Source organism: Taudactylus pleione, unplaced genomic scaffold (assembly GCF_031769625.1).
Source record: "Taudactylus pleione unplaced genomic scaffold, aTauple2 ptg000073l, whole genome shotgun sequence".
Classification (NCBI taxonomy): Eukaryota; Metazoa; Chordata; class Amphibia; order Anura; family Myobatrachidae; genus Taudactylus; species Taudactylus pleione.
Genome location: NW_028284475.1, coordinates 2,109,082 through 2,216,210, shown reverse-complemented (window position 1 = coordinate 2,216,210; position 107,129 = coordinate 2,109,082). Strand labels below are relative to the sequence as shown.

General features: G+C 48.1%; 5 protein-coding genes across 7 annotated transcripts; 4 read left to right on the top strand and 1 right to left on the bottom strand.

Moving 5' to 3' along the window:
* Window positions 1–11,092: 11,092 nt before the first annotated feature.
* On the bottom strand, window positions 11,093–61,128 carry TOMM40L (translocase of outer mitochondrial membrane 40 like). Of its 2 annotated transcripts, XM_088467571.1 has the most exons (10): window positions 60,871–61,128; window positions 57,325–57,616; window positions 56,266–56,333; window positions 56,054–56,146; window positions 53,554–53,655; window positions 53,116–53,221; window positions 52,896–53,018; window positions 51,971–52,047; window positions 21,203–21,310; window positions 11,093–11,782 (listed from the first exon to the last, which is right to left on the bottom strand). In XM_088467571.1, the coding sequence occupies exons 2-9, from the start codon at window positions 57,434–57,436 to the stop codon at window positions 21,206–21,208; spliced, it is 786 nt and encodes a 261-aa protein (XP_088323697.1). In that variant the 5' UTR covers window positions 57,437–57,616; window positions 60,871–61,128; the 3' UTR covers window positions 11,093–11,782; window positions 21,203–21,205. The 2 variants fall into 2 exon arrangements, with proteins under 2 accessions (XP_088323697.1, XP_088323696.1); XM_088467570.1 differs by lacking the exons at window positions 11,093–11,782; window positions 21,203–21,310 and adding an exon at window positions 50,430–51,218 and having other exon boundaries at window positions 60,871–61,126.
* NR1I3 (nuclear receptor subfamily 1 group I member 3) lies at window positions 12,812–44,908 on the top strand. Of its 2 annotated transcripts, none has more exons than XM_088467569.1 (9): window positions 12,812–12,830; window positions 26,419–26,663; window positions 27,022–27,152; window positions 32,396–32,589; window positions 36,330–36,532; window positions 38,555–38,700; window positions 39,975–40,091; window positions 40,652–40,757; window positions 42,497–44,908. In XM_088467569.1, the coding sequence occupies exons 2-9, from the start codon at window positions 26,419–26,421 to the stop codon at window positions 42,630–42,632; spliced, it is 1,278 nt and encodes a 425-aa protein (XP_088323695.1). In that variant the 5' UTR covers window positions 12,812–12,830; the 3' UTR covers window positions 42,633–44,908. The 2 variants fall into 2 exon arrangements, with proteins under 2 accessions (XP_088323695.1, XP_088323694.1); XM_088467568.1 differs by lacking the exon at window positions 12,812–12,830 and adding an exon at window positions 12,962–13,127.
* A 153-nt stretch (window positions 61,129–61,281) lies between the features above and the next one.
* On the top strand, window positions 61,282–68,672 carry SLC25A44 (solute carrier family 25 member 44). The gene is made up of 5 exons (XM_088467699.1): window positions 61,282–61,427; window positions 61,812–61,913; window positions 62,832–63,483; window positions 65,471–65,598; window positions 67,127–68,672. Exons 3-5 carry the CDS (start codon window positions 62,862–62,864, stop codon window positions 67,316–67,318), a joined length of 942 nt encoding a protein of 313 aa, XP_088323825.1. The 5' UTR covers window positions 61,282–61,427; window positions 61,812–61,913; window positions 62,832–62,861; the 3' UTR covers window positions 67,319–68,672.
* Window positions 68,673–79,484: 10,812 nt separating this feature from the next.
* Window positions 79,485–95,246, top strand: PMF1 (polyamine modulated factor 1). The gene is made up of 5 exons (XM_088467567.1): window positions 79,485–79,707; window positions 81,411–81,516; window positions 87,391–87,491; window positions 87,762–87,957; window positions 88,654–95,246. Exons 1-5 carry the CDS (start codon window positions 79,493–79,495, stop codon window positions 88,714–88,716), a joined length of 681 nt encoding a protein of 226 aa, XP_088323693.1. The 5' UTR covers window positions 79,485–79,492; the 3' UTR covers window positions 88,717–95,246.
* A 157-nt stretch (window positions 95,247–95,403) lies between these two features.
* On the top strand, window positions 95,404–103,085 carry BGLAP (bone gamma-carboxyglutamate protein). The gene is made up of 4 exons (XM_088467698.1): window positions 95,404–95,998; window positions 96,461–96,502; window positions 100,892–100,952; window positions 102,400–103,085. Exons 1-4 carry the CDS (start codon window positions 95,938–95,940, stop codon window positions 102,530–102,532), a joined length of 297 nt encoding a protein of 98 aa, XP_088323824.1. The 5' UTR covers window positions 95,404–95,937; the 3' UTR covers window positions 102,533–103,085.
* Window positions 103,086–107,129: the final 4,044 nt, after the last annotated feature.

Below are 107,129 nucleotides of genomic sequence, written 5' to 3'. Positions count from 1 at the left end.
TGTGAGAGGATAGAGAGGTAGGTGTAGTGTGAAGGATATTGAGGTAGGTGCAGTGTGAGAGGATATAGAGGTAGGTGTAGTGTGAGAGGATATAGAGGTAGGTGTAGTGTGAGAGCAAAGAGAGGTAGGTGTAGGTGTGAGAGGATAGAGAGGTAGGTGTAATGTGAGAAGATAGAGGTAGGTGTAGTGTGAGAGGATAGAGAGCTAGGTGTAATGTGAGAGGATAGAGAGGTAGGTCTAGGTGTGAGAGGATAGAGAGCTAGGTGTCAGAGGATATAGAGGTAGGTGTAGTGTGAGAGGATAGAGGTAGGTGTGAGAGGATGGAGAGGTAGGTGTAGCTGTGAGGGGATAGAGAGGTAGGTGTAGGTGTGAGAGCAAAGAGAGGTAGGTGTAGGTGTGAGGATAGAGAGGTAGGTGTAGTGTGAGAGGATAGAGAGGTAGGTGTAGTGTGAAGGATATTGAGGTAGGTGCAGTGTGAGAGGATATAGAGGTAGGTGTAGTGTGAGAGGATATAGAGGTAGGTGTAGTGTGAGAGCAAAGAGAGGTAGGTGTAGGTGTGAGAGGATAGAGAGGTAGGTGTAATGTGAGAGGATAGAGGTAGGTGTAGTGTGAGAGGATAGAGAGGTAGGTGTAGTTTGAGAGGATAGAGAGGTAGGTGTAATGTGAGGATAGAGAGGTAGGTGTAATGTGAGAGGATAGAGAGGTAGGTGAGAGAGGATAGAGAGGTAGGTGTAGTGTGAGGATAGAGAGGTTGGTGTAGTGTGAGAGGATAGAGAGGTAGGTGTGAGCGGGTGCAGTGAGGGAGATGAGGATGTGTGGAGCGGGTGCAGTGAGGGAGGTGAGGATGTGTGGAGCGGGTGCAGTGAGGGAGGTGAGGATGTGTGGAGGAGGTGCAGAGAGGGAGGTGAGGATGTGTGGAGCGGGTGCAGTGAGGGAGGTGAGGATGTGTGGAGCGGGTGCAGTGAGGGAGATTAGGATGTGTGGAGCGGGTGCAGTGAGGGAGGGAAGGATGTGTGGAGCGGGTGCAGGGAGCTAGATGAGGATGTGTGGAGCGGGTGCAGTGAGGGAGATGAGGATGTGTGGAGCGGGTGCAGTGAGGGAGATGAGGATGTGTGGAGTGGGTGCAGTGAGGGAGATGAGGATGTGTGGAGAGGGTGCAGTGAGGGAGGTGAGGATGTGTGGAGCGGGTGCAGTGAGGGAGATGGGGATGTGTGGAGCGGGTGCAGTGAGGGAGGTGAGGATGTGTGTAGAGGGTGCAGTGAGGGAGATGAGGATGTGTGGAGCGGGTGCAGTGAGGGAGGTGAGGATGTGTGGAGCGGGTGCAGTGAGGGAGGTGAGGATGTGTGGAGCGGGTGCAGTGAGGGAGGTGAGGATGTGTGGAGCTGGTGCAGTGAGGGAGGTGAGGATGTGTGGAGCGGGTGCAGTGAGGGAGGTGAGGATGTGTGGAGTGGGTGCAGTGAGAGAGGTGAGGATGTGTGGAGCGGGTGCAGTGAGGGAGATGAGGATATGTGGAGCGGGTGCAGTGAGGGAGGTGAGGATGTGTGGAGCGGGTGCAGTGAGGGAGGTGAGGATGTGTGGAGCGGGTGCAGTGAGGGAGTGGAGGATGTGTGGAGCGGGTGCAGTGAGTGAGATGAGGATGTGTGGAGCGGGTGCAGTGAGGGAGATGAGGATGTGTGGAGAGGGTGCAGTGAGGGAGATGAGGATGTGTGGAGAGGGTGCAGTGAGGGAGGGGAGGATGTGTGAAGCGGGTGCAGTGAGGGAGATGAGGATGTGTGGAGCGGGTGCAGTGACGGAGGGGAGGATGTGTGGAGCGGGTGCAGTGACGGAGATGAGGATGTGTGGAGCGGGTGCAGTGAGGGAGATGAGGATGTGTGGAGCGGGTGCAGTGAGGGAGGGGAGGATGTGTGGAGAGGGTGCAGTGAGGGAGGTGAGGATGTGTGGAGCGAGTGCAGTGAGGGAGATGAGGATGTGTGGAGCGGGTGCAGTGAGGGAGATGAGGATGTGTGGAGCGGGTGCAGTGAGGGAGGGGAGGATGTGTGGAGCGGGTGCAGTGAGGGAGGTGAGGATGTGTGGAGCGGGTGCAGTGAGGGAGGTGAGGATATGTGGAGCGGGTGCAGTGAGGGAGGTGAGGATGTGTGGAGCGGGTGCAGTGAGGGAGGTGAGGATGTGTGGAGCTGGTGCAGTGAGGGAGGTGAGGATGTGTGGAGCGGGTGCAGTGAGGGAGGTGAGGATGTGTGGAGCGGGTGCAGTGAGGGAGGTGAGGATGTGTGGAGTGGGTGCAGTGAGAGAGGTGAGGATGTGTGGAGCGGGTGCAGTGAGGGAGATGAGGATATGTGGAGCGGGTGCAGTGAGGGAGGTGAGGATGTGTGGAGCGGGTGCAGTGAGGGAGATGAGGATATGTGGAGCGGGTGCAGTGAGGGAGGTGAGGATGTGTGGAGCGGGTGCAGTGAGGGAGGTGAGGATGTGTGGAGCGGGTGCAGTGAGGGAGTGGAGGATGTGTGGAGCGGGTGCAGTGAGTGAGATGAGGATGTGTGGAGCGGGTGCAGTGAGGGAGATGAGGATGTGTGGAGAGGGTGCAGTGAGGGAGGGGAGGATGTGTGAAGCGGGTGCAGTGAGGGAGATGAGGATGTGTGGAGCGGGTGCAGTGACGGAGGGGAGGATGTGTGGAGCGGGTGCAGTGACGGAGATGAGGATGTGTGGAGCGGGTGCAGTGAGGGAGATGAGGATGTGTGGAGCGGGTGCAGTGAGGGAGGTGAGGATGTGTGGAGCGGGTGCAGTGAGGGAGATGAGGATGTGTGGAGCGGGTGCAGTGAGGGAGGTGAGGATGTGTGGAGCGGGTGCAGTGAGGGAGATGAGGATGTGTGGAGCGGGTGCAGTGAGGGAGGTGAGGATGTGTGGAGCGGGTGCAGTGAGGGAGATGAGGATGTGTGGAGAGGGTGCAGTGAGGGAGGTGAGGATGTGTGGAGTGGGTGCAGTGAGGGAGATGAGGATGTGTGGAGCAGGTGCAGTGAGGGAGGTGAGGATGTGTGGAGCGGGTGCAGTGAGGGAGATGAGGATGTGTGGAGCGGGTGCAGTGAGTGAGGTGAGGATGTGTGGAGCGGGTGCAGTGAGGGAGATGAGGATGTGTGGAGCGGGTGCAGTGAGCGAGGTGAGGATGTGTGGAGCGGGTGCAGTGAGGGAGATGAGGATGTGTGGAGCGGGTGCAGTGAGGGAGGTGAGGATGTGTGGAGCAGGTGCAGTGAGGGAGGTGAGGATGTGTGGAGCGGGTGCAGTGAGGGAGATGAGGATGTGTGGAGCGGGTGCAGTGAGGGAGATGAGGATGTGTGGAGCGGGTGCAGTGAGGGAGGTGAGGATGTGTGGAGCGGGTGCAGTGAGGGAGGTGAGGATGTGTGGAGCGGGTGCAGTGAGCGAGGTGAGGATGTGTGGAGAGGGTGCAGTGAGGGAGATGAGGATGTGTGGAGCGGGTGCAGTGAGCGAGGTGAGGATGTGTGGAGCGGGTGCAGTGAGGGAGATGAGGATGTGTGGAGCGGGTGCAGTGAGGGAGGTGAGGATGTGTGGAGCAGGTGCAGTGAGGGAGGTGAGGATGTGTGGAGCGGGTGCAGTGAGGGAGATGAGGATGTGTGGAGCGGGTGCAGTGAGTGAGGGGAGGTGTAGTGTGAGGATAGAGAGGTAGGTGTAATGTGAGAGGATAGAGTGGTAGGTGTAATGTGAGAGGATAGAGAGGTAGGTGTGAGAGGATAGAGAGGTAGGTGTAGTGTGAGGATAGAGAGGTAGGTGTGAGCGGTTGCAGTGAGGGAGGTGAGGATGTGTGGAGCGGGTGCAGTGAGGGAGATGAGGATGTGTGGAGAGGGTGACGTGAGGGAGATGAGGATGTGTGGAGAGGGTGCAGTGAGGGAGATGAGGATGTGTGGAGAGGGTGCAGTGAGGGAGATGAGGATGTGGAGCGGGTGCTGTGAGGGAGATGAGGATGTGTGGAGCGGGTGCAGTGAGGGAGGTGAGGATGTGTGGAGCGGGTGCAGTGAGGGAGGGGAGGATGTGTGGAGCGGGTGCAGTGAGGGAGATGAGGATGTGTGGAGCGGGTGCAGTGAGGGAGGTGAGGATGTGTGGAGCAGGTGCAGTGAGGGAGGTGAGGATGTGTGGAGCGGGTGCAGTGAGGGAGATGAGGATGTGTGGAGCGGGTGCAGTGAGTGAGGGGAGGTGTAGTGTGAGGATAGAGAGGTAGGTGTAATGTGAGAGGATAGAGTGGTAGGTGTAATGTGAGAGGATAGAGAGGTAGGTGTGAGAGGATAGAGAGGTAGGTGTAATGTGAGGATAGAGAGGTAGGTGTGAGCGGTTGCAGTGAGGGAGATGAGGATGTGTGGAGCGGGTGCAGTGAGGGAGATGAGGATGTGTGGAGCGGGTGACGTGAGGGAGATGAGGATGTGTGGAGAGGGTGCAGTGAGGGAGATGAGGATGTGTGGAGAGGGTGCAGTGAGGGAGATGAGGATGTGTGGAGAGGGTGCAGTGAGGGAGATGAGGATGTTTGGAGCGGGTGCAGTGAGGGAGATGAGGATGTGTGGAGAGGGTGCAGTGAGGGAGATGAGGATGTGTGGAGCGGGTGCAGTGAGGGAGATGAGGATGTTTGGAGCGGGTGACGTGAGGGAGATGAGGATGTGTGGAGAGGGTGCAGTGAGGGAGATGAGGATGTGTGGAGAGGGTGCAGTGAGGGAGATGAGGATGTGTGGAGCGGGTGCAGTGAGGGAGTTGAGGATGTGTGGAGCGGGTGCAGTGAGGGAGGGGAGGATGTGTGGAGCGGATGCAGTGAGGGAGGGGAGGTGTAGTGTGAGGATAGAGAGGTAGGTGTAATGTGAGAGGATAGAGTGGTAGGTGTAATGTGAGAGGATAGAGAGGTAGGTGTGAGAGGATAGAGAGGTAGGTGTAGTGTGAGGATAGAGAGGTAGGTGTGAGCGGTTGCAGTGAGGGAGGTGAGGATGTGTGGAGCGGGTGCAGTGAGGGAGATGAGGATGGGTGGAGAGGGTGACGTGAGGGAGATGAGGATGTGTGGAGAGGGTGCAGTGAGGGAGATGAGGATGTGTGGAGAGGGTGCAGTGAGGGAGATGAGGATGTTTGGAGCGGGTGCAGTGAGGGAGATGAGGATGTGTGGAGAGGGTGCAGTGAGGGAGATGAGGATGTGTGGAGCGGGTGCAGTGAGGGAGATGAGGATGTGTGGAGAGGGTGCAGTGAGGGAGATGAGGATGTGGAGCGGGTGCTGTGAGGGAGATGAGGATGTGTGGAGCGGGTGCAGTGAGGGAGGTGAGGATGTGTGGAGCGGGTGCAGTGAGGGAGGGGAGGATGTGTGGAGCGGGTGCAGTGAGGGAGATGAGGATGTGTGGAGCGGGTGCAGTGAGGGAGGTGAGGATGTGTGGAGCAGGTGCAGTGAGGGAGGTGAGGATGTGTGGAGCGGGTGCAGTGAGGGAGATGAGGATGTGTGGAGCGGGTGCAGTGAGTGAGGGGAGGTGTAGTGTGAGGATAGAGAGGTAGGTGTAATGTGAGAGGATAGAGTGGTAGGTGTAATGTGAGAGGATAGAGAGGTAGGTGTGAGAGGATAGAGAGGTAGGTGTAGTGTGAGGATAGAGAGGTAGGTGTGAGCGGTTGCAGTGAGGGAGATGAGGATGTGTGGAGCGGGTGCAGTGAGGGAGATGAGGGTGTGTGGAGCGGGTGACGTGAGGGAGATGAGGATGTGTGGAGAGGGTGCAGTGAGGGAGATGAGGATGTGTGGAGAGGGTGCAGTGAGGGAGATGAGGATGTTTGGAGCGGGTGCAGTGAGGGAGATGAGGATGTGTGGAGAGGGTGCAGTGAGGGAGATGAGGATGTGTGGAGCGGGTGCAGTGAGGGAGATGAGGATGTGTGGAGCGGGTGACGTGAGGGAGATGAGGATGTGTGGAGAGGGTGCAGTGAGGGAGATGAGGATGTGTGGAGAGGGTGCAGTGAGGGAGATGAGGATGTGTGGAGCGGGTGCAGTGAGGGAGTTGAGGATGTGTGGAGCGGGTGCAGTGAGGGAGGGGAGGATGTGTGGAGCGGATGCAGTGAGGGAGATGAGGATGTGTGGAGCGGGTGCAGTGAGGGAGATGAGGATGTGTGGAGCGGGTGCAGTGAGGGAGTTGAGGATGTGTGGAGCGGGTGCAGTGAGGGAGGGGAGGATGTGTGGAGCGGGTGCAGTGAGGGAGATGAGGATGTGTGGAGAGGGTGCAGTGAGGGAGATGAGGATGTGTGGAGCGGGTGCAGTGAGGGAGGGGAGGATGTGTGGAGCGGGTGCAGTGAGGGAGATGAGGATGTGTGGAGCGGGTGCAGTGAGGGAGATGAGGATGTGTGGAGAGGGTGCAGTGAGGGAGATGAGGATGTGTGGAGCGGGTGCAGTGAGGGAGGGGAGGATGTGTGGAGCGGGTGCAGTGAGGGAGATGAGGATGTGTGGAGCGGGTGCAGTGAGGGAGATGAGGATGTGTGGAGCGGGTGCCTTTTTTCCACCTGTCCCCTCTCCATGAAATACATTTCCTCCTGTCACATGGTCTATGTACACAGAGGCGCACGGCCATATCCATAGCTCTTTAATACACACAGATGGGCCATTACGCCAGCTCCATATCCCTTTTATTTCGTCTGTTTGAGAAGAACTGATCACCTCAATTATTGGCCCCCAGCAGATGACCTCATTTTATATAATCACTAAACACAGCCTTTTTTCCATCATGCTCTATCTAGACAAGATTAATGAACTGTAATGTGATCACGTGACTCCAAACTAGTGTTAATCAGCCAGTAATAACCCCTTGTCTCTTGTCATTCTAGAAGCTGAAATAGCTGCTTGGAATAATAACATGGAATAACATAACGCTCCAGCACGGAATGTAGACTGATGGAAAAAAAACTGTGAATTACGCTATTTGTAGGATCTTTTGAGGAAAGAGGAGTCTCTTTAATAAGCTCCTGTCACCTACTGTGGGGTGAACTAATAGATGATCTATCAATTTGGTAGGAACGCTCAGATACTGACTAATATTCATGAGGCCTGACTAATATTCATGAGGCCTGGCTAATATTCATGAGGCCTGGCTAATATTCATGAGGCCTGACTAATATTCATGAGGCCTGGCTAATATTCAAGAACAAATTGAAACAGACACCTATCCATAATTTGCAGAACTATGCGCAGACCACTGCTCGACGGGATGGCGAGACGGTTTCCTCAAACAGAAATACATATATATATATATATATATATATATATATACACAGTCAGGTCCATAAATATTGGGACATTGACAGAATTATCAGATTTTGGCCTCTATTCACCACCACAATGGTTTTGAAATGAAACAAACAAGATGTGCTTTAACTGCAGACTTTCAGATTTAATTTGAGGGTAATTACATCCAAATTGGGTGAACGGTGTAGGAATTACAACAGTTTCAATTTGTGCCTCCCACTTTTTAAGGGGCCAAAAGTAATGGGACTATCAACTCAAAAGCTATTTCATGGACAGGTGTGGGCTATTCCCTTGTTATTTCATTATCAATTAAGCAGGTAAAAGGTCTGGAGTTGATTCTAGGCGTGACATTTGCATTTGGAATCAGTTGCTGTCGACTCTCAATATGAGACCCAAAGAGCTGTCACTATCAGTGAAGCAAGCCATCATTAGGCTGAAAAATCAAAACAAACCCATCAGAGAGATAGCAAAAACATTAGGTGTGGCCAAATCAACTGTTTGGAACATTCTTAAAAAGAAAGAACGCACCGGAGAGCTCAGCAACACCAAAAGACCCGGAAGACCACGGTAAAACAACTGTGGTGGATGACAAAAGAATTATTTCCCTGGTGAAGAAAAACCCCTTCACAACCGTTGGCCAAAACAAGAACACTCTCCAGGAGGTAGATGTATATGTGTCAAAGTCAACAATCAAGAGAAGACTTCACAAGAGTGAATATAGAGTGTTCACCACAAGATGTAAACCATTGGTGAGCCTCTAAAACAGGAAGACCAGATTAGAGTTTGCCAAACAACATCTAAAAAAGCCATTACAGTTCTGTAACAACATCCTATGGACAGATGAGACAAAGATCAACTTGTACCAGAGTGATGGGAAGAGAAGAGAAGGAAAGGAACTGCTCAAGATCCAAAACATACCACCTCATCAGTGAAGCATGGTGGTGGTAGTGTCATGGCATGGGCATGTATGGCTGCCAATGGAACTGGTTCCCTTGTATTTATTGATGATGTGACTGCTGACAAAAGCAGCAGAATGAATTCTGAAGTGTTTCGGGCAATATTATATGCTCATATTCAGTCAAATGCTTCAGAACTCAATAGACGGCGCTTCACAGAGCAGATGGACAATGACCCGAAGCATACTGCAAAAGCAACCAAAGAGTTTTTTAAGGCTAGAAAGTGGAATGTTATGCAATGGCCAAGTCAAGCCCCTGACCTGAATCCGACTGAGCATGCATTTCACTTGATGAAGACAAAACAGAAGGGAAAATGCCCCAAGAACAAGCAGGAACTGAAGACATTTGCAGTAGAGGCCTGGCAGAGCATCACCAGGGATGAAACCCAGCGTCTGGTGATGTCTATGCGTTCCAGACTTCAGGCTGTAATTACCTGCAAAGGATTTGTAACAAAGTATTAAAAAGTGAAAGTTAGATTTAGGATTGTTTAGTTTGTCCCATTACTTTTGGCCCCTTAAAAAGTGGGAGGCACATATAGAAACCGTTGTAATTCCTACACCGTTCACCTGATTTGGATGTAATTACCCTCAAATTAAATCTGAAAGTCTGCAGTTAAAGCACATCTTGTGTGTTTCATTTCAAAATCATTGTGGTGGTGAATAGAGGCCAAAATATGAAAATTCTGTCAATGTCCCAATATTTATGGACCTGACTGTATATACACACATACACAACCATTTCTCTGCCCTGACCGTTTGTCACTACAGCAAAAAGAAGTTCAAGTTGTGGCGGCCATGTTGGACGGGCTCCTGAATTCCTTTAAAAGGAAAACCTCAGTGTGATATGATTTATACTCATTTTATGTTCCTTTAGCAAATTATGAATCAACAGGTTTTTTTTTTTAAACAGTACTTGAGGCATAAATGGTTCTGCACATATATATGTATTATGTCCCTGTCTTCCCTCATACCCTAAATGGCCGTCTAGCTGAGCTCCAGGAGAGGATGATGTTAGCTGGCTGTGACTGAATCCTGATAAAACCGAGGTCCTTATTATAGGAGCTCAACATCAAAGGACAAGACTAAAGCTTTGCCAACCAACAGGACTTACACTTGTGCGGAATCCTGGTATTGTCCTTGATGGCATATAGCACCCATTCTCTACTCTCTCCAGTGAGTACCTGTAAGATGGCGGAGATTGGCTTAGACTTCCAAAGCTCTACATAACCAGGGCCCAAGGTTCTGACTCCTTACTGTCCAGCTCACTTACTGCGATCTGTAGATGAAGGACCATTAGCAGTACCTAGAATCTCCCTGAACTCATCTGGGGATGGAGCTTTTAGCTTTGCGTCTCCATCTCTATGGAACTCGCCTCCCCGCACAGTTCCAAAGGCCTCCACTCTAGAATCCTTTCAAAACAGACCCTAGACCCACCCGGCCCCTCACGCGTTTCGCTAATATCCCTTCACTATGGTCTCTCTTTGCTACTGAGCTTATTTTCTATTTTGTGTTTTAATTGCAAATGTAAAGCACTTTGGGGTCAATCCAATTAGCCGCGAAGGGTTAAAACACCGGCATCTCACACCCTTCGCGGCCCGCTATGAGCCCAAATTCGCAGAATCTTGCTCGCAGCCCTATGGGGCTACGAACAAAATTCTGCGAATTCGGGCTGCCGAAAAGTGCGCCCATTGCTGCGATGACTCACGCTGGCGAGATCATTGCGGCTAATTGGATCGACCCCTTTGAGTCCTATTAGGAGAAAAGTGCTATATAAATAACATTATTATTAATATCATTATTAGGTTAATGCAAGTCATGTGTGTGATGGTTTGTGCACTGATCAGCCAGAGCTAAAAGCTGAGGGCCGAGGGGAAGGGAATAAATCCTCAGGGGTCCCATGTGAACGCAAATAGACATAAATACACAGAGAAATCTCCCAGTCTCTCAGGACTGAAACAGCTTTTATTAATGCTATTCTTAGCAGTGCTTATTCCAAGCTTCCAGCCTGTGCCTCGTGGCCATGGTACTGTGCACACTACGGCAGGAGAGAGAGTACAACCAGCTCAGATCACGCAGAGAGTCACTGTCCCTGATCATTAGCTTCCAGCCTGTGCCTCGTGGCCATGGTACTGTGCACACTACGGCAGGAGAGAGAGTACAACCAGCTCAGATCACGCAGAGAGTCACTGTCCCTGATCATTAGCTTCCAGCCTGTGCCTCGTGGCCATGGTACTGTGCACACTACGGTAGGAGAGAGAGAGTACAACCAGCTCAGATCACGCAGAGAGTCACTGTCCATGATCATTAGCTTCCAGCCTGTGCCTCGTGGCCATGGTACTCTGCACACTATGGCAGGAGAGAGAGTACAACCAGCTCAGATCACGCAGAGAGTCACTGTCCCTGATCATTAGCTTCCAGCCTGTGCCTCGTGGCCATGGTACTGTGCACACTACGGTAGGAGAGAGAGAGTACAACCAGCTCAGATCACGCAGAGAGTCACTGTCCATGATCATTAGCTTCCAGCCTGTGCCTCGTGGCCATGGTACTGTGCACACTACGCCAGGAGAGAGAGTACAACCAGCTCAGATCACGCAGAGAGTCACTGTCCATGATCATTAGCTTCCAGCCTGTGCCTCGTGGCCATGGTACTATGCAGACTACGGCAGGAGAGAGAGTACAACCAGCTCAGATCACGCAGAGAGTCACTGTCCCTGATCATTAGCTTCCAGCCTGTGCCTCGTGGCCATGGTACTGTGCAGACTACAGCAGGAGAGAGAGTACAACCAGCTCAGATCACGCAGAGAGTCACTGTCCCTGATCATTAGCTTCCAGCCTGTGCCTCGTGGCCATGGTACTGTGCAGAGTATGGCAGGAGAGAGAGTGCAACCAGCTCAGATCACGCAGAGAGTCACTGTCCCTGATCATTAGCTTCCAGCCTGTGCCTCGTGGCCATGGTACTGTGCAGACTACAGCAGGAGAGAGAGTACAACCAGCTCAGATCACGCAGAGAGTCACTGTCCCTGATCATTAGCTTCCAGCCTGTGCCTCGTGGCCATGGTACTGTGCAGACTACAGCAGGAGAGAGAGTACAACCAGCTCAGATCACGCAGAGAGTCACTGTCCCTGATCATTAGCTTCCAGCCTGTGCCTCGTGGCCATGGTACTGTGCAGACTACAGCAGGAGAGAGAGTACAACCAGCTCAGATCACGCAGAGAGTCACTGTCCCTGATCATTAGCTTCCAGCCTGTGCCTCGTGGCCATGGTACTGTGCAGACTACAGCAGGAGAGAGAGTACAACCAGCTCAGATCACGCAGAGAGTCACTGTCCATGATCATTAGCTTCCAGCCTGTGCCTCGTGGCCATGGTACTGTGCACACTACGCCAGGAGAGAGAGTACAGCCAGCTCAGATCACGCAAAGAGTCACTGTCCATGATCTTTAGCTTCAAGCCTGTGCCTCGTGGCCATGGTACTGTGCAGACTACGGCAGGAGAGAGAGTACAGCCAGCTCAGATCACGCAGAGAGTCACTGTCCATGATCATTAGCTTCCAGCCTGTGCCTCGTGGCCATGGTACTGTGCAACCTAAGACAGGAGAGAGAGTACAACCAGGTCATATCACGCAGAGAGTCACTGTCCCTGATCATTAGCTTCCAGCCTGTGCCTCGTGGCCATGGTACTGTGCACACTAAGGCAGGAGAGAGAGTACAACCAGCTCAGATCACGCAGAGAGTCACTGTCCCTGATCATTAGCTTCCAGCCTGTGCCTCGTGGCCATGGTACTGTGCACACTAAGGCAGGAGAGAGAGTACAACCAGCTCAGATCACGCAGAGAGTCACTGTCCCTGATCATTAGCTTTGCAGTAGAGGTGGGAAAGAATTACCACTCTAGTATCACACAGAGGAGCCCGATTCTCAACGGATCGCTATTGCGATTGCAGCTGCGATTACGCACGCAGTTCTGTTGCGAAAATATGCAAAAATTTAGCACATCCGTAATACCGTGCAGTCCTGTGTATACATCGGTACCATCGAGTAACATCGGCCCCTCATGCACAATTACAACAGATCTGACCTTACTCAGAGATTGCTATGAAAGGGGTGGCACCAGGCAGAATTTATGAAAACGGAGGCGTGCCGACGACAGGGTCTGCGTATTCCGATACAGATTTCCTGGCCCCGATAGAGGAGTTCCGGCAGCCGTTCTAAGTAAGCTTAGGTTTACACGGATGTCCGATGGCTGCCCGGCGGTTACACAATGCTGCGTCCTCGGATGCAGGAGCAGATCACAAAAGACAGAGAATATTTTCACATTTACTTTCCTGCCCAAGGCACAAAAGTCTCCCTCTCATTGCAAGCTGTAGCCCTCCTAGAAGAGGGCAGGCTCCATGGGTAATACCATGTCATTAGCTCTACCCAGAAGCCTACTCTTCTCCCAGAGAGCTGCACATTGCATAAGTGATTGTGTTGTAACCTGTGTTATCGAGCAGGGGCTGTGCCTTCCAAAAACTGCATTTCCCACAGTGCTCCCGCTGCCCAGCTAATCTGCCGCTGTGTGTACTCATCAGGAGTGCGATAGGAGGCGAGCAGCTGGCGAGGGGCGGTGCAGGCAAACCAGAGCACAACAAAACAGGTACAGTGTGTTCAGTACAGGACAGGACGGGCAGGTTCTCCCTCATTCCCTAAGCATCCTGGGTAAAAAAAAACAACAAGTAAATCTAGTGTTATAGACTTGTCGTGTTATTATTACCTGCTGTGTGAGCAGTAAGTGAGTAATAGAGGTGGTCATATGGGATAATATGCTGGAGGCAGTGGGAGCCCTGGATTCTGCAGCTGCAATGTGACACAGCCTGGCGGATGATCTATACGTTACTTACTGCTAGTATAACAACAGGTGACGGGAGGACAGCGCAGCACTGCACACACAGAGGTAACTGCTCACTGCTCAGCTCTTATCTATTTTGCATTTGCTTAAATAAATATATATTTAAAAAAAAAAAAAATTAAAACACCCTTAAGGCCCCCATACACGGGGCGATAAAGCAGGCGATCCGACTGATTGGTGCGTTCTGCCCGCTATATCTCACCGTGTATGGCCCTGATGTCGGGCCGAGCGCGCTCCCGTGGGGTCGTACATCGCACCCCCTGATCTTTCTGCAGGACCATAAGATCGGGGGATGCGATGTGCGATCTCATGGATTGCTATGTGGGTGAGAGAGGGGGGGGGAGTCGGCATATCGGGCGGTCGGCCACCAGATCGCAGCGTGTGTGCGGACCGCCCGATATGTCGGACGACGGATCCCATGTCGCCTCGCACGGTGCCATCGGATGTACCGCCATGTGCTCAGCTGCAAAGCAGGAACCGCGGAGGCGCAGCAGTAATAATCGTATTGTGCGGCAGAGTGAGCACTACGCCAGTTTGCGCTGCATATGCGCGCTTAGCATGCTCAGAAAGCGAACGCAGGCATTTGCACTTATCGAAGCCTATGAGGAGTAATGGGGGGGTGCGGAGCATTTTCACTTGGTAACTGAAGGTTCAGTAAGTGTTCACTCAAAATCGGCCAAGGCAGAGCCGCAGCTACGCGCATATATGTCTGCTAGGTGGCAGAACTGCTCCAGGGAAGGTGTAAGTACCCAATGATGATGGGGACCTAGTAGTAGGTACATATACTGCAGAAACAGAGACCTAGACGCCTGGAGACGCATACAGCTCTGGCACACATAATAAAGACACAAGGACGCTCTGTTCCATCCACAGCCCATAAATCTGTACTGCAGTCATTCACCTGTAGATTATGCAACGACTTCAGTTATGCAACACGACCGTGCCATATAAACCCAGCTACTAAGGAAGGACCCAGTCTCCTGTTACTTTCCGTGACACCAATTTTTGGGGGCAAGTGATTAAGATGCACTTTTTAGATCTTGGATCCATTTCAAAATCAGGTGCATTGTGTATTATGACCTGATGCGTAAATCCGTTCCCTGCGCACCACCTACCTGGTCTTCCCGCAAGAGGACCAATAGAGTCAGCAGGTATGTTTTTAATACCCGGTCACTTTCTTCCAGAACTGGCGAAGGCTCGGAGCTATTGTTTCCCCACAGGTGGCGTTACGCTACACGAAGCTCTATAGCAAGTTGTCAATTGGGCTACATGAGATTTATGGTTGCTTGGCAAGAACCTATGGACCAGGATGAGAGTTGGATTCAAGGGCATTTGCACCTCTGAATGTTGTGCATTCTGTAAAATTAGTTGTATGGGGTACAACGCGTGCCAGTGTTTTGAGAAGCGGTACAGGGGCGTGCACGTGCAGTAACTGCATGGTAGGTCGTTACTCATGCACCCCTGCCATGCGCCCATATTTGAGGGTTATCGTTGCCTCTAAAATGTTTTGTCGATTACTTTTTTGCACCCCAACCTTAGTAGGTGGAAGTTTTGAAAGCATCATTCATTATGTAGCACAGTAGCCAAGCATTGCACGAATCCAGGTAATTCAGTAGCCTAGTTGCGAGACCATCGGTCTCAGGGTACTCTGGACTGCCGTGAAATTCATTCTTCTGGGATCGGTGAAGCTGCATCAGAAGACGCAACCACTGGCCTCAGCAAAACGCTCCCCACTGCCGCCCCTAAACGGCCGCAGCATGTCAGTGAGGCTTAGAGGGGCACTGCAAGCATTGTCGCAGACACACCGTTTGCCAACCATCGAAGATGTATGCAAACCATCGGGTATTGGGATCAGGCCCGTAGCCACCTAACCCTGCCACATATGCTGCACCATCGCAGTCCAATATGACCGTGATGCTCTATAATAATTGGAGATTGATCCGATCGTTATCAGTCATGTTGGCAAACAGTATTGGCTGATAATCGATATTGTGATGTCAGTATGGTCATCCTGGTAGCCCCAGTTATACAGAAAGGATGTCAGCCTGAGCTTCCAAAAGAGAATATTATGTACAATTTGTCCATATTGAACACTGGCCGGCTTGGCTGTCTGTGGAACGTGTAAGAGGTTCAGGGGACACAAAACACCTACACTACAACATACAACAACTACAGTTGCAACAGAGAAGGTCATTATGGAGGAGATGTTTAGGCTTTAGTACAGTGAAGAGGTCTATCAGTGATGACATGCCTTGGAGGTATCTTGCAGCGTGCATGGGTTAAGGTCATGACAGAATAAGACATTAGATACTAGGTAGTTGAACAAAGAAGTCGGCTGGGAGAGTATTTATGGGTTAGCACTTTTTATTTAGGCTAAAGCTGCTTTCCACCATTTACCCAGGGACAGCGGCCAGACCACCCCAATCTAGTCGCATCCACATGTTCAGAGAGAACAGATGAGATGGTCCATTAATCAAGCCCTTCATCTACATGAAAAGTGCTCCATTTGTAGGCGAGACTAGTTGGGAAGGAATTTCAAAAGTAAATTGAGGATATGAGCCACCAATTAAAGGAAGGCTAGTGGGAGAAAGCAGTTGCTATATAATGTGATGTCTAAAGTATATAAATTGTGAGGTGTCTGGATGAATGGTGAAATGTCCGGATGAATAGTGAAATGTTAGGGTGAATGGTGAGATGTATGGATGAATGATGGGATGCCCGGATGAATGGTGAGATGTCCAGATGAATGATGGGATGCCCGGATGAATGATGGGATGCCCGGATGAATGGTAAAATGTCTGGATGAATGATGAGCTGTCCGGATGAATGATGGGATGCCCTGATGAATGGTGAGATGTCCGGATGAATGAATGGATGCCCGGATGAATGGTGAGATGTCCAGTGAGATGTTTGGATGTATAGTGAGACATCTGGATTAATGGAAAATTATCCATATGAATGGTGAGATGTCCGGATGAATGGTGAGATGTCCGGATGAATGGTGAGATGTCCGGATGAATGGTGAAATGTCCGGATGAATGGTGAAATGTCTGGATGAATGGTGAAATGTCTGGATGAATGGTAAGATGTCTGGATGAATGGTGAGATGTCTGGATGAATGGCAGGATGTCCAGATGAATGGTGAGATGTCTGGATGAATGGTGATATCTCTGGATGAATGGTGATATCTCTGGATGAATGGTGAGATGTCTGGATGAATAGTGAGATGCCTGAATGGTGGATGCCTGGATGAATGGTGAGATGTCTGATTTAATGGTGAGATGTCCAGCATTCATGACTGGTTGTACATGGACTTGTCATTGGTGGAAAATTCTAAGGAGGGTTGGGACCTTGGGAGCCTCCTGGGTAAGATAGGGAAGTAATGCTGTCCAGTTAAATGATCCCCAGTGTCTTCACAGACATCACACTGAAGATCGTGTTGTGGTCTGCTGGTGATTGACGCAAATTGTGCTGACCCAATGGAAGGACCTGGCTGAGGCATATGACTTGCTTGTCGCTAGGGACAAGCTTTATATGTTTTATTATTTATATTCAGCTTCCCAATGCACAATTTGATAACAAGGCCTTTGAAATTATTAGTATTAATGTCCCCGGTGGAAAAATACAGTAATCTTGTCTCTAGCCCAGTGGTTCTCAAACTGTGCACCGTGGCACCCTGGGGTTCCTCGGGACACTTGCAGGGGTGCCTCAGGTTGGTGGTCCAGCACCAAATCAAATTCTTTAAAAGTTTGGGAAACACTGCTTTAGCCTATTTACTTGTGAGTTGGAAAATTCTAGCTGTGCATGTAACAATTCAGTATAAACAAACATAGCAGTCAGAGCTCATTCTGCTTCCTTTCCACTACAAAGGAACCTTCTCTGTCCATAGTGCAGCAAATAGCACCCTTCCACCGGTGCTCTCCACCCTCATCTCACAGCCTCCTCCTCTACAATGGCCAAAGTTCATTCTCTGCTCCCTAGAGGGAAATAGTTTTGCTGGGAAGAAAGTGCGGTCTCGTGCGCCCAGCCAGAATCTGTCACTAGAACCTCTCGTATTTGATTATAATGCCGGAGGCCTTGAGGTGTCCCCGTCAGGCCCCGAGCAGAGGAATGATCTGACGTCATACCTGTACAGAGGTGAGCCTCATTTAAATGCCCTAATCTTTTACCTCCATAAACTGATCTGTGCTTATCGGACTCACTGCTTATCTCAGTGCTATTTTTAAATCTTACAAGCCCTACTGACAACCTACCGCTTATATCTTCCTTAAACTCATCCTGCTGCACATTGGGGGAGTGGGGGGTGCATTGCCAAACATTCTTTGGATGCAGACAGATTCCTAGATTTACTAAGCAGCAGGTTTCTCGGGAGGACACATCTCCCCCCTTTCAGCCCCCCTCCCCCATTTCTCTCTGGTTTTGACCACAAAGTTTAAGACGGCAACAATAGCAAACGCGAAACCCAGCGCGTTTTGCGTATGCTATTGTTGCCATCTTAAATTTTGAGGGTCAAACCACTGCTCGGCAAATCTAGTGCTGCTCCCAGTCCTGGTCGACAGATTGCTATTTTGAAGTCCATTTAAACTGCATTCACTTAACGATTTATCGAAGTCTGTGACATGGACTTTCAGAGGAGTATGGCAGGGTGCATTAGGCAACTAATGAATCTTCAGCAGACAGAGCTCTTGCCTTCCATGATCACCTGTGTCAGACAAGCTCTTTGGGCTATAAATATAGTGTTTCCGTGAGACCACATTATATTTTATAAAACCTTAAACAATTATGAACGCTACTGCCAATTTTGAGTAAGCCGTACAAATGTGTGTGACTAGGTCCATGTGCTTACATTGTTGACATACCCACATAGGTGTTGGGTCTAATGATCTCCCTGGGTATGGTCAGTTCTGTTTATATAGATATACAAAAAAGGTTTGTACTAAATTATATATATATATATATATATATATATTTATATTTTTTGTCTAATTACTGCAAATTCTATTAAATAAATGTTTTTCTTTTTTTTTTTACATTTCTTGCCCTGGGACACCAAGAGCAGCTTTGTGTCGTAACCCAGGGCAACAGCAACAAATAAATCTGCCCAATGATGCCACCATTGGTCTCACCATGGAAACCTATACCAACCCAGTGCTGAGTGCAGATTCTTCGTCTAAGTAAGCCCTCCAATGTGAACAATGAAGTGCCTGAGTACGCAACCACTTTAGTGACACTCTCATGACTATGGATGGCCATCTACCATCGATGATTCATAATCATCAATGGTTTATGGCCGATGTCGTATGTTTTTCCCATCGATGGGGGAGAACCAGATGGTTTCCCTCCATCGATGGAAGAGCATAACTGAATAGTTTTGTTTTTTTACGAGGTGCCGGGACATAACACCCGCAATGCCACGCCCCCGGGTCTGATTGGCCCACGGGCCAGTCAGTCATAGAACAGGGATGACCATCGGTTGGTGAAACCATTGCTGGTCAACCATTGCATAGTTTGTAGCCATGTATGCTATTTTGCCATCGATGGAAACCATACCAATGGCCAACCCTACTCATGACACGACCACAAGATGGGCCACTTTTGCGCGCCACCTCCCACCTCCGTGAGCATCAGAGTTGCTTGCGACTATAAGGAGACTATGCCGCAGATCACAGCGATGTTTATGGGACAGTAATGGCAGGATAATTTACACAAGATTGTCATGAAAATATAATGAATAACATTACAATTAGATTATTAACATCACAGCACATAGGACTTGATTGGACGGATTGCACCAATAACGGAGCAGCCAAGACCTGTACATAGGTGCCACAGCCGGCGTTAGATTTCCCAGCGTGGCTGAGAGCCGCGTGTATATTTAATGCTATTTCTCCTGAAGGGAGGTAGTGACTAAGCCGCTGGCACTGAATTATTAATAACCAAAATCTGGCCTGGTAACTGCCACCAGCAGCGGCTGGCGTAGCATGAGAAGGGCATACAAAAAATATCTATATAAATGGGATGAACAGCCCTGATAACAGCGAGGGGAGCTGTGCTAGCGAGACGAGCCTGATTCTGCAGTCGCTGTTATTAAGTAGAAGCTTTGAGCTACTGGTAAAGGGATACGAATGCCTCAGCGACAGGCAATATGTCAGCAAATTGTGAGCCTGATCAGGTGGATACTAACTGAACGCCATGTTGGCGGAGTTGAGCGATTATTTGCTGCTACTGCGCATGCCGAACTTATTCTAAAAACCCCTATGGCGCATGTGTACGCACAACGGTGCTATTGCGACCGGGTGAGCTGGTAACAGAACCCAAGAGGCAACGTGATGGGCGTTCCCGGGTAGTGACTGGCAGGCGGCCTATAGTGAACGTAAAATCATCTGTGGGCATGTTATGGGAACGTCGCGGATTTGTCAGTGATAGCGACTGCGTTTTCAGACGCAGAGCCACAGCCACCGAGGCCACGTTCAGACAGAGACACCGCGCCTGGCGTAGGCTTGTGTAAGTGTTGATGGCGGACGCGATGATGCGACGATGGTGGAGTGTTTAGAACCACCGGCGGTGCTACTGCATACAGGGGGCGCAGAAAATGTGGGTCTCAGGGCTTGCACTCTCTGTCGCTCGCTCCTGCACAAGGCGAAGGCTGAAACCGTCATTTGCATATTATTGTGCCGGTGACTCCGCCAAACGGCGCTAGAGCAGATGAAGCAGAGTCCGCCTCTAAGTCGGGCCCTATATGTGGAAGGAAGAATGCCGAATGCAACATGCCGACACGGTTAAAATGCTTGAACTGCCATAAAAAAACGTGTCGGCATTATAACTTTAAACATGATATGACGACATGGATAAATTGCTTTAACTAACACTAGAACCGTGTCGGCATGAGGTCATTGGTATTTTCCAGTCCACAAATAGTTTGCCGACATATTGTATGTCGCCAAACTGACTACTTCCCCTGGTAACTTATAAAACAGGGGGTAAACTTGGAAAATAGTGCGTTCAAAAAAGAATTATTTTCTGCACGTCACTTATGAAGGCTCAGACCTGGCATCAGTGCACCTAGATATCTGCCAAAGAAACATTAGAACCGTGACAAGAGTCATAACTAATAAGCCATAAATGAAGGATATCAGGGTCTCTCTGAGGTAGAAATGAGGGTTCCAGGAGAATACATTTACAGATATCGTTTTTATTATAGATTATTGCCTCAGAAAACACCAAACGATAAATTCCATTGTCAACAAAATCTCCATCTTTTGTTCCCCAAGAGGGTTGCTCCAAACTGACCACATGTCGCTTCTCAGACTGGTACCAAGATTGGCAAAATTAGCATTCATTTCTTGAATTTTTCAACTATGCAGAAAACAGCAAACTAAGGGCCTCATTCAGACCCAGTCGCAAGCGCTGAGCGCTCACAACCGGGTCGATGTTAAGGCCCTGCGCATGCGCAGTGGCCGCACTGCGCGTGTGAAAGCCCCGGAGCGAGAGAGAATTTCTCTCGCTCCGGAGCTTACTACAAAAGGGGCAGCTGTCGACAGCTCGCCCCATTTTGTAGGCGGGCAGGGGGGGTGGCTGCAGAAACGAAGGCGTTCCTGACGGAACGCCTGCCGTTTTGTGGGCGGCTGCACTGACATCAGCAGTGATGTCAGTGGGGAGCTTCCTGCTCGATCAGAGCAGGAAGCTCCCTGGGGCTTGCGGCTGCCAAGACCCAACCAAAGGGTCTCGTCGCAAGCCCCGATGGTCGCGATGGTCTTGACCATCAACCTGGACGATCGCTAAAGCTTAGCTAGCGACCAGGAGGCCGCATTAAAACATACAAGCGGCCGCCCTCATTCAGAACGAGCGCTCGCTTCTTGCGAGCGCCTCTGAATGAGGGCCTAAGTTTGAGACAGTCAAACAGGCACGCACAAGACCAAGTCGAATTATAATATATATATAAGCGGAAGGTCAGGCGGCACTCGTCAGACTTGAGTATAAGGTTTAAAAGTCCTTTATATCCTACGGCGTTTCGGGGATAGATCCCCCGTCTTCAGGGACAAACGGTACTAAAAACACAGTACTAAAAACTGCTTGTAACCCCCTCCCCCCCAGACAATGATTAATCCAAATAGACTCACCTGTCAGACGTCGCTTGTCGAGGTCGGCTCCATCCCCATCAAGTATGAATACATCATCTCCAAGCTGCGCCGATCGGGCGTCACGGGCTGGATCGTCAACCCCGTCTCCTAGTAACATATAAACAATCGCATATTAATACATACGGGAGGCGCTTAGTTATAAACAAAAGCCTGACTGTGGACAATCAAAAACAGATAAACCACATCAGTTCAAATCATTACAGAATTCCCTATATCCCACAATAGCTGGAGACTTATTAGTAAGCCTGCGCCATTTGTTAGAGATTCTACCTGTCACATACTGATTACAGGGATCTTACAAAAAAAACACTGCAAACCCAAGGCTTCATTTAACCCCATGGGAGCAATGGAGTTTAATGTATGGATCAAACGGCTATTTGCAAAAGGATTTTACCCCTATTTCCCCCTCTGGTACATGGTCAATAATTATGGCTCTAATGTTGGCTACTCCATAATTAGCCTGAGCCCAGTGCCCGGCCACAGGTTGGTCACTATTCCCTGATGTTATATATATATTTCAAATCAGGGGTCATTTGCAGCAGGTACATGTACTAAGCATCGTCAGTGTCTTGGGGTGAGATCAGTGCCATGACGGGGAATTTGCTATGTCACTGGGTACAGGCTGGCAGTTATAGGGGCCATTCTATGAATGTTTTGCAGAACTGTGCACAAAGGTCCCGGGATTTACCTTTGAATGTAGGAAATCCTGTTTTGAGCTATTTTCCGAGGGCCCCAGACGCACAGCCAGCACTGTGGGGTTTATAAACAAACAGGTTGTGGGACAAGATGGAGAGCGCGGAGACAATGGCTAGAGAATAGTCTCGCTAATGCGGGCCGTCGCCAAGATCAACAGACTGTGAAGGTATTCTGCTTTATTTAGCTGCGTTACAGAGCCCCAGGATGTGTGACCAACCAAGACGTTCATGCGGGCCCGTCATTATAAGTTACACAGAGACATGCGGGCACACTGAACACACTGTAGTAATAAACCTGCCCTGGTAATAACTACTAGCCACAGTCTCTATTAAGTAGGCAGAGCAATAGTGGAGTGCCACCTGTTGGTTAAGAGTGTTACTGCAGGACATTTATTTGCTATTTATGTAATAGGCTTTGCAGATTATTATATTTTAGAAAGTTATAAAATGAATATAACATGTTGATATAATTTATAGTGTCGCGGCTTATGAAGAGTCCAAGGGGAAGATGCAGGAAACCTTCTAAAGAGGACATAGCAACCAATTGACATAGCACAACCAATCAGATTCTGCCTATCATTTTATAGACTGTACTTGATAAATGATAGCTGGAAGCGGATTGGCTGTCCGTGTCTCCTCTTTAAAATGGGGAAATATACGGGATTACATGAGCACAATGTGATCAATTTAGGCAGCGATGGGCAGGTGCACAAATGAACATAAAACACATAATTAGATCATTACAATCCACTAATTACAGAACTACGTAGCAAAAAGAGTAGGAGAGAGGGCCCTGCTCGCAAGAGCTTACATTCTAGCAGGAAGTGGGCGGAGACAAGCGGGCTAGGGCAACAGATGATTGGGCTGGGGAATGAGGCTGCCCGTGGCCGCTGACTTTGAGTACGCTATCGGTATTTGGTGGCCCACTTCTCTGAAAGTAAGCAGCATGACCATCACAGCCCTAGACCCTCTGTTATGTCCTCGGCGTGCCTTGGTGCCCATTCGGCTGTTGGCAGCGTGTATGTGTGGTAAGGGCACAAACTTGTACACAGCAGTGTTAGCTAACGTGGCCCACTAATGTTGTACAGCCGTCCAGGCAACAAACCGCGGCATTATTAAAAGTCTATGCCATTATGTAATGTATCCTGATAATAAATATATATTGTGCAAGCTTTAAATCACAGTGACCCAGAAAATACAAAGACTGCCGCTCAGCCCTCTGGGTAGGGAAGAACGCTATTTAAAATTGCATGAGATGGGAGAGTACCATTCTGGAGTCTTGCCAAGTGCCCCGTCCCCATCCATTATTCACAGTTTACCGCATACGGGGGAATCTTTACTCACACATCGATTTTTGTTTCATGAGTTCCGAATGGCAATAAAGACGATTAAAGCAAATATCGCCCATCGTTATCATTCCCCTAATTCCATTCAGCGGGTGTCATTAGGCCGTGCGTAAAATATCTGTATAGCCGATCGCACCACCTATTAAAAGTTTCTCTATTCAGAGTGGTCTCTAATAGGCAGAATGTCCCCAAATTTAGTAATTATACTGGGAAATTTTAATAACAGCCGCGTCTCCTGGGCCATCTACGTGTCTGCGGTATAAATGTAGGCGCCATAAAACGTTATGCCATAATCGTTACCAGGCGGAGCAGGCAGAGGGGTCCTATTGAGACTTAGGGGTCTAGTTACTAAGCAGTGTTAGGAGACAGAGTGAAAAGTGATAAGGTGCCAGCCAATCAGCTCCCAACTGTCATTTTTCAAACACAGCCTGTGAGATGACAGTTAGGAGCTGATTGGCTGGCACCTTATCACTTTTCACTCAGGGCCTGATTCAGAGCCGGACGCTATTTGCGCTCCCTCGTCCAGAAAAAGGGGCCGGCTATTTAAATTGACCGTTCGCTCTTTGTGGTCTGTTGACGCCTCTGTCTGAACGAGCAAACAAAACATGCGGAAGTTTTTTTGTAAAAAACGCCACCTGGCCGCTCGCATCATACGTCATCTCCGCTATTTATTAGATTAATCGAGTACATCGAAAGGCGTCTGCACTGCTCGCAGTGTTTGTGGTTGGATTTTCCTACCGCAATCATGCGAACAGTTCAGGCTAAGAAACAACCAAGTGACGTGGTCGATGACGCTGCTTTGTTAATTATGCACACCCTTAAAACGCCCGTTTTGACCGTTTGGCACGCCTGCGTTCGGATCTCCACTCCCCGTTTTCAAGCACCTTCCCCTGTTACCACTCACAAACGCCTCATCCTGTCACTCAAATTAGCAGGCATTCGCTATTTTGCGAGCACACGATTTACGACCGCAATGACTGGTTCGTGCATGCGTACTAAAAACCCATATGCATGCGCAGATGTGCAAACATCGCTCGGAGAGAACGAGCGGCCGCTTACGAGCGGCTCTGAATCAGGCCCTCTGTCTCCTAAAACTGCTTAGTAAATAGACCCCTAATATACAAAACCTATGTTTTCCTCCAGTCTAGACCTGCCCCTGATGTCAGTATATTTCACATCGAATTTTTCGTTGTTAACATTAGCTGGGCTAAAGGTTGCTAAACTATGTAAACAAACGAGAAATATTTGCATGTGTTGTAATCAGCACTCTGGGAAAACGTGTGCTTTGTAGCAAGGCCATCGGGTTTACTGTATATTTACTGCTGCTTCCTGTATCTCACCCTGAGTTGTACCTATTTATCTCATGTAAATAATCTCTTATCACAAGTAGCGAGGAACGCCCCCGATCCACCCCATAAATAACCCTTGAAGTGTCTCAGCAATGCCCCAGGTTGCAAGTGAATTTACAAGCTGAGTAATTGCCTCGGGCCAGAAAATGGCCGCCCGCGCTGCCTATTGGCCATTCAAACATTTTACAGTGGACTCCCAAAAGGAAAAGTATAGGGATGGCCATCGGTGATTTAACCATCGATGGTTACTATCGATGGTAAAATAGCAAGTAACCATCAATGGTTGCAAACTATTCACTGGATGATTATCGATGGTTTCACCAAACGATGGTCATCCTTGTCTAGTGACTGACTGGCCCGTAGGCCAATCAGAGCATGGGGGCTCCGGGGGGGGGCGGCACTATGCTTCGTGTCCCGGCACTTGGTAAGAAAAAAAAAAACCAAACATTCAGTTATGCTTTTACACCGATGGAGGGAAACCATCTGGTTCCCCCCTATAAATGTCGAAAACATTCAACATCGGCAATAAACCATCGATGATGTTGAATTATTAATGGCCGATGGCCATCCCTAGAAAAGTATCAAACTGCAGGCGCCGCGTATGGGGTGTAATTTATTGTGCGTTTAGCTGTGAAACTGGAACTCTGATGTCGTAATGTCGCTATATTGACCCAGACGGCGATAAGATTCATCAGCGAAATGGGAAACCTGTTTAACAAGTATTTAGTTCATGTATCCATCCTAAAATGGAGACAACAGATTAAAATCATTCAAAGGGCTCAACCCAATTAGGAGCGAACGGGTGGGTCGCCGTTGCAAATCTGCGAGTCCGGCGATACCATAAGTGTAGCATACAGCCGCACTCATTACTCGATTATCCACTAGGTGACCTAAGGGGGTCATTCAGACCCGCTCGCGAGGGAAGTCCGCTCGCAAGCGGGTCAATGTTGTGCAAATGCGCATGCGCACAATGGAGGGAGCTACGTTGTGCGCATGCGCGAGACCCGGCGAGCGACGAGAAATACGTCGCTCGGGCTCTCACACCAAAGGGGGCGTGCTGTCGATGGTGACTGACAGCACGCCCCCTTTGGTGGGCGTGCCGGGGGCGTGGCTGCCAGACGGGAACGCCTACCGTCTGAGTCCGGCCCCACTGACATCAATAATTATGTCAGTGGGAGTGACTTTGGCTCTGATAGAGCCAAAATCACTCCTGGGCTTGCGGCAACAAGACCCTACCGCAGGGTCTCGTCGCAAGCCCGATGGTCGCGATGGTCTTGACCATCGCGACCATCATCATGGACGCTCGCATAAGCTGTGGGTGGTAACCCACAGCTATGCGAGCGTCCAAAAGGCCGCTCTGCTCAGAGCGTTCAGCCCTGAATCAGGCCTAAGGCTCCTATATAAAGCCCAGCGGGCAATGATTGGCCAGGATTAAAACATTTTTATGAGTGTCCCTTTCTGACAAATGAATTTTGGGCAGCCAAACCAGTATCTTGCCCATGGGCGCACGGATTCTTCATCAGACTCAGAAATAGCTCAGCTCCAATGACCATATATATTTTTTTTTATTCAATTGCGTCAATTACTGATTTTTGTATTTAATCGCAGCATTAAAAAAGACCCGTATTGGTAAACCACCTATTGCCAAAACTAGGGACCGATGGATAACTGAATGCAAAATATTTGTTCGCAAAACGGACTTATGATCAACTACGTCAGCTCCTAAATGTTTATTACAGTAATCCCAGCATGTCGGCCTTTAGGTTTTGCTTTTCTTCTGTTATCGATGTTCTCTCAAATTGCAGATGAACAGCCAGGAGCTGGATCCAAACATTATTCACCAAGACTGGAGCCCCAGTATGTACCAGGGGTTTGAAGAAGACAGTAACAGCAGCTGCGGATCGCTGGGGACGTCTGTGAGCGTGAAGGCCAGCGAGAGCGAGGACAACGACCCCGACGCGGAGGAGAAGGTCTGCGCGGTGTGCGGAGACCGGGCCAATGGTTATCACTTCCATGTCCTGACCTGCGAAGGCTGCAAAGGATTCTTCAGGTGAGAACCTACAGGGAGACTTTCATTAATAGCATCTTTTTAGAGAGAAAAATCTCTATTTATGGGTGGGGTTTACACCTGCACACAGCGGCGGCCATTTTGTGTGCATGACCACTATTCATCCTGCAGCAGGTGACAATACTGAGGCATGAGGTACAAAGTGTTTATCTTACATACTTTAAACTGCTTTACTTTGCCTCTCATCCCAGCCTGACCGATGATGCCATTGACTCCATGAAGGAATTACAATGGTTTTACGAGAAATGTGGTGTAAATGTTTTTTGTTGTTTTTTTTTTTATTCCCAGAAATATTCATTTTCTCTCTCCACGTTAACTCCCTCTCCCGTTTTCTCCTCAGACGTTCCATGAGCAAAGGGTTAACCTTCACCTGTCCCTTTACCAGCACCTGTGCCATCACCAAATCCAAGCGTCGGAAGTGCCAGGCCTGCCGGCTTCAGAAGTGCCTTGACGTGGGGATGAGGAAGGACAGTAAGTGCGTGGCGGGCCTCAATGTCCCAATCTCCCCTCTTCTCTGAGGAAATTCTATTACTCTTCAGTACAAGGATCTATGACTGAACCATTAGGCCGTAAGTGTTTGTTAATGTGCTCAAAGTATCTGCCACCCCTTTCCCTCCCCTCCGTCTCCACAAAGCAATTACTAATAAGAGAGTCAAGGTTCGCTCCTGCTCTCACCCCCGCGACACTGACCCTGAAAGGAGTCCATTAAAGCCAGGCAGATGCATCGATTGCGGAGGCCCAATAATTCTCCGTGTCTCCGTACTAAATCCCAGAAGCCCCTGCTGCCAGTTATCTTCCCTCCCCATCATGGCAGGTTAATTATCCCTGAGGAGGCTCCGTCTGCAGAAGCTCGCTCTCCTGCAGCAGCCTGTTATCCAGCGTCGCTCTTCCCTCGTCTAATCCAGGCCGAGCCGCACACCACTTCAGGAACGGAGTCTATAAATAGGCATGCCCCCCCCCCCCGCCTACTCACCCCCTCCCCATCACTGTTTATAGCATTTATTCCTTTGATGTACTTTCAATAAACATCAGCCACAGTCGGGGGACGAGTATAACTAAAAAGACATGTAGTGCAACACGGAGCCAAGGCGAAAGAGGCCGCAGGGTCCCCCAGGAGGGACAAGGGGGATGTGCGAGGGAGAGGTGGGGGGCGAGGAAACTGTGACACAATTCCGCAGGGATTTGGTGGGGGGGGTTACAGAGGCCCATTAACACGTTGTGTTGGTCTGCCCGTGGCACTCGCAGTGTATATTCCAGTTTTGTGCAGATGTGTTAAATATTAATAGTTCATTCCAGGACACCGCAAGGCCTGTGAGACAATTTATATAAATATTACATCACGGTATTTACCAGCTTCTCTCTCCATATTATGCAATGCTTCTGTATACACAACGTGATATAGGGCCTAATCCAGAGGGGGACGGAAGAGGCCGATGCCGCACGCAGGAGGCCGATGTTTTAACCCTGTGCTTGTGTCCCAATGTTTACCAAGAACGAATCTTGATAAGAGTGATTTTCAGGGAGCATTCCTGGGAGGTAACAAGGGGGCGACTAGCCAGACACGGGCTTGTTGGTGGCAGCGGCTGTGTTTCTAAAGACGCCGTATCGCCGACACTGGACATCATGTTCCGTCGTGGAAATTGCACCTGCCAAGCTTCGATGCTGCGACCGATGTAGCACCGATGGATGGAGCACCGATGTATAGAGCACAAATGGATAGAGCACCGATGGATAGAGCACCGATGGAGCACTGATGGATGGAACACCGATGGATGGAGCACCGATGGATGAAGCACCGATGGATGAAGCACTGATGGAGCACTGATGGATGGAGCACCGATGGATGGAGCACTAATGGATGGAGCACCGATGGAGCTATTCTGTCTTGGTGTGTGAAATACGCACCAAGACGGAATAGCGCTGCTGCAAGTGGGCATCTCAGTGACTTCGGACTCATTAGCGGCATTAGCCTAAGGGCGCAGACACAGGTGCCGCCACCGTGTACGCATGCATCTCTGAATCAGTATCATGATATAATACTATGTTACTAGTAATGGGACCCAGCATCTGGTGGTCACCTCATCCGTCCCCCCACACGCACGCCCACACTTACCCCGTTCAGTACCCCGTTCAGACGGCCAAGCAAGTCCCCTTCTCGGTCTAGGTCTGTTCCGTCTCCCTATTAGTGGGAGCGGTCGCAGGGGCAGCCTGCGCAATCCAAATGACCATATACTGTAGTAGTCACAGAATATAGTGAGGATATACCCTTTACTCACTTAGGGGCTTATTTACCATTATATACCCGCAAATATTTAGTATCACCCCAATGTATGAAGGAGGACCCGCTGTGGGTGCCTCCTTTTCGAACAGCAGCCGCAGCCCCCAATCCTGTCGGATTTACCAAGCTCCGGAATGTGAAGATGGCGTGGCACTGCTGTAGCCCATGGCTACACTTCATAAAATGTACCAACAATGGCGGCTGCGTGCGCAGGAGTCGGTCTCTTCACTCAGAGCACATCGCAGGGACGGGCTCTTCTCGGAGCCCCTGTCCCTGCGTGTGCTATTTAATACATCTGGCCGGTAAATTTGCTTCCAGAAATGCGATTTTAGGTGCTAATATCGCGCCCGGATCACAGTGCAGACGCCATTATTGATAAATAGGCCCCCTAACCTTTAAATAATTGTATAGTCAGACGTACAAGTGGCAATTTACATCCGAGCGTTGCGCGGCCGCACACAGCACTTGGAATTACGCCAGAGCAGCGTCGATCACTTTACGGCGCAGGTGCGAGGATGCGCGCTGACGGCACATTGCCAAGATCGCATGGATTTGAACTGCCCCCAAAGACTATGGGTCCCCATAATGTCAGGGTAGAGTTTTTCTACAAGCGCTTCATTGAAACAAGACGTACGTTACAGTAGAACCTTGGAAAGCAATGAGAAATACAATAATAATAAAGAATACACCGTCAGAAATGCAGTAAAATAAATTAATACAATAAATCATGAGAGACGTCCAGGTTTAAAAAACATAAAATTGTATCCTGTCTTCTATTCACCAGGCAGATTCCTGTACTAAAAGCCATTTCCAAACAATAGTTTACATCAATAAAAACTCAATTAAACAGTAAAATATCCCAAACCTTCCCCGTGGCACTTTTATTGCAGCTGATAATTGCCCAACAAATCACTTGCTGTTTAAAAGCAGCACATAAGACATTATACAATATATATATATATATTTATTTTTATTTTAGTTTTTTCTTATTATATATATATATATATATATATATATATACATACACACACACACATAATATTACTAGATAAAAGACCCATTTTAGCAATGAGGGCCTGATTCAGAGCCGGACGCTCTGAATCAGGTCCATCCTACCTATTATTGGAGCGGCCCTTTGGACGCTCGCATAGCTGTGGGTACCACCCACAGCTTATGCGAGCGTCCATGATGATGGTCGCGATGGTCAAGACCATCGGGCTTGCGACGAGACCCACAGCTTATGCGAGCATCCATGATGATGGTCGCGATGGTCAAGACCATCGTGACCATCGGGCTTGCGACGAGACCCTGCGGTAGGGTCTCGTTGCCGCAAGCCCTGGAGTGATTTTGACTCTATCAGAGCCAAAATCACTCCCACTGACATCACTAGTGATGTCAGTGGGGCCAGACCCAGACGGTAGGCGTTCCCATGGGAACGCCTCCGTCTGGGCAGCCACTCCCACCAAAGGGGGCGTGCTGTCAATCAACATCGACAGCACGCTCCCTTTGGTGCGAGATCCATAACGACGGCTACCCCGTCGTTATTTGGGTCTCGCGCATGCGCACGACGGAGCTCCCTCCGTCGTGCGCATGCGCACTAGGGCACCATCGACCCGCTTGCGAGCACTCAGCGCTCGCGAGCGGGCGGGTCAGAATCAGGCCCTGAGTCTCCAAACTCAATTATTTTTAAATTGTCGCATCCAAACAAGTTCCCATACAGTTTATGCCATGGTTCCTTTTATGTGTAACATATAGTACCATAAAGTAACTACATGCATTATACACTATGTACAGTGAGGGGAGGGGGCGCCTTAGAGAGTTATAGTGAAAAAAGGGAGACACTCCAGGAAAAACTGTAGCATATATGGGGCTATCATGTAAACATAGTCACTCTCATTATAAATGATATTGTATTATAATATTATAATAAGATGATTTGCGTCTCAGTGTAAACGATATCTGAGCTTCCTTATGGCTGAAATACAGCGCCTTTTGTAGCAGATAACAGAGTAGCACCAACAATGTAGCTGGTTCGAGCTGCTGTCTGTCTTCTAATGGTGCGTACACACGGTACGATTAAAATGGACGATATGAACGATATCGATCATATTGTTATCGTTCATATCGTGCATTTTTCGGTGCCCAACGACCTGCGATGCGCGGGCACGTATGGACGATATCATCCATCAACCCAACAGGACAGCGCCACCCAGTGGCCAAATTATCATGGAAAATGGTAGAATATTTTCTTGGTTTTACTAAACCATACCGGGTTCTATCCAGCACTGACGCCGGCATTGATTTTAAAATAAATCAAATTTGAACAGAAATACTCCTTTACAGTATTTCCCCCACGAATAGCTGGAATTCTAGTTCTGGTTACCTAGACAAACGTATGGATTTCCAGCGGCTGTGGAACTACAAGTCCCAGCAGGCCGAGGCAGCCAGAGAATTGTAGTTGCACGACAGGCTGTAGGGGAGATGTATCAAAGCTTGGAGAGAGAAAAAGTGTAGAGATAAAGTACTAACCAATCAGCTTCCGTCATGTTTCTAGCACTGCCTGTAACATGACCGAAGCTGATTGGCTGGTACCATATCGCTCTCCACGGCTTGATACATGTCCCCCCCCTAAGACAGCCAAGGACTCTTTATCTCCAAAGTCAATCAATCAGGACCGCAAAGCTGCAGCGATTCATACATTGCCGCTGGGCGTTATTGGAAATCTGCAAGGGTTAAAGATGTCGAACAGGCCCAAGATCATTAATAAGAGAGAGGGAAAAGCTTAATTAAGGCATTAATCACCCCAGGCAATCAGATATTGAGTTGAGGATCGAAATGTCAGGTTTGATTTCAGGCAATATCCCGCTTAATCATTAATATATTTCTGCCTAAGCGCTCTGTGAAACATCCCCCACCCCCTCTGTCCTGCTTGTTGTGGCTTGGATTAACCCCTACACGCACACAGAGATGGGAAAGCATTGTGGCCACTTTGCCCGTGAAAGGGTTAAAGCAGCATTAACTTGAAGTACAACACAAGGCTAAATAGGCCCAGCTGGTACCCTTAATAAGAAGGGGGGGGTGTTTGATATAGATACCCCACCTTAATTTCACTGTCACCCCAAGTGTCAAGAGCGCTGCTGCTCTGGAACCCCCAAAACAGACAGATGGTCTCCACCACAATATACTGAATATCTGACAATCAGGTGCAGGCTGGGACTCCGACCAGCGGGACGCACCACGGCGGGATACAGGGGAGTGAAGGAACATAATGACTAATTTAGGGCATACTCACTCTCACCATGCCTAATGCAGCCTCGTACTCCCCCCCTCGCACTATAATTCCTCTGATGTCGTGCATGTGTGTGCTTTGTAACCAGCGTGTTGCCATGATGGCTGCCGGCCCTTATTAACCCTTTTTGCGTTCTGCGGTTCCCAGTGATCATGTCGGAGGACGCCCTGTTGGCGCGACGCGAGCTGCGGGTGAGGAAGAAGCAGGAGCGCCTGCAGAGGGTGAAGGTGGTGCCAGAGGTGGGGTCACTGACGGAGGAACAGAAACAGCTCATCGCCATCCTCATCGACGCCCACAGGAAGCACTTTGACTCCAGTTTTAACAGTTTTGTGGGTTACAGGGTGAGTATTTGGGGGGGGTCAGGTAGCAGCTCTCAGGATTAGATTGGAATGAGAGGTGTGCGGTATAATCTTGCTCTCATAGGGGCTGGTTCTGAGATGCTCGCAAAGTGGCAGTAGCCCCCCCGGGACACGAATTTATTATCTTATGCTAATGCGAGATTCCGTTAGCTATTGGGGGGGACTGTGCGTGTGCAAGCGGAAACCGGTACCGCCTATTGAGTTTACGAAGGCCGCCGCGACCGCCATTATTTTTATCGGCACTTGCACCAGCCTCGTGTCAAGGTGCAGGAGATCCGCCACACACAGGATTCCCTTCCCCGTGCGCAGGACTCAGTCGCTCGGCGCTTTACATACACGCCCGCAAGTCAGGGCGGTAACATGCGATCGCTTTGCCACCGCCCATTTCCCATCCTATTTCACGAAAAGACAGATCTGGCCAAGTTGCGTCCATCTGAGATTAGGACGGGCATTCGCAAAAATGTGTAGTCGCTTCTGAGCATGCGCTGTAGGGAAAGACTCGCTGTTTGCGTCCGCGAAGAGAGATCCCCGCAACTCAGAGACAGCCCCATAGTTTGGTGCCCGTTTAGATCCTTTTTACGCCTGTTAAATAAGTTCACGCGCCAGGAAATCTCAGTGATCCCATCAGAGCTCCATGTTGAAGAGACATCTGCTGGCTCCCTACCCTCTGGTGTCAGTCACCGGATCTGACAGGATCCCCTGAGGGGTCGTCCACAGGGCTAACCAGTGATGGCCGCCTTAGCTGACACATCTGCCGGTTTCGTAACCTCCTGAAACTGGGGCGAGTTTAGTTTGAACTATAATTATTATTAATTTAAATAGAATTATACAGAATTTAGGGGTGATGGCTGTTGGATGCGTTGAGTGTCCTACACCATTGCGTTGTTTATCAATACCCCAGATGAAATATTTGTGAGATGGGAGTCAGGGGGAGATATATCAAACCTTCTATGGATGACAGGTGGAGGTGTTGCTCCACAGCAACCAATGAGATTGTAGCTATCACTTTATAGAACGTACTTGATAAGTGATAGCTGAAATCTGATTGGTTGTTATGTGTAACACCTCCACCTGTATTCTTTACACTGTTTGAAATTCTCTTGAATTGGGTGATGGATAATAGCCTCTCAGCCGTGATGGAGCATCAGCAATGGGAGCCCTGTGAAGGTCCATCAGGCAGTAGGCGGCCTTGAGACCATAGAGTTCAATATTTATGGCCGTCCCTATTGTCTATCACGTTCTCCTCCGTTGACCTTTTGTCTCCTGAGTTTGCTCAATATCTGTGATCTGAAACTCATTGTTGGCGGCAAAGAGCCAGATTCTTGCCTAAGACATCAAGTACAAATCGGTGCCACCCAAACCAACCTCAGCCGGATAGCAGCTGTGCTCATCGTGTAACGTTACTTATTAACCAGAGATCGTGAGATAACTTGGCAAAGCATTTCTGCTCCGATAATAAAATGGGCAAATAGCCATATCGGTTATTATTACCATTTATTTTATGCAGACGCAGAGAACATAATAAAGAACAGACAATAAGAAGCATAAAATCACAATACAATACATTTACAAGCATAATACATATAATAGGCAAATGAATAATAGGTGACGTAGAGAAAGGGCAGGGGGTAAAGGACAAGGCCAAACGAGGCAGAGGAGGATAAAGTGGGATGCTGGGAGCAGACAAGAGGAAGGAAGGCCCTGCTCATCAGACCTTACAATGTAAATGGTAGGCACTGTACACAAGAGAGGGTAAGACCGAGTGAAAGTTTAAGTAAGGAGGGTGGGCCAGTGCTGGCGGAGTTAGGAGAGTAAGGAGGGTGTGCCAGTGCTGGTGGAGTTAGGAGAGTAAGGAGGGTGGGCCAGTGCTGGTGGAGTTAGGAGAGTAAGGAGGGTGGGCCAGTGCTGGTGGAGAAAGGATGGTGGACCAGTGCTGGTGGAGTTAGGAGAGTAAGGAGGGTGGGCCAGTGCCGGTGGAGAAAGGATGGTGGGCCAGTGCTGGTGGAGTTAGGAGTAAGGAGGGTGGGCCAGTGCTGGTGGAGTTAGGAAAGTAAGGAGGGAGGGCCAGTGCTGGTGGAGCTAGGAGGACAGAAACTTTGGCCAACAGGAGGCGTGAAACCTTGAAGGCTGGTGGAGAGTCTAATTGGAAGTGGAAGTGTGTTCCATGGGTATGGAGCAGCACTGAGAAGATTTGGAGATGGAAGTGTGAGGGGGTAGGCAGCAGAGTGGAGAGTGGAAATTGGCAAGCAAGGAAAATCAATCTTGCTATGGTGTTGAAGATGGAGTGACGTGGGAAAATAATTGTTAGGGGGAGGCCAGACATGAGGAGGTTGCAGTAGCTCAGGCGAGAGATAATCAAAGAGTTTTTGTAGCGTTAAGGGTGGAAACTTGTCTAATCCAGCAATGTTGCAAAGGTGGCGACAACAGGTTTGGTAGTGGGACTGGATGTGGGGAGTAAAGGAGAAGGAGATGTCGCAGATGACACACAGAGAGCAGATAAGAGGAACAGGAGGAGCATTCTAGAGGGAAGGAAGGTGATGAGTTCTGTTTTGGACATGTTGAATTTTGGACAACCTTGGGACATCCAATACAGCACAGGTTCTCAAACTCGGTCCTCAGGACCCCAAACAGTGCATGTTTTCCACGTCTCCAAACATAATCGCAAGTGAAATAATTAGCTCCACCTGTGGATCTTTTAAAATGTCAGTGAGTAATGATTACACCTGTGCTCCTGCTGGGTGACCTGGAAAACGTGACCTGTGTGGGGTCCTGAGGACAGAGTTTGAGAACCACTGCTTAGGTGTTGTCAGAAAGACAGGTGGACATACAAAAGAGGAGGGAGGGTGAGAGTACGATTAGGGAGTTGTTGACATGAGGGTGGTACTGGAGACCAAAGAAGTTTATTTCGTTTTTAAAAGGAAAAAATAAAAAAAACCTCCATACATTTGAAGTACTTCATTTAGTTCTAAACATCCAGTAAACAGGTGATGTAAGTCATTCTACACATAGTGTCTGTATATTTTGATTTATTTAGAATAGCAGGAGCCGCCATTTTGCACAATATGACAAGTTATAATTATCTGTATGCTCCAATGAAATAGCGCCCCCCTGAGGCCATCTCACCATGAACAATGCTAAACTGCTTCCTTAAGAGTTACAAATAACATTTAAAACAAACCAAAAGGGGTATATTTACTAAAGTGCGCTTTTTTTTAGAAGAGGCGATGTTGCCCATATCAACCAATCAGATTCTACGTATAATTTATCTAGTACAAGAAGACAATAGCTAGAATCTGATTGGTTGTTATAGGCAACATCTCCACTTTTAAACACATGGACTTTAGTAAATATACCCCTAGTGTAGAAATCTGAGCTCCACTTACCATTCTAAACCAACATTCGGATCAGGTCTTGTTTCTATATGAAGACTGCAGTGATGGAACCCTCCATAGCTCCAGTTCCTTAGAACATGGAGACGTTCTCAGGAACCCTCCATAGCTCCTGTTCCTTAGAACATGGAGACGTTCTCAGGAACCCTCCATAGCTCCTGTTCCTTAGAACATGGAGACGTTCTCAGGAACCCTCGGCCAGTCACGTAGAGTAATATGGGGGATAAACAACAATAGTGGCAGGATGTTTACCTCTGGACTCATAGATGTTGTAGCGATTGACGGGAGAATTTTGACGTGCTCACCGCCATCTTCACCTCTTCTGTCACACAGCCGCCTTCCTTCTTTGCTGCATGGATGCCCTCCTCCGCAGACAGCGGTAGCCCCAGTTATATGGAGCTGTCGCCCAATGCCCAAAGGCTGAGTGAAAGTGTCCTCCAGTCCGACGCCTTCAGAGAATTGCCCCATTTTGCCGACCTCAGCACCCACATGATCCAGCAGGTCATCAAATTTGCCAAAGAGATCCCGGCTTTTCGGTGAGTCCGTGCATAACTTCATGTCCGATCTGAATGGATAATTCTGTGACCCTACCCACGGTGATCTCAGGTGCCTTTAGTAAAACGTGCTATAACTGTGTGCCCAGCCATTCCTCAGCTTGACCATAGACACCTGTGTGTGTGAGCTCTGGGGGCACTTTCAAAAACAAAATGTAACGGGGCCCATACACCTGCAAAGTATTGCCGCAATTCCCCCGTTTTGCCGATGGCGTGGTTGGGAAATCGGGGATATTCAACATGCTGAAAAATCTCAATTCCCCCATCACGACCAGAAAATGGTTGGAATCGGCGAGTCAGGGATTTTTGACATGTTGAATTTCCCCGATCCGCCAACAGATCGCCGATCACTGACGTATCGTCTCAGATCGGCAGAACGGTGAATCTGGGCTGTAGATGTACTATCACTCATATAGTATATGTTCATAATGTCGACTTTCAGGATGTCGACACGGGAATGATGTCATTCTCAATGGGCCTGACTCAGATGTTCGCTATGCCGATCGCAGCTGAGATTTTGCAGGCTGCGGATGTGAGAATGTGCGCAAGTGTAGCCACCGCCCAGCAATGAAAGCTTGCGCCCACCGGAGCCATCGCCAAAGACAGCAGCTGCCTACACATTCGCAGCACATGGGCAGACCCAGCGATAATCGGCGGCTCGAGTGACTCCATGGCCTCGCAGCTTGTCTACCTGAACTGAGTTACCGTAGCCACGCCATTAGTGTATGGGAATGCAGACGCAGCCATTGACATGCCCCTAAAACGGTCGCTACACGTGCGTATTTTTCCACCACACCCATCGTTACTTCCCCCAATTGGTGCCTTCTTGTCAATCATGCTGCATGGAGGTAAGCGTTGCGTGCTGGATCACAGATGGGTTTTAGCATACGCCCAGTGCGATGTATGCGCAGTTTACTGATAATCGCTCATTTGCAAAAAATAATCAGCGTAGCGCACAACTGTGATTCAGTCCCCAGGTCAGCAATGACAGAATATTGATATTGTGAAAGCTGACAGCTGATTATTTTTATGATGTTACATTAGGCTATGGTTAGAATTTTGGTTAGACTATGGTTAGAGTTAGGCTGCGATTACGCTGTGGTTAAAGTTAGACATACCTCACCATTGCTAATCCTTATGGTTGACATGTCGACCTTTCATCATAGTCGACATTCAGAACTTTGACATTCTGGTGTCGACATTTTGTACTGCGCCCATTTATAGAAGGGCATTTTTCTGCCTCTCGAAACTGCCTGAGACCCCTACTGTACATCAGGGTGCCTCATTATTTATAGGCCCTAGCGAACGTTCCTTGTAGAGCCCTTGTGTTCTGGCAGCTTATAGTAGATATAGTGGGGTCAGCTTTAGTAATTGATCATTCAAAGAGGGTTTAAACTTCCTCTTTCTCACATTTGGTGGGGGTCCGTCCCCGGGGTCCTGCTGCCCACCATCACCTGGAACTTCTGCTGACCAAAAGAGTGTGGAGTGTTAGGGTGTAGAGGTCCCCGCTGTACAGAGCATGAGGGTGTAAAACAGTTTATTCAGAGTGGAAACCCCCCTAAAAGTGTTTCATCATCATGGCTGAGACTGGGAAGCCCAGGTCTCCATAGGAGGGCTATAAGAATGCATATAGAGTTGTTATCACCACAGGGGTACTATGAATTTAATCTTCGACCATTAATCACATGTCGAGCCCTTTACAGGGGATCAAGGCACTAGATGAGAGCAGTGCTGCCACCTTGTGGCCAATCAAAATTACTGCAGGCGCAGTGTTGATGCCAGCTTAAATAGCGAAAATAATTTTTATTATTACTCCTATCATGATGTATACACATGCGCGTGGGTCCAATGCCTGGATGCCTGCGCAGGCATCCACATTGCGTGCTTACTGTGCGCCAGGTTGCATCGTGGCAAGTTGTTATACATTATTATTGGAGATATCAGACACCAATCACCAATACTTTTACCCATTGTTACATACCCACTTGTATCCCCCCACACCAGGGCTCTGCTCATCGATGACCAGATTTCCCTTCTGAAGGGGGCCACCATGGAAGTCTGCCAGATGCAGTTTAACTCTGTATTCAACCTGGAGACCAATTTGTGGGAGTGCGGACGGATTAAATTAAGTATACAACACGGCGCCATGAGTAAGTATTGGCATCCAGATACTAAGAACCTACCGGGGGATGCCCACCTTTTGCATTTGGACCAACTTTGCCAAGTTTGTGATGAGTATATTATGGCTTATTAGTGCCACTGCTACCAGGGGTGGGCCAAGGTTTGGACTCTGAGGCTGGCACGGGTAACTGGGCATTACTATAGCAGCCCTACATACATTTAACAGGACATTAGATGAAGGAATCCAGTGGAAGGCCTCGGGGCGAGCTGGCAGCCACGTCTCCTGCAGGATAAAGTCTGGTTGTAGCTATTCCTCTGATAACGGAAATTGCTGCTGGGGACCAGGTAGAGGCCCGGTGCCGTCACTTAGTAACGTAGGATAGATGTTCCTGTTTAGTGTAATAGTGCAGCATGAATGGGATTCCCCGCTTTCAGTGCCGGCCCTCTCCCTGAAACACAATATCGGCCTGAGGGACGGTTGACCTCCTGTCCGATTTGTTAGTCCAAATGTCCAAAACCAAACAGCAGCCATCATAGTCCCTCCAGGATTTGAATCTGGAGATAGAGATGTCCAGATATCGGTCTTTCTAGCTGGGAATGAGAACAAATATAACTGAAATTCCCAAACAGAGGACAAACTGTACCTTTAATGATTACCAAAACTTACGTTGACCATTGCACCGTCACTTCTCCTCACACACTAGCCCTGGGCACCTTCATGCCATGAGACCCTCTTCCTGGCATGTTTGTGTCTTTCTTGGCACCATTTTCACCAATCTTTTGTGGCACCTTGTTTACTTCTCTGGCACCATATCCTGTGTAACCCTCTCCTATAGCTGGTGGCACCATTCCCCGAGACCTCCTCTCCAGGAACACTGTATCATCCCCTAGAGACCTCTCCCCTGCCCACCTTCTTTTCTATCTATCCCGTGGAACCATCCAGAGACCCTCACCCTATCCTCACACCTCTCTCCTGTAGCACCTGGTACCCTCTACCATACCACCATCCTGTCCGCTGGCATTCTCTCCTGAGACCCTCACCCTGGCCACCGACATCCCCTAGGACTTGTCCCCTGAAATCCTTCTTCCCAGTTTAAAATAAAAACAAGTTAATTCCCAAATTATATGGAGCGTTTAATTGTTTTTAATGGAATACTTATTTATTATCACCAAAAACCACAGCTTGTGCCCATAAGGAGAATAAGCCCAGAAACCCTCCCCATGTTCCGTACCAGCGTCTCAGTGCGCTCTTTGTACGCCAGTATTCCGATATAACTATCTCCCTATGTTTCTCCTCTGCCAGACGGGTTTCAGCAACTGTTTCTGGAGCCCCTGCTGAAGTTCCACGTCACCCTGCGCAAGCTGAAGCTTCACGAGCCGGAATACGTCCTGATGCAAGCCCTGGCGCTGTTTTCCCCAGGTAACAATTACACATCTGGGAGACAAATCCTAAAGCAAACGGGCATTAATGTACCTCTGAGGCTGGACAAGAGCATGATGGCCTCTTGTTACCCCACAGGCCTGTAAAGATGTTACCATGAAAGTAATGTTTTGGGATTTTTTTCTGTGTGCTTATTGTGGGTTAATGTGTGCGGGCTCCCTGGGTCTCTACAAGGACCCTGCACAGCTGCAAGTTCTCACCTGGTGATCGCTCTTTCTGAATCTACTTAAGTGCTCCAATCTCTGGCCACGTTACATACCACCCACACCGTGTAATAAACACCTGCAACTTCTCAGCGTATTTATGACATTTAAGACGGCGTGTTTTGCTTTTACCATCAGTGCCAATTTAAATTTGTGGTTAAAACACGCCAAGAGGCGGCAGCCGCTTGGTCAATTTATTCCAATAACATCACCCCAGAATGCCAACGTAAACTCTGCTTCCGATTGGTTGCTATGGATTACAGCACAGCTGCGCTATGTGTACCGTGGTGTCATCGGATATTTATAATGAGCCTTTTTCCTCTTGACCCCATTTAGACCGGCCGGGTGTTGTGGAACACAGCATTATTGATGAGATCCAGGAGACAACCGCCCTGACACTGAAATGCTACATCGATTACCACCACCCGCTGCCTGATAGCAGGTAACAAGGGGGCACCGCACACAGAGCGTTAACTTCACTTTCTGGGGTATACTTACTAATATACCCCCCGAGAGTGACCAATCAGATTGTACTTCTCATTTATCTAGCACCTTCTAGAAGATAATAGCTAGAATCTGATTGGTTGCTAGGGGCAGCATCTCCACTTCCATAAATCCGCACTTTAGTAAATATTGCCCTCACTGTGCACATCCGAGGGCAGAGTTTGTAATAGGTGAGCGGAGCTTGCCCTTAATCTCTCCTGTGCGCTGTCTGCACGGTGTGACAATGCTGGGGGGGGGGACATTGGTCATTGGTATAGGGGGGCTTAAATAGATCTCTCAGATGCCCAATAATCGTACTTGCAGTTTGATCTGGGCGCAATATTAGCGCCCATGATCGCATTGCAGTATGCGATCATAGCCCCGGGATGTATTAAAGAGCCCACAAAAGGAGCCCGTCCCCGCGATGTGCTCTGAGAGACCATCTATTCATTCCTGTGCCGGAAGCCATTTCCGGAGCTTGATAAATCTGACAGACCTGAATTCCCCATAGAAACCTATATGGGCTGCTTTTGCTGTCGCAAATGCTGCGATCCCTCCATAATACATCTGTGGGATACTAAATATTTGCGGGTATCCCCTGGAAATGGATGTTTTTGGGGGGGAATATGCTGCAAATATTTAATGAAAAACAGGCTCCTAATACAGGTTGAGTCTCCCATATCCAAAATGCTTGGGACCAGGGGTATTTTGGATATCGGAATATTCCGTATTTTGGAATAATTGCATATTATAATGAAATGTCTTGGAAATGGGACCCAGATATACACACAGAATGCATTTATGTGTTATATACACCTTACACACACAGCCTGCAGGTCATTTTAGACAATATTTTTTATAATTTTGTGTATCAAAAAAAGTTTGTGTACATACATGAAATTCATTTATTTTTCATATACACCTTATACACACAGCCTGTAGGTAATATTATACAATCTTTTTAATAATTTGTGCCTTAGACAAAGTTTATGTACATTAAACCATCAAAAATCAAAGGTTTCATTATCTCAGTCATGCTGAAAATATTCCGTATTTCGGAATATTTGGATATGGGAGACTCAACCTGTAATTATTCTCATCTTGTATTTGTGACTATTCCTGGTAGCGCTCTTCCCCCTCCACCAATTGGGACCCCTTCCTGCCTGCAGACCTCGCACACACGCCAAACTTGTAAACGGGAACCATAAACGATAAATGAGCCCGTCTTTCCCTTCCTAGCCCTCTTAATGAATTAATTTCTGTCCATTATAAGTTCGGCACTCTAGGGGACTCCTCTCACTGCCAGTTATTCTCCCAGGGCTGTTAGCAGCCTCTCTGTGGCTGGGGGATCATTCCCTACAGAGTGCTGCTGCCGTGCGCAGGAAGACCGACAGCAGAATCTTATACCCCCTGTGACAATCCCACAGCGTCTGACTAACGCCATCCGGGCACAGTAACCGCACACGCCACATGCATGCGCCTTCACAGGAACATAGAATAAGAACGATCACTAACGTACCCACGGCTAAGCAGGCATTAAAATAATACCACCCTTATATAGTCGGTCCTGGACCACCCTATCTCTTATTATAATCCGTCGCTGACCGCGTTACACCACAGTGTGCGCAATTGTTCCAGTGATGGCACACTGCCCACCAGTGTGAGCAATATTTACTAATCGCCTCTTTCCCATTCTAGATTCTTGTTTGCCAAACTTCTCTCCCTGCTGGCAGAACTTCGCACCCTGAATGATGAGAACACCAGACAGTTGGTACACATCCAGAACTTAACGTCTGACGCCATGACGCCACTAATGAAAGAGATTATTAGCTGAGAAAGAAGGAAAAAAAAAGGATTTACGCAACATAACAATGCAGATTGCGCCAACGCAATGAACCGTGCCGTACGGACTGCTCATTACACACCAATACCTAGAGGGACCAATGTAAACTGGGCAAGCCGGAACTTGTTTCATGTACTTTGTACTTACGCCAATGGGTAGTATATAGCAGGACAAGTGTTAGGTTCCGGCTATACATCTACAGGACATTTTGGTGGTTATTGAGAAAGGAGCTCAGGTGTGTAAGACACCAAAGGGGCATCAGGATAGGCCCGGGTACCTTACGTAGATTCAAGAAGTTAGCACCGTGCTCTTCTGCGATGGCTCAGTCCTTTCCGGCTCAGAGCGGGTCCTAGTAGAATTCGGGAATCAATTTTCCCTAAACCTTACATTCCCGGAAGGAACCTTTACAATCATATCAGAACAGTGACTCGAGATGGCCATTTTCATCATATCGGGGGCACATTATTCCCTATGCATATCAGCGTTGCGGTCGGTAGCCCCTTTTAAAAGGCCACGCGGTAACCCCTCTAGGGCGGACAGCTAACCACTTTGACCAGTCAAATTGCCTACAAAGAAAGTTCTACACCCCATCAAAATCTCACGGTTGGACGCGGGAATAAAAATAACAGAGGACAGCCGCCGACAGGGGGTTAAATAACCACGGTACATTAAAGGTGACCACCGCCGGGGTAACGGAAACCTTTGTGAATACCGCTAGAACGATTATCCAGATTGCATCAGCTCATTATTAATGCATTAATGACTGTAAAGGTCTGTGCATCACACGGAAACTGCAGGCTAGGTAAACACAGAAACTCTGAATAAGTAATGTATATAAACATGTATATGTATATTTCTATTAAGCACTTTATAAAATGACTCAGGCGTCCATTCACATCAGGTAATGGAAAGGCTGACTGAGAGATTTGTCAGCTGTGTGAGCGATGGTCCTGGAGAGTATACTAGGAATATGGGATAAACACTAATGTATTTTACATTGTATAACGTTTAATCCGAAGGGACCTCTCATCCCCATATATTATACTCACTGCTTTGTTACTCTTACCGATGGGAATTGCATCATGCAGGAGTTAAGCTGCATACACACACAACGATTTTTTGAACGATTATCGTTTAACGATAATCATTTGAAAAAATCGTTCACTTTCTGAGTCAAACGATGAACGATTATCGTTCATGCGCGTTCACGTTTGTAGTTTGCAGTTCAGTCAGGCTTGTCAACTGAACGATTTTCAGTAAGGGAATATGCAAAAATCGTTTGTAGTTCAAAAAAATCATTCATTACACTTTAAAAAATCTGACAGATAATCTGACAGAAAATCGTTCAAAAAATCGTTCATAAAAGTGTTGGTAACAAAATAGTTGTGTGTGTATGCAGCTTTACAAGTGAAGCGTTAAAATGGAGTCATTACACACACACAAACTAGGTTGGGGAAGCCAATTTTTTAAGCTGATCTAAAATTCAGCCAATCAGATAAGTAGGACCTAATGACCTCACTGAGACGTGGGACACTGCACAGTGAGGTCACCAGTTCTGGCGAATTTATGTTCTTCTTCATTCTAGTGAATATTAGTCAGTGCACATATATAAATGAGGAATGGTCTTGCACATGGGAGCGCCACCCCACCCTAAAAATATTATTGTGTGGCAGGGGTGAGAGGGGCACCGACCAACTTCCCAGCAAGCGAAAATCGGGACAGTTGGCTCAGCCCACAAAACATGGACTGTCGTATTGGTGACAGGTACGCTGAAAGCATTTTGAGCTAACAATTATGCATGCAGTGTGTTCAGTCAATCTGTAGGGGGCGCTGTATGCTGCGGTTTTCTGCGGAGAGATTTGTGCACCGTAAACTACAGAGAAATCATATCGCAGCGCCATCTGCTGGCGTGAGAGGATGCTACACCACAGCAATACCAGGGCAAGGAAGCACATTTTCTCTAAAGGAAAATGTGCACATTAAAAAAAAAAAAGGTTTTCCAGTTCTCCCTACAGATTTCAATTCATCCATGACTGATACGCAACATTCATATATTGTGTATTGGATGAGACTTGGAGGAGTGACAGTCAGTATAATGTGTAGGCACAGATTATTGCAATCGGGGACAGGAATAGTATTGACGCCTCGCCACTACATAAGACACTAATGGCAAGATCCTGCAAACAGCCTCAAGTTCATCATTACGAGCCTGTTACAAAGAATTATATATATATATATAAATATATATATATATATATATATATATATATATATACATACACACACATATACATATATGTATATATATATATACACACACATACACACTTTTAGCTTAAAATCTCTGTAGAAAAAAACTAAATTATAAAAAATATATATATATATATAATAAATCTATCTATCTATCTATATATATATATATATATATATATATATATTAAAATAAATCTATCTCATGAGCATGATACAGAGGTTTAGATTGACAGAACATACCATGAACACAATACAGAGGAGAGGCAGCCATTTTAGGTCACCAGTTTAGATTATCCTGCCTATGAAGGTAGCAGGAGGGGCAGCCATCTTGGGCGCACTACACAAGATACACTGGGCGGAATAGATAAATGCTTGCACGAGCTGACACGTAATGGTTGAAGCTACAGAATACTAAAGCGAGATACACGAGCCTTACAAAGTCATTATATATATTCTACATAGTCTTGCACTCTCACCTAATAAATATGCCACCAGGGGGGGGGGGGGATGCCACTATATCTAACAGATCCAATAATATATTGAATAAATTTGTTCAATATCCATGAGTCATTTTTCAAATCTTATCATATTTATTCGGGCTTCTTATTGCCACAGAGTTGTTTTACATTATAATATCCACTGAATTGTGTCTTATGTCAACGTTTCGGTTGTACATGAACCTTCTTCAGGACATTTTCAACCAATGAAACATCTGTTGCCTACAAACATCATAGGAACAAGAGTCTCTGTAAATAGAAAACAAACATAAATATACAGGCATATAGGGCCTGATTCAGACCTGCTCGTGAGCGCTGAGCGCTCGCAAGCGGGTCGATGTTGCCCAAGTGCGCATGCGCACGACGGAGGCGGCTCCGTCGCGCGCATGCGCGAGACCCGAATAACGACGGCCAAGCCGTCGTTATGGGTCTCGCACCAAAGGGGACGTTCTGTCGATGGTGATTGACAGCACGCCCCCTTTGGTGGGCGTGCCGGGGGCGTGGCTGCCCAGACGGAGGCGTTCCCATGGGAACGCCTACCGTTTGGGGCCGGCCCCACTGACATCACTAGTGATGTCAGTGGGAGTGCTTTGGTGCAGTGCTTTATATGGCTATACATTTTCTACTAGATGTTTTGATATGTACTATCCCTTAGTGTCATCTCTGCATGAGTATTTTGTTTACAAGGTACTTAACCATACCAAGGTACTTGGCCATAGTTAATGGGTCATGGTTAAGTACCTTGGTGCTGTGCTTTATATTGTTTACATCTCTGTATAGCTGCTATATTGTCATTCTTCAGCTCATTTAGTGCATAGGGTTTGGTTCCCTATAGTGTTGGCTTATTTAGAGGTCAGCTCTATTGAGTTGTTACATTAGGTGATATTGCATTTATGTGAATCTTCTTCACTAGTGTTTTGATGGATTGTGAAGCCTTAGAGACTATGAGCTGTGTTGAATTTGAGCCGAGCCGCAAAACTTTTTCGCGGCCCGGACTTTTCGCCTTCTTCGCCTGTTTTGTAGGCGGAAAAGTATCGCGCCGCGTGCCCGCTTTACCCCGTATTCAATATGAAAGTAGGCGAAAACAGGACCCGGCAAAACTGAAACAGGCGGAAAGTGCTGTCAGATTTGGGGAAATCAGCCTGACACCCCCCAAAAGATGCTCTGACATTGATTTGGCTGGCTGAAGATATTTGGGTTTTTTAAACGGGCTCAATGGCTGCTAAATAGCGTTTTTCAATACGTGGTGCAGAATAGTATTCAGGAGTATATCTGAAAATAACTTATCCCAGCAAATTTGGGGTACTTGAAAATGGGGGTCAGCATATTTAAAAGTTGCTAAAGTGTAGCTGTAAAAATTGTGAAAAATCCACCTGCCGCAAGCCCCTGCAATCAAAAAAACACTTGGGGCGTACTTGGGGACCCCCCAGAGTCAAGTTTGCTAGTTTTTAACTTTGTACCTCAAATTTTTTTTTCGCCCCCTTTTTCAGAGTCATTTTTTGGGGGGTCCTTAAGTGTTTTTTAAAAAATTTTGACACAGTTTACCTTTGGGGGGACTGTCTGAAGGCTGCACGGGGGTTCCCGCAACGTTGCACCCCAAACCCCCGATTCTGTACTTTTTCGCCTGGTACATTGCATTGACTTTCCGCCTAAGCGGAAAGTCCTTCATATTGAATACAGGGTAAAACCAAAACAGGCGAAAATGACGTCACCCGCAAAAGTTTTGCCAAAAACACGTGAAAACGGCTTTTCGCTCCAAATTGAATCAGGCCCTATATGCCTGTATGTTTAAGTTTGTTTTCTATTTACAGAGACTCTTGTTCCTATGATGTTTGTAGGCAACAGATGTTTCATTGGTTAAAAATGTCCTGAAGAAGGTTCATGTAGAACCGAAACGTTGACATAAGACACAATTCAATGGATATTATAATGTAAAACAACTCTGTGGCAATAACAAGCCCGAATAAAAATAAGATTTGAAAAATGACTCTGGAAAGTGCCCTTGTTCATGGATGTTGAACAAATTTATTAGAGATAGTGATTTTATAATATATATATATATATATATATATATATATATATATATATATATATATATATAGATAGATAGATAGATAATAGTGGGTGTTTGGAAACGTGCTGATGGTGGGGACGAGTATTCTGAGAGATGTCTACATATAAATAAATAAAATAATATTTTTGAGAGGAATATTTTTGATTTTTTTTTTATTGCTGCGTTTTTAAACCACTAATACTGGAAAGGTTCATTCAGCAGAGTGTATTTTGGGAATATGAAACCTCCTATGAAATGTGGCCAAGAGCAGGTTCTTGCAATGAACTCGCCTGAAATTGCTTTATACAGATCACCATTTATATAGACCCCAATTCCATGAGACTGAACATGGCTCTTAGGATGTGTGATGAACTTTCACATAAATATGGCATTGCTCAGCATCACCCTGCACTCCAAAATACCTTTGTGCATAAAGAAGCACAGGACTATTTAAACTGGTGCATTTGGCCGATAGTCGCTGGCTCAGAAATACAAGATTTCAGCAAGGCCGGTGTACTGGAAACAGGGGAAATAAATGTGGTGTAATGCATCTGTGCCAAATAGAAAGCTGTATTCTGTCAGGTCATTTCCAGCTGCATAAGTCTGATCACTTCCTCAGCCCACGCTGAGCTATTATTGGATAAGAGAATTACAGTGCCCACCTGTCCCTGCTGAGGGCCCTGTACAAATCTACAGGTACAGAACAATCCCTTCCCCCTCACTCGATCTCCCGCAGGGTGCAAGCTGTGACAGGACAATACAGGGTTCTGCCAGTGCAGAGAAGCCAGGTACGTAGGGGGAGGGGGCCGGAGTCCCCAGCTACCTGCATTATTTATGAACCCGTCTCTTGTATTGTCTGTGCAAGGTTACTGGTGCTGGCATCCGCCCGTTTTCTGAGTGCACGCACGGAGCCTGGTAATCAGCATGCAAACACATTAAAGGGCCACTAACACAAAGCCGCACACCGTCTAATTAACCAGAGCGACTAGCGATTGGATATAGGAAATAAAACGCAGCCACCAGCAGGATCTCCGTAGAGTCTCCGAAGCTCATTAGACCTGAAGATATTAAAGGTCTGGTTCAGAGGTGATCACTGCTGCGTCCATTCTAGCATCTATTACTGGAGTCAGGAGAGCGATAATAATCAGCCTCCGCCAGTGATTCCGGATACGTCACCATCGGCGCACCATTGCGCAAACCATAGACACTTGCCTCAGATTTCTGATACCGCCTGCCCCGAAAGCAATAGCAGCGTTGGGCATACACTCTGTGTAACACGGGTCGTAGGGGGTCGTCAGGACTTTCCGCGCATGCACAGTTGCAAATGAGGGCTCGACTAAGCGAATATTGACATTGCGTTCGAATCAGGCATTAAGGCCGGTACAGGTGTAATCATTTTACCCTATGCTCACCTTACTTCCTGCCTGCAGGCAACTGCAGAAAGACAAGATGGCAGTTACTAGGTACACACTATGCAGTCATCGGGCCGGTCAGCCGCATGGCCTATTATCACCTTTGGGACGAACCTGGGACAGATAATTGTTCGGACTGGAGCGATAAATCACTAGCGAGTACACTCAAATGTTTTCAAGGTCGCGAGTGAAATCGTTCAGGCGTGTACCTCACATTACAATGCGTTCGCTCCCACAGGATTTGTCGTAGATTGCAAGCATGCGGGCAAACATTATTATCATTTACTTATATAGCTGCCACCAATTTCTGCAGCACTGCGCGATATAGCCACCCCAGGGATGAATGATCCCTATTTTCCATGATACGTTTGCTGCATTTAATAAGTAGAGATGAGTAGGTTTTGGATTTTCCCGCCAAATTCTGATTATTTTTTTTCCCGCCAAAAATCGGGTCTCAGAAAGAGGCAAAACGTCATCATTCCTGGACTTTTGTCCATGAAACTCGGTCTCGGCTGTGAAACGCGAGTTACTCTTTTCAGCACGTTACAAAATGGCCGGAGAGCGTAATTTTATTTCTGTTTATGAGGCTGGATAACAAAAAGAAAAAAAAAAAAAAAAATCACAGTTATCTGATATATACATGGGAACAATAATAATAATAGGCCATCACCACTTATGTGCAGGAGCCTAAACTACACAATAATGGCGATCCACCATGGCGGGGAAAACAAACGCTTAGTATTGTGCAAATTAAACGATGGGAGACGGTATTCCCCTTAAAATCATTGCAGACACTGGGGGCGATTCAGTTCAACGCGAATTGAATATCGTCAGGAGCGAGCTCCCGGAGCTATTCAATTCAGTGCGCTGTGTGGTCGGAGAATGCCGGTTATCGCACCTTAACAAGGATGTTAAGGCGCTTTAACCAGCATTCTCTGACCAAAGGGCCGGGTGCGCGAAAACAGCTGCGCGCCCGGGACTTTGGTCGTATTTCCCCTTGCATCCCCAGGGGGCTGCGAGAACGAATCCTTAGCACGCCCAAACAGCGAGGTGTATTGAATAGCTGCGGGAGTCCCTCCCGTGGCTATTCTACATCGCGTTGAATTGAATTCCCCCCATTGAGAGAAGGCGCACGCTGGGATGCCGACTACGGGATCATCCCGAGAGGAAGCATCCTCAGTGTGGCGCTGTAATTAATAGAGGCAGCCAGAAGGGGGCGATGCTGCCCCAGGTATAAGGCCCGCAGGTGAATCATTGTAGTAGATTGCCGTTCCTCACGTATCTGGCCCATGGACTAAGCAACATTTCTGACATCATAACCATCCTAAAAGCGTAGCTGCGACATTAACACCGTCTCAGCTTTTGCGTCACGGCTGTATTTATATCATTGCGCTTCATTTCTATTCCACTTAAGGACATTTTGCACATTTACACAAGTGCACCAGAAGTCTCAGCAGTAACTGTCCAGGCAGCACCCCACCAACATCTCCAAGTCGGGGAAAGGGTTAACAACTTAGCGCACAGAGAGAGAAGAGACTCGGACACACAGACATAACCAAAAAGAGACACTCCATTATGGGAAACCAAAACGGATTTATAAATAGGAACAGCGCCCCCGAGAGGCCAGACAGGATATACCTCCTGCAAACCGTTAACACAACAGTAACGTAAGAAATATGGAATGGTGAAGTATTTCAGGCAATAGAGTGCGCCCTGCAGGTCAGGAGCCCGTCGTCGCTGCAGGGAGAGGGGTGATTGGATGGTAGGAGCAGGAATGGTGCACATGAAGCCCTGAGACAGGAAGGCTTGAGAACCATTCTGTACAGTGAAACCCTGTTAGCGCCGGAGGCCGGCGATTACTTTGTCTCTGCGGAACAACCAAACCCACTGCAGCATCCGAGTCCCTTTTCGGAGCACAATATATCTGGAGGGACGACGAGAGTCCACCTTGCTCACTGCTCCAGCTCAGAACATTTTAAAACGCAGACGATCACTTTGTCCGTATCACAGAGGCCTGTCCAGAACGTTCACCCAAGGGCGTGCATTTACCGGTAGTTGGAGGGGGGGGGGGGTTTAGGGGAGGCACCAGTACACGAGTGAGTCACTACGACTGCACCCATCATCCCACCATGATGCTGAATCCGCAGTGAAACTTGTTTTTCCAGTGGTTCATGAAAGCCCCGAGGGCCAGAGTGACTGGCAGAGGGGGCAGCTTCTTCTCCAGCACCCCGCCAACACACCACGAGCTGTCCACTGATCCCTTGAAAACCATGTTGGCTCTGGGGATGTTCAGGTGGTAGCCGAAAGCAAAGGACGTTTCCTGCAGCCGAGTGTTGGTTTCAAACTCCACCCCGACCTGAATCTGCGGCAAGAAGGGATAACCCAAATATACTGCACAATGCACCAGCATACTGTAAGTTATACAGTGATATATGGGACGATGTAATAGTGTTAGGGTATTATAAGTCACTGCGGAGTCCTGTGATCACATAACGGCACAGCCGATCAAGTGCATTTATCAATAAACATCAATGTGGCCTGTAATATCCTTATATATCACAGTAGGGAGCATCTTGACCCCTATGCTACACCAGGATTCCTAAATATTTACTCTGTATTATATGTGCAATACTTTGTCAAGCTTAGTGACCTTAGATACGACACAGATCAGCTCCACAGATGAAAATTTGTAATGCAAAGAGCAGATTGGTGTTGTGTCATACACAAGGGCGATGGACATAAGCTAATCTCTCTATATGGCGAAAAATGGAATTTCAAGCAGAATATTGTGTGAAAGTTGCAAGAGGTTATATGGAAATTAAAGTTGCCTGGAGGTTAACTATGGTGGTTAGTCATGACCACCAAACATCGGGACTCCACAGATGGAGTGCTGCCTTCCATGTCCTAGGACTCGGTTAGAACCGGGGAAAGTGGTTACTGGTTCTTTAATACCATGGGGCAAATACAATATAATAGCAGCAATCCATAGCCGTCAGCCCTGGTTAGCTTACCCTCCAGTAGACTGAAGACAGTTGCCATCTTATTGGGGTACCCTGGGTTATTTGATGGACTGTTAGACAGCTCAGAGGCACCTGAACACATTCACAGACCTACCTGCTCATTCGCTTTATGATAGTAGCTGGCGTGTGCTCCGCCGTAGCCGATATTTAAAGTCGCCACCCAGTTCGGCACTGCAAGACAAGACAGAAAGGAACGAGTTAAACATGGATGGATTCCAGCGACGGGTGTAGCTTAATTACCTCTCAGTGTCAGCACAGTGGACAGGAATATATGCCGAGAAGATACTGTGAATCAGTAACTTGAATTTACGCTGGGTGGTAATAAGAGCCATGGCTGGATAAAGTATCAGAGACTGTAACCTGTGACGCTGATGGGTCAAATGGTACCTATGGAGTACATATAGAACTAGTGTTCACTCTAGCACGCTGCATCTGTTATAACCCGTGCAGTTCCACTTTCCTGTCTGGGGGTGTCGCTCGCTGCTCTGGTGCTTCTAGCACAATCATCTATATCTCAGTTTGTTGCATTAGATGAGTGTGCTAGAAGCACCAGAGCAAAGAGCGAGAACAGGTGCAGAGTGCTAGAATTAACACTATAGAACTGCAATAAAAGCCAGTGCTAGATTTAAGCATGAGAAATGTAGAGGTTTCATTTTCTATTATGATATTTTAAAAAGGGAAAAAAAATACAAAATGTTTTATGTCACAGTAGCTCAAATGACTGCAGGCTCCGCTTGTTGACCTGTACCAGATCCAATCAGATGCACTGTCCTTCATATGTAGAAAGAGCTTTCACCGTTAAGAATTTATGACTTCCCATTCCTCCATTTTAGATAGCTGATGCTCCTCCCACATAGTTAGGACAGTTTCCAGATAGAATTAGATACAGGTCAAGGAGCAAATGTCGCAGTCACTTGAGCTACTGTAACATCAGTGACTCCACCCATGTACTAGGTAATAAGAATCTCTTTGATCTGAGCACGAGTCATGACCGTGTGTTAATCCCCATAAAAACGTACCGGAGTATTTCCCTGCCAATGTCAGGATGGCCCCTTCCTCTCCCATCCGCTTGTGATAAACCAGCTCTCCGCCCAGAACCAGCCGGGGAGTGATACTCTGCAGGAAGTGTGTGACCAGGATCACTGCAAGGAGAGGACAATAAGGCAGACAGTCAGGGCCTCTGATTGGGGGTTTTGCTAACTGCAAAGACATGCAGCATTGCTAGTATATGCAGCGTACCAGATTCATTAATGACGTCCGGGTTACCCAGGGTGAGGGTCCCCGTACAATCATCTCCCCTGTATTCCACGTCCACTTGCCAGGTCAGGAACTTGGAGTGATGGGTCTGCAGAGGAAAGGGAACAAATATTTTGCTGTCGGACACTGATCTCCAATAACTGCACCTAACAACTTCATTTTAACTTCAAGTAAAACTTATAGCCATGTATCAATTAAAGAAAAAAATGGCAGAAGTGCAGATATAAGCCAATATGCAAAAGTTGCATGAAGGTTAAACAAAAGTGGTTTCAGACGCTCCTGCATCAGCGATCTCGCTTTAACAGTACTGTAGGGTCGGGAGATGACCAATTACAAGCTTGGCTGAGGCAGCCTTATGAATGACGGAGGCCGAACTCTGGGGCCTGTCTGGTGTCAGGAGGGCGCGGTCATCCACATTACCTGGAAAACAGCCTTTGATCGGATGCGTTCGGCGAGGAGACAGAGGACCTGGGCATTGAGGCTCCCGGCGTTATCCAGATCTCCGACCAGTAAGGGGAATGTCTTTAAAGGTGGGAGAGGGAGAGAGAACACCACCTGTGAGATACCTTGTATCCTACACGCCGCAAGCTTAAATGTCTTGCTGAAAACATGAATAGAATCCCCATGTTTGTATTTGCTAGATACACCGAGATTTGTAGAATATTATTGTTAGCGCCAATAGCAAAATTCTATCTCGGTCCATGACTACACTTCTCAGTGACAGATAAATGCATCGCAACATAACATAGATAAGAAACACATGTAATATAGGTCTTTTCATGTGCAGGTGTAGCCTAGAGAAATAAACCTGCCTTGTCAGACAGCTATATCCAGTTTTGTCCAGTACGTGTCTGGCTTAGTAGGGGTGTGATCTCCACCAATGCACAACAACTATCTCTTATGTACTAACCTGTTTTGCGCATACCTGCCACGCAAGTTTGATAACTAACAATGGCCCTCATTCAGAGCCGCCCTCCATAATTATGGAGCGTCCTCCTGGACGCTCGTATAGCTGTGGGTCACCACCCACAGCCTATACGAGCGTGCAGTTTGATGGCCGCGATGGTCTTGACCATCGCGACCATCGCCACTGCGAGCCGGAGCCTGCGGTTGAGTTTCTCAACCGCAAGGCCCGGAGTGATTTTGGCTCTATCAGAGCCAAAATCATTCCCACTGACATCACTAGTGATGTCAGTGGGCCGGCTTCTGACGGTAGGCGTTCCCTTGGGAACGCCCCCGTCAGGGAGGCACGCCCCCGGCACGCCCACCAAAGGGGGCGTGCTGTCAATCAACATCGACAGCACGCCCCCTTTGATCAGACACAACGAGCGAAGGAAAGTCCTTCGCTCGTCGCGTCTGGCGCATGCGCACGACGGAGCTCCCGCCGTCGTGCGCATGCGCAGTGCACAACATCGACCCACTTGCGAGCGGACAGCCGCTTGCGAGTGGGTCTGAATCAGGCCCAATGACAGTGCAGCCTGAGCAAAAACTGCAATGTATAATGAACTTGCGAATTTACGGTGATTAGTCTAATTTATCTGAGGTGGTATAAGATAGCCTTGTAGACAACATCAGTCGTTTTTCCTCCTGGCGTCAACAGGAAAAGGTTTAGTTTTGACGTGACACGCAAAAGGGCCACGTAAAGTTGTCCATGAGCAAAACAGCCTCCAGCCACGTTAGGTGTCTGTCCCTGAGCTTTATGTATTGTCCTGCCAAAGCAGCCTCTTATCGGCAATTGGACTCGTTTGAAATGAAAAAATCGTTTCTCACATAAATTAAATAGGAACGGTAAAAAAAAAAAAAGAACATTTTGTATCAGTAATCAGGGCTTACATCAATTTTTCTGGAGAAACCGGGTAATACGTATCAATCTCTACATGGTATAAAACAGGGACGGCGAACCTCAGGCCCGGGGGCCGTATAAGGCCCCCGGAATCATTTGGTCTGGCCCTCGGAGCCTTTTTTCTGCTAGCCTCATCTGCATAGCAGGGTGCCTATAATGGTACCCTGCGGCCAGAATCTATGCAGCAGTGCCACCAGGAGCGTCCTCAGAACGGTTCAGACGGTCACACCGCTGCCCTTACAGCTCCCCGGAGCATCCTCAGGATGCTCCAGGCATTGCTGTAATCACTGGCGATTGTGGCCCCGTTCCCGTGTGACATCACATGGAGGGGGTGTGGCCTGCACCGGGCCCGCAAATAATGTTATATATATCAAAATGGCCCTCGGCAGAAAAAAGGTTCCCCACCCATGGTATAAAATATAGTCCATCGTCGTGAGATATAACGGTTTAGGCAGCATGAGCCAAGAAAGCGCTTGGATATCAGTTTTTTCATAGACTTGCTACACATCTCCCTTTTGTCATACAATAATGTGTCATAGACCTAAACCTTCCTCCACAAATACTCTATAGAGTAGTGACAACTGCATCAAAATCCGCCCAATGGTTCTCGAGATTATCCTGTACAAACAGACAGACACCTACCAGGGACTTTATTTTGTACTATGTATAGATAACACAAATCCCGTTACTGGGGAATATCAAAGTGCGGCCCTCCCGCTGTGTCACAAATGTCAGGGATAATATTCAAATTAGTTGTAGGCAAGGGTGGATGCTGTGAGACAGATCAGGTGACTAGCCAGAGCCAATGAGCTGAAGGCTGGCAGACTTCCTGGAGTCTGATGATGACATGGGATGTGTCTCAGGTACACACTGAGCATGCTCCTGCCAGTACCTGGGCTGTTTATGCTAATTACTACTTATGAATATTCATAGCTGCCCAACAGACACGCTAACACATAGAAACATAGCGCTTTGCCGGCTTACCTCAGCTGAAATGTAATTCTATTGTACTATATAAAATATGAATTCACTTGAATTAGTTTAGCTCTAGTATGTTACGCAATAGAGGGCCTATACCTCATTAGGGCATGGCTGCTGGTCTCCCATGTACTTGGCGTTGAAGTGGTAACCGGACAGGCCGACGGAGCTCATGTGAATATGGTGGCTGACCTGAGGGGGGAGGGGAGAGAAAGGATCACAGTCACATCATGGAAAGGGGCAGCTGTAATTGGGTGACTCCATATGGCCCTCATACAGAGAATCGATGACCCACACTCACCCTGCCTTACCTGGAAGTGGCTGCTGAGAGCCTTATTGATGATGACTTTCACTCCTTCCACCTGCTGCGGGAAGACTCCTGCAATCAGAGACATAAAACAACCATCATGGACGCGCTCTGAGGCCTCGAGGTCTGCCCGACTGTTCTGCAATATAGGGGGTTCACCTGACAATATATAATCGTAGAGGGAGCGGACTCAGGAGGCCTGATTCAGAGACGTGCGTTTATCCGATGGTTAACGTACATCTTCGATGTTGAAGGGTCGGTGTCTCCGCAGGACCCATTCTGAGCATGTGCAGATCCCCCCCCTGCAGCACGATTGACCTGGTGAGGCGTTTGGGGTGCGTGCCTGGTCGCCATTCCCAGGAACAGGGGCGTGTTGCCCACGTTTTCTGGGAGGGACGATGCTAGGGTCTGAGTCAGTGGACGCAGATCACCGGCCTCTTAACTGAGCAGCGCCCGGTCAGGCTGCGGGAAGCTTCATCTCCAACAGCCTGACCAAAGGAGCACCCATGGTGACCGGGTTGCTATGGTGATCCCAGCCTGCCATATCGGTCTCGGTGCTGGGATCGCAAATGCAGCAAGGTGGAGTCTGACGCCTCCTCCTGCATCTGCGATGGACGAAATTGCACAGTCACTTGTGCACGCCCATCTCTACATCAGGCCCTCAGAATCCCTTTTACGGCCAAATTGCAGCACTGAGCGTGCTGAGTCTACGTAACTATGAGCAACAACAGGCGAATTACATCTCAGTAGTATCTCCCCCTTGCGGCTGAATGGGGGTGGCTGGAAGGCAAGGAGGTAGGCTACGTGTACTGAGAAGGTGCTGCAGGCGTGTTGGCAGAGGGGGCATGCGGATTCCAATGTACGTTTAGGACAAATATCTTGCACATCCCCTTTATAGTGATGATGATACATTCATATGGGGTCACTGCGGCCGCATTGACCCAGCCAACTTCGAATACACTCGGAGATATATTACCATGCTAGCAACTCTGAAGCCAGTTAAGCAGCAAGTGTCAGTGGCATTACATAATATTAATAATGATAATATATTGGCTGTGTTCACCTTTGCAGCTTTTATGCAGCTCATCAAAGCTCCCTGGATTGGGTAGAGCCGCCGGCTTCCTCCGCATGATCCAGGGCACCTGGGAGTTGGACAGTGCAAGCACATTCCCCATACTGCCGTTATTCCTTGCAGAACAGAATAATTACACCTGCTGGGGTGTCCGCTGTCACTGCTGCCCACAGCTGGAGTCAGGCAGCCCCAGAGAGCAGCATCTCCCAGCTTCCTCGCTGGCTGGTAACCACAGACCTCTTTGCGTTCATCTCCAATACACCTGAGAGCTGGCAGCAGACATCTGCAAGACAACAGATTGGTTATACAGCCCGGTGACAGGAGAGATGAGAGGCAACACCTGCTAGAGAACAGATAGGCTCCTGGCTATACAGCCCAGTGACAGGAGACACCTGCTAGAGAACAGATAGGCTCCTGGCTATACAGCCCAGTGACAGGAGAGATGAGAGGAGACACCTGCTAGAGGACAGATAGGGTCCTGGCTATACAGCCCAGTGACAGGAGAGATGAGAGGAGACACCTGCTAGAGAACAGATAGGATCCTGGTTATACAGCCCAGTGACAGGAAAGATGAGAGGAGACGCCTGCTAGGGAACAGATAGGATCCTGATTATACAGGCCAGTGACAGGAGAGGTGAGAGGAGACACCTGCTAGAGGACAGATAGGGTCCTGGTTATACAGCCCAGTGACAGGAGAGATGAGAGGAGACACCTGCTAGAGAACAGATAGGATCCTGGCTATACAGCCCAGTGACAGGAGAGATGAGAGGAGACACCTGCTAGAGAACAGATAGGCTCCTGGCTATACAGCCCAGTGACAGGAGAGATGAGAGGAGACACCTACTAGAGAACAGATGCTCCTGGTTATACAGCCCAGTGACAGGAAAGATGAGAGGAGACACCTGCTAGAGGACAGATAGGGTCCTGGTTATACAGCCCAGTGACAGGAGAGATGAGAGGAGACACCTGCTAGAGGACAGATAGGATCCTGGATATACAGGCCAGTGACAGGAGAGGTGAGAGGAGACACCTGCTAGAGGACAGATAGGGTCCTGGTTATACAGCCCAGTGACAGGAGAGATGAGAGGAGACACCTGCTAGAGGCCAGATAGGCTCCTGGTTATACAGCCCAGTGACAGGAGAGATGAGAGGAGACACCTGCTAGAGGCCAGATAGGCTCCTGGTTATACAGCCCAGTGACAGGAGAGATGAGAGGAGACACCTGCTAGAGGACAGATACGGTCCTGGTTATACAGCTCAATGACAGGAGAGAGGAGACACCTGCTAGAGAACAGATAGGATCCTGGTTATACAGGCCAGTGGCATGAGAGGTGAAAGGAGACAACTGCTAGAGAACAGATAGGGTCCTGGTTATACAGCCCAGTGACAGGAGAGATGAGAGGAGACACCTGCTAGAGAACAGATAGGGTCCTGGTTATACAGCCCAGTGACAGGAGAGATGAGAGGAGACACCTGCTAGAGAACAGATAGGGTCCTGGTTATACAGCCCAGTGACAGGAGAGATGAGAGGCAACACCTGCTAGAGAACAGATAGGCTCCTGGTTATACAGCCCAGTGACAGGAGAGATGAGAGGAGACACCTGCTAGAGGCCAGATAGGCTCCTGGTTATACAGCCCAGTGACAGGAGAGATGAGAGGAGACACCTGCTAGAGGACAGATACGGTCCTGGTTATACAGCTCAATGACAGGAGAGAGGAGACACCTGCTAGAGAACAGATAGGATCCTGGTTATACAGGCCAGTGGCATGAGAGGTGAAAGGAGACAACTGCTAGAGAACAGATAGGGTCCTGGTTATACAGCCCAGTGACAGGAGAGATGAGAGGAGACACCTACTAGAGAACAGATAGGGTCCTGGTTATACAGCCCAGTGACAGGAGAGATGAGAGGCAACACCTGCAAGAGAACAGATAGGCTCCTGGCTATACAGCCCAGTGACAGGAGACACCTGCTAGAGAACAGATAGGCTCCTGGCTATACAGCCCAGTGACAGGAGAGATGAGAGGAGACACCTGCTAGAGAACAGATAAGCTCCTGGCTATACAGCCCAGTGACAGGAGAGATGAGAGGAGACACCTGCTAGAGAACAGATAGGATCCTGGTTATACAGCCCAGTGACAGGAAAGATGAGAGGAGACGCCTGCTAGGGAACAGATAGGATCCTGATTATACAGGCCAGTGACAGGAGAGGTGAGAGGAGACACCTGCTAGAGGACAGATAGGGTCCTGGTTATACAGCCCAGTGACAGGAGAGATGAGAGGAGACACCTGCTAGAGAACAGATAGGCTCCTGGCTATACAGCCCAGTGACAGGAGAGATGAGAGGAGACACCTACTAGAGAACAGATGCTCCTGGTTATACAGCCCAGTGACAGGAAAGATGAGAGGAGACACCTGCTAGAGGACAGATAGGGTCCTGGTTATACAGCCCAGTGACAGGAGAGATGAGAGGAGACACCTGCTAGAGGCCAGATAGGCTCCTGGTTATACAGCCCAGTGACAGGAGAGATGAGAGGAGACACCTGCTAGAGGCCAGATAGGCTCCTGGTTATACAGCCCAGTGACAGGAGAGATGAGAGGAGACACCTGCTAGAGGACAGATACGGTCCTGGTTATACAGCTCAATGACAGGAGAGAGGAGACACCTGCTAGAGAACAGATAGGATCCTGGTTATACAGGCCAGTGGCATGAGAGGTGAAAGGAGACAACTGCTAGAGAACAGATAGGCTCCTGGTTATACAGCCCAGTGACAGGAGAGATGAGAGGAGACACCTGCTAGAGGCCAGATAGGCTCCTGGTTATACAGCCCAGTGACAGGAGAGATGAGAGGAGACACCTGCTAGAGGACAGATACGGTCCTGGTTATACAGCTCAATGACAGGAGAGAGGAGACACCTGCTAGAGAATAGATAGGATCCTGGTTATACAGGCCAGTGGCATGAGAGGTGAAAGGAGACAACTGCTAGAGAACAGATAGGGTCCTGGTTATACAGCCCAGTGACAGGAGAGATGAGAGGCAACACCTGCAAGAGAACAGATAGGCTCCTGGCTATACAGCCCAGTGACAGGAGACACCTGCTAGAGAACAGATAGGCTCCTGGCTATACAGCCCAGTGACAGGAGAGATGAGAGGAGACACCTGCTAGAGAACAGATAAGCTCCTGGCTATACAGCCCAGTGACAGGAGAGATGAGAGAAGACACCTGCTAGAGAACAGATAGGCTCCTGGCTATACAGCCCAGTGACAGGAGACACCTGCTAGAGAACAGATAGGCTCCTGGCTATACAGCCCAGTGACAGGAGAGATGAGAGAAGACACCTGCTAGAGAACAGATAGGCTCCTGGCTATACAGCCCAGTGACAGGAGAGATGAGAGGAGACACCTGCTAGAGAACAGATAGGGTCCTGGTTATACAGCCCAGTGACAGGAGAGATGAGAGGAGACACCTGCTAGAGAACAGATAGGCTCCTGGTTTATACAGCTCAGTGGCAGGACATGGAGCAGGATATAATTACCATGTGTGTTACCGGGGAACGCTCGGTGGTCCTCTAGCTCCAGCTCCCCCTCTGAGGTATCGGAACTCCAGCTGCTGCCACCATTGCCCGGGCATTCCTTCTATTCATGTCATCAGGGAGACAGCGGCCATTGCAACGCCGGGCATGACGTCAGAGGTAGTCGCACAGCCTGGCACGGCGGCCATGTTACGTGTGGCACATGCCGGGAAAGTGACCACCAGAGCGGAGTCACCCTGGTAATTAGCTGAGGGATATGGGGGGGTGTATAATGGGAAAGGGGTCTGAATTACTGATGCGCCCCCTTTAGAGTGGCAGAAAGCAGCTCCCTTGGCTTTGTGCCATTGGCCAGGGCGGACCCCTTTAAGAAAGTCCCCGCCCAGCTCCGACATCACGCACGCCTGCTATTGGCTGTCCGGGCAAGGCCCCCACTTCCGGCATTGGGCACTGCTGGGCAGGTGGTGGTGGAGGAGCAAGGTGTCCCCGGGAAGAGAGGGCGGAAGAGCGGCCGGGGCTGGGGCCTGAGGGGAGCAGAAGTGGTGTCTATTGAGCAGTGACAGGTACAGGGGTTATGGGGGGGGCTTCCTGGATCACCCACCCCCCAGCCATGCACCAGGAGGAGGGGGGGTCAGGGTCCCACCATGAATTCCGTGTGTAACTCTCCAGCCTCTGTGCCTAGGAAATGTTTGCCATTAATTAGACATTTTACCCAAGGAGCTTACAGTCTAAAGCACTGTGAGTCCTATTGGAGGAAACCGCTATATAACTCTAATTATATATTGGTGGGTACACAACATGACTGAGCCCCCTTCCCCAGACTAGATCTATATACTGTGTGTGCTTCTGATTTTCCAATTGAATGATACCACTAGTGTCAGTTATTATTTGTGCTTGTATCATATAATTAACGTTTGTCCGGTTCTCTCTCTCTTTCTCTGGAACAGGCCATGTCTCAGTTCCTTCACAGTCTGGCTGAGGAGGAGAAGACAATGCAGTGACCCCCACTGAGGATGGCCGTCTGTGGGAGGCCGGATCCCTGAGGAAAGGTAAATAATAACACCATTGTGTGGGTCACCTTCCAAATCAGTGCCGTAGATAGGGGAACAATGTCTCCGCAGACCCTGGTGTAGGCTGTTATCATTAACACCTATTTAAACATAGATTGCATGCTTTATAATTGTTAGGGTTCTCCTCTTCAAGTCATTAAAGACCCTTTCCATCTCTGCACAAGCCTGATTACTGAGGACTTAATTTAGAGAGTGCTTTATGCACGCTGCTATATCGCTGTGAACGTCCATCCCACGTGACTGAGGGACCACTGAGTACACTGTGTATGGCAGCATTCCTTTGTGTCCCTGATTATAGGGATATTATAGCAACCCTACCCAAGGAGTGGTATGCATTCGGCATCCCAGTGGTCTGGTTGCCGACGCTCATATTACCGGCGCCGAAATCATTGCGACCACTGGTATACCGAAGGCAAATATCGGGTGGGGGGTGGGGGGGTTAGGTTTAGGGTGCGGGGTTAGGCACTAGGGCAGGGATGGGGGGGTTAGGCCCAAAGAGAGTTTGGGAAGGGTTAGCATACCGACCAACAAGTGTCAGTATGTTAACCCTTTTGAGTTGCCAGCGTCGGGATTCTAACAGCTGGGATCCCGAGCGTCGGCATCTTATACCGTTTCCCAAAGAATGCCTCCCAACACATTCCAAGGGTACATGTTTGGCTAAACCATTGTTACCCATGGATAACACTTACACAAGATATAGTAACTGGCCAATTTTTTAATTGTACTTTGTGTGGGCAGCTTAAGACTGCTGATCTTTCTTTATGCTTGTAATAGAGATGCTATCCGGATTCCTTTGGGATAAGTCTCTGGAGAATCGGGCCCTAAATGAATAGAATGTGTTTGGGGACATAAGCGATGCCTCAGACTGACATTAATCTTATGACTGTCTCGCTGCAGGCGTACAGGTGACCACGTCCGCTCAGAGCCATGGAGGACAAAAGGAACATTCAGATCATCGAGTGGGAACATCTCGACAAAAAAAAATTCTACGTGTTTGGGGTCTGCATGACGATGATGATCCGGGTCAGCGTTTACCCCTTTACGCTCATAAGGACTCGTCTTCAGGTGCAGAAGGGCAAGAGCCTGTACAACGGGACGTTTGATGCCTTCGTGAAGATCTTGAGATCGGAGGGAGCAGCTGGTCTCTATCGGGGTTTCTTGGTCAACACGTTTACTCTGATCTCCGGCCAGTGCTACGTCACCACCTATGAACTGACCCGTAAATACGTCTCGCAGTACAGCAGCAGTAACACCGTCAAGTCGCTGGTGGCCGGGGGTTCCGCTTCGCTGGTGGCCCAGAGCATCACCGTGCCAATCGATGTGGTTTCTCAGCACCTTATGATGCAGAGAAAGGGGGAAAGCATGGGACGATTCCACATACATGTGTCAGACGATAAACGGTCCGTGATGTTTGGCCAGACCAAAGGCATCATCCTGGAGATCTTCAGGGCAGATGGTCTGAGGGGATTCTACAGAGGTTATGTGGCCTCTCTTCTTACCTACATCCCTAATAGCGCAGTCTGGTGGCCTTTCTATCACTTCTATGCGGGTAGGTACTAAAGGTGACTTATGCTGGGTACACACTATACAATATGTGTACCCAGCGATGATATGACGTCGCCCCCCCCGACGGGTCAACATATCGGGTGGTCAGTACACATTAGACGATCCGGTGCCTGACCGCCCGATATGACGGCCCCTGCCGCTTCCGGCTGCATGGCGTTGTCAGTCGCATCGTCAGGAATGACCTGACGACTAAACAGGAGTGCGCAACAGTTAACAAAGTGTGTACACCCTAAACAATTTTGACGCTATGTCGTGATCCGTCAGAATCGGGCATATTGTCCGAGAAATCGTAGAATGTGTACCAGGCTTAACAGATACTAAGCCCTAGGACAGGGGTTCCCCACCACGGTCCTCAAGGCACACTAACAGTCCAGGTTTTAAGGATAACCATACTTGAGCACAGCTGACTTAATTAGTACCTCAGTTATTTTGACGGAACTATCCATGCTTAACCATGGCTATCACTAAAACCAGGACTGTTAGTGTGCCTTGAGGACCGAGGTTGGGAATCACTGCCCTAGGAGATAATGTTACCAAAATAAAATCTATTTCTAAGTGTGTTTTACTGTGGTGCGAGAGCCTATAGCAGTGGTTCCCAAACTGTGTGTCGTGGCACCCTGGGGTGCCTCAGGTTGGTGGTCCAGTACCAAATCAAATTATTTATGGTCAATGTAATGTAAATATGTGGCCCAACAGAAGTGTAAAACCTGTCCCCCGCCACATAACTGACCCTAAGGATGACAGGTCAGCACAATTTACTTCACTTTACTACATTTCTGAATTTCTCAATTTGGATTAAGGGTGCCTTGAAAACAAGGCTGATACTCTGTGGTGCCATGGTTCAATAAAGTTTGGGAACCACTGGCCTATTGTATTCACACAGTGATGACAGACTAATCTGTAGCCAATACAGTAGAATGAAAGTTACTTGACTAGCTTATGTTACTTTAAGACTATTGCCTAAAACTGTCTGTTGAAGACTCATAGCTACATTGTTGCAGCTATTTGATGGGTAGGCTATGAAGTCTGGCCCTCCTTTGCAAAATGTGTAACCACGGAGACCATCTAGATTGCACAGATTTGTTTCCATGGTTATATAGAGGTTGTTGCTTGGGAAGGTCTGTTATTCACTGCTTATGGGTCAAATGACAACAGTAGTGAGTTTCTGAGCCTTTAGCTGTTCATTTTGGGCTAAATAACCATTTCAAGTTCTAGTGTTTATTATAAGATGTCCTTATGCACTAGCTTGTCATTATCAAGCAAAAACTATTTGATATACAAAAAGATTTTAAAACAAACAGGGTGATGATGATAATAATACACTTAGCACAAAAACGACAGCGATAGCCTACTATACAACCCTACCCCAAACGGGCTGTTGTTGCCAATTCCCTTGGAGTGCTGTCCTGGTCACTCAGCCACACCGTACACTCCTGTGCCAATGGATCAGGGACTGAGTCCAATGTCCTCTTCGTTTTGGCAGGTACGGGGTATCCCAGTGGATGTTTGAGCAGGGTAGACTGCACCGAGGCCACCAATCAGGAATAGTTTTCACTTGGCCAGTGAACAAGGCTTCCTTGAGCATGTGCAGTAGAGTTCTTCCCTGGTTTTGCCAGGAGATTGTACTCTCTCCCTTACAAATAGTATATCATTCACCACTGAGATTATTAAACATTAATGTTTATTGTCAGAGGGCAGCTGTGGGCACAGGCAGCAATGAGTGGTCAATGGGATAATAAATACACAGCAATCAGTAGATAACAAAGACTGGTATCTTTAGAACGTTTACACACTAGCTATAACACAAATGCATTTTCCCTTGTACTAGTACCTCAGTACAGTAACTGCGTTTCCAGTTATACCTGGCAACACTTAAGAATTGTGTAGTTATGGTATAAAGCACTGCTAATAGTCCGGATGACAGTAATACATCATGGTCATATTAACTTTGTGCTTTGTGTTTCTCCTAGAGCAACTATCTAGCCTGTCCCCCAAAGACTGTCCTCACCTTCTGCTGCAGGCCATCTCCGGACCCCTGGCAGCTGCCACGGCTTCTACCCTCACCAATCCTATGGACGTGATAAGGGCTCGCGTGCAGGTAATGATTGGTGCTGCGCTGGAATTATTATGAGAGATAAACGGTTCAGTTTGGACTCTGCCGAGCTCCGAATTGCAAATAAGGCAAAACGTCATCTTTCACCTCTCGTGTTACGGATCTCGCACACGATATAGGCGATCCAAAGCGTGCGAGAGACCAGCTTTCTGGATAGTTAACGTCTTGCCTGGTTTCCAGATCTGAACCGAGACAAAACCAAACGGCTCATCTCTAATAATTATTACATTGTGCTTCTAAGGTGCCATAAATTGCCTGCAGCACCCGTGATGTGTAAATATAGAAATCTTTAAAATTTACATACTATCAGGGCCTAAGGGCCTGATTCAGAGGCGCTCGCAAAAAGCGAGCGCTCGCTCTGAATCAGGGTGGGCGCTTGGTTTTTAAGTTGCGGCCTCTTGGCCGCTCGCATAGCTGTGGGTTACCACCCACAGCTTATGCAAGCGGTCATGATGATGGTGGCGATGGTCAAGACCATCGGGCTTGCGACGAGACCCTTGTGGTAAGGTCTCGTGGCCGCAAGCCCCAGAGAGCTTTCGGCTCTAACAGAGCCGGAAGCTCTCCCACTGACATCACTGGCGATGTCAGTGATGCCGCCCACAAATGGCAGGCGTTCGCTTGGGAACGCCTCTGTTTGTGAAGCCACCCCCCCCGGCCATGCCTACAAAAGGGGTCGAGCTGTCGATCAACATTGACAGCCGCCTTTTTGTAGTGAGTCCCGGAGCGAGTGCTTTTTGCACTCGCGTATGCGCACTGGCCCACCATCGACCCAGTTGCGAGAGTACAGCGCTTGCAACCGGGTCTGAATCAGGCCCTAAGTACGATACATAGAGGTAGGCCGTAGCATAAGTACTAACCGTTGAAATAGCACCACAGGCTGGGTAGGGCAGATAACTGGGGCATGGGTTGGGCAACTCGCTGAAGCCAGCAGGAGTCATGGGTGGGTATCGCTGCAGTCCTGTGTGATCCTGTCCCATAGTCCAGGTGCCTGCAGGGGAGTAAGAGACAAAAGCATAATTGTGACGTGGAGTGTGCTAGGGGAAAGCAGGAGGGCGGAGGGCCCTGCCCATAAGAACTTACATATTAAGAGAATTGAGTTATGAGCAGGGCTGATATGTTTTAAGGCTCGAGAGTCTCCCTTGTGTGGAAGTGAGCAAAATCTTGTACACGAGCGTGTGAGGATGGGACCGGGGTGGAGGCACTGATAGGGGGGAGGGGGGCATTGGAGTCGGCAGGTGGGAGTGTGCACAGAGATTAGGTTAGGGCTGGAGTGGCTTATGGCTTTGTAAGTGAGGGTGAGGATTGTGCACTAGACTCTGAGCCGGTGAAGAAAACGAGACTAGCAGCAGCATTTAGAATGGGTTAAATGTTGGACAGTAACCAGTACAGAGGTAGGCATCCTACGGCACTCCAGCTGCTGTGGAACTACACATCCCAGCATGCCCCAACAGCAAAACTGTGGCAGAGCATCGCGGAAGTTGTGGGTCTGATTTCCTGCCGTACTTTATTGCAGGTGGAAGGCAGGAACTCCATCATCAGTACGTTCCGGCAGCTGATGCTGGAAGAAGGCCCCTGGGGCCTGACGAAAGGCCTCTCCGCCCGCATTATCTCAGCCACCCCCTCCACCATCGTTATAGTGGTGGGATATGAGACTCTGAAGAAGATCAGCTTACGGCCCGAGCTGGTGGACTCCAGACACTGGTGACGGCGTTCAGGCAGCGCTGGTACATTCTTTTTATTTTTTTTCTCTCTTTCTTGTAATATTTGGGTGATGCACCCACGGGAGAAGGAACTGCGCCAGAAGACGGCAGCCACGAAACCTGAAGACTCAGATTCCACTGGATTGTACACAGTCGTGTATATATTTGTTTGTGTGTCGTGCACCGATGTCGATGGGATAGTAGGTCGTACAGTCGGACTGATATGGAATTTTTTTGTTTTGTCAAAAAGAAAACCACTGCTGCTAGGCTGAACTGGGGTGTATAGGGTGGGCTCAGTACGGGCAAAACCACCCAACATTCCTCACCGTGAATGGCCTGTGGCCCCTGGGGAGTTTTTCCCGGTAATTGTGGTGTATGCCCGCATTGTCCTGGGGAATTATGGGACTTCAATGGCCTTCTAATTATTTTTTTATTCTTTATTTAAAAGAAGAAAAAAAAAAAAAGGGTCTTGAACTTTTTAGAACGAACTATATAAATTTTTATACAAAGCTCTATTCAAATTTTTATTTACTGTAATTGCCAAATGTGGGGGAGTTTACACCTGAAGGAAGCCACTGTGTAACGGTTTCCAAAATTTGGGCCCTAAAAACATTTTGTTTGTACTTTGCTGACAAACCTGGGATAATTTGTTTTTTAATGATTTTCTGTTCGTCCAGAAAGCAAAGTGTTAGCCACAGGTTAGTAAACTTGAGGTCAATCCGATGACAGAGGGGTAACGTCGGACCTGTTCCTGAAATGACCTTTTTGTATCTGTGAGGTGATTCCTGTGTGAACCTGTAGGTGTCTGCTGAAATAATATGTGGGGGGCAGATTTATTTAGAAAAAGAAAAGGAAAAGTTTACTGTTGCCCATAGCAACCTTATCTAGTGCATTCCAGAACATGGTAGCTAGATGCACCTTAATGTTACAAAACGGAGGTGTTACCTATAGCAACCAATCGGATTCTTGTCATTTATCTAGTACACTCAGCTAGAATCAGATTGGTTGCTGTCATGTATATAGTAGACACTATATAGCGAAAGGTAGAATCTGTTTGGTTGCTATTGGATACACTTCCGCTATTTCCTTTTTAGAAGTGTAAGTAAATCTACTCCCATGTAACAATAATTTGGTGTATTAGTGTGTACATACTGTACTGTGGGCTATTAAGAGACGGGACTCCGGAGATCAATGTATTGTGGAAGTGCCCTCAACCCCCCCAAAAAAACATGTAGCGAGATGGAACCATTATTGCTGAATTTTAAAGGATATTAACTTGTTGACCTCCATCCCCTTTATAAATACAGATTATATTAACATTTTAACAAATGTTTCCTGCAATAAACCCTGTTTTCCGTGCACCATCTAACTGTTAAATTGAGAATGAAAGATAAGGACGCTGTGTGACCTATTATTGGCTAATAATACAGTATAACAGGGATCCCTCTGCCTGCAGCTGTCGTCTGTGTACAGTACGGTAAACGGCGACTGTTCAGCTACACGCACTGGTGTTTGAATTATTAGATACGTTCCATTTCCCTTTTTATTTGTTTTTAAATGTCAGTCTGTGTTAAAACAATCATATGCAGAAATGCTTGTAAGCGCTTCGCAACTGCAGGGCGTTGGGGTCACAACGTGCTGCCGTGGAGACAAGGGTGAGAGTTCAACTGTGTTTAATAGGAAATGGAACAAGTAGCGTTAAAAGGAGAATGCTAGTTTAACAACTTGTAACAATGCAAATTCATACAGTCTGACTTACTACCATGATTTACATTACCACAGTAGTCTAAAGCTGAGTCCGCACTGGGCGGTATATCGTGGGTGTGTACTCCCGATGTGTCTGAACGACATAGTTCACAGACATATCGCATCTGCGCTGCAGCACAGCAGACGACATCTGGAGGTGTGTACGTGTCATCAGCCGACCACCCATACACTGGCTGCAGGGACCGCCGGTGACTGACCGCTCAACTGGACGGGCAAATACAAATGTGTTGGTGGATCCACCTATAGGCACAGTGTGTACTTAGCTAAAGAGGCCCGGAAGGTAAACCCGGAGTGGTAATGCCCTTGTGTGTGCGGCCTAATGCTTGTATTCTGGTGTATACACAGAGGATTGCAATAAATCCACAGGTTTCACCAAAGACTCTGTTTGGATTGAGCAGTCTTTTTATAGCTGCAAATACCCTTAAAAATACCAACGTCTCCCCCCTGCCAGTCATTAGACAGCTTGCCATAGGCATCTAGTGTTCATTCTAGCACCTGTCACAACCCATGGTTGCCACTGGTGCTTCTAGCATGCTCAGCTGAGGCCCTGCCACAGTTTTGCTATTTGGCCATGCTAAAACTGTTGCAATGCATGCTGGGATGTGTAGTTCAACAAAAGCTGGAGGGCCGCTTTATCGCCCACCCCTGGACGAGTGTGCTAGAAGCACCAGAGCAAAGAGCGACACCCCAGGCAGGAAAGAGGAACTGCACGGGTTGTGACAGGTGCAGGGTGCTAGAATGAAGACCACGGGGGAAATCTACTAAAGTGAGTTTATAAATGAGTTTAAAAAAAAGTGATGTTGCCCATAGCAACCAGATTCTAGCTATTATCTTCTAGAACAGGGGTCTTCAACCTTGGCCCTCCAGCTGCTGTGGAACTATACATCCCAGCATGCTGTTATATATAAAAGGGGGCAGTGCATGCTGGGATATGTAGTTCCACAGCAGCTGGAGGGCCAAGAGGGTGCTAGTTAAATGTTAAGTAGAATCTGATTAGTTGCTATGGGCAATATCACTTTTAAAACTCACTTCTAAAAACTCTCTCTTTAGTAAATTACCCCTAGGCATCTATTTACAGCCATAGTTACTGTATGGAGGTGAGAGAGGAGATGGTGAAGGGTAGGAGAGAGTCTGCGTTGTGTCTGATGCCAGTACTATGCTTTGCTGTGTGTGCGTTGTTTATATTAGTTCTTTACCTGCCGTTGTGTTTTTTAGTGCGTGTTGCACAGGGAATTGGACAATGTGCACAAACAGACCATTAATATAATACTTGTAATGTAGCTCAGGTCTAATAGATGGGGGAAGAAAACATTTACCATCGCTGGTAATGTCACCCCCCCCCCCCACGGCTGTAGTCTTGGTTACTTTAGTTGTTAAAGCAAATTAAGCAATCATGGCTGCTTCCAGCAACTCAGTGCATGCAGACATGGTCAAGAGGTTTAGTTATTGTTAAGATCAAACACAAGAGTAGGTGGGGGTTGATGGTAGTGACTGCGGAAAGATTGTTAGTGCGGATGGGGGAGTTTCTCATAAACTGCTGATGACCTGGGATGATCAGTCTCTTCAGGTTACAGAAAATGGGGCACAAAACATAAAAACTTCCAGCGGCCAGCAATTCTGTGGTTGAAAGCAGCGAGGGTCTGATTCAGATGTGTACATACCCCCGCTGTTTGGGGGTCCTGCATGATCGTTGCCAGTCCTCCCTTAGCCAAAGCATGATTGACATGCTGCAGCATTTGGGGGATGGTGACCGAGACGGTTCTACAAAACGGGCGTGTCACCCCGTGTTTTTTTAGGCATGCCAAGCCCAGGGTCTGCGTCATCGGAAACTGACTTCCTGGACCTGGCAGAGGGGTTCTATCGGCTGAGTAAGCTTCGGCTTACATAGCTTGGCCAAGGGCAGCAACCAATGGCTGCCATGGTGATCCTGGGCAGCGTCTACGGATGATGGACGCGGATCGTAGATGCCAGGAGGAGCTGTCTATTTTCTACAGACCCCCTCCTGCTGCATTGGCATTAATGAGAAGAATGGCCAGCCTGGTTCAAGCTGACAGGAACTGAAATAAGCAAGCGTTATGCAGAAGGGCATCTCTGAACGTAGAACCTAGAAGTCTTGCCAGCTAAGGGCAGAATTATGAGGCTGCAGTGGGCACAAGCTTACCCACACTGGGCAGCAGTCTCCAGGTCTGCCGGATTTTTATATTGGGTGTGGTATGTTATCTCGACATGGTCGTAATTAATCACATCAACATTTATCAGTCAACATGATTACGGGTCTGTGTTTGCCAAGATCGGAAACCGAATGCGAGCCTATCAACTCGTTTTCTAAATCCACCCACCATTTTGTGTGACCAGAGGCGTGCTAAGCAATCATCTGGCTAAGTCGAGAGGCATGGTAATATTGACGTAGAATGGGCAACCCCAAACCTCCCATCGATGAGTGCTTAGCGAGTATTTGACGGCAAATTCTGGGCTTTTTATTGTTCCAAATAAAATTACAAAGTGTGGACTGGAGGGAGTTAAGAGTAGAGATAGGGATGGATACTGGAAGGGTCTGAAATATATATAATAATTGGGAAGAATATTCATTTTTACTGCGTTTATTCAGCCTATCCAAGAGAGGAAGTATGTATTCCATTGCTGTAGGTCTCTGTAAATTAATCTAATAAGGGGAAGTTAGTTGGATCTGTAGAGGGAGTCGTATCGTTTCGTTATGAGAACCACAAGATATTTCAGGGAGTCTCTCCTCCATGGGAAATTAAAATTTGCTTATAAAAGCGATCTCCTGCCTTCTATTAAATGAAGAGGGAGAGCTTCAGACTAAGCGTGGTTGATTGTATAACCCAAAAGATTACCATAGAGAGAGAGTTTGTGAAATAAGTTGGGGAGGGACGTAATTGGGTGGGTCAGTGTACGGAGTACATCGTCGGCGAATAAAGACTATAGGGGGATTGTTGAATCCTAACTTCAGCTGTATCGGGGTTATCCTGTAAGCGCCTAGCCAGGGGCTCAATAATAAGTGCAAATATAAGGGGCGATAGGGGGCACCCCTGTCTGGTCCCGTTGGTAATGGGGAAGGGTTTGGAAAGTAAGCCTCCAGCTGAAACTGAAGCGGAGGGTGTGTGATATAGAGCATGTATAGCCTGGAGAAATTTCCCACAAAATCCGAAGAGGTGTAGTGTATGAAACGTGAACGGCCAAGAGACCCTGTCGAAGGCTTTCTCAGCTTCCAAAGCAAGCACCAGAGAAGGAAGTTTATGAGTATTAATATAATGGACTAAATCAATAATCAAAGCCCACCTGGTCGGGTTGTATCAAAGCGGGTAAAAGTGGGTTCAACCTATTCGCAAGCACCTTAGCAAAAAGTTTCAAATCAGCATTGAGCAGTGAGATGGGACGATAGAGACTAAGAGGGGATCTTTGTTGGGCTTCAGTATTACTGTAATAGTGGCTTTAGTTGTGTCTGAGTGAAATGGGGCTCCCTCACAGATTTGGTTAAAAACCTTCGTTAAATGGGGAATCAGAGAAGACTGGAAGGTCTTGTAACAGGACATTGGGAGCCCATCCGGACTCGGAGCTTTAGAGGACTTTTGTGTTTTAAGGGCTGAAATAATCTCTTCTTCAGAGAGAGGTTCATTTTAAGTTAGAAGTCGTAGCAGAATCTGTATGTGGGAGATTACAAGAGGCTAATTAATTTGAGGTCAGAGGGCCTGATTCAGAGCCGGACAATCTGACCAGAGCGCTTGCTCTGAATCAGGGCCCTCCTACCTAAAAATGGAGCTTATGCGAGCAGCCAAAAAGATGGTCGCGATGGTCAAGACCATCGCGACCATCGGGCTTGCGACGAGACCCTGCGGTAGGGTCTCGCTGCCGCAAGCCCAGGAGTGATTTTGGCTCTATCAGCTAGTGATGTCAGTGGGGCCTCCATCTGGGCAGCAACGCCCCCGGCACGCCCACCAAAGGGGGGCGTGCTGTCAGTCACCATCGACAGCACGCCCCCTTTGGTGCAAGACCCATAGCGACAGCTTGGCTGTCGCTATGCGGGTCTCGCGCATGCGCACGACGGAGCTCCCTCCGTCGTGCGCATGCGCATTAGAGCACCATCGACCCGCTTGCGAGCGGGTCTGAATTAGGCCCAGAGTCATTCATAGCGGACGAGGATGTAGGAAGATTATAAAGGCGCTCGTAATAAGTTTTAAACAGCGAATTGATGGTGGTGGTATTATAATGGGAGATACTGTGATCATCTTTCAACACAGGGACAGCTGTCCTAGCCTTTCTAGCTTTCAGTCTGTTGGCCAATAATGTATCCACCTTGTTACTTTTGTCATAAAATTTTTGTTTGAGCCAACATAAAGACTGTTCAATTTTTTTCAGCAAGAAGTGCGTTGAGAAATGCTCTGGCTGAAGTCAATTGAGCATACAGGGAGCGAGAGGGACTGTGTTTGAGCGGATTCCAGGCGATGAACCTCTACCGTGAGGTCAACTGGACTCTACGTTCCTTATTTCTAAAAGAGGCATAGCTGATTATTTGCCCACGGATGACAGCTTTATGAGGCTCCCATTCGAGCATATGGAGTTTGTAGTATTTAGGAGGAAATAATCTATCAAGGCACTCTTGGGTCCATATTCAATTTGAGGCGAAAAGCTTCAATCAGCTAGAAAGTCTTGCGGATGATGTCATTTCGCCAGGCGGAAATGTATCACCGTATTCAATTTGAAAGCCTTTTCGCCTAGGCGGAAAGTCAATGTAATAAGCGGAAAAGTTTCGCCTATGAATAGCAGGCGGAAAAAAGTGCAGAATTGGGGTTTTGGGGTGCAACGTTGCGGGAACCCCCGTGCAGCCTTCAGACAGTCCCCCCAAAAGGTAAACAGTCAAACTTTAAAAAAAAAAAAAAAAACCTGAACACCCCAAAAAAATCACTTTGAATTTTGGGGGCGAAAAAAAAAGCGTTGGGGGACAAAGTTCAAAACTAGCGAACTAGACTCCAGGGGACTCCAAGTATGCCCCAGGTGTTTTTTTCATTGCAGGTGCTTGCGGAAGGTGGATTTCTCACAATTTTTTTTTAAATTAACTTTATCAACTTTAAATATGCTGGCCCCCATTTTCAAGTACCCCAAATTTGCTGGGATAAGTTATTTTCTGGAAAAAATACTCCTGAATACTATTCTGCACCACGTATAGAAAAACGCTATTTAGCAGCTATTGAGCCTGTTTAAACACACCAAATACCTTCAGCCAGCCAAATCGGGGGTAACCATAGCTAACCCCCCATATCAGAGCATCTTTTGGTGGGTGTCAGGCTGATTTCACCAAATCTGACATGACTTTCCGCTTGTTTAAGTTTCGCAAGGTCCCTTTTTCACGTAAGTTCAAATTGAATACGGGGATACACGCGCGATACTTTTCCGCTTGCAAAACACACGACGTAGGCAAAAATGTATCACAGGTCCGCTCGAATTGAATACGGCTCTTAATCTTCTCCTGCAATATTGGGATTTTTAATACGGTTTCGTTTAAGCGCAATGAAGGATGGGATGGTGGTAGATCTAAAATTAAATGAGGTGACAATAGAGTGATCCGACCAGGAGTTGGGTTATATAGATGAGTCGGACAGGTGTGTGGATGCTGATGTACAACAGAGAATGAGGTCAATCCTTGAATAGGATTGGTGAGGCACCGGAAAAAAATATATAGTCACGGTTTGTGGAGTTTAGAGCGTGCCAAGTGTCAGAGGCCCCGACTGTATAAGATGTTTGTTTAGAGAGCGTGTCAGTGAACATATTCGTGAGGTGGTAGAGACGGGGAATTTATAGAGTTCGCAATTAAGAACAGCATTGAAGTCTCCACCCACAATGAGACAACCCATTCTGTATTTGTTCACTTTTGAAAAGAAAGAGTTAAAGAATGATATTTGGCCAGAGTTAGGGGCGTATACATTTGCTATTGTGCACTCCGAATGACCCAGCTGACCCGTTAAGATAATATATCTTCCATCGGAGTCTGTATGTACAGAGTTCTGAATGAAGGGGACTTTATTGCTAATTAGTATTGATACCCCATTAGGTTTAGTTTGACTAGAGGAATAAAAGGCAGTTGGAAATCGTTTAGGATGTAACGATGGGTGAGATGAGGCTTTGAAATGAGTTTCCTGTCATAGAACAATTCCTGCTTTAAGTGATCGAAGAGAACGGAAAAGCACAGAGCGTTTGAGGGGTGTTAAGACTTATATTCTTATTCATAGAGGTAATTACTAGAGACATAATTAGGAAAGATATACATTTTTAAAATTTAAAAAAAAAAAAGTGAGAGAAGCAAAGAGATTAGTGACCCCCGGCTCGCAAGGGGGCAGAAGGTAGGAAAGAGGGTTATTAAAGGGAAGGAAAGGGGACAGAGGGCCTGATTCAGACCCGGTCGCTCGCTCTGAATCAGGGCCGGGTTTTGTTTTTTTTAGAACAGCCTCCTGGCGGCTCGCACAGCTGTGGGTGACCACCCACAGCTATAGCCAGCGGCCATGATGATGATGATGGCCGTCTTGACCATCGGGCTTGCGACGAGACCCTTTGTGGTAGGGTCTCGTTCATCGCAAGCCCCAGAGAGCTTTCTGGCTCTAACAGAGCCGGAAGCTCTCCACTGACATCACTTGTGATGTCAGTGGGGCCGCCCCCAAACGACAGGCGTTCTCATAGGAACACCTCTGTTTGGGCAGCCACCCCCCCGGCCCACCCACCAAAGGGGGCGTGCTGTCAATCAACATTGACAGCACGCCCCCTTTGGTACGAGAACCGGAGCGACGGCTTGGCCGTAGCTATCCGGGTCTCGCGCATGCGCACGACGGAGCCGGCTCAGTCATGTGCACTGGGCAACAGCGGCCCGCTTGCGAGTGCTCAGCGCTCGCGAGCGGGTCTGAATCAGGCCCAGTGTCCGGGTGGGAGTTCCTTGTGACCAGCAGAGAAAAAAAAACCACACTGAAATCGGGACTGCTAAGTCTGGGAAGGAAGCAGAAAAAATAAAATCTGCTGCCTGTAGAATAATGAAGCATACACACCATCAGATGAACGATTTGAACTATGAACGATTTTTGACTGCATTAAAATGAATGGAATCGTCCAAATCTGACTGCAAACACATCAGATGTCAGATATAGTTATCTGACCATCGGGAACGGGCATCGTTCAAACATGTCAGATATGTCAGATTTTCCTTCAGATATGAACGATTTTTTAAATTGTTATCGTTCAGATCTGAAGAAGAATCTGACCGTGTGTATGCACCAAAATATGTAGAACAGAGGGGTCAGGGGAGATGGGAGGAGTCAGAAATATTACCCTCCGGTAGTGTTTTTACCTGAAAGAAAAGGAGGAATGAGCTGGTACAAAAGGGGATAGTATGTGATTCACTATGGACAGTCAAAAACAAAGGGGGGTGGGGTAGGGGAAGGATTTTGGAACAGAGGAAGCATATATAAACATTAATAACATGTTTGATATAACAAATGGCATGAAAATAATATTATGAATTTCGTCAGAGGTCCCTCCCCCCCCCAAAAAAAAACTCCCTCAGAATCATAGTGCGAGGAAATAAAGCATTTCAGGGGCCACCGAGGAAATCCATTCCATTAGAAATATAGCATTACAGATTTGACATACTACGTAAAAATAATATATAGATACTAGAAAACGTCTCAGATGGCTAAATTAGAGTGAAAAATAAGCTAAACGGCAATTTGAGCGAATAGTATCATTCATATATAAAACCTAGCAGGCAATATCCACAACGAGAACAGAAATTATGAAACCTGAAAATTTCAAGTACATCAAACTGTAAAATCACTAGACAAAAAAAAAAAAAAAGCAGCATTAAGTCTTATCAAGAGTCCATCGGTAACGGATCCCACAGTCGCGAAGAGCAGTCGTCAGATCGCGAAGTTTAGCATTGTCATATAAAACATACGGCTTGTCATGTGTTGGGGCCAACATTTTTTCCTCCTCTTTAAAGCTCAGAAAGTGAATGATTATATCTCTTGGAGGTTCACCATCAGGAGGTTTAGGCCTGAGGGATCGATGTGCTCTTTCCAATGGTATTTTGCTAAGCTCTAAGGACCTCATTCAGAGGCGGTCGCTCGGGAGCGATCGGTCGCACCCAAAGTGATCGAGAATATGCAAAGCGAGTGCTCAATCGCAACGCACATTGTAGGCGCGGAAACACCCACAACATTGAACGCACACCTCCTATCTCTACAGCCTAAGTCAGAGTCGGTCGCAGGCGGCAACCTACGTCAGCACGATTAACACCTGTTACATTGTTAATTGCCTACAGACATCGGTTGAGGCAGAAACCATCGCCAGCACTCGCAATGCTTAAGGCAGACCCTGGGTTACCCTTAGCTCTGCAAGCAGTAGCGTCGTTATTGCAACGAGATGACGTGTGTGATGACTCGCTCAGTAATATATGCACGCCCTTAAAACGCCCTTTTTAAAGGTCAACCACGCCTGCATCCGCACCACCACACCCCCGTTCACAAGCACCTTCCCCTGTAACCACCCACAAACGGCACGAAATGTCAATCACAGCTACGACCTCGTAGTGACTAGCGAGCAAGAGGATTGCGGTCGGAAAGACAGGCTTGCGCACGCGCACTGCCATGTGTACGCATGCGCAGTTAAAAAAAAACATTGCTCGCTACGTCCAATCGCTCCGTGCGACCGCCTCTGAATGAGGTCCTGAGTCTGGTAGGATATGAGAGAATAGTTTATGGCGGTAAGGCTCTAGATCGGTTTGGAGTATCGCTTCTGGAATGTTCATTTGATTATCATCATTATCTTTCTATATAATACACGCAATTGTGGAGTATTCAATATAAGTTTTAATAGCAAGCAGCAATTATGGCTTGCACTAAGTCATTTTAAAGTATTGTATCAATAAAATGTAGAAACCACCGAATTAATTAGCCGACACTGGTGCAACAATTCCTATTAACCAATCACGCAAACCCTAGAGTACTAATTGGAACAGCTACTGACAGTCCGGCTTCCTTGACAAAGTCAGTTACGTGGGTGAAACGCGTTGGATCCTTCACTATATACAAGCCAACGGCCCTTTCCTAATAGAGCAACCAGCCAGAAAGCACGCCGGAGTGAAGATGGAGACCGGAGCAAGACGCTATCCCCGCACTCAAGACGGGACACAGCGCAAGTGTCCACACAGCACAGAGCGCCGAAGCCATTACCGGCATCGGAGGACAGTTCAGGCTAAAGAACTCCACGTCTCAGGGTAAGATAGGGAGAGCCACCCGCAGCATTGCACTTCAGCAGTGGGCACCCATAACACCCACAAAAAGAGCATAAACATTTTACTGCACTGGTCATTTTATTATTTTCTGTTATTTATTTTTCATTTATATTTTTTTTATTACTACTATTTTCATTTTATAAAATTGTTTCAAAGTGGTTTTGCAGGTATTCTTAACTCACATAATTCATTCAACAACTTATACATGATACAGTCTATTATCACATTGTTTGTTTCACGACACCCTACAGTTACATATCATTTTGATCTAATCTACCCAGCGCTTCCCATACTGTAAAACACTGATGGGCAGGTGGGTGGCACATTGGTGGGCAGTGGGAGGTTAATGCATGACCAGCCACCGCCCCCTTCCGGCAGGCGGTGGCTGGGTCATGCATTTATAGGTGGGTGGCACACATTGGTGGGTAGGAGGGTGGCACACATTGGTGGGCAGTGGGGTTGCATTAGATACAGTACCAATACTCAAAGTGCTGCAATCCAGACTTCAGGTGTGCCGGCTCGATCGTGCTTCTTTCTTCTATCTACGATGCTGTCGTGAGTGGAAACTCACGATTTGGGCATATTTTTCACGATTTATCGCCACGAGTCTTCTAAATCGGCCTAATCAGGTAAAAAAAAATCGCTATGTGTGGGGCCAGCTTAAGCCGCACTGAAGCAGGGACCGATGTGAGCGGGTAATGCCCTCTGTGCAGCATTGCTATATAAATAACTGCCACTAAATTAGGTCTATTTAATGTTAAATAATAATAATGCATTGGAATGAGCTGCAAGTGTCACAAAACACTAAAGGTCTCTGATTTGTCTAACTTGCACAATTTACACAGCAACAACATAAAAGCAATGTCACTTGGGACGTACTGTTACATGTATATACATAGCCATGCACACTATACCCATCACACAGCCCCAGGGCGCACCTGTGCTGCCAGCCAGGCACTCACCAGCTCCGCCTGCCGCCCTGACTCTCTGCCTGCTCCTATAGGTCAGCACGGCTGTCCGTCAGTGGCGCAATAAGTACCCGGGCAAGGGGGCGGGACATATGATAGATGGCTCGAGAGACCAATAAGAAAGCAGCATCAAGAAGCGGTTAAACCATGAAATGGGCGTGGCCTGTAAAGGGGGACGGACATTCAAGATGGAAACTTTAACAACTGGGGAGAGATTCTCCTCCTCGGCCAGCGCGGGTTCTTCCGTCCCGGCGCCCGCAGAGGAGCCCGGGCCGGACGACGACGACGACGACGAGATCCCCGGGCGGCTCCTCATCTTTAACACGTTGGTGGACAAGTTCTTGGAAGGGCTGGTGGAGAAGGGAAGGTGAGCTGCCGCCGGGCGTCTCCTGATTGGCTGCGCTTCCTCGGCTCGCCAGTGCCATTGGCTGTGGAGTTGCTGTCGGTGCGATGTGGTTGGTTGGTTTGTGGAGTCGGTGTCATGTGATTGGCTGCTCCTGGATTCCCCTCCTCCTCATGTAGGATTGCCGCCCCCTGTGCTGACACACCTCAGTGACCTAGTGCTACACAGGTGGCGGCAATCCTGCATGAGGTGGGGAGGCCAGGAGCAGAGCCCTGTGTACCTGATGGTGGAGGGCAATGAGTATACATGAATGTGGCCATTACCATGGGGTGACTATTGAATGTCAGTAATGATATGAGGGAAAGGCCTGGAATTAAATAAAAATCTGACTGTAACTCATGGGGTATACTGTATATGGGTACTGTGACTGATGCAGCGATGCTTAGAAACCTCTCCCATGTCCTGCCATGTTCTCTACTATAATGCTGGGTACACACTGGCCGATAATATCGTTTGTACAGGCGACAAACGGTATTAAAGGTGCGTATCTTGGTTGTTCACTATATCGTCCATTTTTTAACACCAAAAACGTTGAACGATAACGACGATGCGCGTTCCCGCGGGTCGTTCGTCATTGTCATTCATCGAGCAAACATGGTTGCTGCATGTTGGGGAATGGGGGCGAGAGCCTGGCGCTGAACATATCATTAATGATATCGTTCAGCGGGTGTGCTCAATGTCATGAACGACATTGAGCACACCCTGCCGGGGACACACTAGACGATAGCTTCCCTGCCCAATTTCAAAAGGTCAGAATGTACCCTGCGGGTGGGACAAATAGCGGTGCAGGGATCACTGCTGGTATAGAAGCTGGGCGGATGCGCCCGGCATCTAGACGCAGGAGAGCTTGGAGGAAGCCCGGCATGTCCCAAGAGTATTGAAAGGGGGTACGTCTTAAAGACACGCACCCTTTTTGAGAGCGCCCAGCCCTTTCTCTAGGTCTGGTGGCGGTTCTAGAGTGAACACTGTTATATTGTCCCGGCCAGCGACTAGTGTAATCCCCATGTATATCTGTGACCAACGTCATTCAGAGATATTGTCGGCCGTGCATAGGATTACCATACTATCCCATTAAACGGCGACATTGATGAATTACACAGGGTCTGTGGCTGGCTGACTTCAAGCCTGGATTTCACCTGGGTTTAATAAACCACAGAACCTGTGTAATCCATGAGTACCCGGTTTAAAGGGATGATATGGTAAGCCTAGCTGCTTAGCACGGCAGATACCATATGTCGTGTGTACGGACAACCGACACATATGCCGGCTGCAGGAACCACCAACGATGATGTCACTACCGATTCCTGTGACCAGAGATTTAGGCCGGTAAGTGTGCATGCACATACACGGCATATCGGTCTGCCGGCGTGACGGCCAGTCTCTCAGCCAAGTGTGTCCCCTGCATTAGTCGCTTCTAGTTTTGTTCATACTGTTTATGTATTTGTAAGGTGCTGCGGAGCTCTTGTGGCGCCATATACATATTAATAATAATAATTGCCCCTGCCTTGCTGATTTTTGTTCAGTCACATATGGCAGCGTTCAAAATTCTTCGAGCTGAGGTTCCGTGTCTGGTGTTTCCACACCATTGCAGGCAAATGAAATGTATCCCTTAGTGTGGTATTTATACACTCGCATAAAACTACATCAGTCTTCTTCCTTCTCTGCAGTTACCAGCGGTTTGCTCAGTGCTACCAGAGGTTCTACAGGGCGAAACCGGAAATCACTCGCAGTATCTACGACCAGTTCGTGTCTCAGCTGCATGTATCCATTAAGGTACATTGCCTTGAAGTACAGTCGAGCGTTTCTTAAATAACTTGCTGTTAGGATTACATGCATTAGGCCCTCCCAAAATACAGTATTTTCAAAATGTGTACCTTGTCAGTCTGTTCTGTATGAACTATGGTATTTCCAAATTGTATGTTTCTCCCTCATCCACTAGGGGGACATTGTAGTGAATACACTGGGGTATGGACGGGTGAGAGAGTGGAGCCTGGCACTTTTACATATCTTTAGCAGTGTAGTTGGCTCCTCGACTTCTATATCCCGCCCGACGTCCGTTTTCGATTTGTCACCGAGAGGGGCCAGGTGCATGGCGGGCTGTCCCCAGCGTTTTTACTAATTAGATTTTTCTATTTTAATTTTCTTTTTATTCTATTTACAGACTGACTATATGATCAGTCTGCCTGCAACGTGGGAAGCCGCCGAACTCTGAGACCCGCCACAGCCGATGAGGCTCGTGTCCGGGTCCCCGGCGCCGCCACTGGCCGTGATCAGAGTGAGGACCCACCACAGATACTGCAGCTCGTGTCCGGGTTCCTCTATTAGAGCCGGAAGCTCACTGGGGCTTGCGGAAGACGAGATCCTACCACAAGGGTCTCGTCGCAAGCACGATGGTCGCGACCAGCACCTGACCGCTCGCAAGGGTGGTCACCCACAGCTTAGCGAGCGGCCAGGAGGCCGGATTTGTCAAAAGAAAGCGGCAGCCCTGATTCAGAGCGAGCGCTCGCTTTTTGCGAGTGGCTCTGAATCAGGCCCTATATCCATTACAGGGTTGAGTATAATTTATACTAAGGTGCATATGTGTTCTTATTGCCACACCTCTGTTATTCCTCCTCCCCCGAAACCCCCGCTAGAGCGATACGCTTTGTCTGACATTCACTGATTGGTTGGCAGCTCCAGCTCCACTAATTCAGTGCTTATTTAAAAGTATAACTCCTTATTAGTATGCATTAAAATATATCTCATTGATATCACGATGGTGAAATATAGTAAAATTACAGAATGTGAATAAAGGCCCTGATTCAGAGCCGGACGCTCTGACCAGAGCGCTCGCTCTGAATCAGGGCCCACCTCCATTAAAATGGAGCGTCCTCCTGGATGCTCGTATAGCTGTGGGTCACCACCCACAGCATATACGAGCGTGCAAAATGATGGTCGCGATGGTCTTGACCATCGGAACTGCGAGGGAAAGCCTGCGGTTGAGTTTCTCAACCGCAAGGCCAGGAGTGATTTTGGCTCTATCAGAGCCAAAATCACTCCCACTGACATCACTAGTGATGTCAGTGGGGCCGGCTTCTGACGGTAGGCGTTCCCTTGGGAAAGCCTCCGTCTGGCAGGCACGCCCACCAAAGGGGGCGTGCTGTCAGTCACCAGCGACAGCACGCCCCCTTTGATGAGACACTCCGAGCGAAGGAAAGTCCTTCGCTCGTCGGGTCTCGCGCATGCGCAGTGGGGAACATCGACACACTTGCGAGCGTACTGCCGCTCGCGAGTGGGTCTGAATGATGCCCAAAGTTAGAAAAAGTGTACTTGTGTAGAAATTAAATAATTTGTACTGAATGCTGTGGCTTCTGTCCTTACTTGTCATATTAATTGCTTTTCAGAATGACCTTTTTCACTTCTAACCGTATCTGTGTATAATCCCTTTCAATACGTAAACATTTGTTTTATGAAACTCAAGAATATTATATTTTTGAAACATCAGGGAAGGATACGTTGGTTACTCAGTACCAAATCTATAGTATTAGTGCTGTTTCCACAATGCTGCCAAAATGTTTAACCTGATTATCACCCTAGGTTTCCTTCTTTCCACTAGACGTCCTACTTTCACCTTGTTTTTAAAATACATTTGTTACATACTGTCTTTCTTAATAATTGTTTCTTTCAGTTCATATTACATGGGTAACTATCTAGTAACTCCCATATAAAACCGTTCAGGACACTGGTGGACCCCTAGTTGTCCTGAATTGGTCATAAATGATTCGTTTACTGTTCCCCAATGGATGTATTATATTTCAGTATGTACTCAAAATAATATTAATATATGGACCCAAGATACTATTCTTTTAATTAGATGCCTTGATAAAGCTTCGGGTAAAACGTCCGTCTGTATCTGTTGTGGCTTAAATGTCCTTGTTCTAATGTTATAACTGGAATAAGGGTGATCCCATATTAGTAAGCCTAGCGATTATGACAGATGCATTCTGTAGATCCTGTTTATGCCCACTAAATGAATAGAAATGAAAGCAAGGCGGGGATAGCGCGATGTGGCTGAGATTGGGCACTGCACAGGATGGTCCTGGCTGCCCGCTAAATCAATAGAAGTTGGAGCAGTTTGGAGTTGCACACTCACCCGGATAGAGGTGTAAAAGTCTGTTTAGATTAGCGGCTGCTGTGCGGGGAGATATATTCACCCAACAAGCCGCAGAAAGTGCGCGGGAGGAGGCATAGGCAGGGGCTTAGATCTCTATCCCTGTAAGAATACATATAAATTCGGTGTGAACATTATAAATAAGTGCAGCAGGGGATAAGATTGACATACATAGGGACGCCTAGGTCTGTCATATTGGCTACTGCTGTGTTATACGAACTACACATCAGGAGAGATACACTGATATATATCATAACACTGCCGGCCCCATAATGATAATGGGAATATAGGGGCACAAAATAGGAATATTACTAGGAATGATTATAGGTAGTGAATACTTAACAGGATACTCTATATTTCCAGAAATATCTGATAATTTGGCTTCATTCTGGTGTAGCTGTATCCCAGAATGTTTCCCTTCTATGCCTGGGCCAGGAAGCCGGTGTCTCCGGTCCACTTGCATCACATTGAAGTCTTCTGTAGCTTGGAGTATACGCCACGATCCTTTGCTTATCTTCCTTCCAGCGGTCCCGATTTTGGCGTTCCTTACAGGCGGGAGTGGATGCTGATTTTTCGCTTGAGATGCAAGTTTCTCAGCGCCTTCCCACCCGGGAGGTCAGCTTTGGGACGTCCCCAGTGTATTCCCTGCAGTGTCCCCTAGTGGATGACGGAAAAAATAGGATTTTGGTACTCACCGACAAATCACTTTCTCCGATTCCATAGGGGACGGCGGACGCCCTCCCGTCGCTGTTCCTTGCTGCAGCTTCTTGCAGAGTTTTTAGCGGCATTTTGATTGTCTGCAGCGGGTCTGTTTCTTGATGCTTTTGTTGGCTGTTTCTTGGTCTTGGACCCTCCTGGTTGGTTCCTCCTTCTTCCTGGCTCTCCTTCCTCTGTTGTCTATGCTTTCCGTCTACGCTCGGGCTTGGTTAATCTTAACTGAGGTTCGGGTGGGGTATAGAGGGGCAGGAGCCAACTACACTTCTAAAGAAATGTAAAGTGCCAGGCTCCACTCTCACCCGTCTATACCTCAGTGTATTCACTCCAGTATCCCCTATGGAATCGGAGAAAGGGATTTATCGGTAAGTACCACAATCCAATTTTTATCATTTTACATTCTGTATGAAGACCTGGTATATTCAAGCTGTATGTCCATTTATATTCTGTGTGAATGTCAGGGTAGACTGTAACTAGCTAGCCAGGTAATTCTGTAAGCTAGGGGCCAGCTGGCCAGCTTTTCCTGTCCGATAAGAAAAGAATGTATAGCCCTTTATACCCCTTTTCCACTTTCGCTAAAACCCGGGTTATTGCTGTGTCAACCCGGGTCACGGCTCAATGGGAAAGGCTCCTAGGGAAAAATCCTGGTTTCACTGACCCAGCATTTCTTCCCAGGTCTTGAGCAAGGTTCTAGGCGTGTAGGGCTCAGTGCAAAGTGGTATCCCAGGTGATCTTACCCGGGTCACGGCTCAGTGGGAAAGGCTCCTAGGGAAAAATCCTGGTTTGACTGACCTGGCATTTCTTCCCAGTCTTGAGCAAGGTTCTAGGTGTGTAGGGCTCAGTGTAAACTGGTATCCCAGGTGATCTTACCCGGGTCACGGCTCAGTGGGAAAGGCTCCTAGGGAAAAATCCTGGTTTGACTGACCTGGCATTTCTTCCCAGGTCTTGAGCAAGGTTCTAGGCGTGTAGGGCTCAGTGCAAACTGGTATCCCAGGTGATCTGACCCGGGTCAAAAACCTGTTTTCATTGTCCCGGGCTGGAGCTGGGATTTTGGTGGAAAAGCTGTATCACGCTCATGAAAGAGAACAGTGATATACCTTTGCACACAGGTTCTCAAGCTCTGTAAGGTGTCAGTGAGCAATGACTACACCTGTGCACCTGCTGGGTGACCTGGGATGTGTGTCAGTGAGTACTGACTACACCTGTGCACCTGCTGGGTGACCTAGGATGTGTGTCAGTGAGTAATGACTACACCTGTGCACCTGCTGGGTGACCTGGGATGTGTGTCAGTGAGTAATGACTACACCTGTGCACCTGCTGGGTGACCTGGGATGTGTGTCAGTGAGTAATGACTACACCTGTGCACCTGCTGGGTGACCTGGGAAATGTGTCAGTGAGTAATGACTACACCTGTGCTCCTGCTGGGTGACCTGGGAAATGTGTCAGTGAGTAATGACTACACCTGTGCTCCTGCTGGGTGACCTGGTAAATGTGTCAGTGAGTAATGACTACACCTGTGCACCTGCTGGGTGACCTGGGAAATGTGTCAGTGAGTAATGACTACACCTGTGCACCTGCTGGGTGACCTGGGATGTGTGTCAGTGAGTAATGACTACACCTGTGCTCCTGCTGGGTGACCTGGGATATGTGTCAGTGAGTAATGACTACACCTGTGCACCTGCTGGGTGACCTGGGAAATGTGTCAGTGAGTAATGACTACACCTGTGCACCTGCTGGGTGACCTGGGATGTGTGTCAGTGAGTAATGACTACACCTGTGCTCCTGCTGGGTGACCTGGGAAATGTGTCAGTGAGTAATGACTACACCTGTGCACCTGCTGGGTGACCTGGGATATGTGTCAGTGAGTAATGACTACACCTGTGCACCTGCTGGGTGACCTGGGAAATGTGTCAGTGAGTAATGACTACACCTGTGCTCCTGCTGGGTGACCTGGGAAATGTGTCAGTGAGTAATGACTACACCTGTGCACCTGCTGGGTGACCTGGGATGTGTGTCAGTGAGTAATGACTACACCTGTGCTCCTGCTGGGTGACCTGGGAAATGTGTCAGTGAGTAATGACTACACCTGTGCACCTGCTGGGTGACCTGGGATGTGTGTCAGTGAGTAATGACTACACCTGTGCTCCTGCTGGGTGACCTGGGAAATGTGTCGGTGAGTAATGACTACACCTGTGCTCCTGCTGGGTGACCTGGGAAATGTGTCGGTGAGTAATGACTACACCTGTGCACCTGCTGGGTGACCTGGGAAATGTGTCAGTGAGTAATGACTACACCTGTGCACCTGCTGGGTGACCTGGGAAATGTGTCAGTGAGTAATGACTACACCTGTGCACCTGCTGGGTGACCTGGGAAATATGAACTGTGTGGGATCCTGAGGACAGTTGGAGAACCACCGCCTTTGCATATCAATGAATCCCAAATGTTTCCTGCCATATCACTATGCCAGGAGTTATGTTGTTGTGGCAGGTGCAATCACTTAATTGTTTTATATAGGGAATCCTGTGACACGCATTGAACAAGCACATGTAAAGTATACTTGTTGCCTGCACATGGCGGAGGCAGCCACCTTGTGGGTGGAACCAAACTTCATGGGGTTGCAGCCTATCTGTTTGCAAGGAGTCCATTACAATAACTGCGGCATGTATGACATTGATTGGATTCTTATAACCGGTAGTGAAGCTGATAAGTGTGTGTGTGTCTCTGTCTGTCACATGGTCCGGTGATGGGGCTACAGCTCTCGTCCATTTTATTTCTTCCTTTAGGCTGAGATCCAGGATATTCAGAGTGAGGGGAACCTGGAGGAGCTCTTGGATTCTTTAGACAAATTGGAAAAAGAGGCTGGAAGCGGAGCAGACCTCCAGTGGTGAGTATCGCTATTGTTGCACATGCTCCCGGCGATCAGGCCCCCTCCCTCATGACTTGCCATCGAAATATACAAATGATAATCCGCCCGTAACAACAAAACCCACCTGTCTAGGGATGAGGCTGTGCAATGCAGATGAATGCAGCTGCGCCCCCTGCAATCTGAATCGAGAAGTGCGGTAGAATATGAAGAACAGTTTGAGTAGCCACTGTCCTGCTCCTGGCCTACAATTCAGTGACGGAGAGGTGACCTCCTACTCTCTCCTGACAGGCGGCCCAGTGGGGTTCCAGAGGAAGATGTGCGCAGCCACCTAGTGCCTTACCTCCTGAAGCAGCGGGAGTACCTGCGCAGGCTCTTGAAGGAGAGGCAGCAGGAGAACGCCAAACTGGCGCAGCGAGTGCTGGACGGGAGGAAGAAGATCGATGAGCTGCGAAAAGAGATAGAGAGGAGGCAGCAGGCCTGGCAGGTGAGACTCCCTTTCCTGTTGTCTGCTATAAATATGAGAGGGCTCCCTGTGTCCATCACTGTCCCTCCTTATTATAGTTGCGTGTAACTGTTGGTGAGCGTGGAAGTTTCGGTAAGTCGGCTCATGTGATCGTTCAGAGCCAGTGTAGAGAGAGCTGGCAGATGATGTCACAGGATGCGTCTCAGACACACACACACTGAGCACGCTCCTGCCAGTACATGGGATTTGTGTTCTTCATGGTAAATAGTGAGGTCCAGCTAATGGCTGCTTCCATGCTGACATGTGACTTACGGCTTCTTCCACAGTAACAGTCAGTACACGTAACGTGTTCAGTTATGTTAACTGTGCACTTGTCTACGTCACACGTCCCCTTGATCGGTCGACTGTATAAAGTAGTAAAGTCTGCTGGCAGAGCGCCCTTTTAGCCCTGCTAGAGATCTGCACAGGAGCGCACAGTGCTGCTGCCATTTATGTGGGGTTTTATTGTTCTGGGTCGATGACGTTGCTGGTCTGCTATATATCCTGATTATTACATGTGTAATACTGTGTACCGCAAACTGTCTTTTAATTTTTATTACAATGTTGTGTTATTAAAATAATTTTTAAGATGAATCCATCAACGAGATGATATCCATCAGAGGAAACAGCGCTCCACATGGTTTTACCCCAGAATATAATTCTATGTTTCTCTTGTAGAAATTGTCCAAATCACAAAGCGATCTGGTGGCCACCATGCAGCATCCAAGTGACGAGAGCTGAGGATCCTCTGTACCGATCCGTGTTCCATTTCTCCAGGGGCGGAGCAGGTCTATTATACCGCCCAGTCTCCATTCCTGAAATACAGACTCCATTTCCAATTTTGGAAACTTTCAGTGTTTAAATAAGTTTTTCTTTTTGCCAAATTCCTGTATATTTTCCCTCCCATGTTATATATGTTCAGAGGCTTCATGTTACAGGCATAAGGTTTTGTATTGACGACTCGCAAGGAGTGCAGATTGCTCGGTAGATATGTACATAATAAAAACATTCCTAAGGGAAGAAGACCACTGTATTCAGTGCCGGAGGTTATTGTGGCTTGGTCCTAGTTTTCTGGACCCAAGATGAAAACCACTGCTATGGGGGCGAAATGTTAGCATGACCATGCTGCTCTCCTTCATGCAGAGGGGCGCACAATACGGACATTTAGGGTCTGATGCTCGCTTCATCGTCTTTTGCTGCAGTCGCAACTGTTGCTTTACGCTATTGCCGCTATAAAACCCCCCCCTTCCCCCTCCCTGGTATACATCGTGCATATCACAGGGCCACTTGCAGCTTCAGGAGACTGTTTTTATGGTCTAGTGTGTAATGACTCAAACATCCGTCGCACCACCAAAGCTTGCACCTGGCCTATGGCAGGTGTGGTGCCTTCTATATGAGTGATTTCATCGTCTCTGTACGCAAATGCTCTCTCTCCCCCTCCCAGTCATCGTTCAGTAACGCCCTATACTCTGCCTCAGCGATTTTTCGTGCGTGCTCCTGAATCTGTTTTGTGTATATTGCGGCACAGACATTTTTGAAAATATTTCTTAAATGATTTCAATCTTGCTTGGCTGATGTTCCCCAGAATAAAAGGATACGTATGCACACAAAACAGGAGAAAAAAATGTTCTCTTATGGAGCACTGTGGCCGGGTTGCTGTCCCCAGCCAGCTCTGCCACGTGGCCAAGATGGCAGCCGCAGCATGAGGATTAACCCCTTCAAAGCCATGTTTGAATGCTCCAATCGTAGCCAAGGCGCCAATTTAAAATGTTTTACCGTTGACTGGTAGTTACTTCGATGTATTTGTTAATGTTATGCTGTGTGCCCCTTCCTGGCGCCTGCAGCACTGTATTGAGTTAAAGTCCCGGCGCTGAAGGTAGTCTGCAAAGAGCCGGGACATGGACAAATGTAGTTTTTTATTGTATGTGCCAAGCAGTGTGTATGCAGGGAACGGCTGCAGCCAGGACCTAGCACACAGCCCTGCAGCGCGGGACTGACTGACTGGGGACTAGGACCATGGCTCCCGGTACCCCAGCGCTACAGAACGGCAGGGAGCCGCTGCAGCTGGGACAATCATCCCAGGCTGCAGGGCTACAAGAGCCGCACACTGGGGGACCAGGAAAGCCAGCACCCAGTGCTGCTAATTTGGACAGGTAACCCCTGGTGTGCTGCACCACTGGAGAGCCCCAGTACTAACCAGTTTACAGGAGGGGGAGTCCGTCAGCGCTGGGCACTGTGACTGCGCTGGGGCCTTGGAGAATTGCTCCCTGTACCACCAGCTGTAAAATGGTTAACGTCCCAGCGCTGTGACTAGTGTTACACTTTATTTTATTATATATTTGGATTAAAATCCATTTTTCTGTAGGGTACAGTGCCTGGGTGTGTAAAGCCTGGTGCCAGGGCATGAGGCAGAGTGTAAAATGAATGTATATATTTTACGATGTATTTAAAGGTGAAATGCACTCTCCATTGTGGTCTAGGGGATCTGGATCTCTCTCCCTTGCTGGGTCTCCCAGCCCCCTCCCAGGTAAACAAAATGCCTCCCTCTGCTAATCCCTCCCCCTAGAAGGACTGTACGTCTGTAACATCTCTATTATGAGATCACCCTGAGCACCTTTCAGCGAAGACCTTGAGCAATACACATCTTGTCTTAAGCCGAGACTTCTGCTTGTATCCTGTGACCACCAGAATAATGAAGATGCTGTTCCATTCTCTGACTGTTCTGGATTGAGCCCAGTATTTCCAAGCTCAAGCCCTCTGCCATCTGCTGGTGCAGACTGGCCCATGGGGAGAGACCAGTGGGAATTTGCCAACACTACCCAGGAAGCATGTTGCAGTAATGTGTCCACACATACCCAAAAGTAGTCTGGTCCAGTTATCTGTATAGGAGTCTGGTAGTGGCCGCAAAGTACCCGCCCACTACGCAGTGGGAGGAGTCAGTAACAGGTGGATACTGACATTGAGGGGGAATACCTAGGCGTGGTGCAGTAAGGCCACTCGGGGACGTGTAACCACCCTCTGTTCTAATTAGTGGATCAAAATATCTGATTGCCTGGCGAAGCGAGCTCATCTGGTCACAGGCTCTCATTGGTATCAATAATGTTCTTTATTTTCTGTACTATAGATACAGAGCCACAAAATATTTACAACTTAAACTGATGATCTATGTATATCACTTACATTAAAGATATTATACGGCTTTGCATTTTAAGTAGAATGATGACAAATGGAAGTTTTAATATTTTTGATACCATAACAGGCTATTGTTTTTCGCCTATTTTTGTTCTTTCTGTCTTTTTAATATATATATATATATATATATATATATATATATATGGGCCAGTGCTCTCAGCGCCTCCCCTGGTAGTTCAGGTAGGCCACTGCTGGGGTACTGTCCAACTTGATGTTGATGACCCTTCCTCATAAGAACTGCCTTGTTCAGCCTAGAGGTCCGAGTTCCAGCATGTTCGCTGGGAGATGTCAACTGCACTGGAGAATGGTGGGTGCCCAGCCTCAAGGGCCGCTGTCCATAGTCCCATATGGAGAATGTGCAACCCCTCGTGAAGTTGTTGCATCTCATCAACCAGCTGAGCATAATGTTTTCCGTAATGGCACCAGCCCTTTCCCACTCCCGAGCCAAAACTGCTGTTAATCGGGCTGTGGCTTTGGGGAACTGTGAGCCTCCCAAGCCAGAGACTGCTAATAGACCGGGCCGGCTCCCGGAGGAGCATCGCCCTGTGCAGACGGCAAATCCCCCGCCCTCTTACCCTGCATCTGAAAAGGGTGTGGCCTAATTACCATAGACCATGTCCCCCTAAATTACGCTATTTGGGGGTGTAGCCATATGGCATGCCTCCCCTTTTTAACAGGCTGTGGGCAAGCCTAGCACTCCTTCAGTAGCTGTCTGCCCACAGCCCTCTCCCTGCACTGAATGGATGCCGCGCCATTCCTCTTCTCCGGGGTCCAGCACTGCCGCACATCTGTGGCGGTGGAGATGCCCAACTTCCCGACCACCGGCAGGATACTTCAGCCCGCTGGTGGAACAGCGGGGCAGTGCCCGGAAAACGGGACTATCCCTCTGAAATCAGGATGTTTGGGAGGGGTGACGCCCCTGTTTGACCGCACTGGTGCAACGTGCCTCAAGACGGCCCTGCTGATAGATCTGAAGTTCTAGCCCCTGAGCCCCATGTTGATGTTGGCTTCCCCCAGATATTCTGAGGCATAACAGATGTGCTCCACCAAATTAGCTGCTCAGATTTGGGTCTGTCAGATCCCAAACCCTCTGCCAATTGTTTCGACCACCTCTCCCCTGTTGTAACTGACTCAGGCAAGGAGTCGACTTATCCATGCTGTCCCTTTAGGGTAGCGGTTTTTGTATTGCTGGGCTTCCTTGGTGAACTATGTATCCTTGTTTTATATAAAGGATGATAAAAGGAACTTGTACAAAACCCGAACGCTATAATCCGGTTTGACCTATAATTCACCCAAAAGATACGCTTTGTAATAATGTTCTTGCCACAGGCAGCTGTGAGATCGGTGCCCATTTTCAGCGGGCACTTTCATGAAGATGGAGTCTCTGGCAGCGAATGGGGGTATACAAGGCTGGCTCTAGGGCTGTTCAAGCAGTGTGGCTGCACAGGGCGGCATCCATCAACCCTCAACCCGCCTGGCTCTGGTGGAGATTGCGAATAGAGCTTAATGAGAGAGAAGAGGTGGCAACAGAGGCCAGGGCGCACCTTCTAATACTGTACTATTCTGGTCAGCATTACAGACACTGCTGTTTATATCTAGGAATCCTCGGCTGGCAGGTCTGCTGCAACTTCTAGTTCCACAACAAGCTGGTAAACAAGTGATTGCCTACCTCGGTAGAGCCTTTTTTTGGCATGCTGGGATGTGTAGTTCTGCAGCAGTTAAAGCCCCGCTGGTTGCCCATAGTGTAGGGTGAAATTACTGGCTTGATGTCTGCATATGACTAGGATCAGCCACGTACGTAATTCCAATTCTGGAAGCAATGAAAATAATGTTCTAAGCTTCACCCATTCGAGCGGGATCCTGGGCCACCAATATACCGACGCCGGAATCCTGACCACCGCCAAAATGCTGATGCTGGTTTCCCGAAAGAGTTTAGGATAGCGGCGTCCGCATTCCGACCGCCGGAAGGCCGAGCAAGTATCACTGTCCCTGGGAATGGGGGGTTAGCGTTAGGCATCCCTCCGGGGGGGTTATGATTAGGCTGTTGGGAGGGGTGGTTAGGCACCACTAAGGGAGGGTTAGGGTTCTCACCGCCCGTGTCGGGATCTCCATGCATCCGGGATACCACTGTCGGGATTTGAACCGTCGGTATTTCTTACCAAACCCCTTTCGAACGTGCACTTTTGTGCCTATTTGGAAGATCGTGTAGGGTGTCCTCCCAGCAAAGCGGGTGTTAAAGTGTGAGCCAGTGGGGTTAGCAATGATGTGCTGTGATAGTTATATAACGTGCACGTGTCACCACAATACATCAACAAACATTCTGTAGCTTTGTCCCGGCTCAATCTGCGCTTGGAACCGTGGTCTCCTGTGAACTCCATCCCCTCCTAATTACACTTGTGGGCGAGAGATCCGGCCTCAAACAGACTTCCACCGACCAGCAAAGCTGTCATCTGACCCAGGACTCGTGGCCAACAACGGGGAACCTGCCCACAGCCACAGCCTTAACCCTCTACATAGATCTACAGCATGAAAACACTTCTATTAGCCCCTCTTACCCACTGCGTCACCGCAACCCAACTGCACACACTGAGCACATAGAATTCACGCCCGTCATATGCGGAATTGTGTTCTTAGTGATCCTCGTTTTACCGTATTTACTAACATGCTCTGTAGTGATCCTGTAGAGCTCACTGGGGCTTGCGGCAGACGAGACCCTACCACAAGGGTCTCGTCGCAAGCCGCGATGGTGAAGACCATCGCGACCATCACCAGGTCGCTCGCTAAAGCTGTGGGTGGTCACCCACAGCTTAGCGAGCGGCCAGGAGGCCGGCTTTAAAAAATCAAAACCGCCCGCCCTCATTCAGAGCAAGCGCTCTCTTTTGGCGATCGGCTCTGAATGAGGGCCTATGTGTTTCCCGTGGGCATTAATGCCAAAGGGCCAGAGCTGCATATGTTATTTGCACACCACACTCAGAAGATCAGCTGCAGATAAAAACAAAAACAGGTTTTTGAACATTTTTGTATCTTTGTCCTTTCTTCTCGTGATATACATATTTTTTTAAGCTTGTGTTGATTACTTCGAGCTAACGAAGAGCTGACTATCCCGCAAAACGCGTTCGGGGCCGCCTAGCGTAGTGCCCCGGCTGTTTGGAGTGCAGCGTTACAACACGTGGCCCTGGGCACTTTACCCGGGTAATCCCAGGTCACGTAGTCCGCCCAGCGTCGCTTCCCGTTTGAGGTCTGGCCGCTGGCGGAAACCATTCCCCCCCCAATCACAATAATAAGAGCTAGAGGAAAGCAGTAAGTGAATGTTATTTCAGAGGGCGGCATGGTGGCTTTGTACCATGCCATTATACAGCCAGGACTTCAGGGCAGGGAGTTTTATTAACCCCTTATCCTGGGAGAGTGTTTACCCATCCAGCCGGTAGATCCTGCTATCACCAATGTACTATGTAAGCATTAGTCTTTTGGTCGCAGTGTAACCGCGTGCAGAGAGTTTAGTCCATCGGGCTGGTGCAAGTTTCGATGGTGCGGCTGATGGTGGCGAGTCCAGGCGAACATGCTGCCGAACATCGCCGCCATCGCACCCTTCTGTGACTTCCTCAGAAAGATAATGATCCGGGCCAAAAGGCTAAGGGGTATAGTTACTAAAGTGCGGGTTTATAGAATTGGAGATGTTGCCCATAGCAACCAATCCGATTTCAATTATGTATTTAGCACCTCCTAGAAGATAATGGCTAGAATCTGATTGGTTACTATGGGCAACATGTCCAATTCTATAAACCCGCACTATAGTAAATATACCCCAAAGACACTGCAGGAATGGTTCCAGGAATATAATGGTGACCTTGGCCTAGTCCTGGATCCATATCATGCATGTTCATTAATATGTGGCAGCTGTACACAGTCTGTATACACAGATATACAGATGTGTCCACATACTGTACATCTTTCTTGTAAACAGCCCTTCTATTTGTGGCGTGGCTCGGAAGCGCAGAGCGTAATTTCGTACAAGTTTTTTTACCTTCAAATGCATTTTATTTGCAATTAGATGTGAATAGGACGCACCATCAGCTTCTGCTGATTAAAATGATATGCGGCATGCCTGTGTTCTGTGTGTGGTTCCATCTGCTTACGAAATGCTACGTTAGTGTCACCGTCGCTGACATTGTAACATAGCATTTCGCATGCCGACGCACCCGCACTGGAACACCGAATACAGGCATGCCGCATATCATTTTAATCAGCAGAAGCTGCTTGTGCGTCCTATTCACGAAAATATGCACAGCCCTACAGTCGCATTGCGCTCAGGCATTATGTTTAACGCAACTTCTAGCACACAAAGGTAAGATGTATGTGGACACATATCTAACATAACCGGCATGCTGCCTCATTTACTAAGTCATAAATATATATATAATATATATTTTTTTTTTGTGAAGCCGTCAGTGTGCACTGCAATCCGGAGCTGATTCAGCTAGTAAAATTATACAGGACGAGGGACTGGCTGCTTTGCAACATGGAATGGAAATAGTTATTTTGCAGCCCGCTGAGTTTTGGCTGAAGGGTACTCTCTATTTTCTGGTTGCCGGTTGGACAGCAGAATTGTTGGGTACCACAAACCGCTGGCGAGGAGCCCTGTCCATCCTCAGCTGGAAGGACCCCGTGGAGGCTGACAGGCTATGGGGGTATATATTAATGGTCCTGTAATGTCTGTGCATAGTTACAGGGCACGGTGCAGTCACTGCTAAGAACACAGCAGCTACAGCCATGAAACTGATCATCCTGGCCGCCTTCCTGGGCACAGTCGCCTTGGTACTAGGACGCAGAGGTACGTGACTGTAGTTATCTCATGTCTCCAATGCTGCTTACTGCTGTGGGTAGTTTTGGTATGTCCTATTGAGCAATGTCCGCTCGGGAACGTGCTTGTGTATGGCCAGGAATGACTGTAGATTAAAACGCTATAGATTTATACTAATCATTTGCAGACTATTACATTTCTAAACATGGAAATTATATATTATAATATGCTTTGAAGAAGGGAACCATCTGTAACGCATTGTCTGGACAGCTTTGCTTGCTCAGAAAATAATGTGTTGCTCACTGACCGCTGCCACATTTCTGGGTAAGTCTATGATGATTTGCCAACTCACAAAGAAAAAAAATGCAAATTGAATATTGCGGCGCATATAGCATAAAAGGGGGGAAAGCCAGTCTTATGTAGGCGGATTTTGCATATGATGATAATCTGGTTGTAATCTAACCTTATGACATCTCCTTTGTGGTTTTCTAGATCCTGATCGCAGCGGCGTGGCCGACGTGCGCAACTCTGAAGGTGGGTACCAGTCTCTGTCCTTACTGCCCTCCCCTAGTCGCACTCACTGTCTGCTTAACTTGTGCTGATAGATCCTGAGGGGTTTATTTAGGAAGTGTCGGGGTGTAAAACCCTTGCTGGCCGTGTCATGCTGGCCGTGTCTTGTGTCTTGCTGGCCGTGTCTTGCTGGTCGTGTCTTGTGTCTTGCTGGTCGTGTCTTGTGTCTTGCTGGTCGTGTCTTGTGTCTTGCTGGCCGTGTCTTGTGTCTTGCTGGCCGTGTCTTGTGTCTTGCTGGCATTGTCTTGCTGGCCGTGTCTTGTGTCTTGCTGGCCGTGTCTTGCTGGCCGTGTCTTGTGTTTTGCTGGCATTGTCTTGCTGGCCGTGTCTTGTGTTTTGCTGGCATTGTCTTGCTGGCCGTGTCTTGTGTCTTGCTGGCATTGTCTTGCTGGCTGTGTCATGCTGGCCGTGTCTTGTGTCTTGCTGGCCGTGTCTTGTGTCTTGCTGGCTGTGTCATGCTGGCTGTGTCATGCTGGCTGTGTCATGCTGGCCGTGTCATGCTGGCCGTGTCATGCTGGCCGTGTCATGCTGGCCGTGTCATGCTGGCCGTGTCATGCTGGCCGTGTCATGCTGGCCGTGTCATGCTGGCCGTGTCATGCTGGCCGTGTCATGCTGGCCGTGTCTTGCTGGCCGTGTCTTGCTGGCATTGTCTTGCTGGCCGTGTCTTGTGTCTTGCTGGCCGTGTCTTGCTGGCCGTGTCTTGTGTCATGCTGGCCGTGTCATGCTGGCCGTGTCTTGTGTCATGCTGGCCGTGTCATGCTGGCCGTGTCATGCTGGCCGTGTCTTGCTGGCATTGTCTTGCTGGCCGTGTCTTGTGTCTTGCTGGCCGTGTCTTGCTGGCCGTGTCTTGTGTCATGCTGGCCGTGTCTTGTGTCATGCTGGCCGTGTCTTGTATCTTGCTGGCCGTGTCTTGTGCCTTGCTGGCCGTGTCTTGCTAGTAAAAGTGCTGCCCTCTTAAATATCAGGTATATATAAACACAAACGGAAGTGTTGGGTTATACATCCCGACACTTCGGAAATAAACCCTGCGTGACATCCAGTATAGAGGCAGAGAAGTGGCACTGTGCTCTCTGTAAGTCAGTCGCTGACTGCTGAGCTTCTGCTGACAGTGTGTGTCTTTAAATAATACATATAAATACATAGCATGAACGGATACAGAGACTTCCACCCAGCATACAGAAGTGATACTGGGGTTTATGTATCAAGCAGTGAAAAACGTGGAGAAGTGGACCAGTGGAGAAGTAACCCATATCAACCAATCCGCTCCTACCTATTATTTTATAGACTGTACTTGATTAATGCGACTTTACAGCTGATTGGTTGCTATGGGCAACTTCTCCACTGGTTCACTACTGCTTGATACATAGACCCTACAGTGCAGGTATCCAAACATAAAGACTGACTCATATAGAGAATTACAGCCAACACATGGGAATATATACTGATTAATAAACCCAGCATACAGGAGAAGTGCTACTAAGCAGTTAACCATACATAAAGAATAAGAACAGATACTGAGTTACACCAAGCATACAGGAGAAGTGGTACTAAGCAGTTATACATAAATACAGAAAAAAACATACTGAGAGTTGCACCCAGCATACAGGAGAAGTGGTACTAATTATAAGAGCAGAAATACAGAAGTGATACTGGGCAGAAATTCATCCATACAGAACAAGAAAAGATACAGAGAATTGCGTCCATCATGCAAGAGAAGTGGTACTGGGCACTTACCTATATATACAGAATACGAACAGATACTGAGTATACAGGGGAAGTGGTACGGGGCAGTTACCTATATATACAGAATACGAACAGATACTGAGTATACAGGGGGGAAGTGGTACTGGGCACTTACCTATATATACAGAATACGAACAGATACTGAGTATACAGGGGAAGTGGTACGGGGCAGTTACCTATATATACAGAATACGAACAGATACTGAGTATACAGAGGAAGTGGTACTGGGCAGTTACCTATATATATATATATATATATATATGTATATATACAGAATAAGAACAGATACTGAGTATACAGGGGAAGTGGTACTGGGCAGTTACCTATATACATATATACAGAATAAGAACAGATACTGAGTATACAGGGGAAGTGGTACTGGGCAGTTACCTATATATACAGAATACGAACAGATACTGAGTATACAGAGGAAGTGGTACTGGGCAGTTACCTATATATACAGAATAAGAACAGATACTGAGTATACAGGGGAAGTGGTACTGGGCAGTTATCCATACATACAGAATAAGATCACATAATGAGAATTACGCCTAGCATACAGAAGAAATGGTACTGTGCAGTTAATCATACGTAAAGAATAAGAGCAGATAATGTGAGTTACATCCAGCATACAGGAGTAGTATCACTGTACAAGTTATCCATACATACAAATAATATGAATTACACCTAGCATACAGGAGAAGTAATACTGGGCAGTTATCTACGCATACAAAATATAAACAGATACTGGGAATTATAGCCAGCATACAGGAGACGTGGTACTGCGTAGTTATGTATACATTCAGAATATAAACAGATACTGAGAGTTACAGAAGTGCTACTGGGCAGCTAAACATCTATATAGTCATACAGAATAACAGATACTGGGAATTATAGCCAGCATACAGGAGAAGTGGTACTGCGTAGTTATGTATACATTCAGAATATGAACAGATACTGAGAGTTACAGAAGTGCTACTGGGCAGCTAAACATCTATATAGTCATACAGAATAACAGGTACTGGGAATTACAGGAGAAGTGGTACTGCGTAGTTATGTATACATTCAGAATATGAACAGATACTGAGAGTTACAGAAGTGCTACTGGGCAGCTAAACATCTATATAGTCATACAGAATAACAGGTACTGGATATTACAGGAGAAGTGGTACTGCGTAGTTATGTATACATTCAGAATATGAACAGATACTGAGAGTTACAGAAGTGCTACTGGGCAGCTAAACATCTATATAGTCATACAGAATAACAGGTACTGGATATTACAGGAGAAGTGGTACTGCGTAGTTATGTATACATTCAGAATATGAACAGATACTGAGAGTTACAGAAGTGCTACTGGGCAGCTAAACATCTATATAGTCATACAGAATAACAGGTACTGGGAATTACAGGAGAAGTGGTACTGCGTAGTTATGTATACATTCAGAATATGAACAGATACTGAGAGTTACAGAAGTGCTACTGGGCAGCTAAACATCTATATAGTCATACAGAATAACAGGTACTGGGAATTACAGGAGAAGTGGTACTGCGTAGTTATGTATACATTCAGAATATGAACAGATACTGAGAGTTACAGAAGTGCTACTGGGCAGCTAAACATCTATATAGTCATACAGAATAACAGGTACTGGATATTACAGGAGAAGTGGTACTGCGTAGTTATGTATACATTCAGAATATGAACAGATACTGAGAGTTACAGAAGTGCTACTGGGCAGCTAAACATCTATATAGTCATACAGAATAACAGGTACTGGATATTACAGGAGAAGTGGTACTGCGTAGTTATGTATACATTCAGAATATGAACAGATACTGAGAGTTACAGAAGTGCTACTGGGCAGCTAAACATCTATATAGTCATACAGAATAACAGGTACTGGGAATTACAGGAGAAGTGGTACTGCGTAGTTATGTATACATTCAGAATATGAACAGATACTGAGAGTTACAGAAGTGCTACTGGGCAGCTAAACATCTATATAGTCATACAGAATAACAGGTACTGGGAATTACAGGAGAAGTGGTACTGCGTAGTTATGTATACATTCAGAATATGAACAGATACTGAGAGTTACAGAAGTGCTACTGGGCAGCTAAACATCTATATAGTCATACAGAATAACAGATATTGGGAATTATAGCCAGCATACAGGAGACGTGGTACTGCGTAGTTATGTATACATTCAGAATATAAACAGATACTGAGAGTTACAGAAGTGCTACTGGGCAGCTAAACATCTATATAGTCATACAGAATAACAGATACTGGGAATTATAGCCAGCATACAGGAGAAGTGGTACTGCGTAGTTATGTATACATTCAGAAAATGAACAGATACTGAGAGTTACAGAAGTGCTACTGGGCAGCTAAACATCTATATAGTCATACAGAATAATAACAGGTACTGGGAATTACAGGAGAAGTGGTACTAGGCAGCTTGCTGTACAGTGAAGGATCAGTGTCCCTGAGAGGTTTTGCATTATTAGAGCACAGGGGATTAGTGATGTTAAAGTCCCCATAGTGTGTGACCCCCTACACACCCCGTCTGCCCTCACTAACTCTGTCCCTCGCCCTCCTGCAGCTTTCATCTCCAGACAAGACTCCGCCAGTTTTATCAGAAGACACAGACGCAGCAACGGCCTGTAAGTAGCACGGTGCCTGTATGATGCCTCTGATGCTGTCCTCCCTGCCGGGGGGGTGATTAATGGGGCCCATTTATTACATATCGCACTTGCAGTGTGATCTGAGCACGATATTAGCGCCTATGGTCACATTGCAAGATGCGATCATAACGCCTGGATGTACTACAGAGCACACGCAGGGACAGGGGTCTCTGCAATGTCCTCTCCCGGTAGTTTTTGCTATGTGTTTCTCATAGACTACGGCAGCACAACGCCATCGCCATGCTTTGCATTCTGGAGCTTGGTAAATCCGACAGCATTGCGCCCCCATAGAAACCTATAGAGGGCGGCCGCTGCTGGCTTTAATGGAGGAACTGCTGCAGATATTCCATTATCCCTCCATAATATATCTGTGGGGATACTAAATATTTGCTGGTATCCCCAAAATCGTGGGTTTTCGGGGAGTAAGCTGCAAATATTTATTGGTGAATAGACCCCTCTGTACCTTGCTGTGTACACCGGGAGCCGCACACTGGAATGGATTGTGCACAGAAGCCTGCCAGGGGCGGTGACCTTCTCTGTGTTTCGCAGTCCTCCAGTCATTTATTACAGGATGTGAGGCCACATTGTGGGCTTAAAGACGGGCCTTGTGATGTGCATACGATAAAAATCTTCCCCCACTTCATCCCAGATTATCTGCCGCTCTTCTAAACTGAGACTTTTCCGTATGTGTCTGTGAATGTTACATGTCTCTTCTATAAGATAAGCTGTATTTGCGGTGTAGTTGGGGACTGTGGCAGCAGTGGGGTGCGGGTGTCTGACCAGTGGCAGCAGTGGTGTACGGGTGTCTGACCAGTGGCGGCAGTGGGGTGCGGGTGTCTGACCGGTGGCAGCAGTGGTGTACGGGTGTCTGACCAGTGGCAGCAGTGGTGTACGGGTGTCTGACCAGTGGCGGCAGTGGTGTACGGGTGTCTGACCAGTGGCGGCAGTGGTGTAGGGGTGTCTGACCAGTGGCGGCAGTGGTGTATGGGTGTCTGACCAGTGGCGGCAGTGGTGTATGGGTGTCTGACCAGTGGCGGCAGTGGTGTACGGGTGTCTGACCAGTGGCGGCAGTGGGGTGCGGCTGTCTGACCAGTGGCGGCAGTGGGGTGCGGCTGTCTGACCAGTGGCGGCAGTGGGGTGCGGGTGTCTGACCAGTGGCGGAAGTGGGGTGCGGGTGTCTGACCAGTGGCGGCAGGTGGGTGCGGGTGTCTGAGCAGTGGCGGCAGTGGGGTGCGGGTGTCTGACCAGTGGCGGCAGTGGGTTGCGGGTGTCTGAGCAGTGGGGTGCGGGTGTCTGACCAGTGGCAGCAGTGGGGTGCGGGTGTCTGACCGGTGGCAGCAGTGGGGTGCGGGTGTCTGACCGGTGGCAGCAGTGGGGTGCGGGTGTCTGACCAGTGGGACTCAGCGTGTTTTATCTGACTGCGCAGGGTATCCGGCTCCGTGGTGACATCCCCCCTGGAAGCAAAGAGAGAAGTCTGCGAGCTGAACCCCAGCTGCGACGAGCTGGCAGATCACATCGGAATCCAGGCGGCATACAGGCGCTTCTACGGGCCGGTGTAAGGAGAAGCTGCCGCCCTCGCCCCTCTCACCATGTCTGTACATCGCCGTATGCTCTCGCTGCTTGCTTCATGTGGCCGTAGCTATGTAGGGACCTTACCTCAGGGGCACGTTTGGTGAGGGAGGAGGCACTATTTTAGGTGTTTAGCGTTAAAGCTAAGGTGTAAAGTAACGGGGCTCCTTTTTGCATGGGCTTGACGCAGCCCCCAGAGATTGGGCGAGGGCTGGAATGATGGATGGACAGCTAATATTATAGGGAATACATTATAGTATGCTATTCTGCAACCTCCTGCTTATAGATGAGCCAGCCCCGTGCCCCCCCCCTCTCCTCCATTATTACAGCAGTGTACTGGTTCCTGTGCACCCAGCCCCCTCCTCCCCGGACCCCTCCCTGCCAGGGACACAGGCGCACTGTCGTTACCATAGTCTGTAAGGCTGGATGTGGCCAGGACATGGGTGTAAGGCTGGGCTAGCAGGGAGGGGGATAACATGCCACAAACAGCAAACAGCATGGCTGGTGTCCAGGATGTGATGTTATCTACATGTATTATATAATGACTGCAATAAAGGTCTGTTATATTACTCCCCTGTGTCTCTTCTATTCCGTGTGTGTACATTTATATATTCCTATTACATGGCTGTCCCATCCACCCCCTGACATATTCTGCAGATTATTACATTACTGACCTCGCTAGTGATCTGCAGAACATTGCTCTGTCCCTTCTACCCCCTGACAGGTACATAGTGATATATTCTGCAGATTATTACATTACTGACCTCTCTAGTGATCTGCAGAACATTGCTCTGTCCCTTCTACCCCCTGACAGGTACATAGTGATATATTCTGCAGATTATTACATTACTGATCTCTCTAGTGATCTGCAGGACATTGCTCTGTCCTATCTACCCCCTGACAGGACCTCATTCAGAGCCGGACGCTATTTGCGCTCGCTCGTTCAGAAAAAAGGGGTGGCTATTCAAATGAACCGTTCGCTCTTTGCGGTCTGTTCACGCCTCTAGGTCTGAACGAGCGAACCAAACATGCGGTCGTTTTTTGGAAAACTACGCCCCCTGGCCGCTCGCATCCTACGTCATGTCCGCTATTTATTAGATTAATCGAGTACATCGACCAGCGTATGAACTGTTCGCTATTCTTGTGGTTGGTTTTTTCTACCACAATCTTGCGAGCAGTTCTGGCTATAAAATAACCAAGTGACGTGGTCATTGACACTGCTGTATTAATTATGCACACCCATAAAACGCCCGTTTTGACCTTTAAGCACGCCTGCGTTCGGATCTCCACTCCCCGTCTTCAAGCACCTTCCCCTGTTGCCACCCACATACGCCTCCTCCTCTCACTCAAAATAACAGGCATTCGCTATTTAGCGAACAAACGATTTTTGGCCGCACTGACTTGTTTGCGCATGCGTATTACGATCCGTACGCATGCACAGTGGTGCAAACATCGCTCGGAACGAACGAGCGGCCGCTTACGAGCGGCTCTGAATCAGGTCCCTAATGATCTATTCTGCAGATTATTACATTACTGATCTCTAGTGATCTGCAGAACATTGCTTTGTCCTATCTACCCCCTGACAGGTACATAGTGATATATTCTGCAGATTATTACATTTACTGACCTTTCTAATGATCTGCAGACATTGCTCTGTCCTATCTACCCCCTGACAGGTACACAGTTGCTGATTATTACATTACTGACCTCTCTAGTGACCTGCAGAACATTGCTCTGTCCCATCTACCCCTGACAGGTACACAGTTGATGATTATTACATTACTGACCTCTCTAGTGACCTGCAGAACATTGCTCTGTCCCATCTACCCCTGACAGGTACATAGTGATATATTCTGCAGATTATTACATTACTGACCCCTCTAGTGATCTGCAGAACATTGCTCTGTCCCATCCACCCCCTGACAGGTACGTAGTGATATATTCTGCAGATTATTACATTACTGACCTCTAGTGATCTGCAGAACAATCAATTTAATTAGACGCAGCTGTGAACAAATGTGGCTATACCGCATAGTGATACATACAGAAATCCTGGTGTCCGGGGCGAGATCTTGCAGTGCCATTGGCAGCATTTCCACACTGTTACAGCGACAACTCGGCCCCCTCACCTCTAATTGCATTGACCCAGTGGTGATACATTCTGCAGATTATTACAGACCTCACTAGAGATCTGCAGATCATTACACATTTTTCCTATAAACTTACATTGTAGCAGGATTTCCCCATTGGTCAATTCGTGCGACTAACCTGTGAATGGGTTAATGATCTAGGAAGCGATCTACGCAGCTGTTGTTAGAAAATGCTACTACTAAAGGGTTTTGTGTTGGAAAACGTACGTTTTACACTTTATGGTCCGATGCGCTGTTGGGATAACGTGGCACTGCAAATATGCGCAATATACACTTATCATGGACAGGGGTATAGAGCTCCTTATTTGGTCATTACAATCAAACAACTCAATGTATTCTTCAAATATGAGTTTATAGATGGAGCGGGTTTAGCCGCTGATTGGTTGTTGTGCTATTTGCACCATATATTATAGGTCCGGTGGCTATAATTACTAAGCAGTGCTTAGTGTTCTCGTTATCCCTCTCCCATCTGTTATTAGCCGGTCAGCGTTACCTTACACATTATTTATTAGGGTTCACCTTTCTCCGGAAAGGGGATTAGTGTGGGGGGAGTGCGTCTTCTCTACTCCCCAACTCTGACCAGATTTTTGTAGTTTCTATAACTCTGACCATGTGGCAGGAGCGTATCTAACCCTTGGCCATGATGGCATTCGCCAGGGGAGCTGTCCGGTGATGTCATCCGCCACCAGGGGTTAGAATCAGGACTGCTGATGGAACTGTGGTGTGGGGTCCAGAGTCCGTCAGCCTCTTGCATTTGCCAACGGCTGTCTGGTACATTGCAATGTATAAAGTTTGTTTTGTATTTTTTTTCTTTTTTTATTATTATTATTATTATGACAAGGCGTCACACTTGCCGCACCGCTGTCAGAGGAGCCCGCCACAGCGCGATGGGGACAGCTGTAGCCTGAAGACACAAGAGAAGGTAAGTAGCTGCAGAGGCTGGAGCTGGTGAGACAAAAAGAGGTGCTTGCTGGAGAGACAGACGAGGGTGCTTGCTGGAGAGACAGAAGAGGGTGCTTGCTGGAGAGACAGAAGAGGGTGCTTGCTGGAGAGACAGAAGAGGGTGCTTGCTGGAGAGACAGAAGAGGGTGCTTGCTGGAGAGACAGAAGAGGGTGCTTGCTGGAGAGACAGAAGAGGGTGCTTGCTGGAGAGACAGAAGAGGGTGCTTGCTGGAGAGACAGAAGAGGGTGCTTGCTGGAGAGACAGAAGAGGGTGCTTGCTGGAGAGACAGAAGAGGGTGCTTGCTGGAGAGACAGAAGAGGGTGCTTGCTGGAGAGACAGAAGAGGGTGCTTGCTGGAGAGACAGAAGAGGGTGCTTGCTGGAGAGACAGAAGAGGGTGCTTGCTGGAGAGACAGAAGAGGGTGCTTGCTGGAGAGACAGAAGAGGGTGCTTGCTGGAGAGACAGAAGAGGGTGCTTGCTGGAGAGACAGAAGAGGGTGCTTGCTGGAGAGACAGAAGAGGGTGCTTGCTGGAGAGACAGAAGAGGGTGCTTGCTGGAGAGACAGAAGAGGGTGCTTGCTGGAGAGACAGAAGAGGGTGCTTGCTGGAGAGACAGAAGAGGGTGCTTGCTGGAGAGACAGAAGAGGGTGGCTGGCTGGAGAGACAGAAGGTAGGTGCTAGCTGGTGAGGCAGAAGGGGGTGCTGCCTGGAGAGATAGAAGAGGGTGCTGGCTGGAGAGATAGAAGGTAGGTGCTGGCTGGAGAGATAGAAGGTAGGTGCTGGCTGGAGAGATAGAAGGTAGGTGCTGCCTGGAGAGATAGAAGGTAGGTGCTGGCTGGAGAGACAGAAGGTAGGTGCTGGCTGGAGAGACAGAAGGTAGGTGCTAGTTGGTGAGGCAGAAGGGGGTACTGCCTGGAGAGATAGAAGGTAGGTGCTGGCTGGAGAGATAGAAGGTAGGTGCTGGCTGGAGAGACAGAAGGTAGGTGCTGGCTGGTGAGGCAGAAGGAGGTACTGCCTGGAGAGATAGAAGGTAGGTGCTGGCTGGAGAGACAGAAGGGGGTGATGGCTGGAGAGACAGAAGAGGGTGCTTGCTGGAGAGATAGAAGAGGGTGCTGGCTGGTGAGACAGAAGACGGTGCTTGCTGGAGAGACACAAGGGAGTTCTGACTGGAGAGACAGAAGGGGGTGATGGCTGGAGAGACAGAAGGGGGTGATGTCTGGAGAGATAGAAGAGGGTGCTTGCTGGAGAGATAGAAGACGGTGCTTGCTGGAGAGACACAAGGGAGTTCTGACTGGAGAGGCAGAAGTGGGTGCTGGCTGGTGAGGCAGAAGTGGGGTGCTGCCTGGAGAGATAGAAGGTAGGTGCTGGCTGGTGAGGCAGAAGGGGTGGCTGGAGAGACAGAAGGGGGGGATGGCTGGAGCTGCACAAACACCGGGGATGATGCTGAAGAGAACTGAGGGGGAAGTGGTTGGATGTTTATTCTCAACTTGCCCATT

Bases quoted from the DNA above. Each gene is read 5' to 3' on its own strand.
- NR1I3 (XM_088467569.1), top strand. From the start codon at position 26,419: ATGAACAGCCAGGAGCTGGATCCAAACATTATTCACCAAGACTGGAGC. The intron at 36,533-38,554 runs GTGAGTCCGTGC...CCCCCACACCAG, and splicing joins AAAGAGATCCCGGCTTTTCG to GGCTCTGCTCATCGATGACC. The intron at 40,758-42,496 runs GTAACAAGGGGG...TTCCCATTCTAG, and splicing joins CACCCGCTGCCTGATAGCAG to ATTCTTGTTTGCCAAACTTC.
- TOMM40L (XM_088467570.1), bottom strand. From the start codon at position 57,436: ATGGGGAATGTGCTTGCACTGTCCAACTCCCAGGTGCCCTGGATCATG. The intron at 56,147-56,265 runs GTAAGGCAGGGT...CTCCCCCCTCAG, and splicing joins CTCTCAGCAGCCACTTCCAG to GTCAGCCACCATATTCACAT. The intron at 53,656-56,053 runs GTATAGGCCCTC...CCACCTTTAAAG, and splicing joins AGCAGCCATGCCCTAATGAG to ACATTCCCCTTACTGGTCGG.
- SLC25A44 (XM_088467699.1), top strand. From the start codon at position 62,862: ATGGAGGACAAAAGGAACATTCAGATCATCGAGTGGGAACATCTCGAC. The intron at 63,484-65,470 runs GTAGGTACTAAA...TGTTTCTCCTAG, and splicing joins TTTCTATCACTTCTATGCGG to AGCAACTATCTAGCCTGTCC. The intron at 65,599-67,126 runs GTAATGATTGGT...ACTTTATTGCAG, and splicing joins TGATAAGGGCTCGCGTGCAG to GTGGAAGGCAGGAACTCCAT.
- PMF1 (XM_088467567.1), top strand. From the start codon at position 79,493: ATGGGCGTGGCCTGTAAAGGGGGACGGACATTCAAGATGGAAACTTTA. The intron at 79,708-81,410 runs GTGAGCTGCCGC...CCTTCTCTGCAG, and splicing joins GGGCTGGTGGAGAAGGGAAG to TTACCAGCGGTTTGCTCAGT. The intron at 87,492-87,761 runs GTGAGTATCGCT...CTCTCCTGACAG, and splicing joins AGCGGAGCAGACCTCCAGTG to GCGGCCCAGTGGGGTTCCAG.
- BGLAP (XM_088467698.1), top strand. From the start codon at position 95,938: ATGAAACTGATCATCCTGGCCGCCTTCCTGGGCACAGTCGCCTTGGTA. The intron at 95,999-96,460 runs GTACGTGACTGT...GTGGTTTTCTAG, and splicing joins CTTGGTACTAGGACGCAGAG to ATCCTGATCGCAGCGGCGTG. The intron at 100,953-102,399 runs GTAAGTAGCACG...CTGACTGCGCAG, and splicing joins CACAGACGCAGCAACGGCCT to GGTATCCGGCTCCGTGGTGA.